Here is a 144,179-nt window from a genome sequence, read left to right as displayed (position 1 = left end):
ATATTAGGTAAGAATTTGGTAACTCTTTAGGCAAACATTGCTTAAAAACTAATTGAGTATCATTACAATGTATCCAACCTTTCAGACATTTTAAAAAACAGTGTAATGTCCAGATGTTGTAGAAGGTCCATCATGAAAAATAAATGAAACAGCTACAAAAGTTCTTCCTGATTTCAAAACTTGACCAGCTACAAAATTTTTAATTGAAGTTTCCAATTTTCTTCCATCAGCTCTACAACGTTGCAGCATTAAAATAACATACTGTCCATATCTTTGTATAAATAATGTTGATGACATTTCTGATTTACATTGGCTACACTCCATGTTTTGACTTGCTCCTCTAACTAGATTGTTAAAGGACACTGTTTCACAGTCTGGTAAAGTCAAATATATGAATCTTTCACTGTCTATGTTAATGTTACATGTAAACAAACAATTTTGACAGTCATGTTGCCATTTATAAGACAGGCCAAAAAGATTTTCAATATCTATACCTTCATCTTCCAGTACACCAAGCATAAACATTAAAAATTCTTGACAATCTTCTTGAATATTCTGCGTAAATTGAGTAGAACCAGAACACATGTCCAAAACATTTCGATTATCAGAAACACTTTGTATGTTTCTTTTATCACTACTACATTTCTCATAAACAGAATACAACAATGAGCAGAATCTTTCATCCCTATTTTCAAAAAAATTCTGTTGCAAACTTTCAAGAAATAAAACAACATTAACTACTACATTAGCATAGCAGTTGACACCACAACTATTTTCAAACCGATAACCAACATTCTCTTCAACACTGTCCTTTTTCTTTTTGCTTGCAGGCGCAACTTCATCTTGTTTTTTTTCTTTCTCTACAGTTTCACTACAGATATTGTCAAATCTTCTTTTTCTACCTACCACACGCTTTTCAAATACTGGATATTGACCTAAATTGGGAGCATATTCTCTTCTTAACATATTATACTCTTTCACACAATTTGCATCTGCACTAACCTTTGTCTCATCAAAATCAATCAAGTACAATCCAGATAAAGTTCTGACTCGGGACAAAGCAACATATGCCATTCCCTCTTTAAACACGGTACTTCCAATATTCACTAAAGCACTATCTACACTTAAACCTTGAGATTTATGAATGGTCACCGCATATGCCAAACAAATAGGAAACTGTTTTCTGCGTACATACAAATCTTTTACAAGCAAGAACCGAGATGAACAACAACTAAATTGTTGTATTTCAGGAATTTCATCAAATCTGATCTTCAAAAATTCAATCCCATCTCTATTTACATAATTAACTAAAATCAACAATTTTACCCATTGCTCCATTTACTAAACCTTTTTCCACATTCAAATTACGGCATAAAATTACCCTACAGTTTACACATGCATATACATTATTTTCTAAACCAGCAGTTTTACTTATCAACTTCTCCAAAGAATCCAATTTCCTCTTCAACTTTTCAGTCAAAATAATAGTGATTCCTTCATGCTCTATTTTATCAATAGCTTCCAATTTTATAATTTCTTCATTTTCCAACTTTAACATTCCTTCATTGAATACAGAACATTCATGCAGTGTTGGCATTAAGCATATTACAGACTTTTTTTTTTGAAATTTTCATATATATTTTCTCTGCAACAATATTTTCACTTGGAAACAAATTGGGAAGTAATCGTCTCCGTAAAGCTTGTTTGCCATGTTCTGTCACCTTTCCAATTCTTACATCTTGAAGAATTTTTCCATAATCTGCATCATTTGCCTGACGCATATTTGTAATAAATTCCTTATACTCAAAATATGACCAAATATTAACATTTCCAATGCTCCCCAAAGACTTTCTGGTATCTTCATGTGCCAGTGTTTTAAACACTGGTTGTCCTTTTACAGGAGTAAGTTGTAGTAGATCTCCAAAAACTATGACGTGTTTTCCTCCAAATAATACATCATAGTCTGTTTTAAGACTTTGCTGCATTCTTAAATGCACAAAGGCAAGCATTAAGTTTGATACCATGCTTACCTAATCAATAATGAGAACTTTCATTTTCTTCAAGGCTCTTGCAACTTCAAAACAAGCTTCTCCAGATAGCTTGTAGTATTCTAATTTGTTTTCATGCTCTACTGGTAGCATTAATAAAAGATGTAAAGTAACTCCTTTAATATTGTGTGGTGCCAACCCAGTTGGAGCAGTGACAACACAAGACCAATACGAGTCAGTTGTTTTGTGTAAATAAGTTGAAATTACTTTAAATAAAAAACGTTTTCCTGTTCCAGCTTGTCCACTCACATACAATCGGATAGGTTGAAATAATGAGCAAGAACACTCATTCTTTTCGTGAAGTAATCCATGGTTAATCTGTTCTCTCACTTGCTCATATATTTGTTTCTGCTCAACATTAAGTTGTTCTTCCAAATTTCCTAAATTTTTTACATCTTCTTGAGCTTGATATATTGCTGTTTCCACCTCTTCCATAGCAGTTGCTGCTTCATTTTGAATAATTGGTTCTCCTAATGGACCCTGACTTAACGGAGCAGAAGGTTGACTGTCTTGAGAACTGTCTCTAGCAATCTCAGCTGCAATTGTAGCTTCTTGGTCAATTTCATAGTTCAAAATTTTCACATAATTAGCAAAAACAGGATATTCTATACTATTTTTAATTGCATTGAAAGAATCTTCATAGCTGTCAAAATCTCCAAGTAATTCCAATTCTGAACGCCATGGCTTGAAAAGTTGCAAAAGAGCTAAGTAGTAAAATTCCCTTTTGTCAGTAGTTTCGCAACTCAGTTTACGGTGATTAATCAAATGTCCTTTTCTTTGTTTTACCAAACATCCTTCAGAACCTGTCACGGCATATATACCATTATTGATGTTTTCTGTAATATTCCGTTTAAAAATATAGTTTGCAGCACTTCATAGAGACAAATGTTCTCCAGATGGTGACTTCTGTTTGGATAATATGTATCCAACATATTTGTTTTCACACTATCTGTATTTTCTGGCTCCTTTTCAGCTAAATATTCAATTTCTTGTACAGATTTAAGTACTCTGTTTCGTGTTGCCGCAAGACCTAGACTCACACAAATGATTGGAGTATAGACTTGCAGATGATAAGCGATCCGAGCATTCATATGCTCCAATTTCTCGATGAGATAACATCTTCAAACTGTAAGTATATAATTTCTTACTTAGACTCTTCTCGTGGGAATTCTCTTCCCACATTTCCTTCAATTCTTTCTTTTCTGATTTCGTTATGTACGATGTTACATATCAAGTAACAACAATGGAATTGTCTGCAACATATTGAATATCCATGTTCGCATTCCACATAGACAAAATGACTGTATTGTAGTCATTTATGTATTTTGACTCTTCATTTCTTCTTAAGTTGTAGGTATTTTTAGGAGACTTTCTTGTGATAGTATGTCGCAAAGATGACATAAAACTGTTCACTCTTCCTTTCGATATTACTGGTCGTGGAAATCCAAAACATCATTTGGTGTAGAATTTGTCTTTGGATTTGTACTTTCGACGACAGCATTTCCCACAACGATGGCTTTGGAATCATAATACCTGTTGTCTTAAATCCTTATCCTGTGTGCTTTTGGGAATATCACATGTAGCGTATTCTTCAATAAAAGACATCACAGTATCATCTGACTCTGTTCCAAATTTGGGAGCATCTTTGATCCATAGAAGCATGTGTATGTGAGGAGCACCTCTTGCTTGATACTCCTTTCTCCAAAATAAGTCCACAACCTCTCCAAGAGGAGGATTTTTTTTATTGGTGATAAAAGACATCATAGTTTCAAATCTATGATTGAAATACCTGCATACATTTACTGGATCCAAAGAGCACAATTCTCCAGGTGTCGTGTATTCAATATATATTATATTTGGATTTGCCTCTCGAAGAAATTGAAGTAAATCATCCCAAGCATATTCAGTAAAGCTTAGAGTAAGGAACCATGTAGGAGTTCCTAAGTTCCTTAACAAACATTTAAGTTCTCCATGACGACGGTACCAGTACTCATTAGTACCACGCTGACAAGCCATTAGATTAATCAGCTGAGATTCCAAAACATTATCTTTCTGGTGTACTTTATCCATGAATTCCTTTGCCGAAACATTTTGCAGATATATGGTTTACTGCATAAGAAAGTCCAGACAAATCACTCTCAAACGAAAGATGAAACAAATACGGGATACATTATCAAAATCTTGGATCTTCTGCATACAATCCTAATGTCCGGTATTCAGATGCAGGAATCTGCACAGGTCGGTCATCATATCGTCCTCCTTTTCCTGTAGGAAACAAATGAGGGAAGCAAGCTTTTTTCCAAAACACTAATGGGACTTCCCTTTGCTGCTTTCATTTGGAATAACTCTATAATATTCCTCATCACTTCTTTGGAATGCAGTGGATGAACACTGTAATGTTCATATATTTCTTCAGTTCTGGACACATCCACTTTTTCAATTTGTCCAGATGGCAAGTCACTATCTTCTTTTACCGTTATTTCTTCTTCACTCATAAACACGTTTTTATAATATTGATTATTTTTCATCAGATACAACGTTGCCTTTTTTACTTTCCTAACATCCACTAATTCCTGCCAGATTTTCTTACTCTTAGTAGGAACGCCATTAACAAGAATAACTAAAGGTTCATCTTCTACTTTCTCTACACCAACTGTTTCAATATTTTTCTTTAGATCTAGTGGCAAATAAACAACTCTTCCCTTTAATCCTCTCTGTAAATCTGAAGAAGGCAATTTCCCTGTCTTTGGCTCCATACGAACAATAGCCTGAAAAGGATGCACACATTGAATAAGAATAGACTCATAGGTATTTAAATCCACCCGTTCAGAAGGAATTTTTATCAACTCAAATTATTATGCACAGCTCTAGCAGGCATTTTATTTTTGTCATAACAATATTTACAAATACACTGATCACAACCCAAATCAAACGTATTCTCTACCAACAAATAAGTTACAAATTCCATCCACTCCTTATTATTTTCCTTTTCACATTTTAAATACAAATCAACATTCCTAGTCTGATTTTTATGAGTACGTCGACAACAAATACAAGAATAATTTGGTATTTCACCTGAAATCACCTTGAACTTTGTAATTTCTTGCTCAAATTTTTCTGTACTGCAATGTTGTACATTCTCTTCTACATTTCCTTCTACTAACGTATCAATTTCTGCACTATCTTCTTCTGCACCAAAGTAACTAACCTGAATTTCATCACAAACGTTATTTACATCTGACACAGATTCATGCAAAGAGCACTGTTCAACTTCTTTAACAATAGAGCTGGACTTTTTGCATAATACAACGTTCTGACTTATTTCCTCATTTCGGTATGATGTACTGCCAACATCCTGAAATGGGGAAAAACACTTCTACATACTTTTTTAGAAAGACAAAGCCAAAGAATGTCCTTGCAAACCAGTATTTTCTCTCTCTGCAAGGGTCTAATCCTTGCAACATCTTAATCTTTTGTCTAACACTTTTCTTAATATAGTTACGTAAGAAATTGCGTAAAAAATCAATAGATTCCTGCCATACACTACAAATACTACTGCAATTCCAAGTGAACACTGGAGCTTTAGGCCTTCTCTCTAATACTTAATCAGCTAACACCTCTTCTGCATTTCTAGAAAAATTTTTCTCTTTCTCAACAGGACAACCATTTTTCTCCTCATAAGCACGACATGTAGTGTCAACTGCATGCAACAACTCATTACTCTGAAAATAACTCTCCTCATTAAAAAAAGGCTCCGAACTTGAACTATGTTTCCATTCACCCAAAATAACTTCAGAAAAATTACTTCTATTAAGTACTCTTCTCCACTTACTTTTGCTCTTCATTAAATAGATTGGCTTATCTAGTGATCGAATTCTATTGATTTCTAAAACAAAGAGTTTCTTTTTTAATTCAAAAGCTTTCTGAACTACATTTTCAATACATTTTCTCTTATAAAATGCGGTTTTCTTTTTACAATTCTTTATTAACTTAGTCAAATTAAATAAAATTCTATTATAAAACATCTTCTTCCTTATTTCCTGAAATTGGTTTTGCCTCCTTTTACTATATCTATTTTTTTACAAGTTTTTTCATGGTTCTTGTCTTTTCTCTTAGTAGCAGAAACAGTCTCAGTATTTTTTACTTTGCGCACACTACTGTTTTTGGTTGACAATCTTCGCAAAAAAGTCTTAGTTTTCTTACCAGGGCTTTTTTTCTTTCTGTTAACACATTGTTCTGCAGGTAAATGTTGTACATGAGATCTCTTTAAACTGCTTTCTTTCGTCCTTTCTTATTTTCAATTTTAGAAGGCATGATGATTTTTTTCAGTGATGAACAAAAGAATCTAAAATATCACTTTAGAAAAATAAATATATCAAATAGACTATTATATTACTTATAAGAAGAGAGTAGATATTATGACAACAAACATAAGAATATGACAATAGAAGACTTACAACAAGAGAAAGAGGACTATGAGACAATAGGAAATATAAATAAAATAGGATATAAGCAGACACTACATTATAAGAGGATAAATAGAGTATGAAAACACTGGAAAATATGAAAACATAATGAGCAGTATGAGGACAAAGATGCAGTATGAGTAGAGAAGGGAAAGTATAAGAAGAAAAACACAGAGAAAAAAGAGACGGGGCAGTATAAAAAGAGGTTAGACAATGGAGTATAAAAAGAAGTAGGACTAATAGGAGACAGACGAGACAATGAGGACAGAGAGACTCTAAGAGGCCCATTAAGATGGCAGACAAATTGCCCCCACCAGGCTGGCGGTACCCACCACCTGCCTTGCAGGGGCAATCCACCCACCCACCCAACTAGAATGACCCCCCACCATATTACCATGGCTACGGGGTCCACAGCAGGCGAAAACACTGTGCACCACTTTTCTGCCCCAGTCGTCTAGCAACCAAGGCAGAAAGATTTTAACATGGTGGTGGTGTCTAATACACACCGCCAGACATATTATAATGGGCCTCTACAGATGCCTTTCCATAGTAGAAATGCCATCACGGAAAAACAAGCGTTCTTTACTATGAGGGCCCCCTGCGGGCCCCCGGAGTGAAGGTGTAATTGAGGTGCCAGCTGCATTGTGTATGCAAATGCATATATGCATTTATAGCATTGTGGCAGGCAAACCTGAGAGCACCACCCACCACAATGTTAAAAATGCAGGATGCATCCGCCACTGTGGCGGACGCATCCTAATACCGCCCACAGGACTCACTCCCTTATGCAGGGAGTCCCAACTACCATGAGGAGGGCAGGTGAACTAAGTCCACCCACCATCCTAATGACCCCCTAAGAGTACAGAAGACACTATGACAACAAGCAGCACTATAAGAAAATATAAATGAAAATAAAGAATGAGAGAAAATATCACAAGAGAGGAGACACTATAAGCACAGAGAGGTAGACTGTGAGAGAGAGAGCAGAGATTATGGAAAAAAGGTACAAGTGTAATTCTTTAATTTACAGACGCTCAGTGTGATTCTAGACAAAAACATTTTAAAACCATACATTTCCCCAAAACACATTTACCACACTAAAACATTTTAGTGACTAAACACAAACCATGTATATGACCACTACATTTCAGTAGACAATCCTGACACATTTTGCAAATACATTAACAATTTGCACCATTATTTTTTTGCCATCATTACCTCCAAATATGAAACACAATACAACAAGAAAGAGGCCCAAGGGGCTTGTAAATCTGCGCAAGAATATATGCAGCAGTCTATGTATAGTTACTAGAAAATTATTGAGAGAGATATAATGAGAGAGAGAGAGAGGAATGAGAGGTCAGAGGAGAGACTATAAAAAGAAGGGGCACTATTAAAAAACAGAAGGAAACAATAAGGACAGAGGGGGACTAAAAGGATAGGAGGGAGTATGAGAAAAAGTGGCACTATGAGGGAAGACAAGTAAAAATAAGGAAAGAAGGAAAATATCAGAAGAGAGGGCACACTATAAATCCTTCGACAATCGCACCTTGGTCTATGTCCGGCAGTGATTCTGCCTTCCATGCTTCTTCTGGAAGGTGCTTTTGGAATCCTTCAGCCATTAATGGGGTGCAGGATTTTTTATCCGATACCCTAGTAGTTTTAGATGAGTGGCGTGGGAATGAAATGGTCTACTTTGCAGAATTTATGCGAAAAATTATTTCTTATGCAAAAAAAACTCCCCGACCCAAAAACGGAGTGGTGGTCCCCAGCATCTTGCGTAGCCTGAATAGGGAAATAAACAAATTAGTCCGTGAACAATATCTAGATAGAGTTATGGAACGCGGAAAAGAAATTTCCAGGCTAAAAAGAAAGAGAAGTAGACTCCGGCAAAAAAGGAACGGGAGGATAAGGTATGGATTAGCTTGAGGGAAGCAGTTGTGCATGGCAGGATCAGAGAATTTTGGGCAATAATCGGTAGGGGGTGCGGCTCTAGAGTAAGCCCATCTCCTATCTCTATAGCGGAAGAGGTATGGACTACCTATATTCGGGATCTTTATTCAGGGAATGGGAGTCTAATGGATGATATTGCCATCGGTGCTATCATTAGTAATGATACTGACAGCGGTGCCACTCCTGTGGGTCCTATTAATTATCCCGCCGGGAAAGAAATCGAGATGGCTATAAAAAACATGTGTGTCTCAGGGGCAATGGGCCCTGATGAACTCCCAATGACGGTTTTGAAATCTGATCCTGTAAGGTGGAGTAAAATCTTGTATCCTCTGTATAGAGCCTGTTTTTTGTCTAAAATGGTACCTGCCTCTTGGAGGGGAAGCATCTTGGTCCCTATTTTTAAGAAGGGTACTAGGGATAGTCCTAGTAACTACCGTCTGATTGCTCTCCTCGACTCTATCGGAAAGGTTTTTGCGAAATGTCTTCTAAAATCCCTCTCCGAGTGGGTTGAGGAGAATAATATTTTGCCAATAGAACAGACCGGTTTCCGTAGGAACCACGGTACGTTAGATAACCTCACAGCCCTTCATGTGCTTACAGATAAGTATGTTCAGGTGAGAGGAGGGGTTGTGTATGCCGCCTTTATTGATTTTTCAACAGCGTTCGACAAAGTTGATCGTGGAACGCTGTGGAGAAAATTGGCAGCGCTTGGGCTCCCACTCTATTTGTTGGAGTTGGTGAAGGCTTTACACACAGAGACCTGGTGCAGGGTTTTGCTGGGGGGCGAAAGGGGGTTATCTGATACAATTTTAACTTCGAATGGCCTTAAACAAGGCTGTTTATTGGCTCCCCTTTTGTTCTCCTTATATACGGCAGACTTACCCGCCGCCTTGGCTGCCAGAGAGGGCATTGCCCCGGTGGTGGGGGGGGCACCGATTTCTTGCCTGATGTATGCCGATGATGTCCTCATCCTTGACTTAACTCCTGAGGGATTAGCCAATCGGCTTCATGCTCTGCATTCTTTTGCGGTAGCCCATGCCATGAAGATTAACATTGCCAAAAGTAAAGTCATGTGTATAGCTGGCAGGAAGAGGTGCCGATCTGTAGATTATGGTTGGTCTATTGGGGATCAAAAACTTGAGGTGGTAAAGTCCTACACGTTTTTAGGGAAAATTGTTACAGCTAACTTGAGTGAGAAGCTTCATATAGAGCATTGTTCACGCAAAGCTATTGCCCATGGCAAAGGTTTAAATTCCCTATACCATGCAACGGGGAAACGGCACTTTCCGAGTTTATTGGAAGTGTATAGATCCAAAATCCCCGCTACGATACTGTATGGTATTGAACTTATCGAGGTGAAAAAATGGGACTTTTGCCATAAGATTGAGGGGAAGCTCCTAAGATCTCTTACTTCCTTAAATACTGCGTGCTCTCTGGCAGCCTGTAGGCTCGACTTTGGTCTTAGGAGTAGTTGGGTCCAGGGATTATGTGCTCTTGTAAGATGGGTGGCTTGCCTTGCTAGAGCAGAAGTAGGGACAATGAGAGCTCTCCTCAGAATTGAATTGTTGGGTAATTTTAATGAGTTCTCTCAACTTGTTTGTAATTTTAGAAAAGCTGTAACTCTATTAAATTTAGACGAAACTACTCTTTTCCTGTACTCTCCATTACAGTTAAAGTTGGTTTTGAAAGCAGCCTCATGGGACCTATGTTTTCTATCTGATAAAAAATCAATTTGTGAAAAAAGGAATGTAGATCTTCTCCTTGACTCTTATCAGTTGAAACAACCTCAACCCTATGCTTTATGGACCCTACCACATGGTATACGTAGATTTTGGTTTCTTCTACGTTACGATTTAATACCTCTTAATCGATTGCTATCTAAATGGTATGGTTCATCTCCTCTGTGCAATTTATGTAAAGTGAATATCCAGGATTGTATGCATGTGTTATTGATCTGCCCTGCGCTTCGTAAATTGCGCTTTAAATGGTTAAAAGCTATCTGTCTCCGTCTGGGCATTGTCACATTGAATGGCTTTCTCTCTGCACTTTATTGTCCTCCCAATGAAATGTTCTGCTTTCACATTTTTTACTTTTTTAAAGGTTTCCTAGCTATTTATTAATATGTTTCGGGAGATGTTTTGACGTTCCGACTTTTGTAGTTTTGGTTCACATGTCAGTACTGTATTTATCCTAGGTTTCTCAAACGGTATATGTTTTGTGTTTGCTTTTTTCTTCTTTTCTGAAATGTATTTGCTGTGTGTTGAAGTTTGTATACTTTTATGTGGCCCTCTTTCGAGAGCCAAAACATAATAAATAAAAATTGAAAATTGTATAAGCAGAGAGAAGTAGACTGTGAAAGAGAACAGCTGAGGTTATAGATAAAGGTGCAAGTGTAAATCTTTAATTTACACAGATGCTCAGTGTGATTCTAGACAAAAAATGTTAAACCATACATTTCCCCAAAACACATTTACCACATTAAAACATTTTAGTGACTAAACACATTCTATGTATATGACCAGTACATTTCAATAGACAATCCTAACTCATTTTGCAAATACATTTCCAATTTGCACCATTATTTTTTTGCCAACATTACATCCAAAAATGAGACACAATAGAACAAGAAAGAGGCCCAAGAGGCTTGTAAATCTGCCCAAGAGTGTATGCAGCAGTCTATGTATACTGACTACAAAATTGTAGATTTATAACACAAGCCTAATTCTACAGAAGCAACACTATTAAATATTCTACAACAAAAAAAGTGACTGCACACATTCTACATTTTTTAGTACAGCGCTTTATTGCACAAAGGTGACTAACTAAACACATTAACTTACCAAATGATTTTATCATAATACTTATCCAAATGCAGAGAAACTCAGAATATGGTTCTACAAACTTTACAAGAATAAACACATTACTCTTACTAAAAATAAAATACAACACATACACTCCCTTACAAGTAATCAAGTCACCTTACAAACTGATTGGAAGATTAAGAAGAATGCCACTCACGCAGCAGATAGCCTCACACAGAATCTCTCTACTTCAGTGCGTGCAGCAGAACCAAACAAATGGCACATTTTTCCTCTCAATTTACACATATATACACATTAATAACAAATCAAATTCCTTCACACAATAATTCAAAACCAAAGACACATTTTCATTGGCTCAACATTTCAAACCTTTCCAACTAACATAACTTTCCACCCTACCCCCAGCAGATCATGCAAAAGTTAACTGTCAACAGAGGTCAAAAGTTCAGCACTCTATAAAACACGGCTGCTCAATAAGTTTAGACTATGCATAAGTACTTACATATAAATACCAATAAATACAAAAGGTATGATTAGATCCAACCAACACATAAACACATGAACATGATAGGTATTTGTAAAAAATATTTTTTTATTGACTTTTTCTTGCTGAGGTACGCCCACAGAACGTCTTACAGTTTTCGCACCGTACATCGTACGTGCGAGCACGGTACGCGTACGGTAAATGTACCGTAATTTTTTTTTAGCCTTTATCACTACATTTTTATAATCCCCGGGGACCCCATCCCAATGCCCCCACGGTCCCAGCCGACTCCCCGCGTCCTTCGGGAGCCGGCATTGCTTTTCATCAGAGAGAGCAGCTAACATGCTGCTCTCTCTGACGAAAAGCGGTTTGTTATGGTAGGGCGGAAGCCGCGAGGCTCCAGCCCTACCATAACAAACAGCAGTTTCCATGGGGTAGGCACCCCGGGACACTGTAGGAGCCAGTCCTGGGGAGATGGCGATCCCCAGGGCCACACAAGGCTCCAGGAGGGGGGCCGCATGACCCCCTCCCAACATTAAAAAGCCCCGGGGGGTGGTGGTCCCCCCCGCAGACATATTCCTTAAACCCCGGGGGATGGGGTCCCCGGGGATAATAAAAAATTTGTAATAGAGGCTATTTTTTTTTTACAACAGATTTACGGTACGCGTACCATGCTTGCACGTATGACGTACGGTGCGAAGTCTGTAAAACGTCCCATAAGCGTACCGAAGGAAGAAAAAGAAAAATATTTTTAGATATTTATGAAGTGTATGTGTTTATTGGGAGATTTTAGTACCTACAAGTACTGATGCAGAGTCTTAAGTTCATGAGGAAGACTCTGTTCCCTTCATCTGTAAAATGTACACCGTCTCTCCTATAGATGTTTTGCATATTGAAACGCAGATTGTTGTGGTAAATGGACCCCATTCCATAGTCTCGGAGAAAAGCAGAAACAGGGGCTAAAATATAACATTGGGCACCATGGGGGGAGCCCCAAAGCCCCCACGGTCCCAGCAGGCTCCCTGCCGGAGCCGGCATTGCTTTTCGTCAGAGAGAGCAGCTCTCTCTGACGAAAAGCAGTTTGTTATGGTAGGGCGGGAGCTGCGAGGCTCCAGACCTACCATAGCATACCCTGCAAGTTTAATATGGCAATTTGACAATTGGAAACCATGTAATTTCGGGTTTTGGCATAATTTAGAGAGAAAGGGTTCAAGTGCCAAATTAAATAAAAAAGAGGATATAGGACAACCTTGACAGACTCCTCTGCCTAAATCAAAGGAGGAGGATATGAGACCAATGGCACAAATTGCAGCACGAGGATTAGAATAGAGAAGAGAGATTAAGTATGTATATTTAGTGCTAAAGCCAAACCATCTAAGGGTATAGAACAGGTAAGGCCACTCAACTCTAACTAACGCTTTTTCTGCTACCAGTGCAATTGCCCTAAAGAGTGCTTTAGGCGGGAGGATTTGGATAACACAAGAAACCGTGTATTATCTGTAATAAATCGACCTTCAACAATGCCTGATTGTTCCTTTTCCAGCAATTTCGGTAGGTAAGAGTCTAATTGGAGAGCTAATGCTTTGGAAAAAATGTTGTAGTCAATGTTAACCAGGGAGATAGGCCTGTAATTTTTGCAGAATTTGGAATTTCTGCCCTTAGGGATGAGGCAGATATGAGCTCCTTGACTGGGTATGATGGGAGGGGGAATCTCTAGTGGTCGGATTACATAAGTGTCAAGCATCTAAAAGTCTATGTTGAGTGATCGTGTGAACAAAAGATTTATGTGGTTTATTAGGAACTAAGGAAAATTTTGCGTTTCTATCAACAAAAGGATCAAAGACCTAATTGCAATCACCAGCTAATACAAAATTATCTTCCATAGAGTGTGAAATTTGTTTGGACAATATGGGCCAAAAAGAGGGTTCACCACATGTAGGGGTATAAACATTAAAAAGGGGAAACTGGAACATCCTTTAGCAATAGTTTAACATTTAGCCATCTGCCATCAGTGTCAGAATGTTGTGAAACCAATGAGATCGGAAGTGACTTACAACAAAGTATCAGTACTCCATTACGTTTTCCATCGCCTGGAGAAGAGAAAACATCCCCCACACAACCTCTTTTTAATTTTAATGATTCCAACTTCTGTAAGGTGGGTTTCTTGTAGAAAAACTATGTCCGCATTCAATGTAGCTAGATGAATGAGTATCCAATGTCTTTTGATGGTAGAGTTCAGACCCGTAACATTCCATGAAATGAGTTTTAGTGACATAAATAATCCAAGATGGAGTAATTCAAAACTGTGAAGTAAAAACCAGTCCTTTTTAACAATACCGTATACCAATGAAAGAGAATAGGGAAAGTAGGAAGAGTAATAGGAAGTCAAATAAAAAAGAGAATGAGAGTTGAACATCAGAAACCTTAGGAGAAGGGAGGAGTTAGTGAAATAGAGAAGGGAAGAAATAATGAATACATAAAGAAGTAAGGAGTTAGAAAGAAAGGATGATGGAATAACATGAGATGAAATGCACGTGAGGATAAAACAAGGAAGAACTATCACTGACACCACATTGAAGAAAACAGTTAAATTGTCAAACACAACAAAGAGCAAAAGACCAAACGAACGACATACCTACACGAAGGGAACATAAAAGGAGGGATAGGTGGAGCAACAAAGAGCAGACGAGATGTCCAGCGAGCACTACACCAAACCGGGAGGGGATCACGCCAAAATAAAGATGTAACCGTGGAAGCTAAAAAAAAAGAAGAAATGGAGTAAACAAATGAATTTTAGCACATATGCTAAGTATAAACCTGAAAAAAGAAGATACATATAAAATTAAGTAGCAATATCAAAGATAACACTGAAATCAAAACAATTGTGAGTATATAACAGCATACAACTTGCATTCAATGAAAAAGTGGTAACTTGAAGAAGCGTCTTATGCAAATCAAGTGACATGCGAGGAGGTCTTGACGAGTCCATAAGATCAGTCATAAGTGCATTCTAGAAGCATTGCAGTCGCACTGGGTCCTCGTATGACGTCCTTTTGTTGTTATAAGTAACTTTAAACAGGCATGGATAGAAAAGGCCATATCTGGCACCCAAAGAACAAAGAGCTGGTCTCATGTTGAGGAAGGCTTTGCGTCTTGATGCGGTAACTCTTGAATAATTCTGTGCAAATAAAAAAGTAGCACCAGATCAAGAAAACTTTTGAATAGCCCTGGCAGCGGCCAGAACCTTTAACAGATCTGTATATTCAAGAAAGTACAGAATGACACCTCTCGACCTCTGAGAAGATAAAGAATTGGTGGTAATGCGACCCAGTTGGATATTCAATGAGGTTCCTTCTGGAATATGAAGAATCTTGGGAATGAAAGATTTAAAAAAAACAATGAGTTCCTCCCCCTCAACGCCTTCTGCTAAATTATAAATATGTGTTATTCCTCCTATTTTGATTTTTAAGGTCATCGACCTGTTTTTGTATTGATGAAACTTGAGATTGCAAGGAGGTAATGCATTTGGTAGTGTCTTGGAAAGAGGAAACATTTTGCTCCACTGTTGTAAGTCTAACGTCTAATTGTGACCAATTATCTGAAAGAACTTGTAGTTTGGTGTTTGTTTCCTCCACAAAAGGTCTGAGAGCTCTTATTTCTTGAAGTAAAAGTTCCATTGAGACTGGGGAAGATGATTCAGGTGGTGAATGGGGGTCTTTCTTTAGACGTTTCACGTTAGATTTTCCTGTTGCAGTTTGCGTGGGTTCCATTTTTGTGTTACAGTGATCTGTGTCAAGGATCCCCAAGAATTCCAGTTCTAGGACCCCAAAAAAAGAAACCTTTAGGTTAATTACTACTTTCTCAAATGAGGCAGATAACTTGAGAAAAATTCTTTGTCGTAACTGGCATATTCTGAAAACTGATATGGTAATAGGCAGTACCCTTCCAGATTACCCACAGATAACTTTTAGACAGAGTAGATCTTTGAAAGACGCATTGGTTAAAAGTCACTACGAACCGATTCTATTTGTGCCAAGAATCAGCACAGTCACAGGGTTTTTTCCTTGCTCAAAATGTCAAGCTTGAAAAATAGTTCTAGAGTCCTATTTTTCTGAATACCAGGCATGAATCAGGATAAGCCTATTAATAACACTCCGTTTTGTGTGTACTGCTTGGTGTGTCCATGTGCCAAGCAATACATTGGGAATACGATACACCCAACTAAACGCAGACATCTAGAACACGCAAGACCAATTGAAAACAAAGATTTTTCGTACCCCTTAGCAAGGCATTTTGCCAAATTTCATAATAGTGACAGGAATCTTTTGAAGTTTTACTGTATTGACCATGTGCCTGCAAGTGATCGAGGTGGGAATCGGGAGTTAAGATTACGAAGATTAGAATCTAGATACATCATAGACATGCAAACTACTATTCCAAATGGTCTGAACACTGAAGAAGAGCTCTCAATACATTTAGGATAAAGCTTGTTGATTAATAGGTCTGATGAAATTTCAGGGTATATAAATGTCTAAGTAGTCTGTTATTTGTGTCCAAGATGTAGCAATGATGAGCGTACAGAAAATAGCAACCGATAAATGTGTAATATATGTAAGTCTGCTGGTTAGCCCATTCAGGGCTTCATAATTTCGAATTTGGAGGCACATCACAATATGATGGGACTGTTGATAAAATTGAGTTTACTTTCTCTTGTAAAATTGGAGACCAGAGGGCCCATTCCGGGCTAAATTTTGGATTAATGAGGGACATCCCTGATGGGATTATTGTAATATCGGTTGAATTGCAAAATATGAATGTTGGAATTCACTGTCACTGATTATGTTAATGAATTTAAGATGAATGATTTCGGTTGTGCCCATCCACGGCTCAATTTTGATTTAATGGACAATATCCCCGAGGGGATTTTTTGGAATACAATAACAAATTTATTACTGTGACTAATATCTTTTTGGAATGCATTAAGACTATGCAGAGTTTAGCAAATGAATTGTAAAACAGTAATGTTTTGAACGTTACAAGATGGCGCCTTTGTTTACTTTATGATTTACGGCTGAGTCCGTTTTTGATGTTGATTTACGATGCACCGGAAACACTGGAAGTGTACAGCATATAATGGGTTTTGAATCAAGAGCACTTTGTACACAGCTGGAAAAAGGCGCGAAGCCAACACGCGTCCTGTGTTAGTCTCTGTCTCGGAGAAATAAAAATACAAATAAACAACCTTTCATGAGTGCGGTCCATTTATTTTCTACTTGGGAGATGAAGTTTGGAGCGGGATATATACATCAGCAGGAGTTTGATTTTAACATTACGGCAAGAAACATTTTGGCTTTGCAGAGTGGGTCAGAGGTCATGTTACTGCGGACTTGACACCAGTCCTGGAAAACTTTTGTTTGGGGTCATTGACTGTCATCACAGAACATGATTAATAACGTTTGCCGGCATTAAGTTCTTTTAACTAGTTACAATATATTTTATGTTATTTAGGCAACACAGGATCTGGAGTTTGGCTGCTCAGTTTAAATGCCTGTATCAATCCCACTGTGTTGAATGTCAGCTGTGAGTTACATACACAATTGTTCATGCGGTTTGTATTATTGGTAATTTCGACCCATCTAAGTACATGCATTGTGCGTCATATGAAGATATGTTTTGATATGTTTTGCCTTACCTGCATTTATGCTGACTTTCAGCTTAGACAACATGCACTTGATGTAGTATGCCTTCTATGTTCATTCACTAGTTCAGCAGGAAGGGCCATATAACTCAAGGGTTTTCGAGCGCCAAACTAGTTTGACAAAGGCCTCTTGAAGGCTGAAACGCGTCTCTCCTTGTGCTTGGGATTGAGGGCGACCTTAACGAATAATGAGATGCTGAATCCAGAACCACTTCGTGTCCGTGACTTCTTCCATGGAATTTCTGTGGGAGGTGGTTGTTTGTTTCATATATATATATATGCTATTGGAAATTACCAGAATGTGCCTCGAACAAAACTTTTTTATCTTCAATGGCGTAATCTACCATCAGGTTAGAGGTGTGGCGATGGGGGCCTGCTTCTCACCTAGCTACGCGTGCTTGCACGTTGGGCTATGGGAGGAGCAGGTCCTAGTCGGCCAACACCACGACTTTATTTCTAACAACATTGCTTTGTATTTGCGTTACATTGATTATGTTTTTCTTATTTGGAGAGGCAGCCATGATAGTGCCAAGGCTTTTGTTGATTTAATCAATGTGAATAATGTTAATTTGAATTTTACTTCCAATATGAGTTCCGAATCTATTTGTTTTTTGGATGTCGAGGTATTTGTGGAAGGCACCACCCTGAATACGAGACTTTACAGGAAGCCCAGTGCAGGGAACACTATTTTACATTCTAATAGCCAACATCCGGCTCACTTGATTCGGAGCATTCCGTTTGGAGAAATGCTCCGAATCAAAAGAATCTGCAGCACGGATGCCGAATGTGCGGCTGCACATGAGGCATGCAGGTTACGTTTCCTGGCTAGGGGCTATTCAACTGAAAATCTCACCAAAGCGATCAGGCGTTCTAACTCAGTTATCAGACAGGAGGCATTGATTCCTAAAACTAGAAACATGCATTTGGAAGTTTCCTTGGCAGGGGAGGTTCAAACCAGTTCCCCACGTGTCATTTTGACATATAATCGCCAAATGGGGCTCTTCGGAAAATCCTAAACAATAACTGGAATCTGGTTTGAAGTGATCCAGTGATTGGTCACAAGATGGACATCAAACCAGTACTGACATTTAGAAGATCCCCTTCGATGTCCAAGGCCCTAGTTAGCAATACCTTGGAGCCTAAAGCCTCAACCACTTGGTCGGCATTAAAGAGGGGTTTCAGGGCGTATCCACAATGTAAAGCCTGTCGATTTGGCAGCAATAGGACGCACTTTAGAAGCCCCTTTCATGAACATCCTATTGCCATTTCCAAGTGGCTTACCTGCAAAACTGATTATGCCATTTATGTGTTGGAGTGTCCGTGTGGGCTTCAATATGTGGGCAGTACCAAACTGCCCGCCCACAAACGGATACTCCAACACATACGCGCAATATCAGGGCACGATCAGAATTATCCGGTTGCCAGGCATTTTCAAGACAAACATCTAGGCATACCTGATAAACTCCAATATTTTTTAATTGATTGTGTCGAAGTCTCAAGGAGAGGAGGTGACCGTGAGGCCAAACTCTGTCTTCTTGAGACGAGATACATTTTGGAGCTCAATACAAAATATCCTAATGGTCTTAATGACAGGGAAGATCTCTATACTTGTCTCTAGGATCAATCAGTATGCCCATAAGACCTGTCCGGATTTATTGAGTAATCTTTGTTCCCCGTATGTTGTTTCCATTCTGTATATAGTATTGAATAATTTTTAAACAACAATAGTATGAACTTTTATGAGAAAAATCTTTTTACAAGATTGTATTTTGGAATCATCTGTCTCAACACTTGCACTTTATTGCTAATTTTGCACCATCACTATATGCACTTTCCATATTTTTGGCAGACATTGTGACTGGCCCACTTGGGCTCTATTCAGACTCTTTGTACATGCTGTCTCATGAATTTGGACTGACACTGCTGTTTTGAATATGAGCATATTATTTTGATTATCTACACAAACTGGATATCTAGATTATGGGCCAACGCTCTTGTACATAGATGAAATTATTTGTCATGTATATACATTGTTTTTTTTCAACCGGTTTGTGTCTTTTCAATATGCTCTTTTATTCATCAATTATATATCTGATTTTATTAATTGTGAAACATTATTGAACAAAAACTTGATGTTTTCATTATAGGCATTCTTTATTAATTGCACAAACGCAGCGTTTCAATGCAAAGTATTTTTTCCATTTTCATGATACGTTTTCGTGCACTGTCACTTTAAATGCTCTGCTCACTGTCATGCAGTTTGTCATGTGATCAAGCCTTCTCGAAGGCGAAACGCGTCATGGCGGCAGCGCTGGCTTTATTGAATTAAACCACCCTTGCACCAGCACTTTTGGGTCGACTCTTTGTTGCTGTTTATTCGACATTCTTTGTCTTATAAGTGTCAAGCTTCGCCATATATATATATATATATATATATATATATATATATATATATATCTCCTAATCTCCTACTGGCGGTCGCCAGTAGGTAGTTATAATTAGGACCTATTATGCATAGGAAATCCGCAACATTCTATTGCCAATATCTTTGGCACCGATTGATTAATCTTTCAGAAATTTTCCAAACTTTTGGGCAGCTCTGGTCTGCTCCTATCCTGAAAGGTTTGGGGTGATTGGTCAAGTGGGGCTCGAGAAAAAAGGGGGGGGGTCCCTAAACGTGTTTTCCCCATGCAATTTCCCATAGGACCTTTAGCCACAGCTACAGCTCGAACACCTGAACGGAATTACGCCAAATTTGGCAAAGAGGTAGTCCTCAGTTCAGACTTGTGCCTTTTGCTTATATGGTGTCAATCTGTTCAGTAGTTTCTGAGAAAATGACAGTTTTTTTTTTTTTTAAACTCTTTTTATTTAAAGTGAAGGCCAAACAGTGGCCATTGTGGACACACAGAAGGCTACATAGGCGTGCAGTAGGTCACACATTGAGTACAGTTTAGAGCAAAAGCATGGCAACAAGACTGGATTCTGTAGAAACAATTAGACGTTTTCCTCAAGCACTGGACGGCGGGGCAGAGGGGGTTCACATATGCCTCCTCTGTAGTCGTTCCATTTACCCCATATCTCCTCCCACTTTTGAGGGCACCCCCGAGCCACATACACCACCTTCTCTTGTAACATGCACCAGTCCATGTCTCGTTTTCATTCAGTGATTCGAGGTGGCGTAACTGCTCCCCATAGTCTTGCAATGTTGCGTTTAGCTACCATCTGGCCGAGTGTCACCCACAGCCTGCCCCTAGCTGATAGGTCTGTTGGCTCCCATATATTCAGTATGCAACGCTTTGCCTCTGGGCGCAACTCCACCTTCCACACCTCCCGCATGCATCGCACCACCTTCACCCAGTATATCTGTAGTATTGGGCATTCCCACAGCATTTGAAAGAATGAACCAGCCATTCCACATCCCCTCCTGCACTCGTCACCTTCACTCCTGCCCATCTTTTGCAGTCTAGTGATTGAAATGTACACCCTATGTAGAATTTTAAGTTGGATGAGCCGCACCCTAGAGGAGATAGCCACCTCCCTAGGTGAGGCCAGCGCGCTCCTCCACTCCTCTTCATCAATTTCCAGACCTTCCGCCTCCCACCTCCCTCTGAGGCCCAGGAGTAAGTCGGGAAGGGTATTTATCAGTTTCTTATAGGTAAGGGAGATTGCGTGGTCCGGTACATGTCAGTCCAAAAGTCTGTCTTCCAGGGGGGATGCTGGCGGCGGTGTCACTGTACCATGTGGGATATTTTTCTGTAGAGAGTGGCTGACTTGGAGGTATCTGAAGTACTCAGTGTCCGCGAGTTCGTATGTGGTTTGTAGGGAAGGGAAGGACCTGACTCCGCCAGTGCCCTAGAGGTCTCCTATCCGGGAGATACCAATGAGGTCCCACTTTTGGAATCCCTTTAGAACGGCCCAGGTGACCCAGACGTTCGGATACCCAGAGCGGGTTAGCCATGGTAATAACATTGTACCAGCCCATGTTGCGTTGGGCGATGTGCCACAGTTGTACCGTGTGAAGGGTTGGCCCTGTTAGTTCGTGTCCGCCTAGCCGTGAATATAACGCTGCTTTGTAGTTCCCCCCCAGGTAGGAGCCACCTATCCATGCCGTAACCCGGTTCGTTGCCGTCGCTATATGTACCATGATTAACCGCTGAGAGATGTGCTGCCCAGTAATATCTGCGGATGTCCGGCAGGGCTATACCTCCGTCATACCACCCCAGAGTCAATTTCTGCAGAGCTATTCGGGGAGTACCGGACCACAGGAGGTTTCTCAGCGTCGTTTCGATCGCATTAAAGTACAAGGATGGGACTAGGTCGGGGTAGTTCTGCAGGGCATAGAGGAACCGGGGCAGCGCCACCATTTTAAATAGGGCTGCCCGGCCCAACAGGGAGACCGGAAGTTTTTGCCAGGCTGCGGAGTCGCTCTTGAGCCTCTGGAGGGGCGGGAGCAAGTTTCTTTCATACATGGCGGCTTTGTCCTTGGACAGAAAAATCCCTAGGTATGTAAACCCATCAGTAGCAACTTTCATGGGACAGTCGCGTGGGAGTATGGGGTTGGGACCGTGCAGAACATAGAGAATGGACATATTCCAATTGATACTATACCGTGAGTTCTTACCAAAGCTGGTGAAGATATCAAGGGATACGATGAGCCATTTCCGGGGCCGCGAGAGGAAAAGGAGGATGTCATTGGCGTATAAGGAGATTCTGTCCTCCCAACTGTCTGTCCAGCGAAGCCCCTTCAAGGAGACATCCGGTCTGATCCAGGTGGCCAGCGGTTCAAGGGAGAGGGCAAACAGAAGGGGCGAAAGTGGACACCCCTGGCGTGTCCCCCTCTCCAGGGTAAATGCCTCAGAGACCTTATTGTTCACGACCACCTGGGCTAGCGGTTCTGAGTAGAGGTGTCGTATCCAAGAAATGAAGCTCGGGCCGAAGCCCAGTTTACGAAGAACCACCATCATATACGGCCATTCGAGGGTGTTGAAGGCCATCGCGGCGTCAAGCGACACCACCACTGCATCTTCTCTGATCGTGTGACATCTCCCCAACACCCCGTTCAATCGGCGAAGATTAAGCGCCGTATTGCGATGTGGCATGAAGCCTGATTGGTCCGGGTGGACCAGTGTAGTGAGGACCGGTTGTAGTCTGTTAGCCAAGATTTTTGCTAAAATCTTAGGCTCCGCATTTAACAGGGAGATGGGTCTGTATGAGGCACACTGCTCCGTAGGCTTCCCTTCCTTGTGGATCGCTACAATAGTTGCTAGTCTTTGGTCCTGTGGCAGCACACCCTTGATCTTGCTTTCATCGAACATGCACTTAAGATAGGGGCTAAAGCTATCAGGCTTGAGCTTGTATAGCTCAATTGGCAAACCGTTCAGTCCAAGCGCCTTACCGGAACGAAGGTCTCTGATCGCACGCTCTATCTCCGATGTGGTGAGCGGTGCCTCCAAGAGATCCCGCTCCACATCAGAGAGGGCCGGCATCCTAAGATCAGTAAGCAGTGCGACCGAGTCCTCCTCGGGGCGGTCAGACCCCCGACTATAGACTGCTTGGAAATGGTGGGCAAATTCGGTGACTGTCTCGTGGTTCTGTGAGGACAGCGCCGTCTGCCCTCTGAATCTCAGCCACCACCTTACTTGCCTGCTGCTTCTTGTCGAGCCATGCCAGGAGCCTACCCGCCTTGTCTCCCTGGTCGTATATCCTACCCTCCCTGGTGGCAGTCATCCGCTTTGCTGCCTCCGTTACCATCGCCTGATATTCTGCAGTTTTTAGTGACAGTCAATGACGCGCCGCCGGCGTATCCTCAGTTCGCACTGCCTCCTCCAATATACCCAGGTCATTCTCTATCGCAACCATCTGTGCCTCCTTCTCTTTGTGTCTACCAGCGATTGCAGAGAGGGCCTCTCCTCTAAGGACTGTTTTAAAAGCCTCCCATAGTGCAATTGCAGAATCTACTGAACCGTCATTCCTGTCAAAGTAGTTGGTTATGGAAAGGATCAGTGCCTTGCGGAGGTCCTCATTATGGAGATACCAGGCATTGATGGGCGCCACACAGCCCTCCCGTCTATTGCCCATGGTCAGGTGGGCCATGACCAGCGAGCGGTCAGAGATACCTCTCGCCAGATGAGTTGCTTCATGCACAACTGTGTCTCGAAGCAAAGGAGTAAGTATATGATCAAGGCGGGAGAAGGAGTGGTGCGGCCCGAGAAGAAGGTGTACTGCGTGTCTGTGTGGTGTGCTAGGCACCATATGTCTGTAAGGCCAAATGTTTCAAGGAAGTCCCCCAACCATCTCTGCCCCCGGGGTGTATCTTTGGGCGGGTGCCTGTCTAACATACCGGAAACTACCGCATTGAAGTCCCCCCCCCTATGAATAGCTGCCCGTCTGGGAGGGACAGAAGGAGTTTACCAAGATCAGTGTATGCCTGGCGGGACGTATGTGGACACTAGGGTTAGTCTGTGCCCCTCCCATTTACCCGAGACTGTGGCAAAGCGGCCCTGTGGGTCAGCATCCGTGTGATCAGGAAGGAAGGGGAAGGCGCACCGAAGCAAAACACCCACCCCCGAGATCCCGTGGTAAAACCAGAGTGGACTGCTAGTACATAACCGTACCTAGACAGGGCGTGGCAGTTGTTGCCCAGCAGATGAATTTCTTGTAGCAGCACAACGTCAGGCCGGTGACGCTTGAGGAACTGCAGTACCATGGTGCGTTTAAGCTTGTCCCCCAGCCCGTTTACATTCCAACTCAGTATCTTGAGGCTTTTGTCCCATTTCTTAGCCATATTTACAACTGAAGTCCTGCGTAGACCTTAGGACCCTTGCACGCCGACGGATCCCTCCATTGCCTCTCAAGTGTGTCCAAACAAGTAACGCTACCCCCTCCCCAACACCCCACAACTCCTCACCCCCTTTAAGTCCTACCATCCCCAGTCCACCCCCACCCACAACACCTCCCCCCTCCCACCCCTGCTCTCAAACAACTTCACTTCTCCCTCCCATCGTGACCAAACTGCATTCATTACACCCCCCTGGAACAACCCCCCTCCCTGCTACCTGCTCTGTAGGTTCCAAACTACCCACTACCCCAATTAGCCGCGCGCCTTTCGCCCAGCCCCTGCCCAGGAGTGAGGGAAGACCCCTCCCGGGTTAACTGTGGTAGGGGAAACGTGCGCCTGCCCCAGCTCCAGCCGCCATACCTGCGCTGCCCCCAGACTAGATACCCCTAATCTTTGCAGAGCGCACACCGGGCTCCCCCAGAGCCTAGAGTCTTTGGGCAAATGTCATTACCATCCCTACATTCGCATCAAACCCTTAACACAGCACAATACAGTATACGTTACAGTTCAGTAGGGCATGGTACCGCAGCAAAAGTCCTCAGAGCGCAGCCGCAGCCCAGATGGTGTCTCATCGGGGACTGGCCGATCTTGAGTGCCACGATCACTGGCTCTGTACGTCCCCTTCTGATTTGTCTGCAGCGGACCCGGGGACTGGGCCCGGGTCTCTCTCCATGCGCCATGTTCCTGTCGCGCCCGGTCATTCGGCGCTGCCGTGTCAAGCCACTCCTGGACCGCCGCCGGCGTGGTGAAGAACATGGATCGGCCCTCCACAATGATCTTCAAATTGGCTGGGAAGAACATCATATACTTGATGCCCCGGTCGCGCAGCGCCGCTTTGACTCCCATGAATGAGCACCACTCCTGCTGGACCTGCAGGGTGAAGTCGGGGAAGAACCGGATAGTTGCTCCTTCGTATTGCAGGTCTCCCTGTTGCCGTGCCACCTGGAGGATAGCGTCTCTATCTCTAAAGTTCAGTATTTTGGCGATGATCGTCCTGGGCGGAGCTCCCGGCTTGGGCTTGGGGACCGGTGCGCGGTGGGCCCGCTCAATCGTAAAGATTTTGGACAGCCTAGTGGTTTTCAGGTGGTGGAGGATTAGGTCCTCGAGAAACAGCTCCACACTTTGCCCCTCCATTCCTTCCGGCACCCCCACCACGCGTATGTTGCTCCTTCGGGCCCTCCCTTCCTGATCTTCGAGTCGGAGGGCCATTTTGCGATGCTGGTGGATGAGCTCATTGATGCGACCCTCAAGACGCTTTTCCAAGGACTGCAGCGCTTTAATGTCCGTCGCGTTTGACTTCGATCTCTCAGTGGTTTTGCCCAGATCAGTGCGGAGCAGGTTCACCTCAATGGAGATCTTGTCCATTTTTGTTTCCCGGTTGGTACCCAACGCCTGAATTGCCGCCATTATGGAAGTTAGGGAGGGTTCCACTTGGCCCGCCTGGTCCCCAGCCGCCGCTCCGGCCTGTCCTTGAGGCAACGGCACAGCATATTTGTCCAGTTTGTTCGTCTGGGTGGACGCACCTCCTTTGGGCCTCATGTTGAACAGGCAGCACCTTCGCAGCACCTCCACCGGGCACCAATGGCAGAGGTTTCCGGCGCCTCCGCCTCCCCACGTGCGGCCAGCAGCTTCTTGCGGCAGGGAAGGCCTCACCCACCACCCGCGCACGGACCAGCAGCGGCGTCCGCAGCACCCCCAGGCCCGGAGGTGTTCTTCAAGCACAGGTGTCCTCACCCGGTCCCACCAGGCTCCCACATGTCCTGCAAGCGTGCAGCCAGTCGCCGCCCCGGGAACGAATGGTATCCGGACAATGGCAGAGGCTTCCCTCGCCTCCGTCTCCCCACGTACGGCAGTAGCTTCTTACGGCAGGGAAGGCCTCACCCACACCCGGCACCTGGACCCGCAGCGGCGTCCGCAGCACCATAGACCCGGAGGTAGTCCTCAAGCACAGGCGTCCTCGCCCGGTCCCACCAGGCTCCCACCAATCCTGCAAGGGTGCAACCAGTCGCCGCACCTGGGAACGACCCCCCACAGGCTCCAGTCCTTACCGCTGCTCCAAACCCGCACGGCAACAATGCAGGCCCTTCACTCTATTCCGGGCTGTCTCACCTCCTGAGGCAACAATGCTCCTGAGTCCAAGGCCAGTCCACCACAGTCGTGTGCTGTAGGGGCTCTGTCCCCCGGGGTGCTCCTGCAGGGCCTGGTCGATGCTTTTCTGTATGGCCGGTCCGGCTCCTCCACCGCTGCAGCCAAACGCCTGCTATGCTGCCATTCTGGGGGTTACCCCCCCCCGAGCGGGGTGCACGTTGGGCCTCTCGCGCCCCACCAGGCAAGTCCTGTCTTCCTCCGCCTCCAGGCCGGCCCCTCCATGGAGCCGCAAAACGGCGCCACAAACTGTCATGCCCCGAGATTCTCGATGCACTGTCCCTTTAAGGGAAACCACTATAAAAGTTAACTGAGCTCTGGGAGCGACACTTTACGTTCTTGCGTCTAGCTCCATTGTTTACAGTTCCGTCTTGTTCCTGTGTGCCTGATTTCCTGTTTGATCTATTCGCCTGGTGTCTGAAGTCGGAAGTCCTCTGTCCTTCGTGTTTTTGCGCATTGCACTCGGCTTCCCCTTAGACTCTTGACTTGTGCTCTGATACTCGTCTCCCTTCTGCTGCTCCGCCCGACGGCCGGGCTTAGTCTCCGCCGTCCGGCCGGGCACTATTTCACTGCACCCAATCCCGTCTGCTGCTCTGCCCGATGGCGGGGCTTGGTCTCCGCTGTCCGGCCGGGCAATACATCCCTGCACTCTTTCATCTCCCGTCTGCTGCTCCGCCCGACGGCCGGGCTTGGTCTCCGCCATCCGGCCGGGCAAGATCTCCCTGTATTTTTCCCTATCCTGTTTGCTACTCCGCCCGACGGCCGGGCTTGGTCTCCGCCGTCCGGCCGGGTGGTGTGTGTGTTGCCCCTTTTTTAGGTATTTAGGTTTTGTTTTGCATACCGCCTGTAGGCCGGGCTTGTTCTCCGCGATCCGGCTAAGTCCCATTGATTGTCCCTTCATTCCGTTACTTGGCTGTCTACGGCTAGCCCCTTCATCATTCATTTCCTGGGCCAGCATCCGTTCGTATTTGGGGATACTTGCGTGGACTCGATTGGGGTGCAAGATTCCAGCTACACATCTAAGAATCACGGTAACAGCGCTGTGCGCTGCATAATTTTTTATCTAAAGTATTAGACAGTTATAGATTTTTTAATACATGTGTTTTGTATTATAGATTTCCTTGCACAGTATCGGTGTTGGCATTGGATTATTGTCCAGTTTATTTTTTGATTACCACATCCATCCTGAAAGTCTTGTACAACAAACCAAGTGAGAGCATTGTACTTTAGATGCTTAAAATTACATGTTCTTAGTCAGAGGAAAGTTGTCACTATTCTTTGTTTAGATAACTTGTATGTTTCTTGCAGCCCCACGTCTACCAGAAATACTTACAGTGTACATTCACGCAGAAGATTACAGTCAAGCTTTACTTTTTTCCTTCTCAACCTTTCCTTGTTTTGTCTCCCTGTTTTCCCCTGGCGAGCCTCTCGATATTCTAGTGTTTGATAGAGTCGGAAGGCCGTAGGGGAAGGCAGTGGATTTATCTTCGGATTACCGATGCTCCTGCGGAACCTGCCTGGAAATCATTACAGAACGTAAAGCCCACGTGGTTTGTTCTGCCCGAGCGTCATGGATCTTGAAGCTGTTTCCCTATCGGATGTAGCTAGTATGTTAGGGAACTTGCAGGTTGAGACCCAGGTGTTAATTTCTAGCGTGGACACGTTACAACGACAACATGCTGCTGGGGCTACGGGGGGAGGTACATCAGTAGTTCAGGTCACCACACCTCCTTCCCTACCTCTAGCACCCCCTGAAAGATATGCAGGAGACGCAGCACGATGTGCGGCTTTTCATAGTCAGTGTCAGCTTCATTTTTCCTGTAAGGCTAATTGTTTTCCATCTGAGCAGGCAAAGGTGGCCTTTGTGATTTCCTATCTCAGTGGGGCGGCTGCTGATTGGGCCATACCGTTGGTTGACCGAGACGATCCGCTTCTACATATTTACACCGCATTCAGGAGGGAGTTTCGTAAATTATTCGATAGACATGTCTATACCCATTCTTCTGATACGGAATTATTGAGTCTGAAGCAGGGTAATCAGGATCTTGTTGCCTATATTACCTCCTTTCGTAGGCTAGTAGTAGAATCCAACTGGCCAGAAGAAAAACGCAGTACCATGTTTTACAGGGGCTTAAGAGACGATTTAAAGGATGCTCTCTCACAGATAGTAGATTTACCGACTTCCTGTACTGATCTCATTGACTTGGTGGTAAAAATAGATCATCGCATCCAGGAAAGAAAGAAAGAGAGGGGTAAACATGAAGCAAGATATCTGCCTCTTAGAGAAAAGAAGTGTACAGTAGAAAAGACCAGTGAGGAGCGTGCACCTATGCAGATAGGCATAGTACGGGGACCCCTTACGCCAGAAGAAAGACAGAGAAGACGAACACTTAGACTTTGCTTGTATTGTGGGAAGGCGGGTCACTTTTTGAAGGATTGTCCTGTTAAACCCGCACAACCTAAGTAATCGGGAAACTAGGAAGCCTGGAATCCTGTGAGACAAGGATTCCAGGTAGGTCTGGATTGACAGTCTCTTCCTCAGATTATAAGCGCACCCCCACAAATCACCTCTATGTGTCAGCGTTTCTGTCCCACGAGTGCATGGTTTACATGTGTTAGTAATGGTGGATTCCGGTGCATCAGGGAACTACATGGATGAGGAGTGGGCCAAGGAAAACATGATACCCTACTCTAAAAAAGAGATAGCCAGTCATGGTACCACTATAGATGGCAGCTCACTTGTTTCAGGTCCCGTAACACATCATACTACATTACTACACATGACTATAGAACCAGAACATCATGAAGATATAAGGTTTGATCTCATCTGTTCTCCACAATTCCCGGTGCTCCTGGGTATTCCTTGGCTAAGATCCCAAAATCCCGGTATAAACTGGGAAACCTCTACGATAACTTTTCCCCAGGTAGCAGGGGCACAAGCAGTAGGAGCCTCCGTTGACAAGGTACCCATTAAAATTACAAGTAAAGAGGGTGATTCTGAACTACCATCCTGCTATCAAGATCTCCAGGCAGTCTTTGATGTTAAAGAAGCCGAGATTCTCCCTCCTCATAGGGTTTATGACTGCCGCATTGACCTAGAGACAGGGGCAAGGATTCCTTGTAGCAGGGTATACGCTCTCACAGAAAAAGAGAATGCGTATTTACGGGAATATTTGGACACCATGCTAGAAAAGGGCTTCATTAGACCTTCCGGTTGCCCAGCCTCGTCATCTCTCTTTTTTATCCCTAAGAGGGAAGGGGGTCTTCGTTGTTGTATTGACTACAGGAAGCTGAACGACGTCACGACAAAGAATAGATATCCACTGCCTCTGATCGCCTCTCTCCTTGACCGAATCCGCAATGCCCAATTCTTCACCAAGCTAGACTTACGTGGCGCATACCATCTTGTGAGAGTCAAGGAGGGGGATGAATGGAAGACCGCTTTCTGTACCAAATTCGGTCTTTTCGAATATCTCGTGATGCCCTTTGGGCTCTGCAATGCTCCTGCAGCATTTCAATTTTTTATAAATGAAGTATTGAAAGACATGCTGGACTTATATGTCATTGCCTACGTAGAGGACCTTTTGATTTTCTCTCCTTCAATGGTGGAACATGTACAGCATGTACGCAATGTATTAGAACGGTTACTGGAAAATCGCCTGTATTGCAAGTTAGAGAAATGCACCTTCCACACACAAGAAGTCCCCTTTTTGGGGTATGTTATCTCTCCTTGGGGTCTTCGTATGGATTCCGCCAAGGTGGAAGCGGTATTGGCATGGCCAGCCCCTCGTACTGTGAGAGATATCCAAAGTTTTTTGGGACTGGCTAATTTCTACAGACGGTTCATTCAAGGCTTTTCTACCCTTGTGGCGCCCATCACAGCTTTGTAGAGGAAAGGAGTTCCTTTTGTGTGGTCCCCGGAGGCTGAAGACTCTTTCCATCTCCTTAAGAAGGCCTTCACCAGTGCCCCTGTCCTGCGACATCCTGATCCAGCCTTTCCCTTTGTAGTGGAGGTGGATGCATCGCAAGTGGCAGTGGGAGGAGTACTGTCCCAAATTGATACGAAATCTGGCGAGTGTCAACCAGTAGCCTACTACTCACATAAGTTCACCCCTGCTGAATACAACTACGCAGTGGGAGATAAGGAACTTCTAGCCATTAAAAAGGCTTTCGAAGAATGGAGGCAATATTTACCGGGGCCAGGTATCCCGCTGTGGTGTATACAGATCACCGCAACCTGCAATACATTAAATCCGCCAAGGCTCTTTCTATGAGACAATTGCGATGGTCACAATTCTTCAGCGAGTATGACTTTACCGTCCAATATAGACCAGGGAGAAGAAATGGCAAGGCAGATGCTCTATCACGGTTAGGGTTTGAATCCCCTACAGATTTCGTAGAACAAACCTACATCATCCCCAGAACTAGTATAATAGGAGGGTTGTCGACTGAAGATGATTTTCTAGCACAAGTTCAGAGCAGTCAGGCCGCAGTGGACGTGACGTCTTTGGTGGGTTCCCGGGAAGTGTCCTTAAGGGGAGGATTGGCTTGTGTCCAGGGGGGTGTGGTTCTACCCTCTAAAGAGTTACAAGAACAGGCTATGCAATGGTACCATTCTCATCCTGTAGCAGGCCATCCAGGAATCAAGTAGACTACCAAAGCTTTGAGAGACCGGTTTTGGTGGCCTGAAATGCTCAAAGATACAGAATCCTTTGTTAAGACTTGTCATGTTTGTGCTCAGACTAAGGTATCACATCTTAATCCTGTGGGCCTACTCATGCCGTTAGCTTCCCCTCCTGGCCCTTGGCATACCGTGTCTCTTGATTTCATAGTGGAGTTACCACTCACTAGGATGAAGAACAACACCTTGTTAGTAGTGGTAGATCTGTTCACGAAGATGGCCCATTTCGTGCCATTACAGGGGTTACCCACAGCAGGAGAATTGGCTTCTGGATTTATGCAACAGATAATCCGACTCCATGGGTTCCCTTCCGTCCTGGTTTCTGACAGAGGTGCCCAATTTGTGTCACGCTTCTGGAAGTGTTTATGTTCATTGCTCCAGATCAAGGTGCGATTGTCCTCAAGCCACCACCCACAGACAGACGGACAAACAGAAAGGGTTAACCAGTGTTTTGAACAATACATACGTAATGAAGTATTGCACTCTCTGAGGGATTGGGATGAGCTTGCATGGCTAGCTGATATCTCATACAATAACAGTCCACACTCATCTACCAACACCACCCCATTCTTTTGTTCTTATGGGTATCACCCCAAGTTGTTGCCTTCAGGGACCCCTACTGATTGTTCCACTCCCGCTGCCTCTGACAGAATAGAGAGACTACAACAAGTACATAAGGATGCATTAGACTGTCTCGAGATGGCAAAGGTGAGATACACAGAAGGGGCAAACTTACACAGGAGGTTAGAACCCATTTACACACCAGGAGATGAAGTTTGGCTCTCCACTAAATACATAGCTCTGGGGGGTCCACGCTAGTTTAATCCCAAATACATTGGCCCATATAAGGTGGTGAAGATGATTAATCCTGTGGCCATGAAACTGGAACTTCACCCTTCATTCAAGATTCACCCTGTGTTCCATGTTTCACTATTGAAGCCGGTTGAACCGGGTACTAGATTGCCCCAAAGACCTGCTCCTGTGATCCTCCAAGACTCAGAAGAGTATGAGGTGGAGGCAATACTGGATTCCCGTAAAGTAGGAAAGAACCTTCAATATTTGATCCATTGGAAGGGTTATGGAATAGAAGAGCGGACATGGGAACCTGTGTCAAATATTCATGCACCTCGTCTGATACGTATATTTCATCAGAAGTATCCTGACAAACCCAAACTAGGAGAAGGGAATTGTGGGGGGAGTGTACTGTCATGCCCCGAGATTCTCGATGTACTGTCCCTTTAAGAGAAACCACTATAAAAGTTAACTGAGCCCTGGGAGCGACGCTTTACGTTCTTGCGTCTAGCTCCGTTGTTTACAGTTCCGTCTTGTTCCTGTGTGCCTGATTTCCTGTTTGATCTATTCGCCTGGTGTCTGAAGTCGGAAGTCCTCTGTCCTTCGTGTTTTTGCGCATTGCACTCGGCTTCCCCTTAGACTCTTGACTTGTGCTCTGATACTCGTCTCCCTCCTGCTGCTCCGCCCGACGGCCGGGCTTAGTCTCCACCGTCCGGCCGGGCACTATTTCACTGCACCCAATCCCGTCTGCTGCTCCGCCCGACGGCTGGGCTTGGTCTCCGCTGTCTGGCCGGGCAATACATCCCTGCACTCTTTCATCTCCCGTCTGCTGCTCCGCCCGACGGCCGGGCTTGGTCTCCGCCGTCCGGCCGGGCAAGATCTCCCTGTATTTTTCCCTATCCCATTTGCTACTCTGCCCGACGGCCGGGCTTGGTCTCCGCCGTCCGGCCGGGTGGTGTGTGTATTGCCCCTTTTTTAGGTATTTAGGTTTTGTTTTGCATACCGCCTGTATCCGCAATCCGGCTAAGTCCCATTGATTGTCCCTTCATTCCGTTACTTGGCTGTCTCCGGCTAGCCCCTTCATCATTCATTTCCTGGGCCAGCATCCGTTAGTATTTGGGGATACCTGCGTGGACTCGATTGGGGTGCAAGATTCCAGCTACACATCTAAGAATCACGGTAACAGCGCAGTGCGCTGCATAATTGTTTATCTAAAGTATTAGACAGTTATAGATTTCTAATACATGTGTTTTGTATTATAGATTTCCTTGCACAGTATCGGTGTTGGCATTGGATTATTGTCCAGTTTATTTTTTGATTACCACATCCATCCTGAAAGTCTTGTACAACAATCCAAGTGAGAGCATTGTACTTTAGATGCTTAAAATTACAAGTTCTTAGTCAGAGGAAAGTTGTCACTATTCTTTGTTCTATCACTCCAGTTATAGCTCAAGAAAAATTCCCACACCTCCTACACATCTGTCCTGAGGCTTAGACAAAACATTTGGTGGTATGTAATGTTTATATACAGAAACATAGAGACATATGTGTATTAGAAACTGTTGTTAGATAACTTGTATATTTCTTGCAGCCCCACGTCTACCAGAAATCCTTACAGTGTTGTTACACCTTCACGGAGAAGATTACAGTCAAGCTTTATTTTTTCCTTCCCAACCTTTCCTTGTTTTGTCTCCCTGTTTTCCCCTGGCGAGCCTCTCGATACTCTAGTGTTTGATAGAGTCGGAAGGCCGTAGGGGAAGGCAGTGGATTTATCTTCGGATTACTGATGCTCCTGCGGAACCTGCCTGGAAATCATTACACAAACGTAAAATTATGCGTCCCCGGGGGGTTCAGCGTTGCTCCCCCCGCCTCCACTCCTCCAACGGGCCCTCCTGTAGGCCAGCGGAAGCGCAACCCAGGCGTCGAGACGGACAGAGGCCTCGGATTGGAGGTCGGCCCCTCACAGGCCCTGCGAGATCAGCAGGCCCCAAGCCAGGGCCTCGAGTTTAGTGGCTGCCCGGCCCGGGGATCCAGGATGTAAGGCCCAGGTCCGCCTCCATGTTCAGACGGCCGCGACTCTGCCACGCCGGATCGCAAAGCTCCAGACTCCGGGTCGCCCGAGGGCGCCACGTCTCAGGGGGCCAGGGCGCCGATGGGAGAGCGACCTGGTGAGGATTTCAGACGGTTTGTTGCGGGGACAGCTTCGGTCCCGGCGGAGCTCCGGTCTTAGGCGGCCATCTTTGCTGGCGCCTGGCCACGTCCCCCTACAGTTAGTTATTTATATATCTATGGGCGCAGTGGATCCACGGAGTGTGCGAGGATTGTCATTGTACCATAAGTGCACCGCCCCGATCACGCGCTGAATGCTGATCGGCTGTCAAGTGGTTGTAAACATTCGAAACCAGGAATTTTTGGCAGTCGTTTTGTGCATCGGTAGAAGCGAGGCTGAGGAAGTCAGTGGAATATGCGCGCAAAACGGAGAAAGGGGGCAAGGTAGAAATAATTTTACACTCTAGACCTGCTTAAGGGGTCCCAGAAGAACCCCCAGGGCCCACTTCTTTTTTTTTTTTTTTTTTTTTAAACCCGGCAGGTACATGTAGGGTGTGCGGACTGTGCCGTAAAATAAATCAAATAAAACGGAAGTTTTTATAATAATTAGTCCCCGGGGGGTTAAATATCGGGGTCAAAATATTACATTTTATGTGGGGCCCAAAGGGGCCCCCAGCCTCGGGGATCGTCACCCCTGGGGCTAAAAAGCAAAAAATTGTGGGGGGAGCGGTCAAAGGTCCTCCAAGCGGTGGGGACCATCACCCCCCGGGGCTTTATATATTGTAGGAGGGGGACTGCATGGCCCCCCTCCTGGAGCACTTAAGGGCCCCGTTACCCCCCCGGGGCTACAAAAAAAACAATGTCTGGGGGCTGTAAGGTCTCCAAGCCACGGGGACCACCACTCTGCGGGGCTTTATGTATTGTGGGAGTGCCGGCTCCTGCAGTGTCCAGGGGTGTCCATCCCGCCCTCCCATAGCAAGGAAATATGTTCTATCTTTCAAAATCTAAATCAGATTGTTTTTCCACAGGGGGAGCTGCATGTTAGTAGCTCCTGATGTGGAAAAGTAATGCCAGCTCCCAAACGTGTAGAAGTTGTGCAGCAAGGGCGCTGGAGTCGCGCACCCTACAGATTATGAGTGGTGCATCCAGCACGTGCACACCAGGGGGCCACACTGAGCGCTGCGCTGGGTGAGCGACTTTTACTTTTTCCGTAAAAAAAATAGCCCCTATCAGTACTTTCTAATATTCCTGGGGATCGTATCCCCCAGGTCTTATAAAAAATGTTGGGGATCGTGGGGGGAGCCACAATGCCCCCACGGTCCCGCCGGCTTCCCGCGTTCTTCAGGAGCCGGCATTGCTTTTCCGCATGGGGAGATGCTAACTTGCATGTAGAAATGCAACCTGCTTTGGATTTTGAAAGTGAGAACAGATTTCACTGCTCTGTCTTTCAAAATGGAAACTAAGTTTTGCTATGGGAGGGCGGAGGGTGCGAGACTCTCGCCCTCTCATACCAAAAAGCAGTGTCCCTGGGGTAGGCAACCCGGGACACTGTAGGAACCGGCCCTGGGCGTGGTGGACCCCAGGCCCCTCGAGGGCTCCAGGCAGAAGGCCACGCAGCCTGCCTCCCACAATACACAAATCCCCGGGGATGGTGGTTCCCGGGGCTTAAGGGGAGTAGTTGAGGCCCACACACTTCTAATTTTGTAGGGGGGGGGGCTTGGATGCAAAAGTGGTGCAAGGGGGTTGTAAATCTGCTACACAGTGTTTTGTTTTACTTTGCTTTCCTTTCTGTCATGTAGAGGATCCAGGGTAAATATAACGGTTTCTGTTTAGCCAGTACCTTTCAACCCTACCCCCAAACGGCTTTCTGCCTGTTACCATAGTAACAGTTCATGGAACATTTACGTGAGCAAAGAGGTTAGAAGTTTACCACACTAAGTTGCTAATGGAAAAAGTTACTTTGGTGGAGTTTTAAAACATTTCCATAGGAACCGTTAGTCGTAGCTATAGACTCTGGTAAAGAGCTGGTAAAGAGTGAGCCTCAGTATTATACTTCTAGTTATAAATATCATATCTATTTTTAAATGTTTTATAACTATATGATTATCACACTAAATAATAGTGAAATGTCAGAAAAAGAAGACTTATATACTTTTTTTAAATTAACTTTTATTAAAATAACAATAAATAACTAGAAACATAACTTTAACATAACAATATAATAAACAAAATGTGAGATGGACTCCAGGGGAAGAAGGGTAGGTAATCTGCAAACAAAAATGAAAATAAGTATTCAAAATTAGATCGATGTGACTAAATGAGGTCAAACATTACAAGTCAAGGTAACACTTGGCGATATTTCCTTATTTTTATGTCTACAGTGTGCCTGATACATTTCACTTGCCTTATAGGCCCGCGTTCAAGCGGTGTCTGTGTGGAAGTGCCTACTGCGTCAGGTTTACACTATAGATCAACAAGTCTTTAAAATGATTCAGAGATGAGACTGAATTAGGTGAGAGATGAAGTCATTATGGTGGACAATATTCTTTAGGGCTTATTTACAAGACTCTTGCGCCACTTCTGTGTTACTTTTCTCATGTTGAAAGTGACGCAAAAGTGACGCATGGGGCTTGTAAATAAGTTCTTTTAATTCTAATGCATTTACTCGCAGGGATTGTATATCTAGGCCGCTCTGCTTACCTTGTGTAAACACTGTGACCAACAGAGTTCACAACTTGAACTCCGCTTTGGTTCTACACGTCAGAGTGGACAGCAGCGTCTGTAACTTTAAAAGAGAAAGAGAAACGATGTGAGAGAGAGTGAGCGAGAGAAAGAGAAAAAACGACATTACAAGTCTGAGAGCGAGAAAGTTATAGCTGGAGCAGTTAATACTGGAGAAAATACTCGTAGCTCACCTTTTGCCTCCGTTGTGTGTCCAAGCACGTGCTGGTTTATAGTGCACCCTCCAGTTTAGTGATCTGAAAGATAGTATATAGAGTTAGTAATAGCATAGTACATACAAATGCACACGTATAAGGTAACACTTGGCGATATTTCCTTATTTTTATGTCTGCAGTGTGCCTGATATATTTCACTTGTATTATAGGCCCGCGTTCAAGCGGTGTCTGTATGGAAGTGCCTACTGCGTCAGATTTACACTATAGATCAACAGGTCTTTAAAATGATTCAGAGATGAGACAGAATTAGGTGAGAGATGAAGATATTATGGAGGACAATATTCTTTAGGGCTTATTTACAAGACTCTTGCACCACTTTTGTGTTACTTTTCTCATGCTGAAAGTGACGCAAAAGTGGTGCACGGGGTTGTAAATAAGCTCTTTTAATTCTAATGCATTTAATCGGAGGGATTGTATATCTAGGCCGCTCTGCTTACCTTGTGTAAACACTGTGACCAACAGAGTTCACAACTTGAACTCTGCTTTGGTTCCACAGGCCAGAGTGGACAGCAGCGTTCATAACTTTAAAAGAGAAAGAGAAACATTTTGAGAGAAAGTGAGCAGGAGAAAGAGAGAAAAAACGACATTAAAAGTGTGAGAGAGAGAAAGTTATAGATGGAGCAGTTAATACTGGAGAAAATACTGGTAGCTCACCTTTTGCCACTGTTGTGTGTCCAAGCATGTGCTGCTTCCTAGTGCACCCTCCAGTTTAGTGATCTGAAAGATAGTATATAGAGTTAGTAATAGCATAGTCCATACAAATGCTCACGTATGTTTTTGGTTCATTTATTTGTACACTCAGGATACTATATTACAACAAGTTCCACTGTAAGGAGGTGTCTGTGCGCTGTTTTTTCCAAAGTAGTATATCTCATGCATTTCCACTGCATAGCGGTGAGTTCTCAATATTGGGTACCTAGACTGTTGCACCCCATTGACTCATAGAGTCGGGAGGTGAGTGTTTTTTGGGAAGTCAGAGGCAGATTTAGAAGCTCCTTGCACCACTTTTCCCATGTTAAAAGTGACACAAAAGTGGCACAAGGGGCTCGAACATCTGCCCCTCAAACTGTTGTAACCTATCTATTCTCAGTGCCCGGAGGTAATTGTACATTCCTACACAGTGAAGCTGCTGCGCACTACCCACTCTCTCCTTTCACAGATGACTTGTTGTTGTTTCAGAAACAAGCTTCTTTGCTCACCTTGTGCAATTGGCCTGATTCAAAGAGGGTGCACTACGTGTCGAAGCAGCTTTCTCAGAAGTTGTTACGATGGCCACGCATCATCGTTGAATCCTCAAACGATGAGTTTTAGAGGTGTTTTGCGCCAATTTGTGAAACACAACCTGTAAGATAAAAAGGAGGTTAACATTGTGTGTAATTTTTTTTATCAAAGGAGAGAGGAAGTGAGAGAGTGACTGCAAAGAATATTCGCAGCTCACCTTTCTGTCACCAGTTTGTTTTTCACCATGTGCCGGGACATAATGCACCCTGAAGCTCTACATCTAAAAGATAGTAAAAAAAAGATGTTATGATTGGTATTTGTTACTATCTTAATGTGGAGTTCAATAACATCGCCCTTTCACACACGTTCCCTCTTGCACAACTATTTGTATAGTTTATATTCCGGACATTTGACCGATTATAAAAACGTTCCTGCTATTGGCAAAAATATATATACATGCAATAAGATACACTATATAGGATTGCGTACGCCTAAATTGCTGCGTCGCTTTTTTATATCCAGTCTGCTGCAGCCCTTCGACTCCCTCCGATGCGCACCCAGGCCTCACTGCTCACCTTTTCGTGGACAGGACACCTTCTACATCATGCAGTCCCAATCTGCCACTACGAAGTCTCACATATGGTTCTGCGTCTTGATATCTCTATGGCGAACGACATAATTGTGCTCCCATCATCACCTTCACAGGTTCTTCACCCGCTCAGTCCTTCGGTACCACTAACTCAGTAACCAAAGAGGCCATGCACGTGTTGGTAGGCCCCCTGTTCGGTGGTACAGGCCTACATGAGGCGTCCGAATCACCAGGACGGGCCATCACAGCCCTTGCGATGGGAGCAAATCTAAAATGGCGTACAGCACGTGCACCCTGTCTTTTTTTATAGGTACGTTACGTGTGTAGTGACTGAAGCGTTGGATGGGTGTGGTGTGGGTGTATACCAGCCATGAGGGAGTGTGTGTGCCATTCTGACAACTAGACCTGGAACTAAAAAATCACTACAATGGAAATCTGGGCCATGTTTCGTTTTTGTGTTTTCCTTGTAGCGTAAGTGTAGTGGGCTGACGTATGCCAGTGCTGCGCGAGGCTCGGAACCATGATTCTGGAGCTATGGGTGTGGTCCCATCGTGAGCTATATGAGAATTTAAGTGATTTGGGTGTCCGTTTTGTAGTGCTGACGTCACCCGGGTCTTAAAAGCAAATGTGTCATTATATCTGTAAAGTTCCACAACTTGGCCAAAATGGAAGGTACAGGGTATCACTGACTCTATATATGTTCATCGTTGCATACATAAAAGATGGTGGACATGCCGCATTTCTGCGATTATAAATGATTATTGTATATTCAGTGGAGTGTTGCAGCTGTAATAATACATGGCTGTGAAAGGTTTAAGTTGTAGTTTTTGGCACATGAAGGGCAGCTAATATATATACGTATGTGGTCATTCAGGTACACTGTAGAACTTGATGCTGGAAATCAGTGTTCGAGTCTCGGAGTTGCGTGCACATCCTGTTATTGTAGAGTAATGACATAATGTACGCGTGCCTGAAAATGTATTGTAAATTCCGCTGCTCATGTAAATAGCTGGTATAGTTTTGGGTTGATTTTGCGCTATATAAATATGCTTTTAAAACAAAAACCAAGAGGAATAGCCCACACTGACTGTCACAGGTAAGTTTGTTGCATACGCTATTTATAGCACAATATAATATGGTAGGGCGCAGGAGTAGCATTTTACAAACACAATAAATACACAGACACAGATAGATAGTTGAAGTGGGTACGGGCACATGTGCTCGACTCCATTTTATTACGTTGTTGGTAACAAGTAGAATAGTAATCATGATATCATATACAGATATTTAATCATAACGGTTTATGACTTCTGTTGTAGAAAGGTAGGAACATTGTATGTGAAATAATACACAGAACATTCTATCGTAAAGGGTTCAAGAGTTGTGGCGCACTGAGGTAGGGGTGGTTTGTGTGGAGCCTGCGATGATGCGTGGTTCAGGCAGACCGCACTGGTAAAAATGTGTTTTGACTATTGAATTTTGCCTTAATAAGGGCACGTGGAGATTATTTACGGTGTACTGAGTTAGTGGTACGTGTGGTGTTTATCGTGTGCTCACACTGCGATGATGCGTGGCCTGACCGGGCTGTACTGAAATCATTCACTGTTGCATACTGGACTATATGAACTTTGAGGGAAGGGGGGAACTAGCATCGATGGTTATCAATTGCTGTGTAAACTAGGTCTACTGATTGCCCCCCATAACAAACTAAACAATTGCATTTCACGTAGTGCATTCTAACTTTCTCAAAATGGGGATGTATGTCTGGTGGCAATGTTGAAGGTGATGTCTCAGAGGTACCTGGTATTGCCGGTGGTGGAAGTAAATTTTGGCGCAATTTTCTACATTCTTTGTTATCATAGTTCACATAATGCAACTATTGAAGGCGCTTGCGCATACTAGCAGTGCAACAGCACTATTTTTTTCTCTGCTTTAAATTAATTGAGGCTGAATTTAATGCTGTTTGTAGTGTAGATGAAAAGGTACATTCAAGTTGTCAACCCTACTGTGCACAGTGTACATGGAAGCTAGTAGTCAGTACAGTTATAGAACAATGCTTTTTTCACTTATTTTAACAAAATCTGAATACATACAGTATAATTCTCTCTAAATTAAATAAATCAAGGTTGAATTTCCTACTGTCTATAGTGTAGATTCAAAGGTGAATTCAAGTTGTAAACCCTGCTGTCCGCAGTGTACATCTTAGGGTGGAGTGCATCATCTGCAATTATGATTGAAGTGGAAGATAGAACATGTATGCAGCGTGCATTTTATTATTCAACTTAATGTATGACTGAAACCTATGGTTTTTTCAGTGAATATATATATATATATATATATATATATCGCAAAGTCGACCAAAAGTATTGGAGCTTTTTAAATGAGTATAGATACATTACACAAGGACACAATAATTTTTAGGCACTTGGATATTAAGTGATTTTTCCAGAATCACAGGATGGTAAGCCGATGCCGAGACTTGAACCTGGTTCCTCATTTCTAAAGTTGGCAGCTCTGGCCGTTACACCACATCTTGAATTACACCAGTGACATCTTCTGCATTTGTAAAGCTACATGGCCTTAATCTCAGGCCATAATTTCCCTTCCCCCTCAAAATATATACTTGATAAATTCCAGATACTTTTCCCCTATAACATTTATGCACTCAAGGCAATGCAATATTCTATTTTCCTTTCTTTGGATTATGCTAATCTGCCGATACCCATTGTCCCACTTCCCTCTGTGAGTCTATATGATCACTGAGTTGGACATCATACATATCCTGGCCTCCTTAAAAAAATCTTCTCTTCATGGGAAACCTTTGCAAAGCAATCTTGTCTTACCCCAATCATCCCCTTCACAAATCAATTCGGTCTTCGACTTCCATGAAATTCACAAAGCCTTAACTATCACCATGCTTCTAATGAAACACTCTGCTGATGTGCACAGCCTCTACCGAACAATCTCTGATTTACCACGTGTGTGCTAAAAATCTGTTGTTCCCCATCAACCTTGCCCACACCTGAGTCCAGTGGAATGTTATGCGGTTTCTAGTACGACTGATACCTTGCCATGGAAGAGCATGCAACTCCTAACACTTTAAGGAAGGTGGACTGAATGCCTGAAATAAGGGTAACGCTTCTGCCCTAATTCTGTTACGCCTTTCAGCTGCATTTGAAATTGTTGGCCATTATCTGTTCATTGTGTACCTGTCAACATCGACAGCCATCAGCAGAACAGCATTTTTGTCTTTTCCAACTTCTCTTTAAAACCACAACTTAGAATGGGGGGCAGACAATGAAACTTACTATCGGAAATTGAATAACACATATGGGATGTTACTCCCAGTTATAACTCTGGATGCAGCAACATTGACTGTGTTTGAATGGTAGGAAAACCGTCTTGATTAAAAGCTCTGTTAACCCAATCTTTCACCCTTTTGTTTAGTCAGAACCACTCAGCAAATTATAACCCTGTTAACCCTCCCCTTAATCTGTAGCCAAAACCACTGGACCCACTCAACAACCCAGAGAAAGCTCCTAATCTGGTCATGATTGCTTTCACCACTTATGGCTGTTAAAATACATTCTGCCTTTCTTCAGCCTTTATCAGTAAATCACAGTGCTACTTGTAATGGTCATATTCCATCTGCATTACTGTAATGGGTAAAATACCTTCCACAAAATCACTCTAAAATCATTAAAAAAAATCCAGAACCATACTTTCTGATTTTTATTCAGTCTGAGATGCCGTGAACATATCCTGCCGGCAGTAAGGTCCCTCCAGTTGCTAATGATAAAAGGAAGATCACACCATAACATCCTTTGCTTCACACACAAGCGTTTTCATGATATCTTTCTGCGGTACCTTGCCAAGTTATTTATTCCTTATCAGGCATTCAGCACCCTATAGTTGGCAACACTCCGCCTACTCTCCACATGGCGTTGTAAATACAAGATATTTGTGGAGAAACTAATAAGGTGGAAGAAAAGAAGGAGAGAAGGCACATGAGTAGTGGACATTGGATATTTGTGCAGTCCATACATTGTACCAGGAACTTCCTAGGCAAATCCATCCCTCGACACCTTTAAAGAATGTGTCTATTAAGCCTAGGAAATTACAATATCCGATATGTCAGATTTTTCATTTTTTAAAAAGGTTGGTGTGCAGGTATTTGATCAGCCCTTTTGTCTGTATGACCGATCATTTGTCACACCCACCATCATCAACTCTAGCACCTTCATCCTCCTCTTAGATCTTACATTTCAAATATAAGACCTCACCAACACAAAATTGATGTTCCTTCTAGAAAACCTCACAAACATTGCTCTCAGCCAGCAAGTTACTGAACCAACCCACAGCTCTGGACACCTATTGGACCCGATTTTCTCCTTGATCGGCAGCATCAGTCGACTGACAGCAACTATGACCTGGGCAGACAATGCCCTTGTCAGTTTCAGCATTCCTATCCTGTGCCACCACAGATCTACCACCCCTTGAACCGCCTGCCACAGCTGGAAAAGCATCACAGAAGAGAAGTGGGCTTCCGCTCTCCACCCACAATGGCCCTTGCACAACAGCAACTTGCTGAATGCCATCAAGAACCTCAACCGCTGGAACACTGAATGCTCCAACTTCCTGACTCCCCTCAAGCATAACCCAATGGCAAGAGCCAGCCACAGGTTTGTTGCTACACAGAGGAACTCAAGACAATAAAACACCAGTGTAAGCAACTAGAGCACAAATGGAGAACAAGTGAAGATTGTATAGATAAAGAGATCTTCAAATCCGTCCGAAGACTCTACCACCAGCAGATAAGGAACACCAAGTGCATAGCTCTTGCAGATCGCAAGAATGCCAGTGCTAACAGCTGCAAGGATATCTTCATCATCACCAAAGATTTTACTGTACCTCCTGCTGCCTCCAGCAACATCTCCCCCCCACAATGCCTTTGCAACAAGCTCTCTGAATTCTTCTGTGACAAGATCTTCATTTATGGCAACTTTGACCCTCAACCGGACCCCGTTACTGTCACAGCTCAGTTTCCCATCACAGCTGAAGAACCAGCCCTGACCTTGTCACCACCATCCAAATCACTGCTACCATGAAGATCATCCACTTTGGTGGCCGCATCGGACTCTTGCCCCAACCACGCCTTAACCAAAGGATTCCTACCAATCCGCCGAAGCACAAACACCCATCTTGAACACCGCCATCAACTCAGTCACATTACCAAAACCTGGGAACATGCCTTGGTGATGCTCCTGCTCAAGAAACCTTCCCTGACTCTGCCATGCTTTCCAACTACAGACCCATCAACCTGCTACCATACCTATCAAATGTCTTAGAGACACAAATCCACTGACACCTCACAAACCTCCAGCTCCTCGAAGCTATGCATTCTGAATTCAGACCCAACTTTAGTACAAAAACAGCACTTCTATATCCCACAGATGACATCCACATGATCCTTTATTTTAGATACATGACAGCCCTCAATCGCCAGGACTTCTCTGCAGCATTTGACACAGTCTCTCATCCCCTTCTCTTCATGTGCCTGCACAAGATTGCCACCCAAGGACCCACTCTCTGCTGGATCTTCTCCTGCTTAAGGATAGAACACATGCTGTCAGCCCGACACCTTACTCCTCAGAAGCCTGCAAACTCATCTCGGGGTGCCTCAAGGTTCATTGCTCAGCCCCCACTCAACACCTACATGATTCTTGTGGCCCATGTCATTCGCACACACATCAACATCCTCTTCATAAGCTGATGACATGCAACTCATACTTTGGACAAGACCCCCATTATAAGAATCCAGTTGACTGTCTGCATCACCGAAGTCACTAACTGGATTAAAGCCAACTGTCTCAAGCTTACATTGACAAGACAGAAGTAGTGATCTTCAGCACAGACACCTAACCATGGGACTCCAACTGTTGACCAGAAGAAATTAGACCCACACCCAGCACCCATGACAGGAACCTCTGATTAATCCTTAACAGCAAACCAAAAATGATCATGCAAGTAAACGCCGTCACAGCATCCTGCGTTCCAGAACCTGAAGTTGCTGAGGAAGATCTTCCAATGGGTCCCAAATAACTGTAGAAAAACTGTCACTCATGCCCTAGTCACCAGCAAGCTGGATTTCAGGAACACTTTCTATGCTGGGATCAGAAAGCAACTCACAAGAAGATTACAAACCATCCAAAACTCGCCTGCCGGACTCTTCCTCAACATCTCCACACAGAATTCACATCACACCACAATAGACCTTAGGGAGCTCCACAGGCTCCCGATACACAATAAAGTTAATTTCGAACTCCTCACACCCACATTCAAGGCACAACACATGTTAGGACGCACCAGCCTGAACAGTTGCCTTTCCTTCCATCAACCACCTAGACAATTCCGCCCGCAGGATCTCTACTTGCACATATCCCACACATAAATAGAACCAGATCAGGAAGACGGGCGTTCTTATACATCACTCCAAAAGTGTGGAACGGCCTCTCACTCCATATCAGAGCCACCTCCTCTCTTCTTAAATTCCACAAGAAGCTGACCACCTGGCTTTTCAATTAACCAACATATCATAGGCAGGGCTAAGCACACACACCTGCTCAGCATCAGGATTACCTCCTGGGTTATAGCGCTCTTTACAAATACACGTAACATAACATTCACATTGAGCCCATCCATTTTTTTAAAACTTTTTTTATATTTCTTTTCATTGGATATAAGACTTGCAGGTATCATCACCCATACAGTAGCAAAACATATGTTGAAGGAGTCAAGTGGTTTACACCACAACCGATTTTTCTGACATTTGCATACAATTCTTGAGAAACTATCATTGCTAATTATTCAATCAATTGGTACAGTGCATCAATCACTATCATCTGCCGAGAGTCCTGCAGACCGTATTGTACAAATATTTCCTCTAAATTTATTCCATCCTCCCCACAACCACTCCCAAGTCTTGGGGCAGCTTCTATGTACATACACTGCTTTTTCGGCCACCATGGCCCAGTCCATGTCATTGCACCATTCTCCGTATGTCGGCACAATCTGCACTCCCCAGAACCTGGTGGTATTACGTTTCGCTATAGTCATACCCAGTGTCACCTAGTCTTGGGCCTTGCAGTTGACGTCTGTGGCTTCCCATATGTTCAGGAGACATTGTCTGGGTTCGAGTCCATCCTTAAATATTTTGTATATTTGATCTTAAATCCAGTCACTCTAGAGAATCCATCTAACTCATTAAATAATCGTGCAACGATTCATCAGAATGACAACGCATAGGATACCATCTGCAAATCCAAGTGCCTTATGATGTCCAAATTTAGTTTCCGTACTTCAGACATTCTTGTTACCTTTGATGTTTTGAAATTGTTTTTCGGAGGCAAGACAAAAATAAAGTTCTCCCATCTAACCTGACTTATAGATTGGGGCAACTACAATTTGCTTTTATTTAGTTTGTACCTAATGGTATCAAACATGTTTTGTCTAGTACCTTAAAAAGGTAACGGCACTCCACCTGATCAAAAACATTCTTGGTGTTGCCAAGCTACTTAACGCTCAGCATTTTTTAAAAATAGTGTTGACTGTCCCTTTACATAGTGCCCCTCCGCACTGCATTTCGCAATGCAATATCTTTCAGTTTCCACTTTCTAGGTTGTTTGCTGTAGTAACTTGAATATAGCCCAGCTCCAGAATTACTAGACCTGTGCCTAATAAGACCTGGGCACCAATGTCAGCTGATGCAACTCCCAGGAGAATAAGTCTATTGATTAGTAAGCAATGTATCCTAAAGTGAGGGCTAAGGATGGCTGAGACAAAGTATAATCTTGTTATGTTTCATGTTGGGGATGTGCTCCTAATGCGCCATAGGTCTGTTAAAGTTATTGAAAATGTTATACATATTTGTGCCGAAGAATAACTCTGTGTGTAGGTGACAGCTGATGATTTATGCTCATTATGTTCCACACACCTTTTTTTTGTTCTGCAGAAAAAGTTTACAGCAGGACAAAAATTCTGCGTACTACATACTAAGTATTGTAAGCAGTCCTGAGTTATTAGATAGAATCGTTTCAGAATACATTTTTTTGCTTAACATAGGTTAGTACCTGGTGCACATAGTCTTCTATGTACATGTGCTTGTTTTGCTTCATAAAATGGGCTATCTGTAAAGTTTTCAGCACACACTGAAGGCTACAGATAGTATGATCTTTAGCAACTTCAGACCTTGGTTATTTTAAGGGAATAGTCGCTCTTTGGCCAAGTTTTGCATAGAGTGTACACTGTGTTTACTAGATACTTTTCAATACTCTATGTTGTATTTCTAATGAGAGTTTAACTGTCTGCATACAGTGTGATACCGAGTAAACTCTCTCCGTAGAGTAAACACTGTTAACAGTTCATACTTTTTTACTTAAATCTACTTCATTTCTCAATGTAGGGCCAGTGATCTTTGCCCTGGAGACCCAATCCCGATTTTTGCCCCAGAGACGCCATACCGCTTTTTGCCCTGGGGACACCCATCCTGATTTTTGCCTCGAGGACACCCATTCTGATTTAGGCCCCAGAGACCCCATCCTGATTGTAGCCCCGGGGACCCCCACCCCGATTTTGGCCTGGCTACCACATCCCAATTTTGGCCCCAGGGACCCCATCCTGATTTTGGCCGCTTGGGACCCCAACCATGATTATGGCCCCTGGGGAACCCATCTCAATTTCTTTTTTGTATTCTCTTTATTCAAGATTGCCAGTTATACAGAATATTACAATGGATGTCATATACATGCTGACTCAATGCCCAGGCAAATTGCCCTATGTTTCGTTTACCACTCATGATATAGCCGATATCCTAGCCAAGCTATTCAATCAGCTATTTGAGACAGGGGACTTTCCATCCAGCTGGAAATTGGCCTCGATTAAACCGCTATTAAAAAAGCCCACCCTGGATATGGCCGACCCCAACAACTATCGGCCGATCGCGAGACTACCTTTGCCGGCGAAAATCATAGAAAGAGCTATGAACACCCAGCTCAGTGCATACTTAGGAACTTCTCAAGGCCTTGATATCTCACAGCATGGGTTTAGACCCGGCCATAGTATGGAATCCGCCCTGATCAAATCAACAGAAGAAATCAGGAAAGTGATGGACTCAGGGGGTCGGGCGGCCTTGGTCATGCTGGACTTATCGGCGGCCTTTAATACGGTCCACCACACCATCTTGGTGGACCTTTTGGAAGAGTGTGGGGTACAGGGGAAGGCCTTAGACATCTTGAGGGCCTTCCTGACCAACAGGGTTCAGGTGGTGGCAATGGGGGAATATGACTCTAAACCATTCCACCACGTTGCGGGGTTCCTCAGGGATCCTCGCTTAGCCCCACCCTATTTAACATTTACGTATCCTCCTTGGCCCCGGTTATCCGCTCCTATGGGTTTGAACTAACATCTTATGCAGACGACACACGGATTGTGGTGTCGCTGCTTCCAGGGAGAGAGGATGACGTGGCCGGTAAGTTCCAAGAGTGCATGACAGCAGTGAGCACATGGATGGCCGGGAACTGCCTAAAGCTTAACTCTGCCAAAACCGAAGTGATACTGTTTGGCTCCACATTCAACTTTTGGAGCCCGCGGTGGTGGCCGGAAGAGATGGGGACCCTACCCACCCCGGTAAACAAGGTAAAGAACTTGGGGGTCGTGATAGATGATAGACTCTATTTCAGACCTCAAGTAAACGCCCTATCCTCATCATTCATTGGACGTTGAAAATCCTCCAGAAAGTCCTCCCATTCCTACCAGAAGACTGCAAAAAATCAGTGGTGGCGGCCCTAGTGCTGTCACGACTTGATCATTGCAATAGCCTACTCCTTGAAGCCCAGCAAGGAGTGCTCAACAAGCTGCAGCTACTACAGAACACAGCAGCTCGCCTTCTCACAGGCCTACCTAAGTTCGCCTCCATCTCGCAGGAATTGGTGAAGCTTCACTGGCTCCCAGTGCGGAAGCGGATTTTATTCAAAACAATGTGTATTGTCCAAGGAATTGACCCACCATTCTTTGGGCAATATTTCCATTGGTACAGACCAGGGAGACTCCTCAGGTCAGCCGCGCTTGGGCTGATTAAGACCCCACGCATCAGGAAAGTGTGTTGGGGGGCAGAAGTTTTTTTCGAGGGGCTACTCTGGCCTGGAAAGCCCTCCCGGTGGCCCCTCCGACTGTCCACGGACCTTATGACGTTTCGGAGAAGCTTGAAAACGTGGTTGTTAACTGAGGCTTAGCTAGGGGAGCTATCACTACAGCGCCAGGACACCGTTCGGTAACAGTGCGCTTTATAAATGTTAAAAATTAATAAATAAATAAAAATAAATGTGACCTTGTTATAGTCGGATCATCAAAAGCTAATAATCAATAGTGTCCATTGCACAGAATAATGTTCAATTGCAGGATGCATTTTCTTGTCATAAAAAGAGAAAGAGTGCTAGCACAACAAACCAGGAGGGAGGGAGGAAGGTTACAGGGAAAGAGAGTTTGGGTGTTGACCATTCAAGCTCGTCTAGTCAGAGTGATTGATACCGGCCACACCAGATTGCGCGGCAAGTGTATCTTGTGTTAATCCTGATCGGCCGGGATCTGAGGGTGCGAAGGCTCCTCGTCCTCTGCATGCAATCGCATATATAGTTGCAGCTAGCCCCATATATCTTGCGTGGGCTTTAGGTCCCAGTATATAGACCACTGTTCTTGACAAAATGCCGCATCTCTGAGCCATTCCTCTTTTTGTGATACCCGTGTCCTACTCCATTTCATTGCAATGTATCGCTTAGCAAGCAGTAGAAGCAAGGCTGTAAGTTTTTTGCTATCCATCGGTAGGTCCCTAACATCTCCAAGAAGTGCTGTCAGTGGGGATCTCTCCATGGGTATGCCTGTCATTTCCTCTATAGCGTCAAAAATGCTGGTCCAGTAGTGTTGAATTTTGGGGCACGCCCATGCAAGATTAAAAAGTCACGCCAGGGGAGCTACATCGCTGGCAGCATGCCTCATTGATCAGTCTGACATTTTGAAGCCAAGCTGGCATCCTGTATATTCTGTGGAGGAATATAAAGTGTATAAGACGCAGTCTGTAGTTCGGGGAATGTGCTCGCGCTTGCGTGCAGCAGAATGTACATTGTTCCTGTATGATTGAGATGCCAAGCGTGGCTTCCCACTCTTGATGGGCTTGCAGTGTATGCACTGGAGCTGTGTGTTGCATATCTGTGTCTAGGCGCATGATTAGCATAAATAGGGAGGGACTCTTTAGGAAGCACTCTAAGGTTTGGAACGAGGGAGGCGCAGCTAGAAAGGAGGAGAGGCAGGCATGCAATGCAGCACACAGCTGGTAGTATGTCATCTGTTCTAAAGTAGTCAGCCCATTCACCTCCCTTACTTGATGATGTGTGATAAACCGGGAACACGTCCCCCATTTTAGTGAGCTGCATAGATCGCAATCTAGCGCAAGGGGCAGCCTCTGCCAAAAAAGGCAACGCTGGATGCTTGAGCAGGGGGACCAAGGGGGCATACATTGCTTCCTGTTGCATCCTCTGGCACAGTCCGTGCCAAGCCCCCACCGTACACCCCACCATGTCAATCTCGGTCTGAGTTCGGGATTATGTCTGGTATAAAGCCAATGGAAGGGAAAGCGGGGCCACCTGATCGTGCTTGGGTGCAGTGTGCACCAATTACTGTGTAGGGTATATCCAGTGGTGGGAAACTGCGCTTATGCACACCAGTAGTATAGATTTAAATCTGGCACACCTAGTCCGCCCTGCTCAAATGGGAGGGTGAGAATCTCCTAGGCTATTCTGGGCCGTTTTCCCGCCCGTGCAAGAGTGATCATGTTTGAGCATAGCCTCTTCCGAAAGCTGTGGGTGAGGGGGAGTGGTATATTCATGAAAAGGTAGTGGAGTTTGGGTAAAACAACCATTTTGCAATAGCCAACTGTCTAGTCAAGATAGAGGCAGTGCAATCCAGCTCTGTATGCGGTGCTCCAGCCCGTCCATCAGTCTACTGTAGTTGGCGTGCCAGAGCTCCTCAGGGTCGCAACTAATCCATTTGCCCAGATATTTCCCAGGATTACATGTCCACTGCAGGGGGAACTCCGAGAGGACCTGAGTGGTGGTCTCCATCAGTGGGAAAATCATAGATTTTGCCCAAGTGATTAGTATACCTGAGAGTCTGCCAAATCAGAGAAACTCTGGCCAGGGGGTGAAGGTTGACCGCTGGGTGTTTAACTTATAGAGTGACGTTGTCTGCATACAGCGAGACCAGGATCATCTGAGTGGGAAACACCAGGCCTCTATGGGCATGGTGCTGTTACAGCCGGGCAGCAAGAGGCTCCATGGATACGGCAAAGAGTAGGGGCAACAAGGGCACTCCTGTCGCGTGCCAAGAGAGACCAGAAACAAGGGCATTATCACGCCTTTGACCCTTTTTCGTGCTGTGGGGAATGAGTAAAGGAATGCTAATAATTTAATGAACTTGGAGCCTAGTCCTGTGCATCTGAGTAGGGCAAATAGATATGGCCACTCCAGTGAATCAAATGCCTTGATGGCATCTAGAAAAATTGCAGCTGCCTGCAGCTGCGGGTCTACCTCCTGCATTGTGACGAAGAGCGCTCGGAGGTTGTGAGCCGTAGCCCTGTCCGGGACAAAGTTACATTGGTCTGGGCGTGACACCATAGGCAGCAGTGGGAGGAGGCGTGCCGCAATGAGCTTGGCGAGGATCTTTTTGTCCACATTAATCATGGAAAGTGGCCGTTATTAGTTGCATTTGAAGGGTATTTGTCGGGTTTCAAGATTGTGATGATTAGGGCCTCATGGAGAGATGGGGGAAGCAACCCCTGTTCTACGGATTTCTTGTACATATTTATTAGGTGTGGGGCGAGTAAGCTAGCACATTCCTTATTAAAGGCAGTTGATAAGCAATCAGGGTCAGGGTTCTTTTCGCCCGGGAGAGCCTGAATGGTTTAGATTGCCTCCTCCTCTGTGAAGGGTTCATCAAGGTAAGCCCTATCAGGCACATGCATAAAGAAAAAACAGCCTCACAAAAATTGTGATTCGCAATAAAAGGCTGTTTGTGAACGCAATTCAACTATTTCAGATGCAGGAACCCATTTACTGAAAAACAAACTGTTTCGCAAAAATAATGACTCGCAAAATTTGTGAGAATCAATAATGTGAATCCTTAATTGCGAGTACCTCAAAAGCGAATGCAAATAGCGATTAGCTAATAAAGAGTTGTAATCCAATGCATGTAAACTCGTAATTAGCGATTCGTAGGAACATCGCTATTTTGCAAGTGCAGAATATAAGGAATCACAATCAGGTGGTAACGATAAAAAAAAAAAAATTTGCACAGGTGCAACCATTCCAAAACCTATTTAAACTGACTCAGAAGGCCCCTGAAGCCTTTCACAATGGCAGCGTACTACGTGATTGCGAGGTGGATGAGGCTCCATGCAGCAGCCCAGCGCAGAAGGAGAATACAGGAGCGGATTTTCAGAGTGCGCATCACATTGCTGGGACAAACAGAAGATGAAATCTACGATAAGTACAGGCTGAACGGTACAATGATCATGCACCTAATAGCAGAATTGGAACCCTTAATGCAGCCCCAGAACTGTAAGACCCATTCTATCCCCGCACATGTACAAGTCCTATGTTGCCTGCACCTACTTGGCTCAGGCAGTTTCCAGGGGGTAGTAGCTGTAGCTATAGGGGGTATCACAAAGCTCCCTTTCACGTTTCTTCAAAACCTTCCTTGACACCATGATGACAAGGATCCACTCCCACATCACCTTCCCCACAACCCAACAGGATTTGAACAAGACAAAAGTGGACTTCTACCAGGTAGCACAGTTCCCTCATGTGATCGGCTGCATAGATTGTAAGCATGTCCCTATTTGTCCCCAAGTAGTGAATGAATACATCTTTAGGAACAGGAAATCCTATCACTCAATCAACGTGCAAGTAGTGTGCAATGCAAAATATATCATAACAGACATTGTGGTGCAATTCCCTCGAAGCACCCATGACTCCTATATATTCCGACACAGTGGCTTCCACACGCGTCTGCTCAGGGGTGATTTTGGCGAAGGACACCTACTTGGTACACACATATACTTATCCTCTACATACATCAAACGAATGTCCATGCATAACTGTGGCTAATCCTTTGCTTTCCACCCTGTAGGTGACAGCGCATACGCCGTGCGGAACTACATATTGACGCCATACCTCAACCCAGCCACACCACATGAGCGGAGGTACAATGCAGCACACATCAGCACATGGAATGTGATTGAATGCACGTTTGGAGTTCTGAAGAGCCACTTTCGCATTTTCCACAAAACTGGTGGAGCATTGCAGTACCGTCCAGAGACCTGCTGCTGGATCGTGGTTGCATGTGCCATGTTGCACAATATTGCTACCAGGAGAGGTATACACATCGAGGTGTCTGACAGTGAGTCTGAGGTGGAAGACCAACCGCCCGCATACCACCGACAAGCGCATGGGGCAAACTTAGCAGAAGGGCAAAGGAGACTTGCAGACATCACACAACTTTATTTCTGAGGTAGGTAATAATGAGACAAGACACTTCAAATGCCGAACAGAAAAGTATTTACTAGCCCATGTAGTAATGTGTAGCCACACAGACATTTGGGCAAAATAGAACCGTGATTGCTTAGATGAATACTGTAAAATAAACAATTCCACACCCTGGATACTATCACTATAATGTTTTCTGCCATGGTTACATCACCATGGGCAAATACAGGAGGATATGTCTGGCTAACGCTTCCTGCCATGCACCCCCAAACGACTTTCACCTGCATCTGCTACATCACCCTGATGTGCGACAGAAGGTGTTGGGCAGCAGGAACTGCGCCTCCTGGCAGTGGTCACTGGCACCGAAAGGCTGCTAAGCTGGATGCCTCCTCACTCCCCTCCTTCCCCGTTAAGCTGCTGCCACCAACAGTACTGGCCTGGATCTGTTCCACGGCAGTGGTCACTTGTCCTAGGGCCCTGGCCACATCCCCACAACAATGGCCCATATCAATTTGCATGACCACAGAGCGACGTGCCAGCAGTGCAGTGGTGTTGCACAGCTTGTTGTTGGACCTGGTATAGGCTTCCACGTGCATCATGCTCTGGTGATGCTTTCTCCTCTTTTTGATGTGGCCCGCAAGCAGCGCCCTGGTGAGTTCCTGCATGCTTGAGTTGGTCTCCCTATTTCCCTCCACAACTACTGTCTGTTATGAGGCTGAGGCTCTTGGTCAATTTTGATATGAGCAGCTGGATTGAGCCCATATGTGTTGCTTGCAGGCGCTGCACCCGCAACATCTGGGACTCGACGCCACCACACACATTTGGAGCCTGGTCTTCCTGAGCAGCAATGCAGGCCCTTGAACTGAGCCTCCATCCATGTTGGACCTGTGCCTGGGTGTGAGTGGTGTGATCACAAGTGCATGGCTGGTCGCAGGAGTGGGTGCAGGAGCCAGCTCTGATTCTATGGGCTGCAGTGAAGGGACTTGGGCCCTGCATTTGGTGGGTGCGAGGGTGTGCTAGCTGGGGCAACTGTAGTCTCCACATCAGTCCAAGATGTGTAGGCAATCACTGTCTTCCGAGTCTACTTCAGCTGCATCTCTGATGTAAAACAGTGCAATGTTAACTTGTGTTAATCTTACTATTGTGTTACATTATGCATACTTGGCTCACATTAAATCACTGACTGCAAACGCTGACTGCCATGCAGTGTTGGCGTGTTTTACTTGCCATTGTTGTGTTTGACTGCCCACTTGAGTAATCTTGCAGAATCAGAGCCTTACCGGGACGAGAGGAGCACGTAGCGCCATCGGGCTGAGCCGTGAGGTGAACGGCTGTGTTGTGGGTGGTCCAGGAGCGCCGCTAGCCACCATTGGACTCCAGCCCCTAGCAGCACCAGGGACGACGCGCCCGTGACGCGTAGGGAGCGCCAGGAGGCGCTGAAAAGGAGACGCCCCCTCTCGCCCCGCGAGTCGCGCGCGGGAGGCGCCCGGGCTAAGCCCGGGACAAGCCCGGGACAAGCCCGGGACAAGGGCGGGACAGTCTTAGACAGTCCGAGACTGGCCGTGACTGGACTGGGCCACTCCCTTTGTCTCACAAGTAAGGACAATATAATTATCTATCAATACCTTTCTTCCTGTGTGAATGCAAAGCGGAGTATTTCATTCTCGGTGTATGACTTGTATGTTCTAGTTTCAGTGTCTTGGTATACTCATTTCTGCTTAAGCCAACACGTAATCTGATACTGTCTGCGATCCTATTGGGCCATTTATATGCCGGTGAAGTAAGAGCCTCTGTTTGCTAATTCTTCTTGCCAATCGGGATAAGCAACAACGCAGTGTTTAACATGCCAAAAATATGTCAAAAAAACTGCCCCCAGATAACACAAAAACCATAGACAACTATATGGTCCAGGTGGTTGCTAAAATTAATAACGAAAGGAGACAGTCATTGGGTCTAAGTCAGTCTCCCAATTTACAGCTATTAAGCCCAACCCAAAGTCCACAACAGACAGTTTCCACAGCACTTGATGTCCCTACGGATCTGATAGATATTACGGTTCATTCGAACCAAAATCATGCTGACCAAGACAGTCTCATGTTGGACGATGTAGTAAATATAGTGCCATCAGATTTAGAAAACAATAAGGACTCTGATCATGAGATTACGGCCCACAATTTTGATGATCTTTCATCTCCCGAACTGGAAATTCGACCTGCGAGAACACGTAGAAAAACCCAGCAAAAACGGACAGGTCTACGCTCGGGAAATAGGAAAAAAAGAGCAACACCCACAGGGAAAAATAAGGTCAAAACCACCGAATATGGAGATGACCATGACCACGATAAAAGCTACAGGGACGATGATCTGCTCCAGAAGATAGCTGATATTATAGACTTTAAAATTAAAACCATAATTAAACCTCTAGTTGGTAAGATCGACAAACTAAATGCCGAGGTAAAAAGAATGAGTGGTCTTCAGTCTAAGGCTGTGGATGGGGTTGACAAGCTAACAACTCTGGTAACAAAACCGGGACATCCAACTGAGAATAATGTGAGAAGTTCCACAGAAAAGGGGAGTGGGTTGACGCTCCCTGTTTGTGCAGTCCAAAATCCAACTAACCCTACCAACCAGTCCCTGGCTATTGACGGTGCACCAGCAATAACAAGAATTCCGCCAAGAATATGTCAGGAAACGGACCCCCTCCAATTTATTGAAGAAGCCTCTCCAGTGGTATTAGTGCTGGCTAACGTTCCTCCATCAATGGATGGCCAAACGGAATCGCCAGCATCTTTGTCCAGTAAGGCACTGCACTGGCTAACGGGAAACATACAGATGGCACCAGGAGGCAAGCAACAGCTTGCATGCGAAATTAAGTCAGTGAAAAGGGTCGCTTGGATTGGGAATCGACCGAAAAAATTTAAAGGAGACTGTGTTATAGTGACTTTTTCTCATCCGGCTGTTCTACCCAATGTCTTAAATCATAGTTTCCCCCCACAAAGAAGATCTGGGACTGTTGTCCCCCTCACCCTTAAATTTTTCTATGGGAAACAACAAAATGTAACATTTCCCAAGACTCCGGGACCTGTGTGGGACATTGTGAGAAACAACAGAGGAATAAAGGTTCCACTTAACGAATGGGGTATGGCCCTAGGAAACAGATATGAAGCTCTATCAGGGATAAATGATTGTGATTGACTGGGTAGACGTAATTCTGCTTTCCTCACTCCCTCTGGTGATCGAGCAGGGGGAGACTCGATAGATTCGATAGCCCCGACAAATGTTGAGACAGCCGATACACTGATAAATGTTAGTAACATACAGGCCAATCTGGGCACTACAAAAGATGATCATCACCCCATTGGCCAATCTGACCACATTGTTGAAAGTGATCAAAATGTAAATTTATCCCCAAATTTGATTGTAAGTGGGAATAATACAAATGAATATGATCTTCCCCAACAACATAGGGAGAGCCAATCTAGCAGTATGAAACCCAATAATGACAATGTGCATGCTCAATTTATTTTAATGTCATGGAATGTTGCAGGTTTAAAAAGTAAAATTCCATCACAGGACTGGTCAACTTTCCTGGACTCGAAGGACATAATCTTTTTCCAGGAAACCTGGCAGCCAGATCCAGAACCTATTCAAGGCTATTTACATTTTTATGTCTCAGCTATACCGATTTTAAGGGGAAGGTCTAAGGGTGGCCTGGTGACATGGGTCAAACAGAACAGTGAACATTCAGCTTTTCAATTGGTTACTAACAGTCCTGATATATTGTTGGTTAAATTACAGCGACCCCATTGTAAGGATCTTTATATCTTTAATATTTACTCGAGGGGTTTACCAGGTGGCAAACCTACTGAGGCGGTTGATCAGCTAGATTCTCTTTTAAAACAATATTGTTTGAACGCTAATGTTATTGTTGGCGGTGATTTTAATTGTTGTTTTGAACCACTTGATAACCAAGATGTAGATCTTACGACAGAAGAGGACTATATCTGGGATATCCCTCAGCTTTCCTTAATACCTATTAAAAAGTGGTCTGAGGCTGCACTACAATTAAAAGTCCTATGTGTAGAGTATGGGTTGCGGGCCACTAACGGAAGAACGGGCTCGGATAAACAGGGTGCCCCTACTTTTACCAATGGCACTTCACATAGTCGCATCGACTATATTTTGATTAATAAAGAGAACTGGGCTAGCGTTGATGATATGTGGATTGAGCCAAGGGTTGAAAGTGACCACGACCCATTAATTTTGACATTTAAATTTTTGACCTATCGAAAGGAAATGAATTGAGAGAAAATGTTCAAGTAACTCTCTCAAATGATAATAGACGTATCAGATGGTCAAATTGTGCAACTAATGAGGAAAGCATAATAGCTATGAGGGACTTAACAACTCAGGCCATTAGAGAATTAAGGAGAAAATCCACTATGGACACTCCGACATCTGAAATAACTATGATCCATGATGAGTTTTTTAATAAATTGAAATCCTTTTTTGTAAAAAAAGTTACTAAAAAGCAGTGTAGGCCAATAAGGAAGGAAGATCAGTGGTACGACAAATCCTGTAGGGTTGCCTATAGGGCCCTATCCGATGCAGTAAAAACAAAAGATAAAAACAAGATAAGGGACGCCCGAGTCACGTATAAAAAAATGCAAACTAGAGCAAAGGGGGACTGGGAGGAAGGCTACTGGAGGGATCTCCTAAAAGCTAGCAAAGAAAGGTCTATGACCTCCTTCTGGAACATTGTTAAATGGGGAAGGGGGGCCAAAAGAGGTGAACCCATGAACCACGTGTCACCAGAAGCATGGGTTTCCCATTATTCGACCCAGTTTGCTGCTGAGGATAGAGATGAAGAAGAGTGTGTGGCTCCTGTAAACACCACTATGAGCCACCTACTCTTTACTAAAGCCGACGTCCTAAAAACATTAAATAAGATACCCAAAGCTAGAGCTCCAGGATTGGATTTTGTTCCTGCAGACTTGTTTATACATGATAAAGACCTATGGGCTACCTATATCCAGCTGCTAGCCAATGGTATCGCGAAGGGCTCGCCCATTCCAGAGACTTGGAAGGGAGCCGAGATAATCCCCATCTTTAAAAAGGGGGCATGCTCGGATCCAGGTAATTATAGGCCTATTAGCCTGATCGCATGTATACAAAAAGTATTGGCGAGGCTTTTACTGCAGCGCATCCATGGATGGATTGACGAACAGGACATATTGTCACCCTTGCAAGCAGGTTTTCGTAGCCACACTAGCACTATTGATCAAGTTTTTAGATTTGTTTTAATATATTGGCGCGTTGTTCTTCTTGGGGGGGATGCTTTTTGCAGCTTTTGTTGATTTAAAATCTGCATTTGATTTAGTTCCTCGCCCCAAGTTGTGGAATACTCTACAAGAACAGGGTATTCCAAATGAAATTTTGTCCTTATTAATTAGAATGCATGAGAATAATTTTGCGCAAGTTCGCTGGAACCAGCAGGGCAGCATTACCGATAAATTTCCTATTGAAAAGGGAGTACGCCAAGGATGCGTTTTAGCTCCAACGCTCTTCTCGCTATACATCGACAGGGTGATCAGGTACTTCGAACAACAACCTACAGATGCCCCAAAGTTGGCAGGAAGACTGATCCCCCTGTTGATGTTTGCGGACGATACCCTGCTGATATCTAAGACTCAACAGGGACTCCAGAGGGCCATTGGAGTTTTTGAATCGTTTTGTGCAGACCATGGTCTTGTTATTAATACAAGTAAAACAAAATTTATGGTCTTGCACAAACGAAGACACATTAGAGGGAAGGCTATTATGGACGGGGTCCAACTTGAACAGACCCAGGTCTTTAAGTACCTCGGTATTACCCTGTCTTACAACCTAGACTGGAAACAACACACTAACGAGCTAGCCACAAGGCATGCTCAATTGACAGGAGCCCTTATCAAGGAATTATTTTCCTCACATTCTAAACCTATTAGTCCGGTTTTAAAAATTTATAACGCAAAGGTTGGAGCGGCGGTTCTATATGGGGCAGAACTTTTGGGGCCTAGTAATCTTACAAAGTTGACGGTAGCACAAAATAAATTTCTCCGCAACATCACTGGCTTACCAATGTCAACCCCTTTGCTACCTCTAAATTATGATCTGGGATTCCATAGCTTCAAGGATATGGCCAGGTATAGATCAGTTGCCTACTGGAGGAGGTTATGGGTAACCCCAGAACTCGCTCAGTACGCCCAAGGCTTCCTTGAGGTTAGAACCCAGGACACAAGACACAAAATAGTATGGATGAGAGAGGTAAAAACTATTTATAGGGCTATGGGATTATCTCAATTGTGGGATGACCCTGTAAATAATGTTTTCCCACCCAAAAAAATACTTCAAGATTTGTATTGGAGCATGATTGAGACTAAGTGCTTTGGAAGTCGTATTGATCGATCTTTTACTAATGACTTCCTAGAACTCAAGCATGCACCGGCCCTAGAATCTTACTGGGATTGGATTACCATCCCAGGTGACCGGAAGAGGTATCACCAATTGAGGGTGGGGACACTACCATTAAATGCCCTAACTGAAAAATGGTATAAGAACCAAACTTCAAGGTGCCCCTTTTGCCCTGATCATAAGGAAAATATTGGACATGTGTTGTTTGCTTGCCCCGAATATAGCGCCCCCAGACGATCATGGCTAAAACCGATTTGTGCCCAGTTGGGCTTAAAATCAGCAAACGAGGCTGCTAGGATCTTAAGAACTGACACCTCCCAGCCTGTTGTTATAGCCATGTCGAAATTCCTCCACTGGATGTGGATAATTCGGGCACGTAAAATGAGCTTGGAGTAACCTTAGGGATAGCCATCATATCCTGCTATTCAAATTTGCACATTGTATTTAGTAAGTGACATACTATGAATACTGCATAAGTAACTGATATATTTTGTATTGATGAATTTTGCTCTTATAACTGTTTTTATAATTGTTTTAATATTATATATTTAAAAATATGTAAATATGTAAATAGGATGAGTTAGGTTGATATATTCTTTTTTAGATTAGACTGAAATGATTCATTGTGGATATTGTATTCTTGTGGGGTGTGGGTGGCAACAAAAACAACTTTTAATTGTAAAATGTCTTTTTATGATTGAAAAAATATCGAATAAAGACTAATTTGAAAAAAAAAAAGACTGCCCACTTGACTGACATGCCTACAACTCCCATAACGCATTGGGTGTAATAGGGAAAACGTGGACTAGAGTTTGACCTGTACACTGGGGTTGGCCTGGGGGGTATGTGCACAATTGAACAGTAATTAGAAGTGTATGGTTGCATGTATCTTACCTTGAGTTGTACTGGCTGCGCAGGATGTGTCCAGCTGGGTCACTCCCACCACTGCCTCAGGCTGGATTGTCACCTCCACCAGGTCCTCCAGTGCTGTGTTGCCTTGCCTCCTTTAGCCTTTCTGGAATTCGCTCCTTGGCACGGCTACGCAGGTCCGACCACCTCTTCTTGAGTTCATCTATGCTGCGGTGTGTGACACCCACAGCATTTACCTTACTCTTTATACGCAGCCACATCCTGCGTTTTTTCTGCCGCTGGCACTGTGAGTGAAAGTTTTCCAAAGAGCTTGTCATGGCTCTTGGACACCTCCTCAATGAGGTTTTCAAGTTCTCTTTCACTAAATTTTAGTTTCCTCTTTCTGGGCGTGGCACTCTCCCCGATGTCGTCTGATCCATTCTGGTGTGCAGAAAGTCACAGCAAAGATACTTGGGTGATGTATCAGCTCAGCTCCAGCACTCTGCTTCTTCCTCTCACTTCCACTGGGCACTGAATGAAGCATGGGCTGGATGACTTCCTGGTTGTGATGTCATCAGCATGCTTTCAAAGCGACACGCTTTTTGAGAACTCGCAATTTGCAAATTAGCTAACTGTGATCTCGCTATTTGCGAAATCGCAAAAGTTGTTTTTCGGATTTTGGGCATCTCTTTTGGGGAATTACTATTCACATTTGCGATTTTTACCAAATCAGTAATTTTGCGTAAATGGGTTCTTGCATTGCGGATAGCGATTTCTAAATTGCGATTCCTTATTCGAATCGTTATTTCTGATTTTGATGCATGTACCTGTATGTGACCAACCACAGCAACTGCAGTGTGTCAAATAACTCCACCCACTCTGGAGGTGTCATTTCTTGTTGGGCTCTATAGAGGAATGAGTAGAAGGAAATCATTTCCGCTTGAACAGCTGATTGGCCCACTGCCAGTTCATCTTGAGCAATGCGTAGCTCAGGTATATAATAGCTGGCCCAGGGATTCCGTAGGAGCACCGCCAGCGTCTTTCCTGCGCGCTCTCCCTTTCCATATCTCCAGGCTCTAGTTTCCTTGCTTAGGAAGTGTGTTTCGCTAATGTCTGCCTCCTGGAATTCATCTAATTTAACTCTGATTGTGCGTAGCAGATAGTTTTCTTTGCTGCCAAAGAACTCTTTTTTAGGTTCCCCCGCAGTGACCACAGAACACCTGCCTGTTTAGCAATGCGTTCACCCCGAATGGCGGTTTTAAAAGCTTACCATAGGGTTGAGGGGGAGTCTACTGTGCTTTGGTTGAGAACGATGTACTCGGATATGCCTGTCTAATTGTTTCACGGAATGCCTGGTCTCGTAGCGCACCCAGCGGGCGTCTCTAGGGGAAAGCTCTGGTAGGGTTTTCGGGAAGATCTAGCGTTAACATCACCGGAGAATGATCAGAGAGGGAACAGGCCAAATGCTTTACCTCCGTGACCCACGTCACTGCATCTCGGGAGACTGGCTAGTAGTATATCTGCGACCAGGAGGGTCTAGTGGATGACAAACATGTGCCCCGCCGCTTATCAGAGTATCTATGCCGCCATACATCTATCAAGTCGCCCTCTGAGACAATGACTTGCAATTGTGCTGCCGCTCGGGGATGGGGGTGGCGGGAGTCTCCTGATCTGTTGTTTTTGGCTTCAAGTACTACATTGTAGTCCCCTCCTGCGATTATAGCACCTGGGCAGAGAGAGTTTACCACTCTCCAGACCTCCGCAAAGAAGCCAGTCTCATCAGTGTTAGGGCCATATAGTGAGATTAGTCTGGTTTGGTGTCTCCCTAGTGAGTCAGCTACATTGACATATCTGCCCATCTTATTGCATACTGTTGCACACATGCACCACTGCAGCCCTTTCCGGATGAGTATGGCTACCCCAGAGCATAGTTTGAGTAGCATGCAGTGTGTTTTTCACCCACCCACCCTGCTCGCAACCGCCCGCGTGTATTCTCAGTGAGGTGAAGTTCCTGCAGGAAGCAAATGTCTGCTTTATGTCAGTCCAATTGTGCGGCTACCATTCTAGTCTTCCACACATCATTCAGACCATGGATATTCTAAGTAATACACTTCACTCTGGTCATGTTGCCCTACTTGACTGTTTGCCTATGTGCGCCCAGTGTTGCAAATCGTGCCAGGAGAATCGGTCGAGGGAAAAGGTAGGTAAAAAGGGGGAGGGATGGCACTCTAAACAGTCGCTATCTGCAAACATCCACAACTAGGCCCCCCCCCCCACCCACTCCAGCCCCCCAATCAGGCTGAGCATGAAACCCAGTCATCCCACATCCACAATGTTGATATGCCATTATGCAGTGTAAGGGAAACATCCCCGGGGTTGTTAGAGTCTAGGAGCCCAATGTGTCCACCCGGAGGAGTCGGGCAGCGGGACAAGGTTCACAAATTTAAGTAACCAGTCTTGGTGTAAATCAAATGAGCATAAACATCAGCAGCAGATTATTATTTCGAGGTAAAGGATACAATTGAGGAGTGTCATTGTCCCTTGGAGCAGGACTGGCACACTCCGCTGGATTCTCGACGGCAGTCTCTTGTGAGTGCAGCATTGCAGTGTGTGCCTGATCGTTATCACTGGTGCGGTTTTCTTCCTCAGTCTCTTTTCTGGACCAGTCTGTCTTCTTAGCCAGTCGCAGGTCCTTTACGAAGTGCACTACGCTTTTAGGGTCGGTGAAGTAGGTGGTCTTTCCGGCGTGGAACACTCAAAGCTTTGCCAGGTATACTAGGGAGTATTTGACCCTCAGCTGTTGCAGGGTACGTTTAACTGGCCGGAAGTCTCTTCTGGCTGCTTGTACTGCCAAAGTGAAGGTCAGGTAGAAGGGCGCTGGGATCCCCTGATATACATTTTGCATGTCTCTGGCTAGGCGCAGCACTGTGTCTCTATCTCGATAATTCAAGAGGCGTGCAATGATGGGTCATGTTGTTGTGCACTGAGGGGGACGAGGGCCAAGGGATCTGTGGGCTCACTTCACAATGCACAAGGGTGACAGCGACTCTCCAAAGAGGACCCGCAGTATTTCCTCCACATAATCCTCCACCCGTGACATTGCGGTGGACTCTGGGACCCCTACTATTCATATTGTTTCGGCGTGACCTGGCTCCAAATCTTCATTTTTGTTCCTTATCACCTTGAGTATCTTCTCCATGCTGAGGAGCTTTTCCCAGGTGGCCACACCTTCGTCTTCTAGCGCAGTGGTGCTCTGTTCAACCTGTTCAAGGTGTTCTCCATGTTTCGTCACCTTCTCCTTTAGGCGGTCAAATCTGTCTGATAAAGAATTTATTTTATTGTCAATAGCGGTGAGAGATTGCTTGAGATCCCTGGACATTTCTCAGATGTCCTGTTCAGGGGGGGTTGCGCTGGCTGATTCCACCTCCAGTTGGCCGCCCTCCATGGCTGGGGGCCCTCTGGTGGGTTTCAGCTGCTCAAAGACCAGCTTTTGTTGTTTGGTGTCTGTTTTCCCCATTCTTCGGGTACACTGTATGGGGAACAGGATGTACTACACACCACACTATACCGCAAACTGGCAGAGCGTAATTCTCTACTCAAGTATAATAGCCACCACCCAAGAGGCCTTAGGGACAACCTGCCTTTTGGACAGTTCCTGCGCATTCGCAGGACCTGCTCCATGAAATCCAACTACATGCTAGAATCTGAGGATCTCAGTAACCGATTGCTTTAACGAGGCTATCCAAAGAGACTGATCAAAAAGGCCAGAAAATGGTCGTGGTTCAGCCCTCGTGAAACCCTACTTCAACCAAGAGACAAAGCTGATCCAACTGAACGGAGGATGATCTGCGTCACAACATTCTCCACCAAAAGCAACGCTATCAGAAAAGTCATCAATAAACACTGGGGCCTCATATCGGATGACTTAGAACAAGCAAGCCTACCTATGCATTCGTATAAAAAGTCCCAAGAGTATCAGAGACCACATTTTCCGTCTTTTCTTGAATCACCTAACCCTGCAACCATTCAGTCACTGTGGAATCTACCACGATATATTGGCCCCACAGATGTGGACAATGCAAGACATGCGTCACTACCATACAGACTGTTGTTTGAATACAAACAACGCAAGGTCACTCTCAAGACTTACACCAATTGCAACAAGAGGAATGTCATTTATAGCATCCTATGCCCATGCAGACTAATCTACTTTGCCAGAGACAACAGAAGATCAAAGCCAGGGCATTACAGCACTGTAGACGGATTTGGTGCGAGGTACCCGGTGCGCCTCTGGTAGACCATTTCAAAAGGACAGGACATGCGCCTGACAGTCTTTGATGGTTGGTGCTGGAAAAAGTCATTTTGGAACCCAGAGGCGGCAACATCGAACGAATACTGAACATCCGGGAATCCAAGTGGATGTCCCTTTTTGACTCCATAAACAATGGGCTTAATGAACAAAACAGCAGTAATGCACAACTAGCGATACTTTGCCCTTAAACCTTTCCCCACTGGGGTCTTGAGTTACGCAATGCAAACTTCACTTGGCTAATGACACTATGTAGCCACCAGAATTTGTGCACGATGTCAGGTTCAGGCTCATGATATCCATGCCACCTATAAGGTTTTCTAGTTATACTTTGCATACAACACCACCCAACCATCAGAATTGGTGTGCTATGTTGGGATTTTCTGTGCCCCTTGTATAATGGGCCCCTCTTGGGTCGGGTCCTTGGTGATGAACCTGTATTACACCATCGTCGACGACTTACCCTTCTGCGTGAGAGGTACTCGTCACTTTTGAATTGCCGACACATCGTCTCTCGTTAAGCTTACTTGCCTACCAAAGTGTAATTCATGTTGTGCAAAATATTTTCCATAAAATGTGTTGAGATTCCCTCTCATGATATGCATGTGGACACTTGACAACGACACTGTGATTGTCAGTTGTTATTCGTAACTCAATGACGCCTTTACCCTCCTGTGCGTGTGGTACGCGTTGTTTTAGCTCCTATCTCACTGTGAATTAAGCTCACGTAGGACACCCTTCAGTGCTACGGGTTGGCCTTTTAATTTCGTTTCCAAATCATGAGCCACCAGCCACAGTATTCCACTCCGTGCAACCTTCATTCTTACATATTTTTATACGCATCAATACACCGCACTTTATAAATCAATAACCAACTTTATTATTTCACGTGTAGCTAGACATCATGTTTTCAATCTCCAGGCCACTAGTGAGATAACGCGCAGTATTTTTCCAATGTTAGTCACCGCAATCAGCGTGAGACTACGTGCACGCGCGTCCTCCTTCAATATTTCTAACCGACTTTGCCACCACACGGCTCTTTGATTTAACACAGAGACGGCTCCCAGGAGACACACTGGATTCCTTTCCCCCAGGTATTTATATCTCGCAAACCTTGTGTTTACATTACCCGTGAGCGTGCTGAGATCGGTCAGGGTTATTTGGCAATCGGGCATGAAGGGTTAGTTTTTTCCTTATATCCCCAGATCGCTAAATACAGAGCGATATCTGCTATTCAAGCATGAAAAGGTGGAGACACGCTGGATTCTTTCCCCAGGTATCTATATTTTGCAAACCCTGTGTTTGCTGTACCCCAGAGAACACTGTGTTTTTTTAAGATTAACAGGCAATCTGGGATATTGGGTCCCTTTTTCTTTTCTGTATTCCCAGAACGCAACATTCCCAGAGCGACATCCGTGATTCAAGCACCAGACGGGGTAATTTTTCCCGACCGTTTTTTTAGTAAGTGTTTTTTAGTGACAGCTTCTGCAGGTGCGTATTTATCAATAGCAGCTAGGGTTTTGCCTACTGTGTGTAATTCTCCTTGTGCACCTGGCCTGCTGTCTAGTGCTGGAGTTAGTCTTTTGGTCAATCATGGTAAGCCATTCACACTCAGTGGCAATATGCCTCCGAACAGCTCTCGCTCGCCCAGAGTGCCCCAGTTGCATTTCTCTCATTTGTTTCACATCTCGGGGCCTCGCAGAGTGTAGGAGATGTGTTGGTGGTTAATTTAGTGAGTCAAGTCCAGGCTCGGTGTTCGTGTTCAGGGGCGCAGTGGGCCTAGTGGCCAGTGTCTGTCTGTTGGCAGACCGTTGTAATGGAGATCTGGCTTTCAGTGACCAGAAAGACTTCTGCGCAAATGTAATGCCGGGCCAACTGCAGTTGCTGGGGGCTTTACACTGTCTGTGATTACTAAGGCGGTGCTCCCCTTGTAGTGTAGTTCCTATATCCCTTATAGGTTCTGCGCATTGGAATAACATACACAATAGGCTTGGCATAGGACTGAGGTTTGTATGCCCCTATTATGTATATTAAACTTAATTACTGTGTACCAGCTAGCTCAGAGGCCACTAGAAACTTCTTGAAGACAAGAAGGGAATAGCTTCTGACAACCACATAACATAAAACCCACATCCCTCAGGATCATGGAAACAATATACTACTTTTCATTCAGTCACTCATCTCAGAGAAGTACATAGAAGAAACAGTGTGGGTGTGTGTGTTCACAATAAAATTTATTGTACAGTTATTCTAGTACTGGTTATATGTGCTGCGACAACTGTTGGACAACAGCAGAGAATTATGGCCAGCAGTGCAGTTAAATAAAAAGGCTTTGTATAGTTCTACCATTTTGCAATAGTAATGAACAAATACATGAAATACAGAATGTATTAAGATAAAGCCTATACTCCTATGATGCCTAACTAGATGTACCTAAGTGTACCTAGCATGTGTGTAGGTCTTAGAGAGCCAAGAATCCCCCTAGGAGTTAGTCTAACCCCTTTACCTTAGTGGGACTTCATCCTGATCTTGAGCTGGACACCCACAGATGGGTGATGGACCTCTGCCAGCTGGAGCTGTGGCATGACGCAGGTTGCAGTGCCTTGGGCAGAGTGTTGCCCTGGAAGTCTGTCTCCTCTGGTTTGCTTGGGCAAAGGGAGGTATACTTATACTGGATAGGTGTCTTGGATTGACGTAATGTTGGTCAGAGGAAGATGTGTTCTTGTTCTGTTTCCAAGAATTTGTCCGTCTTCTGTGCACAGAGCATCCAATGATCAGATAAGGGGACAGCCTCTCTGTTTGCTCGTTATTGTAAAGGGAGGGCTAATCTAGGTCAAAGGGCCTGCCTGTCTCTGTGAAACAAAGGATTTGTGCCTCTGAGACACCCACTCAAATCTATGGACAAGAGTTAATAACCCATTAAAAGCAAACTATGTGACTAAAATAGGCATTTGCATATAATTGGCAGGTAGTTGCATGACAGTGTTTTATGAGCTGAAAAAAATAGCAGCTGCTAAAATATGTAAAATTACTATAGACTCTGTGGAGACAGGAAAAATCTATAGTGTCATTAAAAATATAGATATATATATTCTTTAGAGTCAGTAGTTACTTATAAAAGTTTCTGTTTATAAAACAAAACTCTCATATGCTTTTCTGACGACCATGCTTTCTTTAGAACAAGAACAAAAATTCAATTTAGAGGGAATGCTTCCAAGCACTCGGTGAAAGTTGAAACAAGAAGAGAAAAAATGTGTTTCAGGACATGTTTTGCATAACTAGAGATAAAAAGTGCTGGCTGGCAGTCACAACATTCTCGTTTCTATCTGCTGCAGTGAACAGACCTTTTTAATACCTCGCATAATCGTTGTGGGAGCACGTAAAAAATAGTGCTGCCAGTAGCTGGTTCTGAGGCAGCCGGTGCTGTAAGCCATACCTTGGTGTTGCTAAATGAAGCACAAGGCACCCACTGGATTTGCAAGGAATGCTTTGGTTTGATGGGAATACGCTTGAGACACAACCAAGCATGGGACTTCAGCAGACCCAGCTGTTAAATGACACTGGCGTTTTTCCTTTGGAAGTGTCAGACAGATGATGACCACGCATTCTCCATTGCAAAAAACACGCATCAGAGAAGAGGTATGTTGCTTTCTTTCCAGACTGTTCTTTTAAATATTTGAAACCATGAGAGGCATAGTTTCTGTTTGAGGGATTCCCAAGGTGTATCACACTGCTTGTATGTGAAAGATAAAATTTATCAAAAAGGAAAAAGGAGCAGTCTGTGTTTAAGAGTGCTATTTTGCAAAAAAGAAAAAATATTTCTTTAGCTGATGTAAAATGAAAAATAAAAGTGCTGCACATGCATGGTTTTCAGATTGCCTTAAGCATTGAATTTTATAACGGAAACTTTCGTTTTTACTACTGTCAGTGTTGGGGCTTTTTTTTTTTTTTTTTTTTTTTTTAAAGGCAGAGCTTCCCTACACTGTAGGATTTCACTAACTCTGGATGTTATCTGTACATAACGTAGGTCTGGCCTATGTATACGGAGTCCCTTGGTGACGTTCAGGAATCATTTCTGTGACAGGTATTTGTGTCAAAAGGCCAAACCACCCATACTTTCCTAACTGGGTCTGCCCTGTTGTGTTGTAAATGGCATCTAATGTTGCCCCAGCCGATGTGTGTTAACTATCCCACCCCGTGCGATGGTGTTTAGTGGTGTTTGGCAACGTTCCTACTGGTGTTTAAACAACCACATTTCCAGATGCATTTCAATTCTGTAGGAGTTGATCACCTAAATGAAGGTAACAGGTATAACGCATTGCAATATGAATAAATCTCTAACATTTCATGATCTGAAAATGTAGCAATTATTCCTAAAACAGACAGCATATTATACACTGTACCAGTAACCCAATTTTCAGAAAAATGTACTGAAGGTAATGACATCACTGAATGCATGATAAAAATAAATGAAAATGAATGATAGTTCAAAATAATTAAAAACTGGATGATTAAGTACATCATTTAGAATATAAAGGTTTGTTCAGGTCGAATACATTTATAAGTCTCTTTTGCATTTGATTTGAAAATGGACGTGGCTTCAGTTTTATGTTGATCATGTGTTGTAGAAAGTGTCCACTAGAAGTCATACTAAAAGCTAGCTCTAAGCAAAGCCAGAACAGAAAAAGATGAGCCCAGAAATACCCCATAGTTTTACTTATGGTGAAGCCAGGTTTGTATCTTTTGGAAAGGAAAAGGTTCAAAAGTTTGTACTTGCATGTTTGTTTGCTTTTGGGCTGGCTGTCGCTTCCTGTTCACGTGGAGCCATGGAAAACATATCACAGTTAATGAAATAGCCAGTAGCTGTAAGATCAATTGTTGAAATTGCATCGTGTTTAGTTGAAGTTATTTCTGCTGTTTTTATTGAAAAACGTTAATGTTGAAGTTAATAGTTGGTGTTTGCTGAAAAAACGTTTAGATGTTGAAGTTATTTGATGTTTTTGTTGAAAAACTTTGAAGCCTTTATTATTTGATGCTTTTGTTGAAAAACGTTAAAACATTTATTATTTGATGTTTTTGTTGAAAAACGTAGAAGCTTTTATTAATTGATGCTTTTGTTCAAAAAATGTAGAAGCTTTTATTAATTGATGCTTTTGTTGAAAAAACTTTGGTGTACACATTTCTTTTTAGCCAAATTGCAACTTGAGTGTTGTCTTGACTTTTATTTGGAATTTGAAAGGTTGGTTCAAGGAGAAATGGTTCCATTGCATTGTTGCAGAGTCCCCCACTCCATGGATTTGATTTATCAAATCTGATGAGCCTTTCAGTTTGAATTTCTTGAATAGTAGTGAGAGGGACGCCTACTATTGTGGAATTCATGAGGCCAACTGCTCAGTATTGGCCACATAGGTTTTGGTTGATTCCTTCATTTGAAATTAACCTGGTGTTTTTATCACGGCAGGATGCGGCAAAAGTTCAGTTCTTGTTCCTTTCACTTTAAGGAGTGGCACATGTATTTCTGTATGAGGGCCCAAATTCCTTTGTCTCCGCGATCTTTTTCTCACTCTGCCCAGATCCACGACTTTTGGGATTCAGACAGGACTTGCCGTGATTATCTCGACTTCCCAGTGGCGGCATGTTTCACTTTGACAGAATCTTTGTTTGTTTCTTTGTTTCCTTTAGTTCCTGTAAAACAGCTAAACGATCATAGATACAGAATGGTTTTCATCCGCCACAGTGCCTTCACATGTATGATCACGTTCCCACATTTGTAAACGGGGTGACACCTCCTAGAGAGCTTCTTGGCTGAGTGTGTATTTCCCTCTGAATCCATATAAGTGTTTGACCCCACTAATACCCCGCCTAATACCCTAGCTGTTAATGATTGCTCTATGCCCCTGTCCTTCCTCTCCTCTACCTTAATTCCCTCAGGATGGCGTTGGAGAGGAGTACCGCAATACTACGTCCATCCCTTCCGTGGCCTCTCAGTAGGCTCGAGCCAAGTGTGGGGCCACAGTCAGGGTGTAACGTTGATTGCGTATCTCCTGTTGTGGACTCGCAAATCTTTCTATAACAGTTTTGAGCGTCAGCCAAGTATTGAGGCCATACTTATAGGAAACTTGAGCAAGGACCCACTGCCACTAAGATATATTTTTAAGCCACCCCAAAATTTGAGGGGCCGCAGTGGTCCTTTACACGACACGATCAAGTGGACAGTCTGATGCTGTCTAGCAATGGGACCTGTGCGGGTGTTGTGATGGTGCAGCCTGGCATTCGTTTGCAGATATTGCAGTTCAAGACAAAGCCAATAGTCTGACTTCTGATCCCAGGCCACCAATAGTACTGTTGCAATGAAGAAATAGTAGCTATTACCCCTGAATGCGCGGAGCCCAAGCCCTTGTGTGCTTTAAATGATTAATTTCTGCCTACAATCTATATTTGGAAATACTCTATCCCCCACTCCAGGAATCTGAGCATATGGAATGTTGTTTGCATCTAACTTGTAGGAGTATTTGAGTGGAAATTTCTTAGGCACTGCTGTGCTGCTTTCGCATGAAGCAATTACAGCCACCATATTCTAACCGTCTTTTCTCGTTGTTGGACAAGTGTGCGCAGCTATGGAAGCTGTGTGAGCAGCCCCCCATGTGGCTTCAATAGCCACTGAATTCCCTTCAACGTGCACGCCATCACGTTGATGACTCGGCGTGTTAATCGCGTGAGCTTTTGGTAGGTCGTTTCTCAACTCCACTACCTGTTCCCATAATTTTGTATTTTAACTGTGCCACCTTGTTTCATCTTTAAACCCATCTTGTTCCCAATGGTGTAAATATTTATTATATCATTGCACACAGTAAAAGGAATCACACACAATGAGTGTGGGGAATTCTCGATCCGTGTTTAAAGGTGCAAGTATCATGGCTTTAAAAGCTGCCAACTAAGCCGTGCTATTACCTAGAGGTAGTTTTTTTGGTGCAATGAGGACGGAACTTGCCATCCAGCATCTGACCTTTAACAAAGGCGGCCGGTGGTGCAGACCCAGCAGTGTAAATTAAAATTCATACTGATCTAAAGGCAAGATTTCATTTGGTAGATGGTGTTCTATTTCATATTGCAGGAATGCCTGTGTTTTTAAACTTTGATCAAATCTGCATTCAAAGTCTGATGTAGCAAAAGAGATAGCTCTTTGTATCCATTCTGGATGTGAGGCTTTGGCATTAGGAATGCTAGCCCCGGTACTGGGTTGACGACAATAATGCCTATTCCCATGAGCCAGTTCTCTTTCTTTTGCTACAGCAGTCTGAATGGTTGTCAGAATATTCTATTTTTCTGTTGAATTAAAAACACATTTCTGTGTTTGTGTACAGATGAAAATCGTATGTGAATGGTACAGTTTCACCTTTATTAAAAGGTAAAATAAGAGTACCCAAATTGACCCAAAATGATACTGAGTACGAAGTGGTGCTAGTTTACACATCTGTGTATGTATTTGGAAGCAATAATATCTTCCTGCAGTAAACAAAGAATAATGGTGTGTTCTTATGTCCAGTGTTTGACTGAAAAGTCAGGTTTAAAAAACGTAGAAAGGTTTTACTCTCTTTGTGAAATCAAAAATGTATGTTCTGCCAAAATCTTGGAATCCCAGTACTGATTGGAAGTTGTTTAATGTATTTGGAGGCTGGAGCAGCGCACATTTTTTAAAAAAGTTAGCTGCCAGGCTTTTGCCTTCACTTGAAAACTCTTATCACAAAAATAGGACACTGAGGTGGGCAATTTCTGATTTTCTCAAAATTTAATTTTTAGCCCCCAGAGGGCAATCCCATAATAATGGTGCTTACCCTGGTCAAGTGTTTCCCCATAAAGTTGTCCGTTTAGATAAATATCACAGAATATAGGACAACACTTCTTCATCAAAGTGCTTTAGCAATTCAGTAATTCTTTCAGAAAATACCCCTGAGCTGTTCTTATACCCACGGGGGAGATGACAAAAAATTGTCTCTGGGTCTCTAATATACTAAATGCTGTTAGGTACCTGTTTTCAGGTGCTAAAGTTTGACAGAAACATCCATTTGAGATAACAAGTGTTGATTTGTATTTTCTCCCGCATGATGTTATTCATTAATGAACTGGGATGGTGCAGTGAGCTAAAAAACGGTGATGGATCAAGCCCTGATCTTTTGACTGGGTAGGAGTGTTCTGCTTAATTCAGATACTCTGTCCATCACCACCCCCTTTCTGAACCGTTTTGGCCACCACAAGTGTGGAAGGGTATGCTCAGATGTGAGTCCCTTGCTCACTGCACCATCAGGATTCAAGCAAGCCGGGCCGAAGATGGCTGTAATGCCAGAAACCGGTCCCCGGAAGCTTGTTTCCTTTCCAGTAAAGAATTGGCTTGGTAGTTTGGTCTGCCCTGTTCCCATGATGCACTGGGCCAGGGACAGACTAATTTGCATGTAGCCAGGTTCTGAACTGGGATGGTGCAGTGAGCAAAAAAACGGTGATGGATCAAGCCCTGATCTTTTGACTGGGTAGGAGTGTTCTGCTTAATTCAGATACTCTGTCCATCGCCACCCCCCTTTCTGAACCGTTTTGGCCACCACAAGTGTGGAAGGGTATGCTCAGATGTGAGTCCCTTGCTCACTGCACCATCAGGATTCAAGCAAGCCAGGCCGAAGACGGCTGTAATGCCAGAAACCGGTCCCCGGAAGCTTGTTTCCTTTCCAGTAAAGAATTGGCTTGGTAGTTTGGTCTGCCCTGTTCCCATGATGCACTGGGCCAGGGACAGACTAATTTGCATGTAGCCAGGTTCTGAACTGGGATGGTGCAGTGAGCTAAAAAACGGTGATGGATCAAGCCCTGATCTTTTGACTGGGTAGGAGTGTTCTGCTTAATTCAGATACTCTGTCAATCACCACCCCCCTTTTTGAACCGTTTTGGCCACCACAAGTGTGGAAGGGTATGCTCAGATGTGAGTCCCTTGCTCACTGCACCATCAGGATTCAAGCAAGCCGGGCCGAAGACGGCTGTAATGCCAGAAACCGGTCCCTGGAAGCTTGTTTCCTTTCCAGTAAAGAATTGGCTTGGTAGTTTGGTCTGCCCTGTTCCCATGATGCACTGGGCCAGGGACAGACTAATTTGCATGTAGCCAGGTTCTGAACTGGGATGGTGCAGTGAGCTAAAAAATGGTGATGGATCAAGCCCTGATCTTTTCACTGGGTAGGAGTGTTCTGCTTAATTCAGATACTCTGTACATCACCACCCCCCTTTCTGAACAGTTTTGGCCACCACAAGTGTGGAAGGGTATGCTCAGATGTCAGTCCCTTGCTCACTGCACCATCAGGATTCAAGCAAGCCGGGCCGAAGAGGGCTGTAATGACCGAAACCGGTCCCCGGAAGCTTGTGTCCTTTCCAGTAAAGAATTGGCTTGGTAGTTTGGTCTGCCCTGTTCCCATGATGCACTGGGCCAGGGACAGACTAATTTGCATGTAGCCAGGTTCTGAACTGGGATGGTGCAGTGAGCTAAAAAACGGTGATGGATCAAGCCCTGTTCTTTTGACTGGGTAGGAGTGTTCTGCTTAATTCAGATACTCTGTCCATCACCACCCCACTTTTTGAACCGTTTTGGCCACCACAAGTGTGGAAGGGTATGCTCAGATGTGAGTCCCTTGCTCACTGCACCATCAGGATTCAAGCAAGCCGGGCCGAAGATGGCTGTAATGCCAGAAACCGGTCCCCGGAAGCTTGTTTCCTTTCCAGTAAAGAATTGGCTTGGTAGTTTGGTCTGCCCTGTTCCCATGATGCACTGGGCCAGGGACAGACTAATTTGCATGTAGCCAGGTTCTGAACTGGGATGGTGCAGTGAGCTAAAAAACGGTGATGGATCAAGCCCTGATCTTTTGACTGGGTAGGAGTGTTCTGCTTAATTCAGATACTCTGTCCATCACCACCCCCCTTTTTGAACCGTTTTGGCCACCACAAGTGTGGAAGGGTATGCTCAGATGTGAGTCCCTTGCTCACTGCACCATCAGGATTCAAGCAAGCCGGGCCGAAGATGGCTGTAATGCCAGAAACCGGTCCCCGGAAGCTTGTTTCCTTTCCAGTAAAGAATTGGCTTGGTAGTTTGGTCTGCCCTGTTCCCATGATGCACTGGGCCAGGGACAGACTAATTTGCATGTAGCCAGGTTCTGAACTGGGATGGTGCAGTGAGCTAAAAAACGGTGATGGATCAAGCCCTGATCTTTTGACTGGGTAGGAGTGTTCTGCTTAATTCAGATACTCTGTCCATCACCACCCCCCTTTCTGAACCGTTTTGGCCACCACAAGTGTGGAAGGGTATGCTCAGATGTGAGTCCCTTGCTCACTGCACCATCAGGATTCAAGCAAGCCGGGCCGAAGAGGGCTGTAATGACAGAAACCGGTCCCCGGAAGCTTGTTTCCTTTCCAGTAAAGAATTGGCTTGGTAGTTTGGTCTGGCCTGTTCCCATGATGCACTGGGCCAGGGACAGACTAATTTGCATGTAGCCAGGTTCTGAACTGGGATGGTGCAGTGAGCTAAAAAACGGTGATGGATCAAGCCCTGATCTTTTGACTGGGTAGGAGTGTTCTGCTTAATTCAGATACTCTGTCCATCACCACCCCCCTTTCTGAACCGTTTTGGCCACCACAAGTGTGGAAGGGTATGCTCAGATGTGAGTCCCTTGCTCACTGCACCATCAGGATTCAAGCAAGCCGGGCCGAAGACGGCTGTAATGCCAGAAACCGGTCCCCGGAAGCTTGTTTCCTTTCCAGTAAAGAATTGGCTTGGTAGTTTGGTCTGCCCTGTTCCCATGATGCACTGGGCCAGGGACAGACTAATTTGCATGTAGCCAGGTTCTGAACTGGGATGGTGCAGTGAGCTAAAAAACGGTGATGGATCAAGCCCTGATCTTTTGACTGGGTAGGAGTGTTCTGCTTAATTCAGATACTCTGTCCATCACCACCCCCCTTTCTGAACCGTTTTGGCCACCAAAAGTGTGGAAGGGTATGCTCAGATGTGAGTCCCTTGCTCACTGCACCATCAGGATTCAAGCAAGCCGGGCCGAAGACGGCTGTAATGCCAGAAACCGGTCCCCGGAAGCTTGTTTCCTTTCCAGTAAAGAATTGGCTTGGTAGTTTGGTCTGCCCTGTTCCCATGATGCACTGGGCAAGGGACAGACTAATTTGCATGCAGCCAGGTTCTGAACTGGGATGGTGCAGTGAGCTAAAAAACGGTGATGGATCAAGCCCTGATCTTTTGACTGGGTAGGAGTGTTCTGCTTAATTCAGATACTCCGTCCATCACCACCCCCCTTTTTGAACCGTTTTGGCCACCACAAGTGTGGAAGGGTACGCTCAGATGTGAGTCCCTTGCTCACTGCACCATCAGGATGCAAGCAAGCCGGGCCGAAGACGGCTGTAATGCCAGAAACCGGTCCCCGGAAGCTTGTTTCCTTTCCAGTAAAGAATTGGCTTGGTAGTTTGGTCTGCCCTTTTCCCATGATGCACTGGGCCAGGGACAGACTAATTTGCATGTAGCCAGGTTCTGAACTGGGATGGTGCAGTGAGCTAAAAAACGGTGATGGATCAAGCCCTGATCTTTTGAATGGGTAGGAGTGTTCTGCTTAATTCAGATACTCTGTCCATCACCACCCCCCTTTCTGAACCGTTTTGGCCACCACAAGTGTGGAAGGGTATGCTCAGATGTGAGTCCCTTGCTCACTGCACCATCAGGATTCAAGCAAGCCGGGCCGAAGAGGGCTGTAATGCCAGAAACCGGTCCCCGGAAGCTTGTGTCCTTTCCAGTAAAGAATTGGCTTGGTAGTTTGGTCTGCCCTGTTCCCATGATGCACTGGGCCAGGGACAGACTAATTTGCATGTAGCCAGGTTCTGAACTGGGATGGTGCAGTGAGCTAAAAAACGGTGATGGATCAAGCCCTGATCTTTTGACTGGGTAGGAGTGTTCTGCTTAATTCAGATACTCTGTCCATCACCACCCCCCTTTCTGAACCGTTTTGGCCACCACAAGTGTGGAAGGGTATGCTCAGATGTGAGTCCCTTGCTCACTGCACCATCAGGATTCAAGCAAGCCGGGCCGAAGACGGCTGTAATGCCAGAAACCGGTCCCCGGAAGCTTGTTTCCTTTCCAGTAAAGAATTGGCTTGGTAGTTTGGTCTGCCCTGTTCCCATGATGCACTGGGCAAGGGACAGACTAATTTGCATGCAGCCAGGTTCTGAACTGGGATGGTGCAGTGAGCTAAAAAACGGTGATGGATCAAGCCCTGATCTTTTGACTGGGTAGGAGTGTTCTGCTTAATTCAGATACTCCGTCCATCACCACCCCCCTTTTTGAACCGTTTTGGCCACCACAAGTGTGGAAGGGTACGCTCAGATGTGAGTCCCTTGCTCACTGCACCATCAGGATGCAAGCAAGCCGGGCCGAAGACGGCTGTAATGCCAGAAACCGGTCCCCGGAAGCTTGTTTCCTTTCCAGTAAAGAATTGGCTTGGTAGTTTGGTCTGCCCTGTTCCCATGATGCACTGGGCCAGGGACGGACTAATTTGCATGTAGCCAGGTTCTGAACTGGGATGGTGCAGTGAGCTAAAAAACGGTGATGGATCAAGCCCTGATCTTTTGAATGGGTAGGAGTGTTCTGCTTAATTCAGATACTCTGTCCATCACCACCCCCCTTTCTGAACCGTTTTGGCCACCACAAGTGTGGAAGGGTATGCTCAGATGTGAGTCCCTTGCTCACTGCACCATCAGGATTCAAGCAAGCCGTGCCGAAGACGACTGTAATGCCAGAAACCGGTCCCCGGAAGCTTGTTTCCTTTCCAGTAAAGAATTGGCTTGGTAGTTTGGTCTGCCCTCCTGTTCCCATGATGCACTGGGCCAGGGACAGACTAATTTGCATGTAGCCAGGTTCTGAACTGGGATGGTGCAGTGAGCTAAAAAACGGTGATGGATCAAGCCCTGATCTTTTGACTGGGTAGGAGTGTTCTGCTTAATTCAGATACTCTGTCCATCACCACCCCCTTTTTGAACCGTTTTGGCCACCACAAGTGTGGAAGGGTATGCTCAGATGTGAGTCCCTTGCTCACTGCACCATCAGGATTCAAGCAAGCCGTGCCGAAGATGGCTGTAATGCCAGAAACCGGTCCCCGGAAGCTTGTTTCCTTTCCAGTAAAGAATTGGCTTGGTAGTTTGGTCTGCCCTGTTCCCATGATGCACTGGGCCAGGGACAGACTAATTTGCATGTAGCCAGGTTCTGAACTGGGATGGTGCAGTGAGCTAAAAAACGGTGATGGATCAAGCCCTGATATTTTGACTGGGTAGGAGTGTTCTGCTTAATTCAGATACTCTGTCCATCACCACCCCCCTTTTTGAACCGTTTTGGCCACCACAAGTGTGGAAGGGTATGCTCAGATGTGAGTCCCTTGCTCACTGCACCATCAGGATTCAAGCAAGCCGGGCCGAAGACGGCTGTAATGCCAGAAACCGGTCCCTGGAAGCTTGTTTCCTTTCCAGTAAAGAATTGGCTTGGTAGTTTGGTCTGCCCTGTTCCCATGATGCACTGGGCCAGGGACAGACTAATTTGCATGTAGCCAGGTTCTGAACTGGGATGGTGCAGTGAGCTAAAAAACGGTGATGGATCAAGCCCTGATCTTTTGACTGGGTAGGAGTGTTCTGCTTAATTCAGATACTCTGTCCATCACCACCCCCCTTTCTGAACCGTTTTGGCCACCACAAGTGTGGAAGGGTATGCTCAGATGTGAGTCCCTTGCTCACTGCACCATCAGGATTCAAGCAAGCCGGGCCAAAGAGGGCTGTAATGCCAGAAACCGGTCCCCGGAAGCTTGTGTCCTTTCCAGTAAAGAATTGGCTTGGTAGTTTTGTCTGCCCTGTTCCCATGATGCACTGGGCCAGGGACAGACTAATTTGCATGTAGCCAGGTTCTGAACTGGGATGGTGCAGTGAGCTAAAAAACGGTGATGGATCAAGCCCTGATCTTTTGACTGGGTAGGAGTGTTCTGCTTAATTCAGATACTCTGTCCATCACCACCCCCCTTTCTGAACCGTTTTGGCCATCACAAGTGTGGAAGGGTATGCTCAGATGTGAGTCCCTTGCTCACTGCACCATCAGGATTCAAGCAAGCCGGGCCGAAGACGGCTGTAATGCCAGAAACCGGTCCCCGGAAGCTTGTTTCCTTTCCAGTAAAGAATTGGCTTGGTAGTTTGGTCTGCCCTGTTCCCATGATGCACTGGGCCAGGGACAGACTAATTTGCATGTAGCCAGGTTCTGAACTGGGATGGTGCAGTGAGCTAAAAAACGGTGATGGATCAAGCCCTGATCTTTTGACTGGGTAGGAGTGTTCTGCTTAATTCAGATACTCTGTCCATCACCACCCCCTTTCTGAACCGTTTTGGCCACCACAAGTGTGGAAGGGTATGCTCAGATGTGAGTCCCTTGCTCACTGCACCATCAGGATTCAAGCAAGCCGGGCCGAAGACGGCTGTAATGCCAGAAACCGGTCCCCGGAAGCTTGTTTCCTTTCCAGTAAAGAATTGGCTTGGTAGTTTGGTCTGCCCTGTTCCCATGATGCACTGGGCCAGGGACAGACTAATTTGCATGTAGCCAGGTTCTGAACTGGGATGGTGCAGTGAGCTAAAAAAATGGTGATGGATCAAGCCCTGATCTTTTGACTGGGTAGGAGTGTTCTGCTTAATTCAGATACTCTGTCCATCACCACCCCCCTTTTTGAACCGTTTTGGCCACCACAAGTGTGGAAGGGTATGCTCAGATGTGAGTCCCTTGCTCACTGCACCATCAGGATTCAAGCAAGCCGGGCCGAAGATGGCTGTAATGCCAGAAACCGGTCCCTGGAAGCTTGTTTCCTTTCCAGTAAAGAATTGGCTTGGTAGTTTGGTCTGCCCTGTTCCCATGATGCACTGGGCCAGGGACAGACTAATTTGCATGTAGCCAGGTTCTGAACTGGGATGGTGCAGTGAGCTAAAAAACGGTGATGGATCAAGCCCTGATCTTTTGACTGGGTAGGAGTGTTCTGCTTAATTCAGATACTCTGTCCATCACCACCCCCCTTTCTGAACCGTTTTGGCCACCACAAGTGTGGAAGGGTATGCTCAGATGTGAGTCCCTTGCTCACTGCACCATCAGGATTCAAGCAAGCCGGGCCGAAGAGGGCTGTAATGCCAGAAAACGGTCCCCGGAAGCTTGTGTCCTTTCCAGTAAAGAATTGGCTTGGTAGTTTGGTCTGCCCTGTTCCCATGATGCACTGGGCCAGGGACAGACTAATTTGCATGTAGCCAGGTTCTGAACTGGGATGGTGCAGTGAGCTCAAAAACGGTGATGGATCAAGCCCTGATCTTTTGACTGGGTAGGAGTGTTCTGCTTAATTCAGATACTCTGTCCATCACCACCCCCCTTTCTGAACCGTTTTGGCCACCACAGGTGTGGAAGGGTATGCTCAGATGTGAGTCCCTTGCTCACTGCACCATCAGGATTCAAGCAAGCCGGGCCGAAGACGGCTGTAATGCCAGAAACCGGTCCCCGGAAGCTTGTTTCCTTTCCAGTAAAGAATTGGCTTGGTAGTTTGGTCTGCGCTGTTCCCATGATGCACTGGGCCAGGGATAGACTAATTTGCATGCAGCCAGGTTCTGAACTGGGATGGTGCAGTGAGCTAAAAAACGGTGATGGATCAAGCCCTAATCTTTTGACTGGGTAGGAGTGTTCTGCTTAACTCAGATACTCCGTCCATCACCACCCCCCTTTTTGAACCGTTTTGGCCACCACAAGTGTGGAAGGGTACGCTCAGATGTGAGTCCCTTGCTCACTGCACCATCAGGATGCAAGCAAGCCGGGCCGAAGACGGCTGTAATGCCAGAAACCGGTCCCCGGAAGCTTGTTTCCTTTCCAGTAAAGAATTGGCTTGGTAGTTTGGTCTGCCCTGTTCCCATGATGCACTGGGCCAGGGAGAGACTAATTTGCATGTAGCCAGGTTCTGAACTGGGATGGTGCAGTGAGCTAAAAAACGGTGATGGATCAAGCCCTGATCTTTTGACTGGGTAGGAGTGTTCTGCTTAATTCAGATACTCTGTCCATCACCACCCCCCTTTCTGAACCGTTTTGGCCACCACAAGTGTGGAAGGGTATGCTCAGATGTGAGTCCCTTGCTCACTGCACCATCAGGATTCAAGCAAGCCGGGCCGAAGACAGCTGTAATGCCAGAAACCGGTCCCCGGAAGCTTGTTTCCTTTCCAGTAAAGAATTGGCTTGGTAGTTTGGTCTGCCCTGTTCCCATGATGCACTGGGCCAGGGACAGACTAATTTGCATGTAGCCAGGTTCTGAACTGGGATGGTACAGTGAGCTAAAAAACGGTGATGGATCAAGCCCTGTTCTTTTGACTGGGTAGGAGTGTTCTGCTTAATTCAGATACTCTGTCCATCACCACCCCCCTTTTTGAACCGTTTTGGCCACCACAAGTGTGGAAGGGTATGCTCAGATGTGAGTCCCTTGCTCACTGCACCATCAGGATTCAAGCAAGCCGGGCCGAAGATGGCTGTAATGCCAGAAACCGGTCCCTGGAAGCTTGTTTCCTTTCCAGTAAAGAATTGGCTTGGTAGTTTGGTCTGCCCTGTTCCCATGATGCACTGGGCCAGGGACAGACTAATTTGCATGTAGCCAGGTTCTGAACTGGGATGGTGCAGTGAGCTAAAAAACGGTGATGGATCAAGCCCTGATCTTTTGACTGGGTAGGAGTGTTCTGCTTAATTCAGATACTCTGTCCATCACCACCCCCCTTTCTGAACCGTTTTGGCCACCACAAGTGTGGAAGGGTATGCTCAGATGTGAGTCCCTTGCTCACTGCACCATCAGGATTCAAGCAAGCCGGGCCGAAGAGGGCTGTAATGCCAGAAACCGGTCCCCGGAAGCTTGTTTCCTTTCCAGTAAAGAATTGGCTTGGTAGTTTGGTCTGCCCTGTTCCCATGATGCACTGGGCCAGGGACAGACTAATTTGCATGTAGCCAGGTTCTGAACTGGGATGGTGCAGTGAGCTAAAAAACGGTGATGGATCAAGCCCTGATCTTTTGACTGGGTAGGAGTGTTCTGCTTAATTCAGATACTCTGTCCATCACCACCCCCCTTTCTGAACCGTTTTGGCCACCACAAGTGTGGAAGGGTATGCTCAGATGTGAGTCCCTTGCTCACTGCACCATCAGGATTCAAGCAAGCCGGGCCGAAGACGGCTGTAGCCAGAAACCGGTCCCCGGAAGCTTGTTTCCTTTCCAGTAAAGAATTGGCTTGGTAGTTTGGTCTGCCCTGTTCCCATGATGCACTGGGCCAGGGACAGACTAATTTGCATGTAGCCAGGTTCTGAACTGGGATGGTGCAGTGAGCTAAAAAACGGTGATGGATCAAGCCCTGATCTTTTGACTGGGTAGGAGTGTTCTGCTTAATTCAGATACTCTGTCCATCACCACCCCCCTTTTTGAACCGTTTTGGCCACCACAAGTGTGGAAGAGTATGCTCAGATGTGAGTCTCTTGCTCACTGCACCATCAGGATTCAAGCAAGCCGGGCCGAAGACGGCTGTAATGCCAGAAACCGGTCCCTGGAAGCTTGTTTCCTTTCCAGTAAAGAATTGGCTTGGTAGTTTGGTCTGCCCTGTTCCCATGATGCACTGGGCCAGGGACAGACTAATTTGCATGTAGCCAGGTTCTGAACTGGGATGGTGCAGTGAGCTAAAAAACGGTGATGGATCAAGCCCTGATCTTTTGACTGGGTAGGAGTGTTCTGCTTAATTCAGATACTCTGTCCATCACCACCCCCCTTTCTGAACCGTTTTGGCCATCACAAGTGTGGAAGGGTATGCTCAGATGTGAGTCCCTTGCTCACTGCACCATCAGGATTCAAGCAAGCCGGGCCGAAGAGGGCTGTAATGCCAGAAACCGGTCCCCGGAAGCTTGTTTCCTTTCCAGTAAAGAATTGGCTTGGTAGTTTGGTCTGCCCTGTTCCCATGATGCACTGGGCCAGGGAAAGACTAATTTGCATGTAGCCAGGTTCTGAACTGGGATGGTGCAGTTAGCTAAAAAACGGTGATGGATCAAGCCCTGATCTTTTGACTGGGTAGGAGTGTTCTGCTTAATTCAGATACTCTGTCTATCACCACTCCCCTTTCTGAACCGTTTTGGCCACCACAAGTGTGGAAGGGTATGCTCAGATGTGAGTCCCTTGCTCACTGCACCATCAGGATTCAAGCAAGCCGGGCCGAAGACGGCTGTAATGCCAGAAACCGGTCCCCGGAAGCTTGTTTCCTTTCCAGTAAAGAATTGGCTTGGTAGTTTGGTCTGCCCTGTTCCCATGATGCACTGGGTCAGGGACAGACTAATTTGCATGTAGCCAGGTTCTGAACTGGGATGGTGCAGTGAGCTAAAAAATGGTGATGGATCAAGCCCGGATCTTTTGACGGGGTTGGAGTGTTCTGCTTAATTCAGATACTCTGTCCATCACCACCCCCCTTTCTGAACCGTTTTGGCCACCACAAGTGTGGAAAGGTATGCTCAGATGTGAGTCCCTTGCTCACTGCACCATCAGGATTCAAGCAAGCCGGGCCGAAGAGGGCTGTAATGCCAGAAACTTGTCCCCGGAAGCTTGTTTCCTTTCCAGTAAAGAATTGGCTTGGTAGTTTGGTCGGCCCAGTTCCCATGATGCACTGGGCCAGGGACAGACTAATTTGCATGTAGCCAGGTTCTGAACTGGGATGGTGCAGTGAGCTAAAAAACGGTGATGGATCAAGCCCTGATCTTTTGACTGGGTAGGAGTGTTCTGCTTAATTCAGATACTCTGTCCATCACCACCCCCTTTCTGAACCGTTTTGGCCACCACAAGTGTGGAAGGGTATGCTCAGATGTGAGTCCCTTGCTCACTGCACCATCAGGATTCAAGCAAGCCGGGCCGAAGACGGCTGTAATGCCAGAAACCGGTCCCCGGAAGCTTGTTTCCTTTCCAGTAAAGAATTGGCTTGGTAGTTTGGTCTGCCCTGTTCCCATGATGCACTGGGCCAGGGACAGACTAATTTGCATGTAGCCAGGTTCTGAACTGGGATGGTGCAGTGAGCTAAAAAAAACGGTGATGGATCAAGCCCTGATCTTTTGACTGGGTAGGAGTGTTCTGCTTAATTCAGATACTCTGTCCATCACCACCCCCCTTTTTGAACCGTTTTGGCAACCGCAAGTGTGGAAGGGTATGCTCAGATGTGAGTCCCTTGCTCACTGCACCATCAGGATTCAAGCAAGCCGGGCCGAAGATGGCTGTAATGCCAGGAACCGGTCCCTGGAAGCTTGTTTCCTTTCCAGTAAAGAATTGGTTTGTTAGTTTGGTCTGCCCTGTTCCCATGATGCACTGGGCCAGGGACAGACTAATTTGCATGTAGCCAGGTTCTGAACTGGGATGGTGCAGTGAGCTAAAAAACGGTGATAATTCAAGCCCTGATATTTTGACTGGGTAGGAGTGTTCTGCTTAATTCAGATACTCTGTCCATCACCACCCCCCTTTTTGAACCGTTTTGGCCACCACAAGTGTGGAAGGGTATGCTCAGATGTGAGTCCCTTGCTCACTGCACCATCAGGATTCAAGCAAGCCGGGCCGAAGAGGGCTGTAATGCCAGAAACCGGTCCCCGGAAGCTTGTTTCCTTTCCAGTAAAGAATTGGCTTGGTAGTTTGGTCTGCCCTGTTCCCATGATGCACTGGGCCAGGGACAGACTAATTTGCATGTAGCCAGGTTCTGAACTGGGATGGTGCAGTGAGCTAAAAAACGGTGATGGATCAAGCCCTGATCTTTTGACTGGGTAGGAGTGTTCTGCTTAATTCAGATACTCTGTCCATCACCACCCCCCTTTCTGAACCGTTTTGGCCACCACAAGTGTGGAAGGGTATGCTCAGATGTGAGTCCCTTGCTCACTGCACCATCAGGATTCAAGCAAGCCGGGCCGAAGACGGCTGTAATGCCAGAAACCGGTCCCCGGAAGCTTGTTTCCTTTCCAGTAAAGAATTGGCTTGGTAGTTTGGTCTGCCTTGTTCCCATGATGCACTGGGCCAGGGACAGACTAATTTGCATGTAGCCAGGTTCTGAACTGGGATGGTACAGTGAGCTAAAAAACGGTGATGGATCAAGCCCTGTTCTTTTGACTGGGTAGGAGTGTTCTGCTTAATTCAGATACTCTGTCCATCACCACCCCCCTTTTTGAACCGTTTTGGCCACCACAAGTGTGGAAGGGTATGCTCAGATGTGAGTCCCTTGCTCACTGCACCATCAGGATTCAAGCAAGCCGGGCCGAAGATGGCTGTAATGCCAGAAACCGGTCCCTGGAAGCTTGTTTCCTTTCCAGTAAAGAATTGGCTTGGTAGTTTGGTCTGCCCTGTTCCCATGATGCACTGGGCCAGGGACAGACTAATTTGCATGTAGCCAGGTTCTGAACTGGGATGGTGCAGTGAGCTAAAAAACGGTGATGGATCAAGCCCTGATCTTTTGACTGGGTAGGAGTGTTCTGCTTAATTCAGATACTCTGTCCATCACCACCCCCCTTTCTGAACCGTTTTGGCCACCACAAGTGTGGAAGGGTATGCTCAGATGTGAGTCCCTTGCTCACTGCACCATCAGGATTCAAGCAAGCCGGGCCGAAGACGGCTGTAATGCCAGAAACCGGTCCCCGGAAGCTTGTTTCCTTTCCAGTAAAGAATTGGCTTGGTAGTTTGGTCTGCCCTGTTCCCATGATGCACTGGGCCAGGGACAGACTAATTTGCATGTAGCCAGGTTCTGAACTGGGATGGTGCAGTGAGCTAAAAAACGGTGATGGATCAAGCCCTGATCTTTTGACTGGGTAGGAGTGTTCTGCTTAATTCAGATACTCTGTCCATCACCACCCCCCTTTCTGAACCGTTTTGGCCACCACAAGTGTGGAAGGGTATGCTCAGATGTGAGTCCCTTGCTCACTGCACCATCAGGATTCAAGCAAGCCGGGCCGAAGACGGCTGTAATGCCAGAAACCGGTCCCCGGAAGCTTGTTTCCTTTCCAGTAAAGAATTGGCTTGGTAGTTTGGTCGGCCCTGTTCCCATGATGCACTGGGCCAGGGACAGACTAATTTGCATGTAGCCAGGTTCTGAACTGGGATGGTGCAGTGAGCTAAAAAACGGTGATGGATCAAGCCCTGATCTTTTGACTGGGTAGGAGTGTTCTGCTTAATTCAGATACTCTGTCCATCACCACCCCCCTTTTTGAACCGTTTTGGCAACCGCAAGTGTGGAAGGGTATGCTCAGATGTGAGTCCCTTGCTCACTGCACCATCAGGATTCAAGCAAGCCGGGCCGAAGAGGGCTGTAATGCCAGAAACCGGTCCCCGGAAGCTTGTTTCCTTTCCAGTAAAGAATTGGCTTGGTAGTTTGGTCTGCCCTGTTCCCATGATGCACTGGGCCAGGGACAGACTAATTTGCATGTAGCCAGGTTCTGAACTGGGATGGTGCAGTGAGCTAAAAAACGGTGATAATTCAAGCCCTGATATTTTGACTGGGTAGGAGTGTTCTGCTTAATTCAGATACTCTGTCCATCACCACCCCCCTTTTTGAACCGTTTTGGCCACCACAAGTGTGGAAGGGTATGCTCAGATGTGAGTCCCTTGCTCACTGCACCATCAGGATTCAAGCAAGCCGGGCCGAAGAGGGCTGTAATGCCAGAAACCGGTCCCCGGAAGCTTGTTTCCTTTCCAGTAAAGAATTGGCTTGGTAGTTTGGTCTGCCCTGTTCCCATGATGCACTGGGCCAGGGACAGACTAATTTGCATGTAGCCAGGTTCTGAACTGGGATGGTGCAGTGAGCTAAAAAACGGTGATGGATCAAGCCCTGATCTTTTGACTGGGTAGGAGTGTTCTGCTTAATTCAGATACTCTGTCCATCACCACCCCCCTTTCTGAACCGTTTTGGCCACCACAAGTGTGGAAGGGTATGCTCAGATGTGAGTCCCTTGCTCACTGCACCATCAGGATTCAAGCAAGCCGGACCGAAGACGGCTGTAATGCCAGAAACCGGTCCCCGGAAGCTTGTTTCCTTTCCAGTAAAGAATTGGCTTGGTAGTTTGGTCTGCCCTGTTCCCATGATGCACTGGGCCAGGGACAGACTAATTTGCATGTAGCCAGGTTCTGAACTGGGATGGTACAGTGAGCTAAAAAACGGTGATGGATCAAGCCCTGTTCTTTTGACTGGGTAGGAGTGTTCTGCTTAATTCAGATACTCTGTCCATCACCACCCCCCTTTTTGAACCGTTTTGGCCACCACAAGTGTGGAAGGGTATGCTCAGATGTGAGTCCCTTGCTCACTGCACCATCAGGATTCAAGCAAGCCGGGCCGAAGATGGCTGTAATGCCAGAAACCGGTCCCTGGAAGCTTGTTTCCTTTCCAGTAAAGAATTGGCTTGGTAGTTTGGTCTGCCCTGTTCCCATGATGCACTGGGCCAGGGACAGACTAATTTGCATGTAGCCAGGTTCTGAACTGGGATGGTGCAGTGAGCTAAAAAACGGTGATGGATCAAGCCCTGATCTTTTGACTGGGTAGGAGTGTTCTGCTTAATTCAGATACTCTGTCCATCACCACCCCCCTTTTTGAACCGTTTTGGCCACCACAAGTGTGGAAGGGTATGCTCAGATGTGAGTCCCTTGCTCACTGCACCATCAGGTTTCAAGCAAGCCGGGCCGAAGAGGGCTGTAATGCCAGAAACCGGTCCCCGGAAGCTTGTTTCCTTTCCAGTAAAGAATTGGCTTGGTAGTTTGGTCTGCCCTGTTCCCATGATGCACTGGGCCAGGGACAGACTAATTTGCATGTAGCCAGGTTCTGAACTGGGATGGTGCAGTGAGCTAAAAAACGGTGATGGATCAAGCCCTGATCTTTTGACTGGGTAGGAGTGTTCTGCTTAATTCAGATACTCTGTCCATCACCACCCCCCTTTCTGAACCGTTTTGGCCACCACAAGTGTGGAAGGGTATGCTCAGATGTGAGTCCCTTGCTCACTGCACCATCAGGATTCAAGCAAGCCGGGCCGAAGACGGCTGTAATGCCAGAAACCGGTCCCCGGAAGCTTGTTTCCTTTCCAGTAAAGAATTGGCTTGGTAGTTTGGTCTGCCCTCCTGTTCCCATGATGCACTGGGCCAGGGACAGACTAATTTGCATGTAGCCAGGTTCTGAACTGGGATGGTGCAGTGAGCTAAAAAACAGTGATGGATCAAGCCCTGATCTTTTGACTGGGTAGGAGTGTTCTGCTTAATTCAGATACTCTGTCCATCACCACCCCCCTTTTTGAACCGTTTTGGCCACCACAAGTGTGGAAGGGTATGCTCAGATGTGAGTCCCTTGCTCACTGCACCATCAGGATTCAAGCAAGCCGTGCCGAAGACGGCTGTAATGCCAGAAACCGGTCCCCGGAAGCTTGTTTCCTTTCCAGTAAAGAATTGGCTTGGTAGTTTGGTCTGCCCAGTTCCCATGATGCACTGGGCCAGGGACAGACTAATTTGCATGTAGCCAGGTTCTGAACTGGGATGGTGCAGTGAGCTAAAAAACGGTGATGGATCAAGCCCTGATATTTTGACTGGGTAGGAGTGTTCTGCTTAATTCAGATACTCTGTCCATCACCACCCCCCTTTTTGAACCGTTTTGGCCACCACAAGTGTGGAAGGGTATGCTCAGATGTGAGTCCCTTGCTCACTGCACCATCAGGATTCAAGTAAGCCAGGCCGAAGACGGCTGTAATGCCAGAAACCGGTCCCCGGAAGCTTGTTTCCTTTCCAGTAAAGAATTGGCTTGGTAGTTTGGTCTGCCCTGTTCCCATGATGCACTGGGCCAGGGACAGACTAATTTGCATGTAACCAGGTTCTGAACTGGGATGGTGCAGTGAGCTAAAAAACGGTGATGGATCAAGCCCTGATCTTTTGACTGGGTAGGAGTGTTCTGCTTAATTCAGATACTCTGTCCATCACCACCCCCCTTTTTGAACCGTTTTGGCCACCACAAGTGTGGAAGGGTATGCTCAGATGTGAGTCCCTTGCTCACTGCACCATCAGGATTCAAGCAAGCTGGGCCTAAGACGGCTGTAATGCCAGAAACCGGTCCCCGGAAGCTTGTTTCCTTTCCAGTAAAGAATTGGCTTGGTAGTTTGGTCTGCCCTGTTCCCATGATGCACTGGGCCAGGGACAGACTAATTTGCATGTAGCCAGGTTCTGAACTGGGATGGTGCAGTGAGCTAAAAAACGGTGATGGATCAAGCCCTGATCTTTTGACTGGGTAGGAGTGTTCTGCTTAATTCAGATACTCTGTCCATCACCACCCCTCTTTTTGAACCGTTTTGGCCACCACAAGTGTGGAAGGGTATGCTCAGATGTGAGTCCCTTGCTCACTGCACCATCAGGATTCAAGCAAGCCGGGCCGAAGACGGCTGTAATGCCAGAAACCGGTCCCCGGAAGCTTGTTTCCTTTCCAGTAAAGAATTGGCTTGGTAGTTTGGTCTGCCCTGTTCCCATGATGCACTGGGCCAGGGACAGACTAATTTGCATGTAGCCAGGTTCTGAACTGGGATGGTGCAGTGAGCTAAAAAACGGTGATGGATCAAGCCCTGATCTTTTGACTGGGTAGGAGTGTTCTGCTTAATTCAGATACTCTGTCCATCACCACCCCCCTTTCTGAACCGTTTTGGCCACCACAAGTGTGGAAGGGTATGCTCAGATGTGAGTCCCTTGCTCACTGCACCATCAGGATTCAAGCAAGCCGGGCCGAAGAGGGCTGTAATGCCAGAAACCGGTCCCCGGAAGCTTCTTTCCTTTCCAGTAAAGAATTGGCTTGGTAGTTTGGTCTGCCCTGTTCCCATGATGCACTGGGCCAGGGACAGACTAATTTGCATGTAGCCAGGTTCTGAACTGGGATGGTGCAGTGAGCTAAAAAACGGTGATGGATCAAGCCCTGATCTTTTGACTGGGTAGGAGTGTTCTGCTTAATTCAGATACTCTGTCCATCACCCCCCCTTTTTGAACCGTTTTGGCCACCACAAGTGTGGAAGGGTACGCTCAGATGTGAGTCCCTTGCTCACTGCACCGTCAGGATTCAAGCAAGCCGGGCCGAAGACGGCTGTAATGCCAGAAACCGGTCCCCGGAAGCTTGTTTCCTTTCCAGTAAAGAATTGGCTTGGTAGTTTGGTCTGCCCTGTTCCCATGATGCACTGGGCCAGGGACAGACTAATTTGCATGTAGCCAGGTTCTGAACTGGGATGGTGCAGTGAGCTAAAAAACGGTGATGGATCAAGCCCTGATCTTTTGACTGGGTAGGAGTGTTCTGCTTAATTCAGATACTATGTCCATCACCACCCCCCTTTTTGAACCGTTTTGGCCACCACAAGTCTGGAAGGGTATGCTCAGATGTGAGTCCCTTGCTCACTGCACCATTAGGATTCAAGCAAGCCGGGCCGAAGAGGGCTGTAATGCCAGAAACCGGTCCCCGGAAGCTTGTTTCCTTTCCAGTAAAGAATTGGCTTGGTAGTTTGGTCTGCCCTGTTCCCATGATGCACTGGGCCAGGGACAGACTAATTTGCATGTAGCCAGGTTCTGAACTGGGATGGTGCAGTGAGCTAAAAAACGGTGATGGATCAAACCCTGATCTTTTGACTGGGTAGGAGTATTCTGCTTAATTCAGATACTATGTCCATCACCACCCCCCTTTTTGAACCGTTTTGGCCATCACAAGTGTGGAAGGGTATGCTCAGATGTGAGTCCCTTGCTCACTGCACCATCAGGATTCAAGCAAGCCGGGCCGAAGAGGGCTGTAATGCCAGAAACCGGTCCCCGGAAGCTTGTTTCCTTTCCAGTAAAGAATTGGCTTGGTAGTTTGGTCTGCCCTGTTCCCATGATGCACTGGGCCAGGGACAGACTAATTTGCATGTAGCCAGGTTCTGAACTGGGATGGTGCAGTGAGCTAAAAAACGGTGATGGATCAAGCCCTGATCTTTTGACTGGGTAGGAGTGTTCTGCTTTATTCAGATACTCTGTCCATCACCACCCCCCTTTCTGAACCGTTTTGGCCACCACAAGTGTGGAAGGGTATGCTCAGATGTGAGTCCCTTGCTCACTGCACCATCAGGATTCAAGCAAGCCGGGCCGAAGACGGCTGTAATGCCAGAAACCGGTCCCCGGAAGCATGTTTCCTTTCCAGTAAAGAATTGGCTTGGTAGTTTGGTCTGCCCTGTTCCCATGATGCACTGGGGCCAGGGACAAACTAATTTGCATGTAGCCAGGTTCTGAACTGGGATGGTGCAGTGAGCTAAAAAACGGTGATGGATCAAGCCCTGATCTTTTGACTGGGTAGAAGTGTTCTGCTTAATTCAGATACTCTGTCCATCACCACCCCCCTTTTTGAACCGTTTTGGCCACCATAAGTGTGGAAGGGTATGCTCAGATGTGAGTCCCTTGCTCACTGCACCATCAGGATTCAAGCAAGCCGGGCCGAAGAGGGCTGTAATGCCAGAAACCGGTCCCCGGAAGCTTGTGTCCTTTCCAGTAAAGAATTGGCTTGGTAGTTTGGTCTGCCCTGTTCCCATGATGCACTGGGGCCAGGGACAAACTAATTTGCATGTAGCCAGGTTCTGAACTGGGATGGTGCAGTGAGCTAAAAAATGGTGATGGATCAAGCCCTGATCTTTTGACTGGGTAGAAGTGTTCTGCTTAATTCAGATACTCTGTCCATCACCACCCCCCTTTTTGAACCGTTTTGGCCACCACAAGTGTGGAAGGGTACGCTCAGATGTGAGTCCCTTGCTCACTGCACCATCAGGATTCAAGCAAGCCGGGCCGAAGACGGCTGTAATGCCAGAAACCAGTCCCCGGAAGCTTGTTTCCTTTCCAGTAAAGAATTGGCTTGGTAGTTTGGTCTGCCCTGTTCCCATGATGCACTGGGCCAGGGACAGACTAATTTGCATGTAGCCAGGTTCTGAACTGGGATGGTGCAGTGAGCTAAAAAACGGTGATGGATCAAGCCCTGATCTTTTGAATGGGTAGGAGTGTTCTGCTTAATACAGATACTCTGTCCATCACCACCCCCCTTTCTGAACAGTTTGGGCCACCACAAATGTGGAAGGGTATGCTCAGATGTGAATCCCTTGCTCACTGCACCATCATGATTCAAGCAAGCCGTGCCGAAGACGGCTGTAATGCCAGAAACCGGTCCCCGGAAGCTTGTTTCCTTTCCCGTAAAGAATTGGCTTGGTAGTTTGGTCTGCCCTGTTCCCATGATGCACTGGGCCAGGGACAGACTAATTTGCATGTAGCCAGGTTCTGAACTGGGATGGTGCAGTGAGCTAAAAAACGGTGATGGATCAAGCCCTGATCTTTTGACTGGGTAGGAGTGTTCTGCTTAATTCAGATACTATGTCCATCACCACCCCCCTTTTTGAACCGTTTTGGCCACCACAAGTGTGGAAGGGTATGCTCAGATGTGAGTCCCTTGCTCACTGCACCATTAGAATTCAAGCAAGCCGGGCTGAAGAGGGCTGTAATGCCAGAAACCGGTCCCCGGAAGCTTGTTTCCTTTCCAGTAAAGAATTGGCTTGGTAGTTTGGTCTGCCCTGTTCCCATGATGCACTGGGCCAGGGACAGACTAATTTGCATGTAGCCAGGTTCTGAACTGGGATGGTGCAGTGAGCTAAAAAACGGTGATGGATCAAGCCCTGATCTTTTGACTGGGTAGGAGTGTTCTGCTTAATTCAGATACTCTGTCCATCACCACCCCCCTTTTTGAACCGTTTTGGCCACCACAAGTGTGGAAGGGTATGCTCAAATGTGAGTCCCTTGCTCACTGCACCATCAGGATTCAAGTAAGCCAGGCCGAAGACGGCTGTAATGCCAGAAACCGGTCCCCGGAAGCTTGTTTCCTTTCCAGTAAAGAATTGGCTTGGTAGTTTGGTCTGCCCTGTTCCCATGATGCACTGGGTCAGGGACAGACTAATTTGCATGTAGCCAGGTTCTGAACTGGGATGGTGCAGTGAGCTAAAAAACGGTGATGGATCAAGCCCTGATCTTTTGACTGGGTAGGAGCGTTCTGCTTAATTCAGATACTATGTCCATCACCACCCCCCTTTTTGAACCGTTTTGGCCATCACAAGTGTGGAAGGGTATGCTCAGATGTGAGTCCCTTGCTCACTGCACCATCAGGATTCAAGCAAGCCGGGCCGAAGAGGGCTGTAATGCCAGAAACCGGTCCCCGGAAGCTTGTTTCCTTTCCAGTAAAGAATTGGCTTGGTAGTTTGGTCTGCCCTGTTCCCATGATGCACTGGGCCAGGGACAGACTAATTTGCATGTAGCCAGGTTCTGAACTGGGATGGTGCAGTGAGCTAAAAAACAGTGATGGATCAAGCCCTGATCTTTTGACTGGGTAGGAGTGTTCTGCTTTATTCAGATACTCTGTCCATCACCACCCCCCTTTCTGAACCGTTTTGGCCACCACAAGTGTGGAAGGGTATGCTCAGATGTGAGTCCCTTGCTCACTGCACCATCAGGATTCAAGCAAGCCGGGCCGAAGACGGCTGTAATGCCAGAAACCGGTCCCCGGAAGCATGTTTCCTTTCCAGTAAAGAATTGGCTTGGTAGTTTGGTCTGCCCTGTTCCCATGATGCACTGGGGCCAGGGACAAACTAATTTGCATGTAGCCAGGTTCTGAACTGGGATGGTGCAGTGAGCTAAAAAACGGTGATGGATCAAGCCCTGATCTTTTGACTGGGTAGAAGTGTTCTGCTTAATTCAGATACTCTGTCCATCACCACCCCCCTTTTTGAACCGTTTTGGCCACCACAAGTGTGGAAGGGTATGCTCAGATGTGAGTCCCTTGCTCACTGCACCATCAGGATTCAAGCAAGCCGGGCCGAAGAGGGCTGTAATGCCAGAAACCGGTCCCCGGAAGCTTGTGTCCTTTCCAGTAAAGAATTGGCTTGGTAGTTTGGTCTGCCCTGTTCCCATGATGCACTGGGGCCAGGGACAAACTAATTTGCATGTAGCCAGGTTCTGAACTGGGATGGTGCAGTGAGCTAAAAAACGGTGATGGATCAAGCCCTGATCTTTTGACTGGGTAGAAGTGTTCTGCTTAATTCAGATACTCTGTCCATCACCACCCCCCTTTTTGAACCATTTTGGCCACCACAAGTGTGGAAGGGTACGCTCAGATGTGAGTCCCTTGCTCACTGCACCATCAGGATTCAAGCAAGCCGGGCCGAAGACGGCTGTAATGCCAGAAACCAGTCCCCGGAAGCTTGTTTCCTTTCCAGTAAAGAATTGGCTTGGTAGTTTGGTCTGCCCTGTTCCCATGATGCACTGGGCCAGGGACAGACTAATTTGCATGTAGCCAGGTTCTGAACTGGGATGGTGCAGTGAGCTAAAAAACGGTGATGGATCAAGCCCTGATCTTTTGAATGGGTAGGAGTGTTCTGCTTAATACAGATACTCTGTCCATCACCACCCCCCTTTCTGAACCGTTTTGGCCACCACAAGTGTGGAAGGGTATGCTCAGATGTGAATCCCTTGCTCACTGCACCATCATGATTCAAGCAAGCCGTGCCGAAGACGGCTGTAATGCCAGAAACCGGTCCCCGGAAGCTTGTTTCCTTTCCAGTAAAGAATTGGCTTGGTAGTTTGGTCTGCCCTGTTCCCATGATGCACTGGGCCAGGGACAGACTAATTTGCATGTAGCCAGATTCTGAACTGGGATGGTGCAGTGAGCTAAAAACCGGTGATGGATCAAGCCCTGATCTTTTGACTAGGTAGGAGTGTTCTGCTTAATTCAGATACTCTGTCCATCACCACCCCCCTTTTTGAACCATTCATTAATGTGGCACTATCTGCATGTTGGACAGCATGTGTCTTTGTGCAAGTGTTCAAGTGTCTGTAAATGAAAACTAGACTAAATGTATTATTAGTTTTTGATAAGTGATGCAAGGTATTGTTCATTTGTGAAGTGCATTTCAAATGATCTCCTGGTATCAAGTTGATCTAAGATCTAAGTGACCTGTGTTTTAGCTATTTGCTTAATACAATATTGTCTTTGAGCATGTGGTGAAACTATTAACATGATCACATGGTGGGTTGAGTCCTCCTCCCATCCAGCGTGATTTTTATACAATGCTGGAGCTTGGGCTACTGCTCACTCCTGTGCATATTTATGTCTAAGGTGAACAGGGAACATGGTTGAAAAATTCAGGAAAAATATACTTTCTCCCTTTGGGCGCTTCCTGACGAATGCTGGCTGCTAATATTATTCTGCTAACAGTATGTCAAAACCAGACTATAGGTTCTTCGCAAAGATACCTTTTACTTTCCTGTGTTCGTCCTGAGGAGTGTTATTTCATATAGCCTGTGTGGGACGCTCACCCTTCTGTCTGGTGTTTCCACGTTGATGTAATCATTCAATTTTGATGTCCAGAAATTCCTTCAGGTTCTGGTGAGCTATTGTTACTTCTGCCGCTCTGCCTTAGCAATGTCAGAGCCCAATCCCCGTTCAGAAGTTGAGTCCTTAGGATTCTGTGCAAGTCTAACTTTGAGACCTGCAACTTTCTTCTTTTTATTATAATTTTTTTTTATTTTTTTATTTTTTATTTGAGTTGTGGCTTGTCTTCTGGTTCAGAAGAGTCCTGAGTGTGCTTGTCCCTGGACTGCTTGCGCTCTTCTCTGTGTGCTGAGTTTCCTTCTCTCCCTGTGTTTATCGGGAGGAATGTGTATCAGTATCCTGATACCTGTCAGGTTTCCAGTGCTTAATTTGTGCCGGGGCTTATGACTGTCTGCCACATGGTAGTGATGTCTGCAATTTAGGTATGAGCACACCAACTTCTGTTCATTATTTAAATTTAAATTAGTAGTATTTGCCTCCAAAGTAATTCTTATAGCTTTGGGGGCCTGTAATAGTATGAATTGTCATACTTTTAAGAGTGTGATGATTAGTAGTGTGTTGGTGTTGTCATTGGCAGTGCTGCCAGGGGCAATGGATGGTGCAAGCTCTAGTGTCCTCCTGTTGAGAGCCCCGGTACTACTCCTTTTTTTTTTTATACAAATTAAGCACTGCAGTTTTCCTAATATTATCCCTATTCCAAAGGTTATACCTCTTTGCAGAGGGCTCCTGTTGAGGAGACCTACCTTGGGACTGAGAATCTTTTCTGAAAAAGTTTGTTTTTTTATTATTTTCCCACTTCTTTTTTTAGAAGAAGTAGGTGTCTGCTTAGAAGTGTCCTTCTCAGGACTGCCCATTAGCTGTGATTTTTAAAAGCTTTCCTGCCCAAACTGTCCCTTCCCAGTTCTGCATATGCAGTTTTAATTATTTTGGGAAGTTCTTGTGGTTGGTCTACAAGACTGACCTCTCTTGGGTGTTGGCGGATCGCCACAGAAGCTGCTTCCCCTTTAATGTTAGCTAGTATTATTGTTGATACCTGGTCATAATTACCTAGTAATTTCATACCTAAGCTCAGAGCTGGTTCAGCTCCATACTTGTTCTGAATCTGTCGTAAGACATCTGGAATTACTGCTAAGGAAGGAATACCACGAGTTCTGGTATATATGGCAGCAAAGACTTACCCCAATTGGTGCAGTCCTCTAACTGTGGTGATATCCCTATGGGCAAGCAGAGTGTTCGCATTATATGCTTTCAAATTGTGTGGTATGTAGAAATACTGCTTTATAACTGGGTGTTTTTCTGAGCTACCCAGAAAGGAATCTGTTCAGATTTCGTGGGCAGTTTACCCATTACTGTGTATAAGTTTTGTGGAGTGATTTTAGTAGTGGTGCTCTGTGTAGGAGCTGTATTATTTGTAGCTACCGTGGGCTTGACACTAAGTGTCCTCATGACAAGTTGTGTCATGTCTCTAAGAGTTTTACCAACTTTTTGTGTTGTAAGAGCAGTGCATCTTGTGGCATTATATCAATGTCAGGATGTGGTGTGTAGCCGGTTAATGTCGGCCATGTAGCTCCTGGTCTACCTAGTGGACCAAGCCTTGTTTTATTTATTTGTTTGTAGGGCGCCATTAAACCAGAAATTGTGATTCTGGTTAGTGAGCGGAATCTTAATCTCCTCAAAAGGAGTATAGACCGCTGGGACTTTTTCATGTATGAAAGAATGAAAAGTCTGAGTTGTTGCATTTGCTGCTGGGACTGTAACCCAAGAATAGAACACATCTGTTTGAAAATCTTTGTGTGCCTCTATAAATATTACTCTACCTCCTCGGTCTGTTAAACCATGTCGGAGGTGTTTTTGTGTGAGTGCATGCCTGATTTTGGGTGCAAAATGTATTGCATTTGCTTCCTCTTCGTCGTTTGAGACCTGTGTCCCAGTGACAGAAACAGCTGCCTCGGCAGACATTGTGTTGTGAAAACAAAATGTCCTAAAAAAGGGTTTTCAGATAAGGTTTTAAAAAGGCACAATTGTTCGGGAACTTTTTCCTTCAAGCTTGTTTAACCAACAGCCAATACATAGGAGGTTTGCCTACTCAGCTGTGGCGGAATTTTGTGCCTACCCACTCCAGACGTCTCTGGCGTTTTGTGAGTAGGGTCTCTGAGAATTAGCATGACTGAATCACTCAGATTCTACTGTTAAATAAGTGCCGCAATCACGGTTGGACGCCATGTAGTGTAGTTCCTATATCTCTATTAGGTTCTGCGCATTGGAATAACATACACGATAGGCTTGGCATAGGACTGAGGTCTGTATGCCCCTATTATGTATATTAAACTTAATTACTGTGTACCAGCTAGCTCAGAGGCCACTAGAAACTTCTTGAAGACAAGAAGGGAATAGCTTCTGGCAACCACATAACATAAAACCCACATCCCTCAGGGATCTCCCATCTCACCCATTCACTTATTGTTTATTGATTGATTTTCTAAGTTTGCCCTCGTTTTATTTTATTTTTACTTTCTTTCCCTTCATGTCCTTCCCAGCCCTGATGAGTCACATCCTCTACACGGTGTGACGAAACACGTGTCGGCTGGCTATTGTTTAATATACTGATCAAGATTGACTTATAAATCTTTTCTACATATGAAACCTGGATTTTGAGACTCATTCATTCAAATGAACATTGGCTCTAATGTTGAGTTCTGACACCAGGACCTATCACTATACAAATGTGTGCACAGGACTTCGTTCTTAGCTATTTGGTATAGGCCTCCCTATACTAGTGCAGGGGTTGTTTTTTGTCTGGGTTTGTTTCCCCTGACCTGTTTACACCGTAAACTATTTTATCAAAAGACATTCAAAATCAGACATGCATGAGTGCCATATCTTCCTGTCCATCAATCTAAACCCATTCTCCTTCTCTACACTATTGTGACTTCAGGAAGGGCAGCTGCATTATCTAATATTACGCATAAATAACATTGTTCCACACTATCTCTATACTGTATCATCTGACACACCATAAAGAAACTACAAACTTATCTCCTGCAACCACTGATATGGACAGGGATAAGATATCTTTTGAACTCTTTGACAACCTAGCAAAAGGAACCCCATTGGTCAGTACAGCCAGTAGCAGCAGTACTCAACGCAAGGAAGGACTTAAAGATAAATTCTTGAAACTTGAGAGATTAAAGAAAACAGAGAACTCAAGGTGGTGGGACAGTGCAACACTTAAGCAATATCTGAGACTCAAGAGAGTACCGAGAGGACTACGCTCCCAGATATTCCCCACCTTTGACGATTTGGACAACGACCTCCTTGGTAAATGGGAGGACACACTAACCTCTAACTCCAACACTCTTATACTCATACTAATAGAGAACGCAGAAAGAAATGTCACCAAACTGCAAGCTGATATCTCCAGCCTAGAAAAAGAAATAGAAGATCTTAATCTGAAGGAAGCCACGGAAAAAAACTACACCATTTTGAAAGAGGTACTTGCAAAACATCAAAACGAAATTAAGGAAAGAAAAACAAGACAGCTCAAAAGGGACGAGACGGACTACAATGAGGGTCGGGTCTGTACCTTTGCCCGCAAGTACGACCGACTAGTGCAGAATCAGGACAAATCCAAAACCACAGGCAGAACAGAGACAGTCTCCATCTCCTCAAGCACTTCATCGTTGAATATAGAACAGACAAGTGACAGTGACGCAGATATTCAAGACCAATCCATCCCCAAAGACCAGTCCAACCCCAGAGCCACAACACCAACGTACCCAGCTTTCAAACCATCAATGACATTAAAGCCACACACCTACTGCTATCAATTACAGATAACGATGAGCCCCCGAGGAGCATAGATCTCCTCTTACAAGACCTGGATATTGACCCAAGTGCCATAATCCCCTGTGGCCACAAAACCAAATCCAAATGGACTCCCACCCTGCCAGGTGGCAATCCTATTGATATCTTTCACAACTTGGTACTAAATGACCTAGACCACTATGAGATCAAGACTTAGACCAACACAAAACGTATCAAAGACAATCTCACTAAAGGAGAAAGGCAAGCAATTAATATACTCTGCAAAGATGAAAACATTATTATCAAAGAAGCCGATAAAGGGGGGAATGTCATTGTCATGAATCGCTCAGACTATCATGATGAAATCATGAGACAACTACAGGATGATTCCTGCTATGAACCCGTAAAGAGCAATCCGATGGGCCCCTTGACAATTCTAATTAACAAGAATCTCCAAGATTGGCAAACCAAGGGCCTACTAGATGAGGACAAAACACTCTATATGAAGGTTGTCAGACTGACTTACCCCTGCCTATATGCACTCCCCAAAGTACATAAACAAGCACCTTTCCCCCCCCGGGGAGACCAATCATCTCAGGGATAGGGGGACCCACGGAGAGATTGTCCCAATACGTGGACCTAATTTTGAATCCTATGGTGAAAAACGTACCTTCCTATATCCAGGACACCAAACACATTTTGGGTATCCTCTCGGATATTCAATGGCAACCCAATACTATCATGGCCACACTTGACGTTGTATCCTTATACACTTCTATCAATCCTGATCTGGGCCTACAAACCATAACACAACTTCTTCACAATAGACCGGCCACACTATGGTCACATACGGATATGGTAGTGTCAATGATGGAAATCATTTTAAACAACAACTACTTCATTTACAATCAGAAATGGTACAAACAAACAAAGGGGGTGGCCATGGGCTCCAAATTCTCCCCATCATTCGCAAACAGGTACATGGGTGCACTAGAAACCGAATGGCTATGGGGCTCCAAAGGAGCGGAATGGACAGAGTACATCCACTACTTGGGGAGGTATATCGACGACTGCCTTCTACTCTGGTCTGGTTCCCAAGACAAACTCGAAGCCTTTTGCTTATATCTTAACTCTAACAACATGGACATGCAATTCACCTGCCATTCCAGTCCCTCACGCATCTCATTCCTAGACGTTGAATTATACGTCACAAACAACACCCTTCATAGCAGACTATTTTGCAAGGAAACGTCATGCAAAGCATTACTCCATGCTGACAGCTCGCATCCCCTCCACCAGATACAGACGATCCCTTATGGTGAATTCACCCGTGCGAGACACAATTGCAGCGAAGATACCGAATTTTACAAATGCCTTACAGACATAAAGAAAAGATTTGCTAAACGTGGTTACAAACCAGCCACGATAGAGAAAGCAGCAGTAAGAATTGGCGGAGTCAAAAGGGAGAATACGCTTATTTCCAGGACCAAAGCTACCTCCACCAAACAACAGGTGAGGGTGATCACGTACTACTATGAGACAAGTGTGATTATGAGACAGAGTTTCAATAAACATTGGAAAACACTTCTTACCGATAACACACTCAAGGAACATATCAGCACAAAACCACAGTTCACGTTCAGAAGAGGAAGAACTTTGAGAAACAGACTCAGTCCCACTGTTCCGCACAATGCCACTACTCCCTCCTGGCTCAACACTCACTCTATCGGATTCCATAAATGCGGATGCTGTGGAGCATGCAAGTGGGTACGTAATGGCACCAAAGAGTTCACAGATTGGAAGAACCGTAAGTTTCAAATCACCAGAAACACTAACTGCAACACCAAATATGTCATTTACATAGTAGAATGCACGTGTAAAAAATCCAATGTGGGCAGCACGATCAGAGCCCTGAAAGAACGAATCATGGAGCATGTGAGGGCAATGCAAAATGGAGATGCCAGATACCCAATGTCCTCACACATCAACACTTGTGTCTCACAAGGTCCAAACAAAAGTCTGAGCTACTACGGAATTGATGTCATGGAACCCAGTGCAAGGGGGGGGCAACCGTGAACTAAAACTGAGGAGATTGGAAGCCACTTGGATAATGCGCCTCCAAGCAGTAAAGCACAGGCTCAACATTGACCACGAGGTACAATACTTTCTAGGCTCTTAATATCTCTCTCAAACATCTATTGTATGCACTCTGCTCAACTCTTTGTTAACATATGATGTTGTATATATACTTAACGTTACTAACCATTTACAAAAATGCATAACACATGTACCTATTGCCACCCTCTACCTGCCTCCCTGATATTCTCCTCTATCACACCTAATCTGTCACTACTACTTCCTTATCTGTATCATTCCTGCCTTGATTTTGGGTCTATCCACCCTTCACTCCATCTCTGTTCATATTTCAACTAAAACTATCACTTTGTTCTATCCATTCCGTTATGTCCCACTGTACATCTTGACACATTCCAGTTATCCCCTGGAACACCGGCTCAACGTGAGAGCACCACCCAAGTCAGCCGCTAGCACCATTTTCTAGTTCTCCTTGGACCAACCGTCAGACCCATTTCTCTTCTGAGGTGTGCTGTCCGATTTTAACATGCACACTTATCACCATTTATTTGCGATATGGCCCATGACTTTGCACATGCGCGTTCGGCTTTTATACCCACACCCCTTTTTTTCAGTTCAACCTTTCCCACACGCACTGATGACTATCCATTTCAGTATGGCCCGATATTTGCCTTTTCAGGCAATCCGCCATATCGACGGTTTTCCTGTGCCTAACCACCACACTAGGTTGGCGTTCTAGCATCTACGGTGCTTCCACGTTAGAGACCCCGTCCGACACGCTACGTAGTTCTTAACATACGAGCACGCCCGGACACAGTGTTCCACTACCTGGAGCCTCACCTGGATACTCCCTGCACAGATCCGTGCGGTCCTCCGATCAGACCTAAGGTATGCCCTGGCCCTTTTCCCCATAGCCGGACCGCACTACAGCATGACGAGCATTCATTCATGCTTGCATACATTTTCCGTTTCAGATCCCTGCCTCCGATTTTGGACGAACCCGTCCAGAATATCCCATGTGTGATTTACCCGCCGAGCAGGGTACGGTCATTCCATCGCTTCAACCACACTCGCAGCCGATTCTGATGAGCACACCGCCACTGCGGTAAACCTTGCGTCTCCTCTGCTCTCTTGACACTCACCTTTAATCCTGTATGCCTTCCTGACCCAGGCCGCCTTTTCTTTCCTTTCCACAGATCACCATTACAATAGAAAATCACAGGTACTGGGCACTTTCGGGCTACTTTACTAATTTCGCCTCCCCTCTCTTCGCCATTTCCTACACTCTAAACCTAATCCTGAATTATCTACATTATAAACATACACCGCCATGTAGACGCACTGTGTCTTTATATTTCCGATACATGTTGTGCCTTTTAAACATTTACGTTGCAAGGAAGAACTTTATAAATTACGATGTACAAGGTTTTTAGGCCGCGTTCTCCGGCCGTGAACCCATTTAACCTGACTGAATCTTATCGATCTTTAAACCAATGATGCACAAGTATCTGTGGTATGTCACCGAGTACAACAAAGCATGAGTGTTCTTTTTGATTTTAAATTCAACTCATCCTCTCACTACTTATGTGCTACTGTCATCCAGCAATATGCCATACGTTAGACATGATATTCAACAGATCTTGATGTCGCTACACAATTATGAACCTATGGCTTGATGTTTCGTTCCCTATGTTCAGCAGTAATTGCTTACACTTCTTATATACTCACCGATAGAAGATGATTAGAACCCGTTAAACTTGCTATTATGATCTATCGTGCAGATTACATCTTTCTATTCCGTAACGAGTGTTGCTCTATAATGTGTCACATTACATTTGATGCTTTTCGCCATAATTATGTCACATTTTCTCACATGTGCAGACTGTTTTTCCTGAAAATTCACTAAATGTGCAAAACCTTTTTTGCATGGAGTACCTCACAACCGGTCCACCATCGATACTCTTGTCACAAATTATATGCAATTGTCTTCTCTTAAGACGGACACCGGATATTGCTACCGACATATCAGTTACTTAATACCATACGCTTCCTTTGTCTGGAGATTTTGAACTTTTTTCATACCACTAATGCACCCCACCGTAATAGTCTGGTCTCTCTTTACATGTTTTGATTGTCACATTAACATGTCTTTACACACCATAGGGTCTCCACTTGTAAATAGGTGATCTCCCATCTCACCCATTCACTTATTGTTTTATTGATTGATTTTCTAAGTTTGCCCCGTTTTATTTTATTTTTACTTTCTTTCCCTTCATGTCCTTCCCAGCCCTGATGAGTCACATCCTCTACACGGTATGACGAAACACGTGTCGGCTGGCTATTGTTTAATGTACTGATCAAGATTGACTTATAAATCTTTTCTACGTACGAAACCTGGATTTTGAGACTCATTCATTCAAATGAACATTGGCTCTAATGTTGAGTTCTGACATCAGGACCTATCACTATACAAACGTGTACACAGGACTTGGTTCTTAGCTATTTGGTATAGGCCTCCCTATACTAGTGCAGGGGTTGTTTGTTGTCTGGGTTTGTTTCCCCTGACCTGTTTGCACCGTAAACTATTTTATCAAAAGACTTACTCAAAATCAGACACGCATGAGCACCATATCTTCCTGTCCATCAATCTAAACCCATTCTCCTTCTCTACACTATTGGTCTCAGGCTCTCTAGCGATCGACTACATCCTAATTTGCTCCTGGGGACCCCATGCTGATTTTGGCCCCTGGGGACCCCATGCTGGTTTTTGCCCCTGGGGACCCCATCTTGAATTTGGGCCGTGGGGACCCTATCCTGATTTTGGCCTGTGGGGGCCATATCTTGATTTTGGCCTGTGGGAACCCCATCCTATTTTTGGCCCTTTGGACACCATCCCTTTTAGAAGGAGGGAAGTTGGCATGAGGCCCCCTTAGCAGGCCCAAGTTTGGCCCAGGAACACTATCCCTCGGCCCAGCTGCATTATCAAGGAAAGGGGGGCATGCTGCACCCCTCCCCAGGCCACTTTCAGCTATAGGGGATCCTATCCCCAGGTCCCGGCAAGCTTACTTGAGATGGGGAGCATATGGCCCCCTCCCTGTACTGATTTCAGCCTGGAATCCCAATCCCCAGGGCCTAGCACCATTTTGAAGGTGGAAGGGGACACACAGCCCCACTCTCCAGGCTGACTTCAGCCCGGGAACCCCCTGGCACTAGAAGCATTTTAAAGGGGGAGGGGCACACAACCCACTCCCCAATTTTGGCCCCAGGGACCCCTTTCCCCGGGGCCCTGCACAACCAAAGGTGTAGTTGGGGAGCACAGGAGAAGCCCAAGGCCCTAGCCGGCTCCCTGCATCCAGCGGGAGCCGGCATTGCTCCTGACAGCAGGGAGCAGCTGATAATGCTGCTCCCAGCGGGCAGGAGCAACATTTAGATCTATTTCCCTGCCCGCATCACTGCAGGCAGGAAATCAGATCCAAAGACCGTTCAAAGCAGGCAGGAGCATTTTCGAAGCTCCTGCCAGCTAGGAGAAGACTTAGTGTTTTCTACCACTTGGCGGGAGATTTAAAATGTTCCCGCCAAGTGAGAGCCAACATGTTTCCCTGCCAATGCCACTGCTCGCAGGGCTCCCCAGGACATAGCATCTATGCCGTTCCTGGGGAATGGGGTCCCCAGGGCAATTAATGGCTCAGGGAGTGGGGCTGCACAGCCTCACTCCCTTAACCCCTTCCCTGCGCATGACGGAACCACGCCGTCATGAGGCATGGGCGGTATGTGCAGTCATGCTGTGGCCGCTCCGCCCACGCAGCACTAATTCCCCACCTGTGTGGGCGAATTAGTGAGTGGGCGGGGTCGTGACGGAACCATGCTGTCATGAGCACAGCTTGCCCGTGACTAATGACGGCATGGTTCTGTCATGAACATGGCGGCGCTGCACCGCGGTGGAATTAGCGCCGCGGCCAAGGGGTTAAAGGTATTGTCCCCGGGGCCTTTTGAGGATTGGGTAGGGGGTCCTCCCTCCCCTATAAGAAATCAGCCCTGGGGTACGCTCCTCGGGGCATATGTGTTTAAATGAGGATTGACTGTCATTTTCTTTCCGATTCCGCGAGAATATAGCTGGATTGCGGTATATTATGCCATTTTCTTTTTTTGGGCCCATGAGTGTCTCCTCTGGGGTCTCACACATGAAGCCTAGGGGGTCAGGGTATCCCTACACTGCCACCATATATCTTTATGTTTTTACTAAGTCACTGAGTCCTATAATGACTGTCAGCAACATTTTTCTCTTGTTACTGGCAGCCAATTTGAGTGCTCGCTCTTGCTGAAGTCTGACTCCCACTGGAGCGAGATTCCCCGGGGAAATAATGATTCCTGGGCCATTCAGAACACTCTATTTTTAAATTGGCGCTTCCAAGAGAGTCTCTGAGACGCTTGCGAGTCCAATCATCCAATTATCTATTTTCTTTTACCCTTAATATCTCCAAAACTACTGAACACATTTACACCAAATCACAAAAAGCTCAGTTTGCGGACCAAAATCTAGCTTCCTGCCAAATTTGGTGTAATTCCTTTCAGCAGTTTTTGCAGTAGCCTTGTCTAAAGAAGTCTATGAAAAATGCTTGTTGATTTCGTGTTTTAGAACCCCCCTTTTTTCACAGCCCCCGCTTGACCCCAAAACTTTCCAGGAAGGAGTTGCTGAGGTGGATGAACTTTTGTTTTAGGAAAGTATTGTGGAAATATGTTAAACTGTGCCAAACTTATTAGCAAACCAAAAATTGCTTTCTGTGGAAAAGCAGACCTAACTATAACTACCTAGTGGCGACTACCACTAGGGTATGTATATGTTTATGTATATCTAGGTTTGACAAAGACCGCTTTGGCGGTCAAAACGCGTTACCTGGTTGTTTGTGGTCACAATAAAAACTCTCTACAAAGAACCCAAGCATGCTGGTGTCTGTTTCTTTTTCTAATATATATATTAGTTACAGTTCGGACCATGTTTCCTTAGGAAAAGTATTTTATGACTTCTCCATGATTTTGGCGCCGGTTGGCAAATCTTCACATTTTACCAAATAAGTGTCAAGTGAGGTCTTGTTGTGCATGGAAAGTTTCAGGGTGATCTGTCAAGTGGGGTTTGATAAATACGGGTGTCGAAAAAGAACCTTTTTCCTATGTTAATTACCATAGGACCTTTAGACATGCCTGTAGGTTGAAAAATTGAAAAGAATAACACCAAATTTAGCAGAAAGGTAGATTCGGTTATGCATAGTGTGCATTTTGTTATATGGTGTAAATCCATTCAGTAGTTTTCGTGAGTAATCACGCCAACATGAATGTTATGATTGGCTGGTTGCAACCTGCACAGAAATCTGGAGCCATCATTTCATAGATTCCTGGGGCTGAAAATTTAGGACAACACTGATGCAAGGGGTCAGGGAAGAGATACTCTGACCACATGTTTGACAAATGGGGTGATCGTGACACCAGCTATGGGTTGAAAATCGATATTTTTTCTTATCATACGTGATATTTGCGAAGATGCTGTGACTGCTAGTGCGGCACTCTGGTGTAATGTCCTGATGACATCCTGAATATCGCAATGTCGCTGTGAATATTGGTGAAAAAATACAACAAAAATTCAGTTTTACGCCGACTCACTCAGTGACAGACACACACACCCAGTGAAAGACCCAGTCAGAGACTCATACAGCTACTCAGAGTACAATTCTGACACTAACACACCCACTCGTACACTTACACACTCAGTCACAGACCCACTCGGTCACGCACCCATTCACAGACGCACACAGACACTTAGGCAACCAGTCACAGACACACTCAACAAATCATTCATTCACTCTCAGACTCACTGAGACTTTCATGAACCCACTCAAAAGCCCACTCAGACACTCATGCACTCACTGACAGATCCACTTAGACACTTATGCACCCACTCACAGATCCACTCACTCATGCACCCATTCGCAGACTCAGGCACCCACTCACAGACTTAGACAGTCACTTACACACAGAGCCACCCTCAGAGACTCATGTACCCACCTGTAGACTCACTGAGACACTCATACACCCACTCACAGACCCACTCAAACTCGTGCAGCAACTCACAGACTCACTGATAGACTAACACATACACTCACGGACCCACTCACGCTTATGCACCCACTCACACACCCACTCAGACACTCATGCACCTACCAACAGACCCACTCAGATACTCATGCACCCACTCACAGACCTAATTACACTCATGCATCCACTCACAGATCCACTCAGAGACTCATGAATCTAACAGACCCTCTCAGACACTCACACACCCACTCAGGCAACCACTCTCAGACCCACTCACAAACTCACTCACTCGCAGACATACTCAAAACGTACACACCCACTCACAGAGACTCATGCATCCATTCACAAACTCACTGAAGCACTCAGTCATAAATCCACTCAGACAGTGAATTGCCCATTGACAGACCCATTCAGACACTGATGCACCCTCCCATAGACTCATTCAAAGACATGTGTATGCACTTACTCACCCACCCAGCCATAATTGCCAGTCGTACATGCTATGACAGACACATTGAGAGTGTGATACATGTTATTTTAATTATTTAGATAGTAATGTATGTAGTATGATGGTTAGAATACATTTCTTTACTTATACATTTTGAATATGTGTTTGGTTATTGAATGTCTGCTTTTGTTTTGTTTCCCGATGTATTTGTGACCATTGTTTCATCGTCACAAATATTTTTAAAAATTGAAAAAAAGGTCTTTATTAAGAAAATTAACAATATTTTGGGCTTTAGGGTGGCTTTGACAAGAGCATTTGTGTTGATTTTGTGTATATAACAGTTACACATATGACTGATACAGAGTTTCTGGTTGCTTAGAAACAGCCTGTTGCTTTCACCTGTAAAGTTCACTCCATCTCTTCTATAGATGTTCTAGATAAAGCCTACGTTATGGTCTCTGAGGAATTCAGAAACAGTTTTAGTAACATGCTTCCTGGCTTTGTCAATCTGTGGGCAGAATTAATTAGACCATTTCCATGTTTGGCTTTGCCATATGTTGGAGTACACCAAGACAGTGTGAGGGAAAATAGTCATTAATTCTGCAAAGGTGTTTTTCATTAGGATTTCCAGTTCTACTCCAGTCAGTGTGCCAATCATGAGGTTAGGGGGTTGGACACCTACATTGCTTTTAACCAAAGGCAGCAATTGATGACACTTTAACCCTCTCTGGCCAACCCATTTAATGTCCACGTTTGCCAAACCCAATTCTCGGTCAATACCACTCCTTCTAGCAGCTTCTCTAGCCCAGAGAACATAGCTGTGGCCCACAATCCACACTCTTACCATTTTGAAGTAACGCAGCAGTAGCAAACAGGAGAAGTCTGAAGCTCAAAGAGGCAGTTTTCCAAATAAAAGGTAGTTAAAATTAAGGTGTTCTCCTGGTTTAAAAAGAATACATCTTTGATTGGATGCTGTGAACTTGTAGGTAAATAAAATTAGGTAATGTGTTGAAACAAGTAGTAACTACATCCGTGATTGGCTCTGGTAAAAAAGAAAACATTTAATATATACATGGACATGCTTTTTAATCTGTACAGTAAACCACACCTGCTGCAATTGATTTTGTAACAAGTATGGTCCTTCTAGAATGTGATGTGAACTTATGACCTACTTATTCAAGTGAGTTGGTATGGAGACTGTGATAAGAGTGTATTGAGGAAGAGTGTTAAAGGCACAGGTCACTATTTATATTATACATTTGAGGTGTATAGAGTTATTTTACTATAAAAGGGTTGTATTTCCTAGTGAGGGCTTGGTACAAACATTTTGTGTACTCTTAAAGTCCTAAAACTATGCAGGTAAATACGTTTTTGGACTCCCATTATTTTTGCAAGTTCATTGTGATGATCTTGATGAAGTTGCCAGTATACACAAATAGGCATCCATTTTGGTGGTGTTTGTAAAAGTGAGTGAAAGGGTTAACACATACTAACCATTGTGAAATGCAGTTAGAACACTTACATACGAAAGCAATGTTTTCATTTGCTGCCTTCTGCAGTATCAGACAGTTGAAAAGGTTGCCCTTTATGGTTGCTTTGTATGAGAGTGGTGTACCATTCTTGTGCTTAGTTTTTTTTAAAAACCTGAGAAATTAATCTATCTATTTAGAGCAAAAACAACTATTTAACAACAAACTCAAAGGTAAATTACATTTGTTTTAACCAAACAATTGATTAAGAAGGTGTATGTGAGATTGTAACAAAAGTCATAAATGTATATGATGGTCTATGACTGGTAGTATGAGTGCTTGCACATATTTATTAATAGGACACAGTTTGTGTTAGGTGCACAGTAAGTGTTTGTGAAATTATTTGACAATGTGTTCATATTCCCTTGTACTGTTTTCTCTATTCTCTAAATGGTTGAAAAAACACTGTACTCTAATGGTTAAAATTATATGTAATAGCGTATTTGAAGATGTGGAAGGTTAATATGTGTAATCCTGATCTGCTGGGGACAGGGAATGTTTTGCTTTGCATTGTGGAAGTTGCAGTCCTTTGTATTCAATTGTAAAGGAGGACAAGAACATTCAGAATGAAACCGGAAAAAATTCACAATGTGCATATGAATTATGAACTTGGGAAACTCACCACCCATCTATTAGATATTCTTTAGCGTACCTTTTGTTACATTCTAATGCAGATTTGTATATGCTTAGATGGTGTGATGTGTTCTTTAAGCTTGCAGTAAGTCACATATGTAGTATGAGGCTTTAAGGTATTAGTTAAATATGCAGTCTTTAAGGAGAACTGGGGGTTACTGGTGCACGCAGCGTCTGGGGAGTATGACTGCAAGTTTGACTTTGGATTTAATATGTCTCTGCGAAACGCTGAAAGTTTCTTTTAGAACAGAAAACTGAACTGTGAGGTATGCTGTAATTATGGCTTAGAGCATAGTTGTTTGTGCTTAAAAAAAGTAGTAGTTGTTGTTTTGACTATTATTGACTTAGTCATGCTTGCACAGACTTATTGGAAGCAGTACATATAGTATAATAACCATTAGGGAGGTGGACTAGATGTTATCAAATCATACATGGTCTCTCTGACCCACTGACAAACCAACAGATGGCGTTCTACATTCACTAACTTACTCATAAACCGGTTATATATTCAACAGTCTCCAAAGCAGTTCTACAGATGCCTATATAGCTTTGCAGTTCCAAATACAGACAGTGAGATGTTTATTAACATATATGTGCACAGATTGAAAAAGCTATGAAGCTTTTAAAACCAAGAATCATATACTGGCTCATTTCTCTAAACAACTCATGAGATTTGCACCTAGCCCATACGAAGAGTGGTATGTGTTTAAAAGGTAACAGATGTACTCTGAAGTTTGAGTTAGCTATAGGCACTCCTAGAGACCCATGTGCCAAATTATACATTCACTCTGTCACCCAGGGTTCATTCTCACATATCTAGGTAGAAAAGCAGACAGACAGTACAACACTTCATGAGATAGTAAGTGAAGCACATAAATATGCTGTTGGACAGACAGATAGAGCTCATATATATCTACCGATAATGGGGTCAATTGCACACACAGTTAGATAACCCAATATTCACTTAGACACCCAGGAAGGAATCCATGGACCCCCTTCCAGACACATCTACAGCAGAATAGATGTCACAAACAGAGGCAGTCATTTACTAACAAACTTATACACATATTCAATCAGCGGCCCAAATATCAACTGAGATACTCATTCAGATATCTGTTAAACAACTGAACCTTTCAAGTCTCCCAAACAGAGAAGTAGTGTTTGGATTATGTTTTGGGCCTGCTATACTTTACCCCGTGCACGTAATTTTACTGCTAAGCCATCCTTCACATTTAATAGTCCTACAAAAGGCATAAAGTGCTCTTCTACCACATATAAGTAAGCACTATAGTAGCCTGTAGGTAGGCCATATGATAAGGTGCTTTGTGCTTAAAACGTAACGCATGTAGTCTGAAGTTTCACTGAGCTTTATGCACTTGTACAGATGTTGTACCTAATTATATATCCTCCTTGTCATTCAGGCTTTAATCTGACTTACCTAAGTAGCAAAGTAGACAGATAGTAAATCACCCATAGAGACTATGACAGAAGCACATAAGCTTTCACCAAGACAGACAGGCAGAACTGTTATGTATTCAGTGCTAATGGAGACAGTTGCACACACACATTTAAATACCCCAATACTCACTAACTCAGCCAGGATGCAATCCATGGAGCCCCTTACAGACACATTTAGAGAAGCATACATGCCACAAAGAGAGGCAGTCATTTACTATCAAATTTACATACACATGCAATCACAGTGCTAGATAGCAACTGTGACAGTCATTCCGATATCTGCTGAACAACTGACACTTTCAAGTCTAACATGAAGAGAAGTACCCTTGTATCATGTCTCTGGCCTGCTAAACATGACCCTCTGAGGGCAGTTTTACTGGTTGGGCTGTCTTGTCACTTAAAACTCCTACAGAAGATGTTAACCGCTGTTGTAGCACATTTAACTAACCACAAACGTATCCAGTAGCTAGGCCATAGGGCAGGGTACTATGTGCTTCAAGGGTAGCACATATATTCTGAAGTTTCAGTGAGCTTTATGCACTCCTAGAAACCCATGTGTGAAATTATACAACTACCCTGCCACCCAAACGTTAATCTGACATACCTAAATAGAAAAGCAGACTGACATTAATACATTCACTCACACAGAGAGGCACAACTGATAAGTATCTAGCGCTAATGGAGGGAGTTATACACTGACTTAAATAACACAATACTCACAAACATAACCAGTAAGCAATCCATGCAGCCCCCTTACAGACATATTTAGAGAAGCATACATGCCATAAACAGAAGCAGTCATTTATTATCAAATGTACATATACATAAAATCATTGCCCTAGATTGGAACTGACACACTCATTCATCAGAGATCTGCTACAGAACAGGCACCTTCAAGTGTACTATCAAAAAAGTAGCCCTTGCATTATATCTTGGGACTGTTGCACTCGAGTCTTAGACATTGTGAGGAGCATCTAAGCATTCACTCACACACATACACACAGCAGTTATGTACCTAGTAGTATTGGAGGCACTTACACTCACACTTAAATTGCAGCATGCTCACTATCTGACTCAGGAAGCAATTAATGCATCCTGTTACATATACATTTACAGAACTACAGAAGTCAGAAAGACATGTACTCCTATATCAACAAATTTAGATGCAAAAACAAGCTGGTCCTCACATAGAGACACTTATTTACATATATGTTGAAGAACTGACAATTATAAGTTCCCCATCCAGAGAAGTAGGCCTTGCATCATGTCTCGGGCCCACTATTCTTGTGGGTATGTATGCACTTTTACTGCTAAGCCTACTTGGTATTTAAATCCCCTTGCAAACCATAACCTGCTGTTGTATCACATATGACTCACGTCTAAGGTAGGCAGCAGGTAGGCCATAGGGTAAGTTATGTGTGCTTAAAATTTAACAGATGTAGTAAGAAGTTTCAGTGAGCTATAGGTGCACTTAGAGACCCATAGGCTTACTTATAGATCATCCTAGCAAACTGACATAAATATTAAAATTAAAAAATAATGTTAAGAATATTGTGATAGAACTCTTTGTTTGTACTTCAGTATGTATTACTACATATTGAAGAGCTAAATCTACTTTTTTCTTTTCAGTCATCGATTTCTTGTTAACTATGTCAACAAAAAGTCAAATAAGAACGAAACAGAAACAATTATACTTTGTCCCTACAACTGAGAAACCAAAGGAACAAAATGTGGAGAAAGTGGTGAAAGAGTATAGAGCTGCTGTTAAGAGCACAAAGACATTTCTGAAAATTGTATTTCGTCAACTTGAAAACCTAGAAAATAAAGTAAATAATAAATAAACTGTACAACCAAGTAAGAAAGGAGATAAAGTGTATGATATGAAGACAATTCATGCAAAGAAGGACAGAGTTTAACCAGAAGGCAGAAGCAGTTTAAGGAAATCAAAGTTAGAATGTTTCATAGTAGAGTAATTTTTCATTCATCAAAAATAGTGAAGTATAGAGGAAGAGGAGAAATAGTAAGGCAAAAGGAACATATTGCAGGTGTAGTCGATAAAGCCTTTACTCTCAAGAGGAAGCTATTTATTTGATTGTAAACAGAATGAAGACACTAGACAAAATAGTGTTGTGTATGAGGAGATAAAGCCAAAAGAAATAAAGTAAATTTTACGAAGTTTTGAGTATTGAATGGTTACATACTTCCAGCACTGAGCACTTCTTTAATAAAGAAAGCTACTTCCAAGAGAACCAATTAGTGCATGCAGTTGCCCAAGTGGATAATGAAAGGCGGGTGTCCTGTTCCAAAAGAGGTGATGTACCTAACAATGTAGAAGAAATCCTAGCTGAAGAGGTACAGGGAATGCATAGACAGGGCCCTGTCTATAAATGTAATTGTAGCAGTGTTCGTAGTCTTCGGCAAGAATCTATTGATATATTGAGAAATTTTCAATGTATGTTTCCCTGTAAAAGTTTGAAGCAGAAATTTGGTATTTTTCAAAGATAAGATCCATGCAAAGTAAGGAAGTATACTCATTTGCAAGGACTTTTGCTAGCATGTCTATCAAGGAAAGTATGCAGAAGCACTTTTCATCACTTTTGAATGCTAGCTGTTCACCACTCTGAAGTGCAAAAACTAGTTAGGCAGCTTTACTGTGTTAAACTCCTGCTCTATTTTTAGGAGAAACTAATAGAGCTCTTTTGCATGGTAGAGTAGCAGGGGTACAGCAATGTTATGCTCTTCAGTTTATTTTCTTATGGTCCTGAAGAGTAGTGTAGAGAAAATGAGGACTTAGTATCTGCAGCAATACCAGAACAGGACATAGCTATTACTGTTCATAACTTCCAAGAAGAGAATAGAAGGTTTAATTGTGTTTCTTTGGAGGTAGCCAAACTGTTTGCATTTGTTGTCGACACACTCACTACAAAACTCAAACACGGAATGTCGATTTGTATTTAAAAAGTGAAAAGAGAACAATGATAAGTATTGAGAATTTGAAAGATTTGTAGAGGAACATTTTGACTTTTCCATTTGCCAAATTATATGCAAGTACTATTATAGTGAGTTAGATGATAATAAAATGCCAGCTAGAGCAGTCCAGTTCAGAACAATTTAGAAATAGTATCAGTTCCACTAGGACTTCAAGATCTAAATGTTATGTTATGTTATGTTAGAAGTGCTTGTATAGCGCAAGGCTTCCCCAGCAGCAGGCCGTCCCAGCGCTTGCGAATGGGTGGCCATAGATGGCAACTGCTAGCCAGATGGAAAGACCGCCAAGGAACATCGGTTTCTAAAAACCCAGGGAGCAGGAGCACAGCGTGCAAGCGCATCCTATGCTAGATGGATGAAAACAACCAGGTTCTAATCTGTTTTCTAAATGCCCAATGATCTTGTGTGGTGCGCGCCGTGATTGGAATGGAGTTCCATAGGGCTGGGGCCAGGGACCTAAATGAGCGCCCCCCCCCCCCCGCTCGGCTCCTGCGCACCCTAGGAGTACAGGCCAGATGCAGATCTGCAGAGTGCTGCGTTTGCGTTGGGACATATAGAGTGCAGAGTCCCTGCAGTATCTGGGGGCCCTGGCCGTGTAGGCTGTTGTGGGTGGTACAGAGAGTTTTGAAGTGAATTCTCTGTTCGATCGGCAGCCAGTGTAGGCGGTTCAGGAGATGGGAGGTATGACAATGCTTAGGGAGGGCAAAAAGAGTAAGGGCAGCCACATCCTGTGCCCTTTGAAGTCACTTCTAAACCGTTTTATTTGCGCCCAGTAGTAGTCCGTTACAATAGTCAAGACGTGACAGAACCACCGAATGGATGATCACTTGTCGGGTGGGAGCGTAAAAAAAAAAAAAAGGGTTTCAGCCCGCGAAGGTGGTCAAAGAACTTACCTGCGACTTTTTTGGCGTGAAGCTTAAAGGAGAGGGAGTTCTCCATCAAGACCGCTAGGTTCTTGACTGCGCTAAATGTGAATGAGTCAATTATTATCCAATGTATACATCCATTCCAAGCTAAAGTACATATGGAATCAAAGACTGTGATGTTACCTCCAACTGAGCACGAGAAAGCTACGAAAGGTATAGTTGTATATTTGCCAAGAGATTTGAAGCAGCATATTTAAACTCTATGGGTACAGAGAGATTTGCCAGAAGCTTTTGTAATGGTGTTTCCTCCGAAGAGCAAGAAGATATTGTAAGAGTTAGTCTATGTTACTAAAATAAAAAAAATGCAATATTATATCTGGGACAAAATAATATTTAACATTAAAAAATAAAAAAAATATTTATTATAAAGATATAAATATTCTTTAGAATGTAGGACATATGGAGGATGATACATCATCATCAAGAGGTCAGATGAAAAAGTGGATCGATCCAGAGCAGAAGAAATGTACGAACACTATAGTATTCACCCTCTTCATTCTAAAGAGATCATTGGTGATGCTATTGATCTCTTTCAAATGAGAGAAGCTAGAGGAGCTCCCTTGAGTGTGTGGGAGAGAAGTTTAGAAGCTTTTTATTTTCTGCATGTTTCCTATTAGAATAGGTGGTAGATATGATGATGGGCCTGTACAGACACCAGCAGCCAAGCACTTATCAACTAGACCCTCAGATGACCCTACATTCCACCAGTGTATTACGTGTATATTTCATCTTTTATTTGAGAGTGACTTGTCAGGCTTATCTAATGCAGTAACCATATTCTGAAAATAGGAGTGAATATGCAAAATATAACAGCAAGAAAATTAGATGACAAAGTTTAAGGAAAGTATGAAAATCTGGAATACAGCTTGCTTAATTTGATTGCATGCCAGCGTGGCACCAATGAATATTGGTATCACTGTCATGGTGAGCTGGAAGGCATGTTGAGAACCCTAGGAGCACCTACTTGGTTTCTAACACTCTGAGTATGCATGAGACAACCTGCTTGAATTCCTGCGAGAACCAAACTCAAACACAAAGGACATCAATCTAAAGACATCAAAAGAACTTTTTTCACTGGACCCTGCAAATTCTTGCAGATATTTTAACCACAGGTTTCAAGCAATGATGGATTTTATAAGAAACAAAACGGATCTTCCTCTTGAGAAAGTAACTGACTTCTTTTGGCCAAAGAGTACCAAGCTAGAGGTGCTCCACATATTCACATGCTGCTATGGGTAAAAGATGCCCCGAAGTTTGGAAGAGACCCTGATGAGTCTGTATTGTCTTTCATTCAAGAGTATGTCGTGCTATCCCAAAAGATACTGTTGACAAGAATTAATTTGATACAACATGTTTTCCAATTTCAAAATCAATGGTGTGGGAAATACTATCATTGTAAATACAAATCCGAAGGAGATTCTTACACAAGATGTCGTTTTGGATTCCCATGACCTGTGATTTCAGAAGTAAGAGTAAATAGCTTTTTGTCTGCAGTCAGACACACCATGACATAGAAATCATTGAAAAAATACCTACAACCTGAGAAGAACAGAGGCTTCAACATATATCATTGACTACAATCCTGCTATTCTAAAGATGTGGAATGCAAATATGGATCTATAATATTTTACATACAACTCCATTGCTGTTGCTTTCAATTGTAACTTCATATATCTCAAAATCAGGGAAGACAGAGATGAAAGAGATGTGGAAGGACATTTCTGCAGAAAAGTCTAGCCAAAAGATTGTACAGGTTCACTCTGAAAATACTTCCCCAAAGAGAAATAGGTTTGTGTGAATGCATGGACAGGTTATGCTCAGCTAGTTTATTCTCCAAGACAAGAGAAATTCTTTGGGTAAGCCTAGGTCTTGCAAATAGTTGCAATAGATTATTTTCCAGAAAAACAATACCTTGCAGAATTTGAACCCGAGAGTACAGCTATGGTGAAGACTACCATGATGGATGCATAATACCCAAGCAGGAGTCCTCATCTTGAAAGAATGTGTCTGTACTATACATACAGAAATAATGTGACTGAAAATATAGAACAAGGAAGATATGCAGTCATTGGATGTGATGGTTGTTTAGTGAGAACCAACAAAGAAATTCTAATTAATCGCAGATAACTCAGTAACCAAACTCCAGAGAGAGTGTTTCTACTTGGCACTTTTGAAGTTGTTCAAGTCATGGATGCAGAATTCGAATTACTTGGACACAATGACTGTTATGAAGACTCTTTCAATGCTATGAACGACCACATTCAGGGCTTAGTGTTTCCACTCTACCTGCAGATGTTGAGATATAGAATTGAACAGAAAGAAACTATCGCTGCCGAGATAGTCAAGGGGAGTTCTCGAAGAAATCAAGGTTCTTCACCAATAAGTCAAGTTCCTCTTGGAGAGCCAGTAATTCAAAATGAAGCAGCAATAGCTATGAATAAGGTGGAGAAAGCTATGCAGCAAGCAAGAGAGGAAACTCTAGATTTCGAACAGTTGATTAATAAACAGCAAGAAATTGTCAACGTAGTTAAAGATCAAATAGAGCATGGCTTTCTGCATGAGAAGAAACAGTGTGAATGTTCTTCATTTAAAGCAGTTATATTATTTATAAGTGATCAAACTGGCACTGGAAACATTTTGATTAAGTTACTCACCGGTTACCTACAAAATACTACAGATTCAAAATTTGTCATGTGTCGTTACTGCACCAACAGTATTAGCTGCACATAACATTAAAGTAATCACTCTTCATCGACTATTAAGGCTACCTGTGGAACAGGAGAATAAACTTGAATCCCAGAAATTATTTGGTGACGCTTGATGTGAGGTAGCAAGAGGATTGAAAATCTGAAGCTTCTGATTATTTATTAAGTGAGTATGATTTCAATCCTAATGCTTACTTTTATTTAAGAATGCAGCAGTTATTAGGAATAAATCATGAGGTACTATTTGGTGGGAAACATGCAGTTTTGGTGACCTACTACAAGTAACACCTATAAAAGGACAACCTGTGTTCAAAACAATTCTATATAATGAAACAAGAAATTCTCCAGGGAGTATTAACAATGTGAATATTTGGCAAAACTTTGAATACAAATACTTAGTGAGAAATATGCGTCAAGCATTAGATGTGGAATATGGAGATATACTGAAGGACATTAGAGTAGGAGTTCTCACAAAAGAAGGGAAACATGTTTTGTAAACTCACCTTATCAAGAAACTGTTTCCATCTAATATTACAGCAGCAGAAGTAATGTATAATTCCATTAAAGAAGAGAAGTCTATACTGTGTTTAATGTCAACACTTTATGACTGCCCCAAATTCATTGAAGAATGACTGCAACTGGAAATACGGCTACTGATAAAATGGGACACCAGGGAGTGACAATACTACTCTCAGAAAAATTACACGAAAAATTGGATTCTTTGGAGAAGTCTGTATCAAAAATAGCAGTGTTAGAGAAGCGGTTACGTGTCTGCAAAACTGTCATATCGTTTTGCGTCAAACTGTTTATGTTGGAGAGGGGTTAGTAAATGGTGCAATGGGTAAAGTTATACATTTTATTAATTACCCAAAGATAGTTGAGGTGGAATACTTGGTCATAAAATGTGATGACGTTAATGGTGTCAGGCAGATTGGTTGATGCACTGTACGTTTTTTTCTTGTTAAAGACTTATACCTTCAGCAATGGCAGTTCCAATGGTCTCTAACATGCATGTAGAATGTTTTACCATGTGGTAGGTAACAACGCGGTTGTTACAACGAACGTGGTTACCACTCGGGCCTTTATATCGCAAGACATTTCCACGACTTGCTCTAGGTCGCGCTCTTGACTTAGGAATAGTATTAATTACTAATCCTACTCCAGTTAGCGCAACAGCAGGGAAGGGGTTGGATTTAAAATCCCACACATTCCCTGGTGTTGCACGCCACCTAGCGCAAGTCGTTAAAACGTCTTGCGATGTAAAGGCACGCTTGGTAACAACGCGGTCGTTGTAATGACCGCGGTTATCTACCTGCATGGTATTGACAGCATTGTAAATGCTGTTTCCCCTCTAACTTATGCTGTAACCATCCAACAAATCACAAGGTTTAAGTGTAGATGCAGCTTTTGTTAATATTGGAACTACTGACCGATTGCCCATGGGTTGGGTATACAGGGGTACCATCAGTCAAGGAATGGAAATTAGATATGGACTGGTGCATGCTGGCTGGAAAAAATGTTTTTTGTAAACAAGCGATGTCCCCATGAATGGGATCGAATGTGGGGAAGCTGGAATGCTCATCGTGGACACATATGTACTTCTCCATCCATACAGCGCATCTGAGTTGGAGGGCGTCGCTAGACGTAAATGTTGATGGAATTTAATGGGGGAAAGTGTCTGATGAAGCCGGCGACTATTCATCAAACACATAATTTCATGACTGTTTTGAAAATGTGATTAACTTGGATTGATGTAAGACTCCAACCTTACTAAAAAGATGTTTTAAAATAATAAAAATATTGGAACTACTGTATTCAAAGAAGGAATGTCATATGTTGCTTTGTTACAAATTAGAACGTTGCCCGGTTTGTTCTTAATTAAATTTGATGAGAAGAAATTTAGTGCTGATGCAAGCTGTGTAAGGAAATGCGATTGGTTAAGAGCTCTTTATGATCCTCATTTAGGCCAGTACCGTGTTTACGAGAAACGGTTAATCTGTCCAAAGAATAAGATTACAGAACAGTGTATGGATGCTCAAAAATAGGAAGTCCACAATGAGAATCCTGAAGGATCAAAGATAAGAAAACTCCAAATGATGGAGAACTTGTAGGTTCCCAGTTTGAAAACAGTTCAGGGGTCAACTGCTATTCAAATATTGTACTGAATCTACTGTTCCGTTTGCCACATGTAATAAACCAAAGTGAATAAAAAGAGAAAAGATAACGCACTATGTAGTTTGCTCCAACGTTTACTTAGTGACAGAAATGTAATACATTCTGAGAATTCTGAGATTCTGAGGAATCTGAGATCTTATAGATATATATCTACTGGATCAGTAGTGTTTTCCCTAAATATTCAACAAGACCCATGAGAATTGATTATAGTAATGCTAGGAGTGTTAGAGCAAGAAGAAGTAAATATTAATGAGTTATTTGGATTTGGTTACAAATGGAATCATGACTGTGAAGATTGTAGATTCACGTCCAGTACCATAATTAATTCTGAGCGATTCCTCTACTTGACATTACCAGATACTAAAACCACGCCGTTTGAGACATTGTTGAAAAAGGCCAGGCAAAATATGACCTGTCTAAACTGCAGATCCCATCTCATGTCAAAGTTGTCTTTACAAACAATTAAGAAATTCCTTATAGTGATGTTACAATAGTGCAGATCAGATGGTTCAAATCTGTAAACTGAAATTACAAACTTCGTAGCTGGAAAAATATCAATTTTAGGAAGGACTTTTACTACATTAGCTGTCATCTTTCTTGACAGAGTTAATGCAAACTCTGGACACCACATGTCTATTTGAGATGACAAGGTGGAGAGATAGAATGCAATGACATTAATTTAAAATCCAAATCTAGGTTACCTTGGACATTACCAAATTCATATAGTGTCTTTCTGCATGCAAAGTTCCGAGGACAATTTGCAGATAAAAAAAAAGAGGTATGCAGTGTCTTTTATTATGCGCTTTATCTAACCCCTTTTGTTTCTCTAACAACAACCTCTACATACCACTGTGTATGATTATTCAGTCTACTGAGGGTAATATTTTCGAAAAGAGTTTTGCAAATCGAGTCCTTTTTTATTGGAGAAAAGAGTAAATATAAGAACTAAACTCAACACTCTAATTATAGTCTGAAAGTAGATGAACATACTCCCAATTACTGCAGCCTTAAATTTAAACCAAACCTTGTCTTCAAAAGTAAACAACTGTCATCTTTTGTTTCTCCAACCAAACTTGTACATCCAGGTCCTCGCAGAAAAGTACAGTATGGGATTTTGTCTTCATGTATCATCTAGTTTACACATCGTTTGACCTATCAGGGGTGATGTTTTCAAAAGGATCTCTAAAATTGAAGACTACGTACTTCATATTTATTTCTGATAATGCACCAGATATAATGTGAAGAATATTTGTAATGTAAATTTTGTCAGGTTACTGTAGTAATTGTAGAAAAAGCCACTAATTAATGACTTGTAGTGAGTGAAATGCATAATATCACTTATTTGTGGTGATTTACTATGCAGCTTTTTTTTAAAATTTCAATCCATTGATTGCTTTGCCCCACTGTTCAAGGATAATGCTTCGTCCAAACCAACATTTAGAGTGAAGAGGTATGAAAGCTGAGAACAGTAAAAAAGGAAAACTGTATTTTTACTATATTCTATATAGTCCTACAGTATAAATATTGTGTATTGTTATATTTGTGTAATATTGAAGATTAAATACTCACATACCTTTAGCTTCATTTTCTTTTTCAATAGTGGCTGCAGTTTAACGTCATGGATTTCTCAAAAAGTTCTTCTTCTCAACACGTATTGCTTACTGATATGCATGGAGATTGTTTTTAAATATAAAGTGTACTTGCCATAGTTTCCCATTAGTTTTTTCTCTCAAATTCTAATTAAATGTTTCAGTGCAATACAGCACATTTCTAGGTAGTCATGCAGCAACTCACTTAATTATTCAGGTACTTATTTAAGCAGCGAGTAGCACATCCAATTAATTAACTACAATGTGTATCATACAAGCACTGACTGAGAGATAGAGACACTAATATACCTATTTTTTCAGTTATAGATTAGTTCAGACCTCCACTCATTGACTAAAAGAGCTAGTGAAACAGCTTCTGTGCCGCTGATAAAGCAGTTACATATCCACTTACCCATACAACTATTTACACAAGGCTCTAGACAGAGCTCCCACAATGTCACTCATGAACTCAGTCACTCACACACACACTCATGCATTCATTGAATTACCTGTATACCTTTGATGCATTCATGTAATTAGCTGTACACTACTTCTACACTGATTTGATCCTTCATGCACCACTCATGCACTCATTCAATCATCCATCCAGCTATCATGCACTCATTGAATAATCCATGCATTTCTCTTGTAGTCCTTCTACCATCTATGCACCACACATACACTCAATCATCCATGCACCACTCATACACTCATTCAATCGTCAATGCACTACTCATGCACTCATTCAATCATCCATACCCCACTCATTCAATCATCCATGCACCATTCATGCATTAATTCTAAAATCCATGCACCACTCATGCACTCATTCTAACATCCATGTACCACTCATACTAATATCCATGCACCACCACTCATGCACTCATTCTAACATCTATCTACTTCTCATGCACTCATTCTAATATCTATGCACCACTCATTCTAACATCCATACACCACTCATGAACTCATTCAAACACCAGTGCGCCACTCATTGTAACATCCATGCACCACTCACAGACTCATTCAATCATCCATACCCCATTCATGCACACATTCAGTCATCCATCCACTTCTCATGCACTCATTCTACCATCCATGTACCACTCATTCTAACATCCATATACTACTCATGCACTAATTCAATCATGCATTTCCCACTAATACACTCCTTCAATCATCCATGCTGCACTCATTCACTCATTCAATCATGCATGAGATGCTTGCACCACTCGTGGTTTTTCTCAATCACCCATGCACCTCTCATGCACTAATTCTAACAACTATGTATCACTCATGCATTCATTCAATCATACATTCATTACTTATCCCTCATTCAACCATCCATGCACCACTCATTAACTCATTCAATTATCCATGTACCTCTCATGCATTCATTCTAATACCCATCTACCACTTATGTATTTATTCTATCGTCTATGTAGTACTCATGCACTCATTCAGTCATCTTCACACCAAGCATGCACTCATTCAGTAATCCATGGAGCACTCATTCAATTATCCATGCACCAGTCATGAACTCATACTAACATCCATGCACCACTCATGCACTCATTAACTCATGCATGCACCTCTCATGCAGTCATTCTAATATTCAGGCACCTCTCATATACTCTTTCTAACATCAATGCACCGCTCATGAACTCATTCTGACATGCATACACCTCTCATATACTCATTCAATTATGTATACCCCACTCATGCACTCATGCTCTCATTTATACATCACTAATGCACTCTTTTAATCATCCATGCACCACTCATGCACTCATTCACTCAACACTCATGCACTCATTCTAACATCTATGCACCACAGATGCACTCATTTAAACATCCATACACCACTCAGACTAACCACCATACACCACTTATGTACTCATATTTTCATCCATTCAACACTCATACACTAATTTAATCAACCATACACCACTCCTGCAGTCATCAATGCACCACTCATTCAGTCATCCATCCACCTCATATACACTCAGTCTAACATTCAGGCACCACTCATGCACTCATTCAATCGTCCATGGAACAGTCATGCACTCATTCAATCATCCCTTCCCCACTCATTTTATCATCCCTGCCCCACTCATTCTGTCATCTATGCACCTCTCATGCACTCATTTGATCACCCATGCACTCATTCTAATATTCAAGAGACACTCATGCAATCATTTTAACATTCATATACTACTCATAAACTCATTCTGACATGCTGCACCACTCATGCACTTGTTTAATCATCCATGCACTACTCATGTACTCATTCTAATATCCATGCACTCATTCAATCATCTGTGCACCTCTCATGCACTCATTCAAACATCAATCCACCACTCATACACTCATTCAAACACCCATACACCACTCATGCACTCAGTGTTTCTAATGTAAGCGAACACACACACATACAATTTAGCTTATTTAACCATGAAAGGTGATTCTGAAAATACCCTTATTTTTATTTTTGGGAACTATGTTTTTCTTAATATTGTTAAACAATAAGTAATTTTTTTGTATGTTCTCCAAAACAAAATGGCTACAAGGGGGAAAAATGTAAGTTCAACCAGAACAGCAGTTCAAAAACTAGAGAAAAGAATAACAAAAATGTAACATGTGTGCTTCTCGGCAATGTCCAAAAGAATGTCAACAGACTGCTTTCCAGCAGTTAGGGTGGCGCTGCAATTCAAACAGTATGTTCCCACACAACATAATTGAGGAGAGATATCTGGCTGGCACCTCTGCACTTCAGTTGACACTCTAGTTGCTATTGCAGATACTGCTGCTCTTGATGTGTTCAGCTGGTCGCTCTCTCTCTCCTTTTGAGCCATTTTAATTGTTTTTAGTGGTAGGTTTTTAAGTGGTATAGCATGGATGTAATACCACAAGAGTAGTTTTTACAATACTATGTGAAAAGGTTTTGTTGTACAAAGAGCATTTTACTAATTTCTGTGACGTTCCCTCCCGTGGATACCTATTTTCAGGGGTTATATTTACGTCCACCGTACAAGGTGTAGGATTATTCCTATTTACCTTTCCTGAGAGGTCCACAAAATGTATACTTATATTTTTAAGAGGCTTTGATTTATCAGATGCCACTTGAATCCCAGCTCCCCATGCGTCAGCGTATGGGGGGCCCTTTGACTCATTATCCATGTACCCTCCTGGTTGTCTAGTTAGTCAATCAACCTCAGTTAGCCCTGAGAGTACTTCATACCTATTTGGGTGGAAGGAGGAGAGGCACATAGGGGCCTCAATGATATGCCTGGGCTGAGTGGGCTGCAGGCCAAGGGACATCATCTGACTAGGAGGGTAAACAAAACCCACGGGTCTGGCCTTTATCTGCTCATTAGGCAAGTCTTTCAATTGGTTAAGGGCATCATAAACACATTAAGCGACGCTGAAATGAAGCACGACACAATCCCCTCTAATACTTTTCCTGGTGCCACCACCCAACTCACCCTCCTTGCCATGATAATGTACTCAAACCAGTTAAAAAGAGGGGGAGTTTTTCTAGAGCACCAAGGAACCGTTTATTTATAAGGCTCTGACAATTTTCTTTTTGGCTTTGTGATAACCTTGGGATCCCCGTTAAAATCAAGGTATAAGGGGTACTTTCTGGGGGTAGGTGTAACCAATCGCTATTCCCACTACCTTCAGAAGTGCTAAGTAGGCAACTATGAGAGTTGTATCCCTATGAGGCATTATGTCCCTGGGGAGGAGCCTACCCCCAGCCCTTAAAGTGTAAGTTTTTGAGGACGACACCCTGGACCTGATGTTGCCCCTGCCAGATGAGGGGGGGGGGGTTTCAGGAGGAACGGTAATCTTTCCTTTCTCTATCAAAGTACCAGAATTTGTAATCTCTTGCATGCCACTGTGATGAGAGGTGATGACACTGGTGGTAAATGGGACCATCCTAGGGGCCGCGTCCTTAGATGTAGCTTCCAACTGTTTGCACCCCTAGCCTTCGGCTGCACCCCTTGCCAATAAACCAATCTCATATGGATTATGTGAAGGGATTACATCTATTGGTACAAGTGTTTACAGCAACAGTTAGCTGATCTTCAATGTTGGTTAACCTCACCAAAATAAGTGCCAACGATTCCTGCACTAAATTACTCAATTTACCAAATAGAATATCAAGCCCATCCTGCCCACCGTTCTCTCTCCCTCCAATAGATGACTTAATAACTTTTCCTACAGTGTGGGTTTGTTTAGGTCTCTTTGTTGTAGTTGACTGATTGTTCTTGTTGTGGACAGACCCAGCTCTCTCTGCTTGTTTCCTCTTTCCCCCATTTGTGGATGGTTTGCCAGTCTCCTTCGGTAATGAACAGGGGCTGACTTCGCCTTCCCGTGGCCCTCTTGAATCAACCTTTGATAGAACAGTCATAGTGGGCGTAATAGGGACTTGAGGCCTGACCTCCGTTATGCTGTCCACTGTATCAATGCGGGGAACATCAGTAGTGGACAATGGCTGATTATCAAATGATGCTTCAGGTGTGTGGGCCAGGTAGAGTCTATGTTCCGCGGGCTCTATCGCCTTATTGATAGCTCCCACCGCCTTTTGCAGGAAGCCATCAAGAGTGGTATTGGTGGTTTTCTGAGTCGGAGTGGGCTTTCGTTTCCCTATGATATAATACACAACTGCCTTTAAATAACAGTCCATCACAAGCTGCTACAGTAGCGATTACCTTAGGTGGTCCTCTGTGGTCTGGGCGGAAGATGACACCTTGGAGCCCCTTACAAATAGCCCGAATGGCAAAGCCAAGAGAAGGGGCTCAGCCCAGCCTCCTCCGGGCTATGATGGGCCCGCCCTGGGCCCAGGCTTGATCCGGGCACAGTCCACGTGCTCTGCGGGAGGCTGGCAGTGATTATATTGCGCTTCCAGGCGTGGTGCGCAGCATCATGGCAGGCGACAGAGCATGGATAGATGGGAGATGGGGTCCGTGTGAGCCATTCCATCACTGCAGGTGTGGGCAAGTTCCATCAGCGTTGGCCGTTTCCCTCACTGCAGCGTGATGTTGATTAGCCTCCTTGCTGCTGCCCCAGTGTATAATTCAAGCGTCCCAGTACTTACTAAATCAGGTGTTTTGTATTCCTATTCAGGCCCCACGTGACCTAGCACAAAGTTAAGATAGCACTCTATCGAAAAAGCTGGAAGGTCCCTCTCTAAAACCTTTACTTACGGTGATTGCCAACAAAGCTCTTCCAACTCTAGCCTACGCTAGTGTAGCAATGAATGGCAAGGACTCCGTTCTCCTAAACAGTTTGATTACCAAAATTTACAAACAGGTACTACAACTGCCGAACTCTGCTTCACCAGCACAAATTCGCCTAGAGTTTGGACTAAAGAATGAAAGCTTGGGACGGCTTTACTCATGCCTAAAGGAGTGGTATCGGAGCAAAAAGAAAGCCGCAGCTAATAATTTGAACAAATATCTATGGCAGGAATTGGAAACTCAAAAAAAATCAGAAGCAAACAAATATCTGACTAGTGCATTGGAGATAACACGCACCGCTAATCTTTGGGACAAAAACTTGCCATTTTCATCATTCAAACAGGCACTAAATAAGGCCGCAAAACTTCACTCTCTGATTATGGACAAAGGCATTTTCTCACACCGCTCACATTCTTGGACACTGGTCAATAGTTACAGATCTTTAACCCCAGCGGCTTATCTGGACGCAACATACTCTGTCTTTATCAAAAGAAAGCTGATGGCATTGAGGTTCGGTAAATTTCCAACATTGGCCGACGAGCCAGCCTGGAAACATACAGAATCCGTCTCTTGCCGCCTCTTTGGGCATGTAAAAGAAGATCTTATTCATATAATATGTATCTGCAAACCGTTGACAACGGAGCGAAGGCGCTTTCTAAGGAACATATTCCTGGCAAGGAAACTACGAACTTGTAGGACTGCAGTAATTGGTTGTCTGGACGCAACGTCACCACAAACTAATTGCAAGATTGTAAAGTTCTTGCAGACTTTCGAAAAACTTGTGAGCGCAATGTAAAAACTAAGTTTTTGTTTTAGTTTTTTTTACTAATTTTCAGTTATTTGTTTAATTACAAGTATTAGGTTTTAAAGAGATGACTAAACTCAATGATCAAAATTTTAATTTAAGTTGAGATGATAATGGAAATGTGTTGTATCTGACCTTATTCAATGATTACATTTTAATTATGCTTAAGACCGATAATGGACATTTTTGTTAAGGTTTTAATTAACTGAACAATAAAATAAATAATAATAATAAATAATTAAGATTCAGCTGTTGAAACGGTGCGCCTTCCCATCAAATTGTCTCTCCCCCAATCAATAAATGGAGAAAAGATCCACCACACATCCTGTTTCTTTTTTCTGCCCCACCCCAATTGTGCAAACAGTCCTCACGTAACCAGTGTTTAATTTGAGCTGGTGGTTTCCGGTGCACAGCGACATTTAATTATCTACACCTATGACAATTGCTTATTTACACTACAAATTTGTAATACCTGTTACCCAAGCCATTCTTATACCTTTTAGGGCCTGGAATAGTCTGAATTGTCCCACTTGTAAAAGTGTGATGTTTAGTAGTTGTGCTTATGTTATCATCACTGCTGGCAGAAGCAATGAGTGCATGGGCAGCTCCTGCGCTAAGGCAGAGGAGCGCGCCCTACTGCTCTCAGAGCAGTGGAAATATAAAATTATAATGACATTGTTATTATTATTTTATTTTCCCTTGCTATAGAGCTAGGTTGGGGCGTGGCTGGAGTCACAGGGGGAGGATTGGTGGGCATTCTAAGTACTCATGATGGTTTGACCAGCCGTCTTGAGCCAGCCAAACAGTCATGCGCACTTTGCATATTCCCCACTAGGCTGTAATGCACAGCCTGGTGGGAAACATGTACAGGCTCCCACTGCCTGTCTGAGTGCTAAACGACAGCACTCAGACCAATCACAACACTTGTAATCTTTTACAAGTGTAACTTTCAATTGGTAACAGCTAGAAATTTGAAGTTTGGTCTCTCTGAGCTCAGAATTTAAAATCACGTCTTTTCGTGAAGGTTGTTTTTAAATTGTGTGTTTGACAATTGCATTTTCTTGTTTAACCATCCTGTGCATCTGCCTGCCTGTGGAATCAACATCTGGTTTAGACTGATAGGGGCCTGTTTGTGCAGTCACTCTAGACAGTCACACAAAGGGGGTTGAGGTGTGAGTAGAAAAATCTGAAATTGAGACAGATATACACCCTAATAATGGGCCCTTTTATGGTAGGCATTAAAGACAGTGGGTCTACAGACACTTACAGCTTCCTTCTCATTTCCTCCAAAAGGTAAAAATCAGATACAAATGGTTTATACGCCTGCTTTTCCATTTTGCTTCTGTTGTGGCTTTCACACAAATTGCTCTGAGAGCCGTGTTTTTTGATGGGCTATTTTCTCTAGGTTTTACTTCTGTTACATAGATAAAAAAAAGTATCGCTGACCCCCTTGCAATTTACTTTCAGTATGCGCTTTTAATGAAATTGCTTTACTTTTTTATTATTTTATCCTTTATGAGGTTCAAATATTCTCATACCCATTTGTAAAAAGTATAATACTTTACATTATATAATTGTTTTTATTCTTCTATCCATTCACTTAACTTATGAAGTTTTAGGTCAACCCTTATGATAAGTATTCTTTTACAATGACTTTTGGATGCTGATGGTATTTTAGAGGAATTCTATCATTATTCACTTTTGTTTTTTATTTATTTTTAGGAGCTGCAGTGGGAGGGTTACTTGGTGCATGGATTACCAGAGGCCGGTTCAAGCCGTTACCTGAAATCATGAGAGCAATGACTGACTGTGATAAGGAGAAACTGTATGGCGAGGTTTCATCCCTTATAGCGGGTTTGACCTGGGGCAACGCACCACAGTTGATTTCACTTGTGATGAAAGATCAAGCTCTGAAGTCGACATTGACTGCAGCTCTTATAAAATTTATGAAAACAGAGTTTATGACTCAATTTCTGTCTGAAACATAACCATGTGCGTAGAACATCTGGTGAAAGACTCAGTTCTCCAAAACTTAATTGAGCAATGAACAATAACAATTTCTGATTTGTAGTTGAGTATCATTTTAATAAACATTGAACACCCAATTCACATAGTTGAAATGTAGATTCTTTCTAAATGACATTGTGGCAACAAAAACAACTCCTGAAGAGCATCTACCTCACAGATTCAGAGCATCATTTTTTCAGCTCTCCCAAAAGTTGTCTGTGTGTTTGGATGAAAATCAAACTTAATGAAACTCATGAAGACGAAACATCTATAACAAACTGGTTTCCACACATTTTTCACCCTGAATGGTAACCAGGGTGACAAAACAAATGTGGGGAATTTATTTGAGGGTTTTGTTAAGCACTACTAAAGGCGATATGGAAGACTTGAAACACTACCTTAGAGTGGTCGACCTAGAAATTTCCTTATGTGGTTGTGGAGATGAAAATGATGACAAAGCCTTGAGTTGGGAATTGTCTAGAACCCGCGCTTTAAGGTGTGCCAATGTTAGACATCTGAATGAATCAGCGAAACATCCTAAACAGAATTTTATTTTCCCTTAGTCTTTTTTTCCAGGGGACTCTGTCCCTCCGTACACCTCCATTACTTCTTCTAACTAACTGCCAGCCTTTGCTTCCTGGTTGTGTGTTATTGTCTTTCTTTAAAAAGCAGTGTTCCCCCTTAACATGCGACTCTCATATTAACATGACTAGAGGATCTGGATTTCATTAAAGACATGGAGGCTGACATTATGCATTATTTCTTTAATGCAGTCCAAGCAGCCGCTTATATCACAATATTAAAAGGTTCCAGAATAGAACAATAGCAACACATGAAAGGCAAGAGCCATCAACAATCTGACTCTTTTAAATGTGTAGGAAAATAAGTTCATGAAACTTGAAACATCAAAACGATCTTCTGATGAGCAGGATGATGGAGAAGGAAGAACAAAGGTAAAACCAAAGGCCAGACGACACATAGTTAAGGAGCTTTACATGAAAAGAGAAAGAAGTAAATATCTCTTGAATGTAAAAAATAGTGTCAAGCTTATCAAGCTAAAAGGAACAAGAGATTAAACAAGTACTGTTAATAAAATGTACACTAATAAACTGTAACAAAAACAAAAGCATTAAATCATTGTAAGACCACCAAGGGGTGGGATGGGAGGGATAATGTCAGTCTCCGTGTTTTTAATGATATCCAGAATCTCTAGTCATGTTAATATGAGAATTGCAATTTCATTACAAGAACGGAGGCTACATTATGCATGTTGGTAGCTTTGTAAAACAACATCAGACATATGTTCAATAGGCTTGCAATAATGACATGCAAAGGTGCTAGCATTTGACCAGCCAGCAGCTTTGAGAATGTCATCCAACTTACCTCCAGCAGAGAGATTTACTGGCCATAGCACCCCTCAAAGGAAGTGAGCTTGAAATTTCTTTAAGTCAATACCTGCTAAACTCATAACAGTCTTAACCCGTCTAGCAATAGAGGTGAGGTTATGCCTTTGTGGGGTTTAACAAAGGATATAAGTAATTGGTGAACATTCTGAGGGTGAAGAGCAAACATTCTGCGATCATACTCTCCCATGCAGTTCACAATGCAAAGTTTTGGACACAAATCAAAACGTGGGTAAAAGATTGAATAAGACATAGTCTTTGTTCTTCTATAAATCTCAAATTTAACTCCGAACATGTTATGAGATCTATTTGTAATCTCCAGGGCTTTGACATCAGAGACCCTTCTGCATGAAATTAGGAATAGTAGAGTAGCCAGCTTAATGGAAAGATTTTTATTTTTTTATTGAGGAGAGTATTAACAGGCCAGTTATTGAAAAGATCAAGGATTAGTGTGACATCCCAAAGACTTTCATATTTAGGTTTAGGAGGTCTTCTTAAACGAATGCTTTTCATCACTCTACAAACTATGACATTTTTACCTACCGTTTTACCATTGACAAGGACATGGCCAGCAGAAATAGCCTATCTATAGCAATTGATAGTTCTATAGCTGAGGTCTTGATCAAATTGTTTAACAAGGAAGTTAACTATGTCAACAATAGGTGCTTCCAAGGAATTCAGGTTCCTTTCCAGGCACCAACGTACCCAGATTCTCCATATGTTGTTATATCTGTGGTGAGTGCCTGGGGCCCAAGACTCTCCGAGGAGAGTTACAGCCGTCGCCGAAAGTCCTGAGATTTCATTTTATCTCCTGACACTCTCCAGGCAAGAAGGGTTAAACTCCTGTTCTGAATTAGGGGGTGAACTCCCCCGTCTACGTCTGCAAGAAGATTCTCTAATGTAGGAATTAAGAAGGGGGGTGCAAGCTAGTTCTAGAGTGGTGGGGAACCATGCTTGGGATGGCCAAAAGGGAGTTATTAGCACACGGAAGCACTGATCCTGTCTCACTATGTGAAGAGCTCTCTAAATCATGGCAAAGGGAGGGAATGCGTACACCTTGGCTCCTTTTCAAGATTGTAGTAAGGCGTTGACTTCTAGAGCACCCGAGTCGGGCATGCAGCTGAAGTTGTTCTACAGTTAAAAGGTTAGTCTGCTCGCAAATAAGTCGATCTCTAGAGGGCCCCAGATCTTGTTTAGGGTACTGAACACGGAAACATACAGTTTCCAATTGCTGTGATCTAACAGGAATCTTGAGTTCCAGTCTGCATAGATGTTCGATGTCCCCGAAAGGTATTCCACTTAAAGAGCAATCTTATGTTCCAGACAGAACATCCAAGGTTTCTTTGCTAGATTCGAAAGGTCCGCAGATTTGGTGCCTCTCAGACGATTTATATAGGCTACCGCTGACATGTTGTCCATTTTTAGAATGACTGACCTCCCCTGGAGAGAGTGTTTGAAGCTCATGAGGGCGTAAAGCCCAGCTGTTAGTTCTAAATAATTTATGTGGTTAGATGATTCCTCTTGTGACCAGATACCACCAGTGTTCTGATTGAGAAGGCAAGCTCCCCAGGTATGAAGGCTCGCATCTGATTCTAAAACAAACTCTGGTTTTGAACCAAATATTGCCTTTCTGTTCCATGTGTCTAGGTTCTCGAGCCACCAGGCTAGTTCCTATTTGGCTTCTTGATCCAGACAGATCCGATCTCTGTACCAGATGCCAGATCTTTGGGCTCTCGCCTTTACCCTTTGAAGGGCCCAATAGTTGAGGGGACCGGGAAAATTGGCTTGGATGCAGAAGGAGAGGAGACTCAGAAGTCTGGCTATCTCTCTCAGAGATAAGTCTTGCTGTTTCAGGATGTGTCTTATTCCCTTCCTGATTTTGGTAATCTTTTTTGAAGGTTGTAAAAGGAGACACTTCAATGTGTCAACTGTGAATCCTAGGAACTCCAGAGATCTGGAAGGGGATAGAATGGATTTTTCTTTGTTTATGATGAATCCTAAATTTTCTAGGAGATCCATCACAGTCTTCAGGTCTTTGGCTAGTTGTGAAGAATCTTGAGACATTATAAGAATGTTGTCTAAGTAAATGAATAAACAAATGCCCCTTATTCTTAGAGATGAGGCAACAGCTCTCATGACCTTGGTGAAGCACCAAGGGGCAGAGGAGAGTCCGAAGGGGAGAGCCTGAAATTGGTAAAGGTGATTTTTTCCAGACAAATTGAACAAAGGGTTGGTGGGATTTGACCATAGGAATGGTGAAGTAAGCATTCTTTAGGTCTGGTTTGACTAGCCAGTCTCCCTCTAGAGGTAAATTCCTCAATAGATGGATGCCCTCCATCTTGAAGTATCTGTAAACCAAATATTTGTTTAGTTCTCTAAAGGTTTATGACAGGTCACCAACCTTTGTCTTTCTTTTTTACAAGAAAGAGTGCGCTTATAAATCTTAAAGTTTCTAATGGGACCTCTATTATGTCTCCTTTCTGAAGCATAGAGGAGATCTCCTCCTCTATTACCTCGGCAATGGAAGCGCGACGTCCTCCTGTTGCCTAGTGTCATTCCTCTTCTCTCTCCGTCCTCCTGCTGATCGCGAAGCCGATCGGGCTGAGGCCGGAGGATTTCCATGGCGATCTTTCCCAGCTGATTGCTCGAACGTGTTTATATCGTTGCGCAAAGCCCTTTCTTATCAAGAATCAACCGCAAGTCTCCCACTTTTTTATTATTTGTTCTCTGGCATAGGAAAAAAAAAGGGGGGAATTAATATTTTACATCTTCATCATCTCTAATAATGCCATTATACCCTATCAAGTGGTTACTTTACTATATTATGGACATTATATATTTGCTTACGTTTATTTTGTATTTGAATCTAACTCCCTGTTGAGTTTTTTATCTCTGACATATTATGTCTGATTCAGACTCTGATGAGGCTTCTGCCCCTCCCCAACTTAGACAATGAAGCATTTAAGAAAATGCTCCACATGGAAATGAAATCCAGCACTCAGTCCCTCTATATTTGAGATTGGGTTGGGGGAGGAGGCTAAGGGGATTCTTTCTTCAGTTCTAGAGCCCATTTATTATAAAAAAAAAGACCAAGTTTAAGGTAGCAAAAGCAATTTATTCAGTTTGGAAGAAGGTGCGACGGAATGGACGATCCCTAAAATAAATATTTTCACACCCCTTGCTGCTGCCAGGTTGTTGCCCTCTATCTTTCAGGATTCAGTTGTAATAAGGTGGAGATCCCATGGTATCCTTACGTCGGGGGATTTAGTTCATGACAGTAATATGGCTTCTTTTTCTTTTCTGCAAGATACATTTGGTTTAGGTACGCATGAATTGTTTTAATTCCTACAACTGCGTAGCTATATAGGTACTCTCCTGCAGAAATCTCCAACCGCACTAGGTAAACAGCCACTCATGAATATGATCTTGAGGAAGGCAAGAATTGGGTCCCTGTATCAAAGTCTGCTGTCGGGTCTCCCTTATGATCTTCATTTCCAGAATTCAAAGTTGCATTTGAAATTCAGAACAGTTGGCACGGACGTAGGCCAGGCTCTGGAGCTTTCACACTCAGCACTAGTTTCAGGGAGCCTTCGCCCCAAAGCTATATGGCACTATTCGACTTATACTATACTCCCAATAAAATATCTAAATGGGGAGGCAGCGGGATTCAGTGCTGTCCAAGGAGCGCATTGCCTGCAGTGAATGATATACATATGTTTTTCTCATGTGTTAATTTGGACAAATTCATACAGGACGTTCAGTTGTTTATTAATAACTCTTTAAAAATTCAGGTTGTACTCACAGCGGAGCTGGTGATAATGGGTTCTGAAATGCACAGTGTTAGACCAGCCTATGAATCTGCTTTCCTGTCCATTGCAATGGCACTTTTGCGGTTGTGCATAACTTCTGAATGGATAAATCCAGTCTCCCCTACCTTTCCGAATTGGAGAGCAAGGATACTGGCTATCCACAATTTGGAGTCAGCCGTGTTCTTGAGAAGTGGCAGGAGGAGAAGGGAGAGGGGATTAAAAATATGGGCACCATTAAGGCAATGGTTGAATAATTCGTTTTTTTTTCTTGTCTCCCCTTATCTTGAATTTTCCTGATTTATGCTTCATTACACTCTATATCATGCCCTTTAAAAGAATAAGATAGGATTTGTGACAATTGTATTAGATTGCCATGAAGAAGCCGTTTATCCTTGTTTTTCGTTTTTCTTGCATATGTCCTGTACATTTTGTTTAATTGGTGAAAGTTTTCAAGCTTTTTAATAAAAAAATCTTACAAAAAAAAAAAGGAAATGAAATCCTGTATGATAGATAGCTTATCTCAGATAATGGCAACCAAAGATCGCTCACAGAGGATGAAATTACTGAGACTATCCTACCCTATTCTCAGGATGTCTCAGAATTAAGGGGCAAGAGATTAAGAAAAAATAGAAATGTTGAAAAGAGCAACATGGGAGGTCTTGGCACCTCATCTATTCAGGGAGGTCTTAGCACCTCAATGAACAATGGAGGTCTTCACAACTCAAATCCCTAAGGTGTCCTTGGCGGCACAAAAAATATGGGTGTCCATGGCGGCTCAAAGTATCATAAAGCTCTTTATAACATGGGAGATGACGATTCTAAGGATTCCTCTGAGTTTCTGGATTAATATGTCCTCGATCATATCGATGACGATCAGAAATTTGACGACTTGGCAGAAGATCTCCCATCATCCTCTAAGAATACTATTCTTAACCCCTTAGGAGAGGAAATATTCTCTCCATTAAATTTAAAACACCAAAGAAGTTCTGAATGGTCTCCGCAATACCATGTTGCTAAGTTTATTAAAAAATGTATTAGAAACCTCTTGGAGGGAGAAACACGTAACATAAGACATATTATACCCCTAACCTGGACATAAAACTAATCAAGTTTCTCTTAAAAATTGGACGTGACCAAGAAAAGGGATGGAAAAATCCCTCAAAGGATGTCAGGATTGTCTCTGGATGTTCTGGGTCCCCTAGCCAGAAATTTGGATTCCGCAGAAGAGAGCCATATTACCGGTACTCACCTTGATACCGAAATGATTAGGGGCTAGAGCCAGAGGGCTATCATCCTTCTGGATAACGCTAAAGCAAGCATGAACGCAGAGAGTTGTAGAATAATCCTTACCAAGATAAACCCAAAATTAAGCAATCTAGCCTATAAAGAACCCTTTTAAGGCCCTAAAGGGCTGCTCTTTGGGGAAGACCTCATCAAATCTCTGGGCAAATACATTTCCACATTTACCACCCTTGATAAAGCACAATAAAACATGAGAAAGGTGTTTAACAACCTTTTTGGTGGGCCGGATGACGGGCCTCTCTTCCAGCCGCTTTAATCAAAGGCAATATTCCAGAGGCTGTGGGTACGGTAGAGGATACCAACAATTCAATGTACCTCAGTTCTACCCTCAACGAGGTAGAGGTCAAGGTCAACGAGGCAACGGATTTAGATCACGTGGAACACCCAACTCCAACACCCATTCAGGTGAGTACTCTCCCTTCTCCTTCTTTCCCCTTAAAGGTGGGCGGTAGACTCAAACATTTTTTACACATATGAAAGTTGATTACTCAAGACACTTGGGTCTTAAACACTGTAATAAGTTTTATGATAGATTTTTCACATACACCCGTTCAGACATCATTCCCGAGGGAGCTTCCCTTAACTCTAGACCAAAAACAGATTGTAGAAGAAGAGATTTCCTCCATGATTCAGAAAGGTGCTTTAATAGAGGTTCCCATAGAGGAACTAGGATTCATAAGCAACCTTTTTCTGGTGGAAAAAGAGGACAAGGGTGGGAGACCTGTCATAAACTTAAGAGATCTGAACATGTTTTTGACTTATTGGCGACCTATCATAAACTTAAGAGAACTAAACAAATATTTGGTTTACAGACACTTCAAGATGGAGGGCATCCATCTCTTGAGGGATTTACTTCTAGAGGGTAACTGGCTGATCAAACTGTACCTAAAGGATGCTTACTTCACCATTCATATGGCTGAATCCCACCAAGGTCATGAGAGCTGTTGCCTCATCTCTAAGAATAAGGGGCATTTGTTTAATCATTTACTTAGACAACATTCTTATAATGTCTCAAGATCCTTCACAACTAGCCAGACCTAAAGACTGCGATGGATCTCCTAGAAAGTTTAGGATTCATCATAAACAAAGAAGAATCAATTCCTAGGTTTCACAGTAGACACATTGAAATGTCTCCTTTTACTACCTTCAAAAAAGATGACCGAAATCAGGAAGGAAATAAGACACGTCCTGAAACAGCAAGACTTATCTCTGGGAGAGCTATCCAGACTTCTGGGTCTCCTCTCCTCCTCCATCCAAGCCATCTTTCCCGGTCCCCTCAACTATCGGGCCCTCCAAAGGGTAACTGAACCAAAGATTGGTTTTCCGTTCCACGCGTCTAGGTTCTCGAGCCACCAGGCTAGTTCTGATTTGGCTTGATCCAGACAGATCCGATCTCCGTACCAGAGGCCAGATCTTGAGGTTCTCGCCTTTACCCTTTGGAGGGCCAGATAGTTGAGGGGACCAGGAAAGATGGCTTGGATGGAGAAGAAGGGGATGTCCTCTTAGTACCCCTTTATTGTATCCCTTTTATATTCCTTCCTCCTGTGACCTTATCTGTAACTGCCAAATCCCCCACCTATCTGTATTGCCAATGATGAGGCCCTTGCTCTTCCTGTCCCCCACCACCTTTTCCATCCTCCCTCTTCTCATCTTTTCACTTACCATATGTGTTTCACCCTAATTTTTTCTATGGGTCTGTTCTTTCTTCCCATCTTATTCTTATCTTTTCTTCTGGGCTACTGTAGATATAGAAAGAAGAAGACAAACCTTTATAGAAAAAAAGACTAGCCTTTTTTCCTTTTCCACCTTGCCTATAAAATAAAATATATATATACATTTATAATGCCAAAAATTTTATGTTTTTCATATGTACCAGATCTAGTGTTCTAACCTGAGTCTGGTATTTTGTCCCCAAAAATTATATGATTTCATGGAAATGTCTTTTCCTTATAAAGCTGTTTCCCAAAAATAGAGCTTTGTCAACCAGGCTTCTTCAGAATGTCTTTCTCCCTTTAGTTTTTCATCATTATGAGGGAGACTCGTCTCCTGAGATCATATCAAGTCACCGATCCTCCACTGGAAAGAAGAAACATACAAACATTGGCCTGATTAAAGTTGAGTGTCCTCTGGAGACAGAAACCCATTTGTAGGAAAATCCACTGATGCTATTCCTATGCTGTAGGAAATTCTACTGGGAGATTCTATACTGAATTTTACATCTTACTTTACCACTCAACTAAAAATCACATCCTTCATCCACTGCTTTGCCTGAGAAGAGACTGGCTGCTGTTTCAAGAAGTGCAATCAAGACTTCTGGCAAGTAAAATGCAAACTGTTTTAGAGATGTAAATGTAGTGTGACAGTGAATGAAGGCCAGGACCAGTGGTAGTGTTATGTTTATTTCCTCCCTCAAGAGAACATCTTCTCAGACTGATGAATTAAAAGGTTTAGAGAAAAATGAATTTTCCCTGTGCAAAAAAGTATTAATTAATGGAGTTTTATTTTAAAAACAGGTGGACTTTATTTTTATTTTTTTGGAGTCATGAATTTTCCTGAGTAAAGCAGTGGTATGACGTGTGCCGGCGTGAGGGACAGGGGGAAGGGGATTGGTGAGAGGGAGGGTGATGTCATGCAGATGTATGCACGTATATAGTACTTATAAAGCGCACTGTGACCAACATGGCATCCTGGTGCTAGTTATCACCACTGTATAAGAGAGAACAACTGATGGAAATCTGCAGCTAAAACCGGTTATTAATGAGGAAACAGCCAAGTTTTCAGTGATATTCTGAATGTTAATAAGTCTGAATGGGATTGCAATGGACCTGGTAATATGTTCCATATCTGAGTTGTATTTGTGGTAAAAGCACGTCCTCCTTGTCGGACATTTTGAAATCTGAGTTCTTGGACATAGTTGCCTGTGGATGATCGGAGGTGTCTGACGGGAGTATATTTTATTAGTTTGGCTTGTAGGGGGTTTGGTCCTTTGTTGTGTAGTGCCTTATGAACAATACAGAGAGATTTAACAATAATTCTCTGTTTGATGGGCAGCCAGTGGAGATCTTTCAGAGCTTTTGTGGCAGAAGAATTTTGAGGTCTGTTCAATGTTTACTTTGCTGTAATTATCTGGATGCGCTCTAGTTTCTTTAATAAATAGCTATGGGCTCCTAATAAAAGGGCATTGCAGTAGTCCAGCCTACTTAATATCACACCTCTAGAGATCAATGATCTGGCTGGCAGGTCGAGCAGAGGATATAGTTTCCTAAGGGCCTGGATCAGCGTGAAGCAGGTAAGCCCATTCACTTGTTTTTCCATGGACAGACCTTCATCTATATTCACACCTAAGTGTCGTACCGCCGTTGGGTTGCCCAATGGCAATTCCGTGGCTAGAGGCCAGAAATTAGGGGATAGAGATACCAGAATTGTATTGGACAAGCATCAGAGGAGCTTAATTTTGCTTCCATTAATCTTGAGTGAATCTGCATTCATCCAGTCAAAGATGTCCAGGATACATGCCTGAAAGTTGCACTGAATGTCCTCCTGGTCTTTGTTCAATGACAGAATTAGCTGAGTATCATCTGCGTTGTTAATCAGCTTCATCTTGTGGGACTTAATAAGATAGATAAGGGGTGGGTTATAAAAGTTGAATAAAATAGGACTAAGGGAAGAGTCCTGGGGGACACCATTTGTTGTCATTCTAAATTCGGATAGAAAAGTGGGGAGAGAAACCGCCTGACAGCAGTCGGACAGATATGATTTTAGCCAATTTAACATCGAGCCCCCCACACCCACTGCCGTAAGCCTGTACAGAGGAGTGTGGTTGTCCACTGTGTCAAAGGCAGCTGACACACCTAGGAGAGCCAGTACCACAGATTGTCAGTTGTCTGTTATCCTCCATCAGTAGCGCAAATCAGAGCAGTCTCAGTTCCATGGCCAGGACGGAACCCAAATTGTTTTTCCTAAAGCCATGCATAGTCCTCCAAGTATTGAACTTACATAACGCTCTACAATTTTTATTGGAAAGGGAAGAAGAGAAAGGCAGAAGCAAGATGGCGGCTGCTACTGCAGCCGAGTGAGGAGCTGTGTGGCGTCCTACCTGAGGTCCGACCAGCTCGCTGTTTGATGTTGCTGTTTTATGTCAGCCCTTTCTGAGTGGGAGTCTTCTCGCTTTGCCTCCGTCTCATTCCTGTGACATCTTGTTTGGGACTGTTTGGTGCCGGTTGGTGCCATGCTTCAGGGACGGCGAGTCTTCCCTGGTCAACTCAGCTAAATCCAGAGCTGTGGAGAGTTGTGGAGAGTTTCAGTCCGTAGCGGAAGGCGGGGAGAACGGAGGCATGCAGAGGGCGGAAGACGCTGGATTGCTGGCGTTTTGTTCGGAGAGCTGCAAGGCTGTAGCGGAGACGTGGAAAGCCCTCATCCCGGCAGAGGTCGGAGCGGCTACGGAGCAGCTGTGAGAGGTGTATGACGGAGATGTGAGACGAAGGGCTGGGAGTGGATACATTGTTGCAAACATCCAGGCGTCTGCGTTAGTCGAGCAGGCTTGCTCCCATTTCCTTTATTGAAGGCACGATTGTCCAGGACATTTTCAATAGCACTAAGTAGGTTGCAAGAAGCCTCAAAGAAATATGCCGCTACTGTGAATCTGACTGTTACTATGATTGACTGTTATCTGGCACCGTTCTACATTAATACATTATCAGTAACAGTAAGTAGGTTGAAAGAAGCTTCAAAGCCTCAAAGAAAACAATAGTATACGGAATAGCTGCTACTGTGAATCTGACTGTTACTGGGATTGATGGTTACCTGGCACCGCTATAATCTAATAGCTAACATACTCTGGTCAGTGGCATCTGTATAAGGGCTTTTAATATAGCTACTTCCCTGCTATCTATCAATCTATTTAGCTGTGTAACTGTTTACTGCTTAAGTGACAATTATGGCGCCTAAAGGCAGAGGGATGAAAACAAAAGCCGCTACTAACTCAGCTAACGCTGCTAATACGATGCCCAACACTGTGGAAAATACTGCAGCAACGCCAGCGACACAGCTCAATAGAGCTATCCCTGAGACTCGAGCTCATCAGCAGAATGAGGTAATTAAGGAGCCAGTAATACCTGATTTATTTAAAAACAAGAACGTAACTACTTCATCCAAGAGTAGTACTCAGACATGGAGGTCTTAATCAAGGAAGTGTGCAAGGAGCTGCTGACCCATCTAGCGCTGTACCTAAAAACCGGGGTGCAAATCTCTCATCACAGTCCCCTCCAAATGTAATCTTGCCCACAGCTGGAGGCGGAGGGCCCCCCCCTCGAAAAAGGCATTGATGATGATGTAGTTGAACTCTGTCAACCGGTGGGGGAGGTTAGAGTTTCGCCACGGGTCAACGAAGGGGGTATTAAAGAGAAAGATGGATTAGTCTTAACTATAAATGATGCAGAATCTATTGAATTGGGGAGCCAATTTTACTCCATGTCTGACGTATCGGTAGGATCTGATGGGGAGATTGGCGAGGAGTTGATTAATGAAGGCCATTTCCTTTCAAAAGATTGGGCTGATGACTGTAATCAAACTTTCGAGGAAGATTTTCTTGGTCCCGATTTCCTGGTGAACGAAGGAGCTCCTAATACATTTAGGGTTGCGGAGGTGCAGAACCCCCTTGCAGGTGATAATTTAGGTGCGATAGACCAACCGCAGTGGGAAGGGGGTGGAGCGGCATCCGAAACCCAGGCTGAATTTCCAGAATTTTTGGAGGGAGATGAGGAAATCACACTAAAATCTATCTATAACCTGCAAACTTCGATGTACAGATTAATCATGGCTCATAGAGAGGAGACGAAGGCAGAAGGGCTCCGCACCCAAGGAGCTGTTCGTAAATTGCAAAACGTCGTTCGCCGCTTAGCTAAATCCAGCAATGAAACTCATTTGAGAGTACAGGAGACCGAAGTTCGGATTTCTGCCATGGAAGATGAACTCTCCACACAGAAAACGTCAATCAAGGATTTGGAGAATACTAGACAAGATATTGACTGGAAATTGACCGACCTGGAGAATCGTGCACGGCGCAATAATTTGCGCATATTGGGGATAGCTGAACAATCAGAGGGAAGAGACACTCGTCGTTTTGTTGTGGATTTGTTCTCGGACGCCTTTCCAGATCTCAAAGGATGGGACTGGGATAAAGAAATTATAAGAGCTCATCGCTTTCCTTTTAATCTGAAATGCAATCGGGGGGGAAAATAAGAATTCAAGAGCTATTCTCATATGTCTACAAAATTATTTGCTTCGGGAGAGCTTGTATGATCTGGCTAGACCTTTAAAGACTAGAAAGGGTTTGGGGCATGAGTTCTTTGTACGGCCCGATTTCTGCCCGGCAACAGTACAGCAACGTTGGAGGTTTAAACAGCTAACGGCACCAATTCAGTCTAAGGGGGGGCAAGTATTTGTACTAAACCCTGCAAAACTCAAGGTGGTGCACAAGGCGAAAACTATTTTCTTTGTGTCAGAGGTTACAGCGCAGCAATTCTTAGATGCAATGTAGTAGAGATGGGATAAGGGTCATACACTTTCCTCATGTTTTTTTGTGGTTCTCTTTTTTTTTTTTGTCTCCCTAGGAATAGGATTACTGGGGGTAAGGCATAATATGGGTCTGGTTGGCTCGGGTAGAATCACATAGTCTATACTCACTTTACTGCGGGGAGTGGTGCGGGTGGGAAAGGGTGCTATGTTGGGTGCAAGGAATTACAGCTGAAGGATGTTTAGTTTTGGTGTTTAGGATCTTTGCGTGGCTGGTGCCAAATTTTGGAATTTTTTGTTATTGCAAGCTTAATTGCAGAATTGTACTAATACAAGAAAGTGGTTAAATTTTCGATTTGCTCCATTAATGTTTGTGGCTTAAATGACAAAAGAAAAAGGGGTATAACGGCTCAGATGTTTAAAGCTATGCGGGCAGATTTAATCTGTATACAGGAGACCCATGTTTCTTGGACAAACAGAGGATGGCTCAAGGATCTCGGACTGAAGGTTGTGGGGTGCTCTCGTCAAAGCTCTACGATAAAGGGGGTGGCCATTTTAAAGAGGTTTGGGCTGGGTGAAGTTAAAAGAATTAAAGAAGACCCATTGGGACGATGGGTTATTGTTGAACTCAAACTTGGGGGATCGACTACTACCATTTGCTCGGTTTATGCTTCTACTGTTGATGACCCCACAGTCTTGCATCAATTAAGTGTGGAGCTAGCTTTATGGCCACCTCGGTTAATATTATGTGGGGACTTCAACTTGCATTTGGATGAAACATTCGACATCTGTGGAAATATTGCATATGCAGGGAGAAAAAAGAATGTATTTAAGGCACTTAAGGGGATTGTTCAAGAATATCGATTGATAGATGTGGGGTATGAAAGAAGGGGGGGATCTTTTGGATGCACTTTTTTCTCTGCCCCTCATCAAAGACATTTTAGGCTGGATTACTTTTTTGTTGCTAGGACTTTATTTAATGAATTTGCTCAAACGGAATATAGGGTGTTACCAAAAATTATATCGGATCACAATCCCATTACTCTTAGTTTTGACTTAAATATTCTATTCAGCCCCCGGTCGTGGTCTTTTGATCGTAAGCTCCTGTTTGATTTATCCTACGTTGGGCATATGAATACTTGGATTCCTGAGTTTTTTGCCAATAACAGGGGATCCGTTTCGGCAGAGGTAGTTTGGGATACATTTAAGTGTGGGGTTCGAGGAGAAACCTTGA

At 44.0% G+C, this 144,179-nt stretch overlaps 1 long non-coding RNA gene across 1 annotated transcript; it reads left to right on the top strand.

Moving 5' to 3' along the window:
* The first annotated feature begins 68,316 nt into the window (after window positions 1–68,316).
* LOC144799152 (uncharacterized) lies at window positions 68,317–130,016 on the top strand. Its single transcript, XR_013603765.1, has 2 exons — window positions 68,317–68,584; window positions 129,634–130,016. It is a non-coding gene; the product is annotated as an uncharacterized LOC144799152 (long non-coding RNA).
* Window positions 130,017–144,179: the final 14,163 nt, after the last annotated feature.

Source organism: Lissotriton helveticus, chromosome 12 (assembly GCF_964261635.1).
Source record: "Lissotriton helveticus chromosome 12, aLisHel1.1, whole genome shotgun sequence".
NCBI lineage: Eukaryota > Metazoa > Chordata > Amphibia > Caudata > Salamandridae > Lissotriton > Lissotriton helveticus.
Note: the sequence above shows the minus strand (reverse complement) of the source record. Positions and strands in the feature narration are given on the sequence as shown.